We start from the raw sequence: 144,179 nt of genomic DNA, 5'->3' as shown, positions 1-144,179 counted from the left end.
AGCGGAAGGGAGGAAGAGCACCAGCCTGGCATCGCTCTGACAAATAGGAGGGCATCCAGTTTAGTGTTGTGCCACCCACTCCAACCGAGGCGAGTGTCTCTAGAAGGATATTATGATTTACCGTGTCGAAAGCAGCAGATAAGTCCAGTAAAATCAGGAACTCTAACTGACCGCTATCCACTAGCATCCGGAGCTCATGCATAGCCGTGAGTAAGGCCGACTCAGTTCCATGCCCTGGTCTAAAGCCAAACTGCTCCTTTTCTAGCAGGGTGTGATGTTCCAAGTAATGGGATAGTTTTTTTACTGACACAACGTTCCAGTAGTTTTACCGGAAAAGGCACAGTGAAATTGGCCTGTAGTTGTTAGGGATCGTTGGGTCCAAAGAAGGTTTCTTCAAAAAAGGGGAGGCAATGGCTTTTTCCAGGTCTGTGGTACTATGCCAAAGTCCAGAGATTGATTGCAGATCTGCCGTAGCAATGGAAATGACTCTTCTGCTAGGTCTTTCCAGACCCTATGAGGAAAAGGATCAAGTGGTGAGCCAGAGGTTGTCGATTTGGCTAAGTAGCGGAAACAATCATCTGAGATAGGTTCAAAGTTATCAAGCCTACACCTGGGGCTATCCAAGAGATTGACTGATTCTGGTAAACTGCAGGTGGAGTAGAGGGGAGACTTGGTGATTGAATTGCCACCAGAGAGTTTTTTATATCAGTCAGAATGTTGTCTATCTTTTCCTCACAGCACATGGCAAGGTTGTCACATAGTTCCTGGGACCGACGGATGTCCCTTTTCAGACAATCGGGATTACACACCTCAACCATGACGTATAAGCCCTTTTTAACCTTGTTGGGCGCTGCGAGAATGGAGGTGTCATAAAAGTAAGCTTTTGCTGTGTTATTCGCCTTCTTATAAATATTAATGAGATGTCCCACTAGACCTGTATTACTTCCTAAAGGGCTACAAGTAGCTCCCAAAAGCTGGCCAGGTGTAGATAACTATTAATACATTGAACCTTGTGTCAACTAATTTCTATATGTGAATATTTCCCCCAAAATGACACTCCATATCAACTTCTAGCAATCCTGTGGAGCATAGGGATGGCCTCTTCGTCTCTTTTTCTCTATTGGCAAAGGTTTTCTCTTGTGTATGAAAAACATTGGAGTTTTTTCAAAAACTAAATTGTTGTTTATTGAGGCAGGACTTCATGGAATATCTATGTTATTTCAGATACCCCCGTTGTTAATCCGCCATTCCTGAATTGTTACCCTTGGTGGTCCTGAAGAAGGTGTATTTTCAATATATTTTCCACCGAAACGTAAGTAGACCGGAGTACATAAGATCTCAAACTACAACACAGCAACAGCTGAAAAAATAGCCATTTTCCTGTTGTCTCTGGTTAGTGATTGTATTTCTATGTTGGGAGAGGTATGAATGTTTAAAGTGAGTGAATGAATGTGTATGTGTATGAGGAGAGAGTGGAGTCGAATGTATGGAGGTAAGAAATTGATATGAGCTTTATTTTTTGGGAAATATTGTTCACAAAGAGATTAGTGCCTTGTGTTCTTTAGTCGGAAATGTTCTTGTGATTACTTCCAAATATGAAATGAAAAGAATTAATTAAAGGACCGGTCCCACATATTGGACCAAACTGTATAGTAATGTACATATTGTATGCATTCACATAATTTCTTATGTAAAATCCAATTGAGAGATCAAATAACCGGTACTACAGATTAGAGCATATCGTACAGTACTGTATATATTGTACGTACTCACATATCGTTTTATGTATAATTTAATTGAGAAATGTAAAATGTATAAAGAAATTACAAGTCAAGAAATGAGTATTTAAATAAAAAAGAACAACAAATGAGTTTGACACAAGGTTCAATTTATTAACAGTAATCTACACATGGCCGGCTTTGGGAGCTACTTGTAGCCCTTTAGGAAGTAATACAGGTCTAGTGGGACATCTCATTAATATTTATTGCTTTGTTTCCCCCTTTGTACCACACCTCAAATAACTTGCTCTAGGGGTACCTTACTCTTGCTAAACAATTCGCCTTCTTATTTTCATACAGGGAGGATCTTAGCCGTATTTTATCCTCCTCTTTTGAGAGCTATGTAATTTCCTCTCGGCTTGCTTACAGGCTGCTTTGAGCTTCTTTACGGTTGGATCATACCAGGTAGCAGAGAGTCGACTACACTTTTGCATGGCTTGCATAATATCAAGTATTGTCTGCAAATTGTTATTATTGGCGGGTTACTGAGTGCATTGTACGGTTCTGAGTCTCTAACCCCACACCGCCCAAGTAGGCTTTGAAAGGCTCATCCACCTCTACCATTGAGGGTCAAGCGCTATATGGGTGAAGTCAGTGCTCAATTTCCAGGGCCATTGTAGGTATGGCCCCAGGATAGCAGCAGTAAACGCCTGTACACCCCCTGCTGTGGACTAGTAGGCCCAGGACCCACCGAAAGGGTCTGACAATTGGCAGCAAGTGCTGCCATCTTTAGAGTCCAGTTCCAATAACACTGAATAAATCTATTTTTTTTAAATGTAACCTGCCCAAGCCTGAAAGATGGCAGATACAAGATGAGAAGGAGAGTCGACCAACTTATCCCTAAATCAGTTAAGGGAGTTGTTGTCACAACTATTGCAGCATCGCAGTTACACCACAGTTCTGGACGTGTTTCGTTATATATGCTCATAATTTGTGAATTTGGTGTAAGCATATCCATCCGCTTTGGTCACGGAGACTGAGTCACTGGAAGAGGCTGGCTACTCTTGGTGGTATGGCAGAATACAGGAAAACAGAGTCAGTGGCACCAGTCTACATGTAGCCGGGTCTTATTCCTTACACAAAGTAAAAGGAAGTCCATCTTTCTAGATCTTTCTAAATCTTGGTGGCCATCTTGGATCGGAGTCTGATTATGTCACTTGAAATCTTACCTATTTCGTTGGCCATCTTGAATCTGATCATTGGATAAAGAAGCACCCTGCATTTTTCTCTTGCTTGTCTACAGGTCATATGAACAGCAGTGACTACAACCTCCCGAAGACGTAACTGAAATACTCCAGATTCCAGCATGTGATTTCATTCCCTGGCTGGAAACTTTTGAGAACTTGCTCTGTTTGGTCCTGGGAATTTGTAACAAAACGAAAGACTATTAGACAATATCTATCCCTCATTTGGAAAGAAAAACGTTGACTTAAAGTCATGCATACATGTACTTGTATACCAAACCAATGAACTCGACTATTGGTTTAAAATGTGCAGATATTAAAATTATGAATGATTTATTTCAAGGCAAAAGCTTCCTGTGATGGAAGGCTGGAGGCGGTGTTATAAATGCTGCGCTATCGCAGTTGCTGTGCCTCACATCCAGGTTATGCACCATCTGCCTACTATTGAGTGTGGTACTGGGCTAAGGATAGTACTATTCATCGCTTAACAAAAGTAGTAACAGTGTGAGTCACTGGTGCAGGGGATTAAGGGGTTTTCCACTGAGTGTTGCTAGCTTTTAAGTTCATTGGCACGTGTCTAGACCGCAGTCATTCACCACACACTAACCTCAAGAGGGACCTCATCTTCCTCTTTTCCCCGGACTTCCCCCGACAGTACACTGATGTTTATATTTGGGGTTTATGAACGTTTGTGGAATTGGTGCCAAGTAACGGTCTAGTTAATGCCAGGTCTGCAAAAACAAGGGCAGAGTCTGCATTCCTTGACGTAAGCTTGACAGGCCTAGCAAGGGCATAAGAGTCCTATAAAGGCTCATAAGAAGCAACTGAGGACAACAAAAACGTGATGGATAAATTGCTCAAATTAATCTCAGCCACTCCGGGCTACAATCCAATCCATCGTTTTTTGCCAACTATGCCACCTCAGACAGGGATCAGACATATGCACATCAATCTTGGTCCTGCTTCAAGAGGAACATTCCTGACCCAACTGCTAGTCTGGTCCCTTCAAAATGGAACACAAGCAACCCCAGATCAGTTCCAGCCTATATGGCCCTTGTCAGTAGGGTGCTGCTTGAATCTTATGGCACAGTGAACATGGGACCTATATCTGGCCATACCTGTCACAAATAAGGTGTTGCACTGACGAAAACAATAAAGTGATGGGTGGCTTGACAGAATTAATCTCAGTCACTGGAAATTACACCGGGTCGCAAAATAGTCCATCACTTTCTTGCCCACCATGCCACCTCAGACTAGCCATATGGAAATATCCATGAGATCCATCAGAACCAGCATCGGTATCTGGTGATGAGCATGGGATAAACCAATTAGGATGCAGAGGAGATTGAATCGGTATTCTCATACCCCCCGAGTCAGGGAGGGAGGAGGGCTGTCATTTCTGAGATGAGTGGAGATTGTCTTCTCAATCATGATGGGGGAAATAGTATATTCAGTTAAGGTGAGTGGAACATCTCCCTTCACAGTGAGTAGAAAGTGTTTCTTCATCAGGATGATTAGAGAGGTTCTTTTAAAAGTCACAGTGAGTAGAGGGGGTCTCGTCAGTCACAGTGAGTTACAATGCTCTCTTCAGTCTCAGTGAGCGGAGAGGCTTTCTTCTGTCATGGTGAGTGGAGAGATGCTCTTCAGTCTGAGTGAGGCTCTCTTCAGTCACTGTAAGTGAAGACGCTCTCTTCAGATGACTGCAAAGACTATTTCAGTCCCAGTGAGGGTCTCTTTAGTCACTTTAAGGTGAGAGGCTTGCGTCATATGAAAGTAGAGCACTTTGATTCCCAGCGAGCCTCTCTTCGGTCATGGTACGTGGAGAGTTTCTCTTCACTCATGGTGCGTTGAGAGGCTCTTTTCAGACATGGTGCGTACAGAGGCTCTGTTCACTCATGGTGCATGGAGAGGCTCTATTCAGGTATGGTGCATCGAGGGGCTCTCTTCAGCTTCTGTCCGTAGAGAGGCTTTTCTCAGTCATGGTGCCTGGAGAGGCTCTTTTCAGTCACGGTGCGTGGAGAGGCTGTTTTCAATCATGATGCATGGTCAGGCTCTATTCAGTCATCTTCAGTTCTAGTGAAGTTCTCTTCAGCCATGGTGAGTGGAGAAGCTCTCTTCGGTCATGATGAGAGCAGTGTCTCTTTAGTCAAATTGAATGGAGATTATTTCTTGAGTTGAGTGGAGAGGGACTCTCCAGTGGCAGTGAGTGTAGAGGGTCTCATCAGTCACAGTGATTAGAGACAGTGTCTTCAGTCACCAAGAATGGACAGTCTCTCTTCAACCACAGTGAGTGGAAAAGTTCTCTTCAGCTGAGTGGAGGACTTGTAAGTCATGGTGAGTAGAGAGGGTCTCTTCAGTCATAGTGAGTGGAGAGGACCTTTTCAGTCTCAGTGAGGCTCTCTTCAAAGTGAGTGGAAATGCTCTCTTCAATTGTATGAATAAGCTCTCTTCAGTTGAACAGAGAGGCACAGCCCCTTCGTCACAACCTGATAGGCAAACATTTATTGAAGTACTATTGAACTACTGCTGCAAAACCTAATATTTGTGAAGTCTCTTAAGAACAGGCAACAGCCTAAATGTTAACCCCAGGCCTATAGTTTCTGCAGAGCAGCAGGTACTCTTTGACCAGCTTCTTTACTTCCTCAAAGGAAGAGGTGTTACCCGATGTTCAATTCACTCTATCCAGGTAGTGACTGACAGAGATACCATCTTGATAAGAAAAACTCACCTGGATTCTTCTAGGATACTGAATCCAAAGGAGATACCTTGAAATGCTGAAAAGGGTTATCTTTGCAAAAGCCATCAACCATCCTCAAAATCCTTTCTTTCATTCCTATCAAGCGATACTATCCCTGTTTGACCCCATGGCCAATTGACCACGCTTTTTTGCGCTGGTACCCTCTCTAAGTGTGCTCGATATAGACCGAAGTATTGAGGCGGATCAGCAAAAGAAATGCTCTCTGTCCACATCACACATGCTGACTTACTGGTGATACATTTCAGGGAGAGTGTGGTGATGAAACATGGAACCATTTGAACTGCCGCTCCATATTTCACTGCAGGACGTCCCCACCCTCTGGGGATTTCATGGTCTTCTTCAAAGGCCAGTTACCAGAGTGAACATGCAGCAACACCTACAGCAGTCCTCTGCCTCCCTGGTCAGTGCGTTTCTCAGCACAACCATGGTCTGTCTTCGGAAAAAGGTTATGGAAGGCATGTACCTGGGTTAGCGACAAGTTGCAAGCGCACAGGCCAATGTACTGGTAAATGTATGAATGCAGTTTTGTCACTTCCTCCACTTGCTTCTACAAGTCATGAGGTAAGCAAGGCATCTACTAGATTGCTGAACTCAACCTCCAGTGCAAAATGTTCTCTGAATGGGTTGCTTCATAGTTGTTTCTTGGTATCAACTTGCATAACTCCATTTTGTGATGCGCATGTTTTACATTTTACTGTCAACAAACCAGCAACATTAAAAGTGCTCAAACCCTGTGGCATATGCTCCACTATGTCTTCCTCGATCTCATCAAATCTCAACTACGATTGTCTCTTCCCCCAGTTTAAAGAGAAGATTGAAATCTCGCTCTGCATCTTACACCAACTGATAAGCTGACAGAACCACTACCTGCCGCAGATTTGAACGCGTTAGCGTTAGCGCTATTTTAAAATACGAATCCTCTTGTATCTTATTTGATTTGGTATTCTTTTGTTATCCCCTGATTTTATTCACACTCTAACCCGCTTACTTGCACTATAAAAATTCTGCATCAACACCGCTCTTTGGCAGATCACGTCATTGGGGAAGCGTGGGTAATCTTTGACAGCCATCTTGGTTTGGGAACTGCCAGGTGTATGTTGGGCGCCATTTTGGGGGAGTAGGCGGGCAGTGCAGGCTCCGACGGTGCATTTAAACCGGGCAGTTGCACGCGTCAGCTGATAAGCTGACAGAACCACTACCTGCCGCAGATTTGAACGCGTTAGCGTTAGCGCTATTTTAAAATACGAATCCTCTTGTATCTTATTTGATTTGGTATTCTTTTGTTATCCCCTGATTTTATTCACACTCTAACCCGCTTACTTGCACTATAAAAATTCTGCATCAACACCGCTCTTTGGCGGATCACGTCATTGGGGAAGCGTGGGTAATCTTTGACAGCCATCTTGGTTTGGGAACTGCCAGGTGTATGTTGGGCGCCATTTTGGGGGAGTAGGCGGGCAGTGCAGGCTCCGACGGTGCATTTAAACCAGCCATCTGCACGCGCAGCGGTGACGCGCAGTGGTGTGCGCCTCCCTGCGCCGGAGTCGCGCCAGAGTCCTGCCCGTCTGCGCTCGTCCGCGTCTCGGGAGCGTCCGGGGCAGGACGGTGAGGTGTCTATAGCTGTATTCGCAGGTAGTACGTCTGTGTTGTTTCACAGATATGGTATGTTATATCTCGGCCGAGTTACTTGCCTTACACCCCCCTAGTGGCCAATGTCATCCTTTGTTTCCTGGCAGCCGGGCTTTTCGAAAAGGCTGTCTTACTTGTGGGTGGCGGCTTCCAACTACTATCGGAACTGCGCCGGACAATATTCCGCCCCCTTACCAATGTCTTCTTCTCAATACTAGATCCGTGATCGGTCACTCTCTTGATATTTGGAATTTATTACATAATTCCAATATATCATGCCTATTTCTTACTGAGACATGGCTGAGTGATTGCTCTGCACCTGACTTAGCCAACGCCATCCCTCCAGAATATAACATCTTCAGGAGGGACAGAATATCTGGCAGAGGGGGAGGTGTAGCTCTAGTGGTTAATAAAAACATTCCCTGCTCAACCTTTCCGGTAGAGAATATTCAGGGATGCGAAGCCTTGGGTTTCACCCTTCAGCTCTCCCCCCTCCAGGCTTGTACCGGGATTCTCTTGTATAGAGCCCCGGGGTCTGCAGGGTCGTTCTTTGATGAACTACAAGTCGCCCTCTCCGTCCCTTGTCTCAGATCAGAGCACTGTATTCTTCTTGGGGATCTCAATGTTCATATGGATATCGTAGCGGACCCTGACGCAATGAAACTAAGTGACATTACAGTTCCATTAGGACTGTCTCCGTTTCTACTGAAGCCGACGCACAATAAAGGCCATACTCTTGACCAGATCTTTTCAACAAAAGCTATTGCGATAAAGTCTATACAACCCGTATTATGGTCTGATCATTTTTTGGTCTCTTTCTCGGTACCTGCCACTGCTCTTACTCGGGTGAGAGAATCAATAGAGACCATGCGAACTTCGCGCCCTTTCCATCTACTTTCGGCGAAAATGTTATCTGAGGCCCTTACTACCTTTCCATGTCCTCTTTTGGGTAATTTGGAAGACAATCTTAGTCTCTTTCAGAATTGGCTGATAGCCAGACTCCAGACCTTAATTCCCGAAAAAAAGCTTAAATCAGGCGAACGTAGAGCGTCGGCCCCATGGTTCACCCCCCAGTTAAGGGAGCAGCGGCAGGGCTGTAAAAGGGCGGAGAGAGTTTGGCGACGGACCTATGACTTGACTAAGAAAGCGAAATTTCGAGTAATAACCAAAGCCTATCACCAGTCAATCTGGAATGAAAAAAAGCTTATTTTGAGCGTCGAATTGATGAGGCCGAAAATGGCTGTAAGGAAATTTTTAAAGTTGTTCTGGATTTTACCTCCCCAGCTATTTGCACTCCATCTCATACTCACTCTGAAGTATGGATAAAACAGCTTGCAACTTTCTTTACTAGCAAAATCACAACTATTCAAGCCTCTCTTCTCCACTCTAGTTCTCAGTTGGTCGCGGGTCCCTCATCCCCCCCTTCATTTAGGGAGAGTCTAGGCCCTTCTCTTTCACAATTTCCACATCTATGCCTTGACACCTCTCTGGAGCTTTTGTCAGGCTTGAAATCAGGCTCTCCACTTGATCCGTGCCCAGCTAAACATCTGGGGAAGGTGGCACCTGCTTTAAATGCCCTGCTGAACCCACTTCTGAATTCTTCATTGCTAACGGGAGTAGTCCCGCAAGCATGGAAACATGCTCTGATCCTGCCATTGATCAAGAAGCCTACCTTGGACCCCCTCATCCATGCCAACTATAGGCCTATCTCCCTTCTCCCTGCCCTGGCGAAAGTGGCCGAGAAATTTGCACATCGGACGATTTCCAATTTCATCGAAGAACACGACCTGCTGCATGACACGCAATCTGGGTTCCGTGCAAATTTCAGCACAGAGTCGGCTCTCTTAGAGGTCACGGATGCCATCAGGGAAGTACTTGTCTCTGGAGGAAGGGCCATGTTGGTAATGTTAGATCTATCGGCGGCCTTCGACACCGTCCCTCACGATCGCCTCCTTGTAAGACTCTGGGAGTGCGGCATCCGGGGGACGGTGTGGAGTTGGCTCAAATCTTTTCTGGCCGGCCGCCGACAAACGATCTGGGCGCCCCCTTTCTCCGCGGATATGTCTCCACTAGAGGTAGGGGTACCGCAGGGTTCCATCCTTAGCCCCATGTTATTTAATATCTTTATGGCCCCTATGGCGGCAGTCGCGGAGTCTTTCGGCGCCCAGATCATATCTTTCGCCGATGATACCCAGCTCCTGTTCACCTGTGACAGGGGCGGGACTTTCGATGGCGTACAGATCAAGGATTGTCTGGGGGCGGTTTTCGAGTGGTTTAGGTGTAATGGGTTAAAGTGCAATCCCGACAAGTCGGAGCTGCTCTTTTTTGGTTGCACCTCTGAGCCTGACTGGAAAGCCTGGTGGCCTCAAGATTTGTTTCCACCTGACAGCGTGTCTCTCAAGGCAAAAAATCTGGGAGTGATTGTGGACAGTGAATTGTCCTTTGGGCCACATGTTTCGTGCCTCTCAGGTAAATGCTTTGGCATTTTACGGATGCTGAGAAAGTTTCTTCCTCTAGTGTCTTTCCAGCATAGGAAGATTATTGTTCAGGCTCTGATCGGATCGCGACTGGACTAGGCAAACGCCCTTTTTTTGGGTCTACCAAAATATCTTTTGACCCGTTTGCAAGTGGTCCAGAACTCGGCAGCCCGTGCTATCTACGGGCTCCCGAGAGGAGCCGGTGCCACGGCCTTATTGAAAGCTTTACACTGGCTGCCGATCGCTAAAAGAATTCTTTTTAAGTGCCTGACTTTTGCCTTTAAGGCTCTACAAGGCTCTGGCCCCAAGTACATAAGGAAACGTCTCTCCCGATATGTACCGGGCAGGGCCTTGAGATCATCTTTTCTATCTAAAATGACAGTCCCGGTCATTAGACGCGCAAGGATGGGTGGTCGATCCTTCCGCTACCTAGCCCCGAAGGAGTGGAATGAATTACCATTTTCTCTTAGACAGGCTCCCAGTCTCCTTGCCTTTAGAAAGGAGCTTAAAACGTGGCTTTTTACTAAATAAACTTTTTTTTCTTCTAAATAAACCTGATTCTTTTCTTCTGTCTCCTCTTTGTGGTTGTTATGTCCTGTTTTGCCTGCCGATGTTCTTCATCAAAGCGCCGGGATGCTCCTTGGAGTAGCCGAGCGCTATAGAAGAAATAAATTAACATAACATAACATAACCAACTGCTAGGCACTTGTCTACCCAAGTTTTCTTAACTCCTTTCTTGTCCTTCTCACCCTATTCTTTCCTTAATATTCTTTATCCCTAACTGCAAGCTACAGCATAACTATGGAACCGTTGAACTTGAACTGGAAACAAAATACTGTTTCTATTACAAAAGAAGTAAAACCGACTGGACTATCTCATTTATTTTGCAATATTTAAATACTGATTGTAGCAGAGTTCCCAACCCCTCAACCAATCTTCAAGAGCAGGCCTTTATTGTGAAAACTAACTACCACTCAAAATCAAAGACTAAAAGGGATGTACTTAGGTATTCAGTGAGCTTGCAGTAGTATGAAATTCCTGTGATTTCACTGACAAAAGGGGATACCTCTGAGAACTGGCTTAATGCCCTCACCACCGTGCCCTGTTTTTTTCCCCTATGTTTCAGTCATCATGGTCTACAATAATGCCTGGATACTGTTTGAGAACTTTGCTTTATGCAAATTCGGGGCATATACATAGCTCTCTGATGAATCTTAATTTTCAGCAGAAGCTAGTCACCAAAATCAATACATTTCAATAACATGAAGCACGTTAGGCTCCACAAGAAAGACAGGGAGCATTTTAAGTTTCAAACTATATGGGTTTATTAAATGATTAGCAGAGGTATACATTCAAATCAGTTATCAATTAATAGTTAATACAAGAATGCATTGCTGATTGTATAATTCCAAGCAATTCAAAGTCCTAAAACAAAGGCAAACTATTATAAAGTTGTCTCGAAAAGGAAAGTTATGAAAAGTCAGTTCTCCCATTAAGAGAGCAACATACTCAAATCTAAGATGTCTTATGAGGAGACTGAAGCATTTTTTTTTTTTAAACCATTTTTATTGCAGAACAAAAAGATAAGCAGCTTACATACAGAATGACCCTGCACCGCAAATGCCAGTGCCTTTTCCTTTCTTGGCCATGAGGCTTCCGTACACAGCTTGTGAGCCCACATCCCAGAGGCCGGGCAGCGATAACATGTAGGTCATTATACTTAACCATATTTCAACCTGTACATTTGTTTATATCATTATAGGATGTCTGCGTTCCGCTTTTAAGTTTTCTCCCCCCTTCCCTCCCACCCAGTCACTCCCCCTCCCCAGTCCCTATCCCCCTCCCTCTCCACCCTCCAGGGTTGGGACGTTCCGGGGATCAGCATCAGTATCAGAGGGCTCCTCTTCCTCCTCAATCTCGCTGTTGCGCAGGGCCTGCACCAACATCTCCCACTCTGTGGCTCCCATGTCTTTCCTGGACCGGAATCTTTCTGGCTATCAGCCGTCATCAGCCAGGATAGCTTGACTCCAGTGGCAAAGTGAGCAAGGGACTCACGTCTGAGCAAACCCTGCCAACTTATGGCGAACTGGCTGATGACGGCTGATATCCAGAAACCGGTCCTAGGATGCTTGATTCCGGTCCAGGGAAGACATGGCTTGGCAGTTCGGGCTGGACTGTTCCCATGAGGCACAGGGTCAAGACTGATTTGCATATGGCCATGTCTGAACTGGGGTGGCGTAGTGGGCAAAAGAACGATGGATTTAACCCAGATCTCTTGACTGGGGGAGAATGTCTGCATTGTCAGCATTCCGTCCATCATTTGTTTGTTGTAACGCTTTTCGCCCTAAGTGGGATGGGTATTCCCAGACGTGGGACCCATGCTCACTCCGCCACTGGAGTCAAGCTATCCTGGCTGATGACGGCTGATATCCAGAAACCGGTCCTAGGATGCTTGATTCCGGTCCAGGGAAGACATGGCTTGGCAGTTCGGGCTGGACTGTTCCCATGAGGCACAGGGTCAAGACTGATTTGCATATGGCCATGTCTGAACTGGGGTGGCGTAGTGGGCAAAAGAACGATGGATTTAACCCAGATCTCTTGACTGGGGGAGAATGTCTGCATTGTCAGCATTCCGTCCATCATTTGTTTGTTGTAACGCTTTTCGCCCTAAGTGGGATGGGTATTCCCAGACGTGGGACCCGTGCTCACTACGCCACTGGAGTCAAGCTATCCTGGCTGATGACGGCTGATATCCAGAAACCGGTCCTAGGATGCTTGATTCCGGTCCAGGGAAGACATGGCTTGGCAGTTCGGGCTGGACTGTTCCCATGAGGCACAGGGTCAAGACTGATTTGCATATGGCCATGTCTGAACTGGGGTGGCGTAGTGGGCAAAAGAACGATGGATTTAACCCAGATCTCTTGACTGGGGGAGAATGTCTGCATTGTCAGCATTCCGTCCATCATTTGTTTGTTGTAAAGCTTTTCGCCCTAAGTGGGATGGGTATTCCCAGACGTGGGACCCGTGCTCACTACGCCACTGGAGTCAAGCTATCCTGGCTGATGACGGCTGATATCCAGAAACCGGTCCTAGGATGCTTGATTCCGGTCCAGGGAAGACATGGCTTGGCAGTTCGGGCTGGACTGTTCCCATGAGGCACAGGGTCAAGACTGATTTGCATATGGCCATGTCTGAACTGGGGTGGCGTAGTGGGCAAAAGAACGATGGATTTAACCCAGATCTCTTGACTGGGGGAGAATGTCTGCATTGTCAGCATTCCGTCCATCATTTGTTTGTTGTAACGCTTTTCGCCCTAAGTGGGATGGGTATTCCCAGACGTTGGACCCGTGCTCACTACGCCACTGGAGTCAAGCTATCCTGGCTGATGACGGCTGATATCCAGAAACCGGTCCTAGGATGCTTGATTCCGGTCCAGGGAAGACATGGCTTGGCAGTTCGGGCTGGACTGTTCCCATGAGGCACAGGGTCAAGACTGATTTGCATATGGCCATGTCTGAACTGGGGTGGCGTAGTGGGCAAAAGAACGATGGATTTAACCCAGATCTCTTGACTGGGGGAGAATGTCTGCATTGTCAGCATTCCGTCCATCATTTGTTTGTTGTAACGATAAAACAAGATGGAATACAGATATTAGCCATCTTAAAATGCAAGCCTACATCAGCTCTGGTAAGTCTAAATGTGAATAATGCACAATCAATACATCTGCATGTTACATGTTAATGTCAATAAAAATGCAAATTGCTTAATGTGAAAACTATCTTCACTAATACCTAAACATATTCACTTCCTATTTTGAAGGTAGCATTCCTTGCGCTGTTGCAGATCTCCTTTTCAATGCCTCCACTGGGAAGTACAGGATTTGTCTCAGTTTTGTAGTGGGCAGCCATCAGGCCAAATAATTCTACTGAGTAATATGAGGGTGCCTACCTGCCACTGTAATCCCCTTTCTTCAACATGCATACCAGTTGTTTCACAGTTGGGGGAACAATATCTGGACAATTGGCATAATTTTCTGGTTTCTGTCTGCATTTCCCATTGTCAGTTGGGTGAGCAGATTGTCAGAATAAAAAACTGGAACACAGCCAAAGAAATAGGGCTATGTTTTGGCCAGGGCCGGATTATGGTCACAGAAGGACTACTATATATATATATATATATATATTATTTTTATTCCCACTGAAAAAACTAAAAACAAAGGTTACAGGGACGTTATAGTTACGAAATAGAATTTAAAAAAACCTTAGAAATTCATTGAAAAGACACAGCTTTCAGGGACGTTATAGTTATACTCAGATTGTACACACACAAAATCATAGAAATTCAGCAGTTATAGTTACCTGAGCTAACTATAACATAAGACCCCTCAGTGAACTGCTTATGAGCTCACATATTACATCACCCAAAGTGCTGGTAGTGTTTTGGGTATCCAAAACTCTTTCACTTCACTAGCTATAGTTAATCCTTGCAGGTGGTCATGTCTAACAGCGACAACTTTGTTAGCTATATTTTTATTCTCCTGAGTTGTGTGCATGTCTGCAAGGACGTTAGGTATTTCTGCAGCTGATTGTTTTTTGTTTTTGTGGAATCTTTAGTCTGTTTCCGGGCTAGTTCCACTTCACTTTTTGGTTTGAGGGATCCATATCTAGTTTGGATTGTTCTTTTTTTGGTTTTCCTTTATCTTTCAGCAGACAGCCTGTCACTCACTTTGTGCATGGCAGTCTGGCACCTGCTCGTGCTTCTCTAGGACACTGCTTACTCCCTCTCCTCCCTCAGTGTCTTTGTCTCCACCATACACTTTTGCCCATGCCCGTGCTTTCCGTAGTTCCAGCTTTAATGTTATTTCTGATTTTGGGAGCCAAAGAGAGTGATCTCCCCTTGGCTACAGAAGGCTGGACCAGCTCCACTCCACTGTAACAGTTCAACACTTCCTTTGGTGTCTTCATGCCTCTGCCTTAATAGGATCTCTTCCACGCTCACCACTGCCGCCTTAACCCCAAAAGGCACCACAACTTCGGTTTTATCCCGTAACTTAGGGATAACATGTCTTCAGGAAGTGTGAATTGATTCCCCTCTCTGTTGTTTACATTAATTGGTTCTCTTGCATATGGTCCCTGTAGGATAATTGGCAGGAACGTGATCAGACACCGCTGGGGCATGAAGTGGTATAATTGAGGAGCAGGTTTCTAAAATGCCCGCCTTCCCCCAAACAAAAATATTTACTTCTGTGAAATAAGTGGGTGATGGACACTGATAGGGTATTTCAGTATTGTAGATTTGTTCTTTAATTGACTTCAAATGCATGTTTGGAGTGTTAAAATTTCGACGTTGCCAACCCTGATGTCTACATTATTTTGATTTTGTGTCCAGTTAACATGGTTCCCCTGTCCATGATCCCTTCCACATTGTCCATTAGGCCACTGCCACGGCCTACAGTGGCACTTGGGCTGGTATGTCCTGTGGTCCCTCCAGGACAATTCACCCTTCGCCCATAACTCAGAGATGATTATCCATCTTGCACGGGTTCCCATTTTCTGAAGAGCAACTGGCACGGACTCGACCTCAGCGCTCTGACCACTGTGTGGACCTAAAGTGGGAGTGGTCAGAAGTAGCTTTTTGAATTATCACCCAAAGTATTTGCATTTGTGATCTGCAAAAATAATCTGTGAGTGGTACAGACTACTCTACTGTGATGTTACGTACAGATAGGAAGCTGTGAAAATAACTAAAATATGTCACACAGTACTCAACTGGTCAGGGAAGAAAGTCTACAGAAAGAATACTTGTTCAAAGACTAGTGCTACCACAGTATAGACCCCTGATACCTGTAAGGGCAATTATTGTGTTACTCCAAAGAATAACAAACCACTAAATCATAACACTGTTTGAGGACAAATAACCAGAAACATAAGTCCATAAGTCTAAGGTCATGTGATATATTTTCATTGTGTTTACACACTTACAACTATGTACATGACCATCAGCCAACATGTTTTTTGTCCCCAATGGGACTTTTTCAAGGTTGTGTGTAGTAAACAAATATGAAAACAGTGTAAGTGACACCAACGTGACACATGAAATCTGTTCATTTCATGCACTGGTGCTGGGAGTTGACCTGAGGTTCAGTGACAGGCCGGACTTCACTGCCACAGAACACATGTGGATATTTTAAAGACTGAATATGTGCTTCAGACAATATTTTGTGGCACCAGGAGGCTGGGGCAGGTACACATGATGTGTTATAATGATTCTGCCCCATATAGCCAACAAAGTCTCCGGGCCTGACTTTAATCTACTATACCAATAAGCCCTTAGGGGAATTAGGCCAACTGTCAGCTGCCTTTTTAGTTCCAATGACCAAGGCTGTTTAAAATAGTCTGTAATATTGGTGGAGTCATCAAGTGCAAGTCCAAGATTACAGTGCTACTGATTGCTGAGTTCTTTCCTATCCTGAATACCAGATAACAGTTTCACTTGTTTACTCAAAAGTTTGCTTAACAGCTTACTTGGCTGGGCAAAGGTCTTCCGCTTCTAGAGCCAGTAATGAGTCCTCCAAATATGATTTCCAAGGGGAACAGCCGTTAGTCACGCAGGCCCATAAGGTGCTATTTAAAGTGCCGGAAAGCGCCCATTTGAGTTTCAAACAATAAGGAAGGATTCTGGCTCGGAACATCAGTTGACATTTAGTAAGAATAAACTCTAAATGAAGTTGGGCTTAGCATGTTGCATCAGGTAGGTGAAATATGTAGTGATATGCGCTACACTGGATGTTATCAAGCCACTTTGCAAGGTTCTATCTGAATGCCACCATTCCATACAGCATGGGTGGAGTTAATTTGCAGTCAATAACCTTGCACAATTTGCCAAGATCAACCCCGTTTAGCTGTTTTAGTAGTCTCATGAAGGATATATTCAATGACAAAGTAATATTTTTGGTTTCCAATTTCTGCAGTGCAGGGTGATCCCTTTCATCATACCATACACCAAGGTGTTTATAGGATACCACTCTTTCAATTGTTTTATTATCTATGTGCCACTGTCCTACCCTATGGTGCTTCTGACCAAACAGAATTATCTTAGTATTGTTGGTATTACTCTTGTTACTGACACAATAGCCAGCTAAATCATCCAGTGAGCATTGTAATCCTACTGCAGTCTGATCTAATATAATATTGTCATCTGCACATTGTATGTATCAAAGGATTTCCTAAAGAAAGGAGGTGGGGGGACTAGGAGCTGTGTGAGAGGTCCAGTGCCCGTGCTCCTTGGTTTACGACACAAACAAAAATTAGGGCCACTGTTCCTAAAGAGAAAGAGGAGATATCGACAGGGTGTGCAGGTCTAAGAGATGTCATGCTTCATCATAGGAGTAATAGCCCTATGATGAAGCATGACATCCCTTTGGGATGTGTGAGGGCAACATGAAACAGTCCTGCTGACTACCACCGTGCATATGCCCAAGTCCAGCACGACATGTCGATATCTCCCGTTTCCCTTTAAGAACAGAAGCCCTTATTTTTGTTGCTTTTCCCAGCCAGTTTCACAGGGCACACGTTTAGAGGATCTGAAAGCTGCAGGTATATCTGCCAGATATAGGTAAATGAGAGGGGTGGATAATATACATCCCTGTTTCAAGCCTTTTTTCGTCATGAATTTTTCAGATGCATTTCGTTTGGAAGTACAATTTTATCTTAACTCTAAACTTATTACTGCTTGTAACAGCTAAGGTGGGATTTCCCATTTCAGTTGTTTAGCCCACAATGAGCCTCAATTCACATTGTCGTATGTGGTTGTACAGTCATTAAACGCAGCATCTTCCTTTGCCTTTCATTGATTGGTCCGCCAGGATCGCTGGGGCGAGCAGGTTGTCATCCATGTTACATCCTTTCTGAAAATGCGAATTAGAAGGGCAGGAGCAGATGTTTTTCAGCCACCAATTTAGCCAGAGTTTTATGGGATGGGGAGCAAAAGTGAGCCCCACCAGCTCTCAGGAACGGAACTTGTGATTAAGCAGTGACTATACAAGGGGGCTTAAAGGGTAGTACATTGCAGGTCCTGCAGTTTAAAAATGGCCGCAGGAATGTCATTGGGCCCAGGGGCCCCATACCGTTTAGAGGATTTGATGCTAACCTCAACTTCAGCTGTAGTTATTAGATTATGATCGGAAGTCAGTACTACCAATTGTACATCCTTTGTGGATTCCCATGGTTGTACTGGCACAGAATTATCCACATACAAGCTGGTTATATAGCTGACCACTCCAACGATGCAATGTTAGTTATTGTTACTACTTTATATTGTGAAAAACACTGACTGATTATATTCCGAATGTTTCTGGAATCCTTTTGTTTTCTGGCCTCATGAAGCACTAGGAGTTGGCTGTCTTCATAATCCCTTTCAAGGGGCCACAGCCTTTTCCTATAATTTGCTTTAAATAATTTGCATGCCTTTCTTTATTGAAAATACAAATAAAGCCAAGAGTCTGGGGGTCATTATTGATGACCGTCTAAATCTAGGTAAACAAATAAATGCTGTGGTGTCTTTATCTTACAACACCTTAAGGATACTTAAGAAAATACTAATTTTTCTTCCCACCACTGCCAGGAAGACAGTCATATCTACTTTAATACTTGGCAAAATAGACTCTTGCAATGGCCTTTTTAACTGTCTGCAGGCCCAATATGTGAACAAACTTCAAGTGCTTCAGAACTCAGCAGCCAGACTTCTACTGGGACTGCCTAGGCATCCCTTACGTTGAAAGATCTCCACTGGCTGAAGGTAAAGAACAGAATTAACTTTAAGTCTCTCTGTCTTACATATAAAGCCCTCCGTGGCTCGGGACCTCTATTTTTTAAGAAAGCCCTCTCCTGGTATACCCCTACTACGATCTTAAGATCATCAGGCTAGTTCAAAATAAATACCATTAGATTCAAGAAATCTAAATGGGGAGGAAGCAGTCTCTTGGCTGGAGCCTCCAAATCATGGAATCACCTCCCATTACACATTAGGTCAGCTCCCTCTCTTCAATTCAGGAAGCTCCTGAAAACATGGCTATTCAATCAGTAGGCTTTCTGTCTTCTCTCACCTTTGCTTGCTGAACTAGCGCCAAGACACCTAATGGTATACGCTGTGCTTTAGAAGTTCTGTTAACATAACATAACATTAAAAAAAACACCCAGGTGGTGTTTCCTTTGCCTCATTAGTTTGGCAAGCTGACTTTTCAGGAGTTTAATATCCTGGTTTTGCATTAGGTTATATACATGTGTGCCGCGTGGACCTAGTCAGGAACTCAAACACTGACTGGTGGACACCTTTGGCGGCAGTTAGGTAAGACCATTGGCAAACATTTCCATTAGAAAGAAGGTAAGAAGGACTGACTTCCCAGACTTAAAATTTGACAATGTAATTCCTTACAATTTTTGTAATCGTCCAAATCGCCTGCAGCTCCCAATTAATTCTTTTTGATGATTCGATATTTGTCTGCAGACCTATTGGGACTAGTGCATCATACAAATTATTAACAATTTTTTTATAGGAATGGTCACTTTTCAAACACAGGGTAATGGATAAATCCCTAATTGCTTGAAAATCTATAATGGTAACCCAGGTATAATCCAAGCTAGCCCATGGGTAGGGTGAAATGTGTGGCCTCTGCAGGCTGATCTAGTGAGAGACGGCAATTTAAATGAAGTAATTCCAAATTTCACATGTTTTTGGCCAAAATTACCACTTCTTTATCCTTTCCCTGACTGATGTGATTGCACTTTGCAGTAGGCATTCTCCAGTTCAGAGGTCTTCAATCTGTGGGGCGCGACCCCCACGGGGGGGCATGGAGTCCTGGGAAGGGGGTCACGCATTCCAGACCTCACTTTTGCCTGGAATCCAAAACATGTGTGCTTCCTTTTGGAAATAGACAACCATCCATGACGCTTCATTGCAATCGTTAAAATGCTTCAGCTGAAGTTAATTGAGTCTCCTGCGCTGTGAAATTAAGAGGCTGGGCAGACAGGTAAAACAATCCTTCGTTCCAGGGAACCTGCTTGCCTGAATGAAATGCAAATGTGCGCTATGAGTTAATCTGCAAATGTAAAGGGTGCTTGGGAGCGGTTCTTGCTTTAATTGCTTGAATCATGATGGCAAAGAATTTTTTTTTTTTGGAGTGGTAGTACGAAGAGTTAACAACTGGGCTGTGAAGTGTGTGCTTTTAATCGTAATTGTATTTACACAGCGATTAGTAACCTTGAGGAGGTGTTGAAAGGACAGTTACGCAACAAAAAAAACTGCATTAACTATGGTCTGGTATTACTAAAATCTACATTTTGGAAGCTCCATTTTATCCTAAAACTATTTGCACAGTTTGTAGCACTCTATTCACAGTGCTTTCTGTCACAGACTGTGACCCCGTAGCACTAAAAATGCACAAGTCACTATTCTCCACTGCACCAATTAAAATTCAATTCTGTAGCTCTCTGGTTACACACAGACCTCTGTAATGCATTAACTAATAGAGGTTTTATAATGTACTACAGTGCATTTCCCACTGAGTAACAACTTTTTAAATGTATTTTTAATTTAAGCTACCCATTATTCTATATGTATCTACTTGAGGGTGAAAGACCTAAAAAGAAACAAAATATTTTGGAGCTGATTTATGGGAGGTTTGCGCCGCCAGAGCATCACTTTATTTTAAGCTCCGGCAGCACAAGGGTCTCAATCATATCTATGAGGCGACGCAAAGTCACCCTCCGTGGTTTTGCATGGACTCATAGATATGGAGAAAGACAAAACAGCTCAAGTTGCTGCTCTGCCGTACTCTCCGTCAAGTAGGCATTCCATGGGCATTGTGGTAGGTGTTCCCACGCAACACCCATGGATTTTGACACTGCCACAGATTTACAAAACCATGTAAACCAGGGTCAGCACCAAAACCTTTCGCCTCCCCACAGCAGGCGGAACAAGGAGACATTTTTTCATTTCCCCTTGTTTTTTCTTCTTTCCATCGAACTCATAGAAAGAGGAAAGCCCCTCTTGGGATTGTTCTTGTGCAGGAAAGTGCTTCTTCCTGCACAAAAAACAATCCTGCCTACGTTGGCGCTAGGCAGCAATTTGTGCACCAACACAGGGGGAAAGGACAGGAATGCACATATTTCATAAATATGGTGCATTCCTGCCCTTTCACATTGGGGTAGGCCAGCGCAGCAAGAAGACTTGCGGCGCTGCCCTATGCCAATTCCTCAGAAATGAGGCCCTTTGTTTTTAGCCATACCTTTGACTACACCACCCACGCTCACTGACCTTTGGTTTGCTAAACACTGTTTAATATTATTTCCCCATTGTAAATTTTTTTGCTGTGGGAATTGGGGGCATTTATGGTTGTCGATAGCTGTCAGTGATGAGGAGTACTAAGTTCCAAAAATGTTTGTCAGGAGGGGGTTCTTACATCTAAAAATGTTTGACTGGGGGTCTCAGCATCAAAAGGTTTGAAGACCTCTGAGTCTAGTTGATGCAGGAATCTCTCTGTATCCGAAAGAAAAAGGTTTGCATTAAAATCGCCCGTGAGAAACCACATGACATCTGAATGGACTGCAACTGACGATTGGATTGACACTAATAAAGCTTCAGTTGTGTCCTCTTTCTTTTAGTGGATTTTGATTGACCTAAACATTGACTATTATCAGGGGTTTGACTTTATTTATAGCCATCTGACTTACTTGGACTTAACAGGACCATCATGATGTCAGCACTCTCTATTGTAAGTTTTGTTGTACACTCTGTGTAATCTGCTATTGGGGATGAGACTGTTGACCATGTTTCTTGAAGACATATGATATTAAAATCCTTTAACAAATTAAGCATATCTAGGTCATTTATTATGTTATTTATGTTACTAATGTTACAAGAGCAGAGATACGTACAGCTCCTTAGTTTCGTATCATTCTGGTTAGGTGTGATTTTGAAGTGTCGACGGAAGCCAGGTCCAATTTTGTGGGGCAGTAGTTGAGGTACATGCTCTTATATTATCTTTGGCCCAAGTAGTTACTTTTAACCTAGGGTATGCTCTAATATTCCCTTCCATCCCCATGGCATCATATAGTATTGAGGTAATTACGGGACTGCTGATGTCAGATGGGGCTTTATGAAGTGTGAGTCGTAGAGCCCTCTGCTGTGATTGGGCAGAAATTGTAGGGTATTTTGAGGGGCAGGGCTATTTTGATTCCCCATTCTGCTAGCTGTTAATGTTTTTTTCCAATTTAGAGACGATTGTCCCACATTATTAATAAATGTAACTTTCCTGCCTTCGTCGTTCTCACCTACTGCTGAAAGAATAAAAGCAACAGCCACAATATCTTTTGGGTAGAGCGAACGCAGGCCCGGGAAAGCATTGCAAAGTTTAATTAAGTTCCCTCTGTTAAGAATATCCTTCCATTCTTGAGAGCAGTACTCTGGCCACAAGAACACACTGGTTTACTCAGGGCATTCACTGGGATTCAAGTCCAGGACGCCCTTCTTGTCACTATGATTTGAGGGCCAGTGTATCCTAGTTGTTGGAGCTTCTGCCACTACCCTTGCTCCGCCCGATGTAGCTGGGTCTGATTTCTCTTCAATTTGGGTCATTGTGGTGGGGACTGGCCTACGCATAATTGGTGTGTTTCCTTATGATGCCTGTTTACTGGCATTTACTGTTGTTTCTTCAGTCATTTTATGGTCCTTCACAGGATTATTGGTGCTCATTCCTCTTTTAACTTCCTAATCTTCTCTTGTATTTACAGAGTGATTACTCTTATGGGTGGAAAGTGCTGTTCTATTAGCTGCATTAGCTATTAGCCAAGATGTAGTGCTGTCATTTGTTTTTGTGTTTGTGTTGTTTTGTAAACTGGTGTGAACTATTTGATAACCAATGACAAACTTGCGACTAGTTAAAGGGGATACAGACATTGCCATTACTATCATCCTGAGGGGTGGAGGAGTTGAGAGCTTTTACTTTGACCTCTTTCTGCTGCCTTGTTTCGGTTATTCTGAGCCAATTGTTTATTTTGTTATTACCCCCCCTTGTTGTTCTACAAGATTTTCTATTAAACATTGTTCCCCAGTAGGTTTACTTGTTTGATTGAAAATATGGACGAACTTCTTGCCCAGGAGCAATTGGCCTGATTGGCTTAGTGCGCCCTGCTTTTCTTTATAGCTTTTTTATCCGCTTCCTGTTTTTCTTTGATACGTTTAGGCCCTCTTGTGTAGCTTCACCACCATTCCCATTTAGCAACATCATCGTTACTGAGGTCTCAGTGGGAGGTCTGTTCAGCAGTTTTGGTCAACGCTGTGCTATTCAATCCAATTTGCCAAGGGTTAACCTCTAATACATCTGCAACCTCCTAGAACTGCACTATGTCCCCACTTTATGTTTACTTGATGCGACTCCCCCTTTAAATCTTGGGTTATTGTTTCCATGATGTCAGGTAGTGTATATCGTTAATCAATCACTCGTTGGCAGTGGCGATAGTCCGCAAGCCCCTTAGCTTCAGTCTGCTCTTTGTAAACCAAATTATTCAGATTGATCAGTTTTTGCTCTGTAGACATGGTGAGCAAAGTTAAGGAGTGAAGAACAGCAATCTGTGTTTCTAATGTATCTGCATGCAGCAGAGCTGAGCGCCTTATTGAGGACAAGACCGAGTCTAATGCTGGCCACCACTGGGCCTGATGATCTTGATCTTTTCCGATGTTACTCTGTTAATGTAGTCCTTCTCGCTCTACATTGCCTCTTATCCTATTTAGGATGTTTGGGTATATTTATTTCTGCATTTTCCAGTTGGGGATTATCTAGATGGGGGTTATTCAGGCCGTCCTCCCTGGAACGACACAATGCCTCAACTTGAATCTTTTGCGAGGTTCAGTTTATGGATGAGTCTTTATCCATACATAGTGTCTCTATTTCTGCTTGACGTTCCGGTGTGAAGGAAAATGCTGCCCACTGGTCATCGAGTGGGTCATTTTCCCCACCTGATGGGTATTCCCCCCTGGGCTAGGTGGTGGCACTTTGTTTCTAGGACCCTCTGGGTATTTCCTGGTTTTTCCATTGACCCTTCTTTATTCAATGTGTTACGAGTACAGCTAACCTCAGGTGCATGTGTTAGAGGGCCACTATATTGCACTGTTAGGTTGGAGGTCAAAGACTTTTTCTAGCTCTTTAGTTAAGATGGCAATTGAGAGATTGGTTTCTTCTAATGATAATCGTTGGTGTGAGAGGAATCACCTGACTTTGTGTCTGTTGTTTCTGTGCCAAGGCTCTCTGTAAGATTGATGATCTGGCTCTCATCCCTGCTGAACCCTTCAGTGGGTGGGGACCCCTTATGGCAGGGTCCATTAGTTAGGTCATCTAAGTGGCTGTCTAAGTTGTCAACTAAATGAATTGATGGAGCCACCCCTGGGTGCTGCCCAGGGATTGTCCTAAGGACCTTCTTATTGGGGCCAGACTGATTGGGCTTATTTTTATTGGGTTCACGACTCCCCGGACTCCCTTTACTACAGGATCGCTTTGGTGAAACTGGGGAATTGAAATAATCTGCTATATCCTTTACCATTGACTTTAGTTCCTCTGTGAGTACTCCGTCTAGAGTTCCCATTTCGGGATCCTTAGAATTTATGCATTCAGCTGCTGACTGGGTAGGCCAGGAGATCCAAGATGTATTTAAATGCTCCTATGACTGCTGGAGTAGTTCTCATTCTGAACAAATCTCTTGTCCAACAATTCTTCACTATTTCACGACTATGATGAGATTTCCATGTTGACTTAGGTAGTTCAGACCAAAGCGTTGTAACTTGTGGTTATATTGAATTTTCTACTTTATGCTTGACACCCTCGTTGCCTTAATGATGACCTGTGAGACTTAACAATCTTCCCAGTCACTTCACACGAGGATTGCGCCCACCAGGAACTTCTTTTAAGGGAGAATCCTATTCTCAGCCGTACTGGGCAGCCAGCCACCAGCTCCATATCCTCCCACTATGGCCAGAATCACCCAGGACGGATACCACCGCCTCCACCTCATGGCGCAGACTGCCACCTTCGCCAGCCACCCCACTAGTCACCACATACACCAGGTGCAGACGCCTTGCTGCTGGGGCACCGCAGCCCTCCCTCTCTCCCTTTCCTCCCCCAGACTTTTCAATGGTCAGTGGTCTGCAGTGTCCACTTGAGAGGCTGTGGTGATCACTTCAGCAGTGGCAGAGGCCAGACAGGGGTAATAAAAGAGTGACAAATGGTGGTGGTGGCGGAATAGACAACTAGTCGGTGAAGCTGGCAATTAACTCATAGGACAGCTAATTGTCAGTGGCAGTGCTGTGGCCAAGCTGGGCCAGGCTGACCTGGGACTCTGCAACTGCTGCTGCTGGCAGGGCGGATGCGGCATGAAAGGCAAGTCTACCTTGGGGGTCCGGACTCCTTGCGCTGGTTGCCTGTGCTGCTCCCCACTCCTTTTTAATTTTCGACCTCCTGGCCACCTCTGGAACATACTGGTCTGAGCCCATAAGTCTCTAATATAGGGGGCAGTGGTACAGAGCCACCAGCTCCTAAGCGGGAGGCTTCAAGGCTGGGACTCCATGCAGCCAACCAAGGGAAAGACTGAGGCCGGGAATCCAGGTGGCTCATCAAGGGAAAGACTGTGGTCGTGAAGCAGACCTGGACAGAACTGAGCCGCCCTCTGCCTGATATTCCAGAACCTGATCCCAGCATCCGGAGCACTCTTCCTGGATCAGAGTCTCTGGGTCTCTGCTCTCAGGCCTACCATTGCAATTCCTCCCCCTGGTGTAGCGAGAGGGTGGTGGCTATGGCTCTGCCAGCACTCTCACAGCCGCCAAGGTGTCCATACTCGCCCTACATTCTAACTCTTTGCTCCTCCACTTGAACTCACTCTTACTTCTCAGCGATTTGAATAAGCTATCCACACATGAATGCCCTTATGCCAAACTTCACAGTAGAACTAAAAAGTAAATTTGTTGATGGGTACCTAATATAGGCTTATCATAAGTAGCATTCTAAAACTCAGGTGCCACACTCCCTCCTTCCCAATTACCGTTCTCCCTCCTGCTATGGTTGCAATTACACTTTTACTGTCCCCAAAAGATTGTAGGATAAGGCACCGGCTAAGCTCATGTGCATATGGCTCAAATGTTATCACTGATTCAGGAGATACTCAGTTTAAAGTATTTTTAATTCCTTATGGCAAACAGTCTGAAGTATGTGCAGGAGACTCCAATGCGTGCCTCAGTCGCTTGTTCCAAGGTGCAGGCTAAGCCCTGTGGTTTACCTGTTGGTCGTTTGTGGCAGTCCAGGGTTTGGGGCCAATGCAGGTTGCACTCCCACCCTCATTACTCTCCTTTCATGTGGACTACAGAGGCAGCCTCATTGAGGTCAAGGTGTCAGGGACGGACTTGGTGATGCAGAACTTGCATTGGTAGACGTCTTTGGCAGCAGCAGATACAGACAGGCTCCCAGTAGCGGTAGTTGCGGCCTCTAGGCCGGATCCCTCACAGTGGAAAGTTTGGGCAGTGGCAGCCTTCAGGCAAATCATGGCTTTCTGCTTTGGTAGTGATGCAGCTTTTCTTTCCTCGTCGGCAGCACCAGTCAATCTAGTCCATTAGAGGCTGCCAGATGACATCCAAATCCACGTTTTGGTACAAAATTACTACATCTTACTCATAAACTGCGCAGAGATCTGGGGGAACTCCGCAAAAGCATGGGTCACCCCTAGCTTGGCTCTTGGTTTGTCAACTTTCTCTATGTGCTTTTTACGCTGGAAACACACTAGCATTCTCCTCCTGGACAATCTATCCTTCAGGGCCAGGCACACTGCGTCCCTTTCTTACCAGGCAGGAAGCCATCTAGGCTCTTTTTAGTAGACCCTCAGCTTCTCCAACAGAAAGTTTTCAGTTCATGTAATGTCCCTTTCCTCTTGGAGACTGGCTGGTCGGGCAGACACAAGCACTGGCTGCAAAGCAGCTCTTTGAGTATTTTATGGCGTACCCCCTTCCTTGCTCAAGAAGAACCTGGGTCTAAACCAAAGTGGGATGGTTTGGATCATACTGTTTTATACATTTTCCAGACAGGGTATGTGGATCAACTGCCCAAGACTTCAGAACCAGTTTGAGTTGGTTCTCTTCCAAGTGCCATTTCCAGGCTGCACTCCAGAGATAGCCTTTGTGCAAAGCAGTGTCTTTCAAGCAGGTAGCAATGCGGCTGGCTCCAACTGGGAGAACCCAAAACATTGCGTCAATGAAGTGTGAGTTATTTGCTGTCGTTAGCTTTCGTTAAGCAGTAATCAGAGACACACAGAGAGTAGGCCCTGCTAGAAACGTACTCACCTTGAGCAAAGGTTGCAGTTTCACCCTCACCCCTACCATATGGCAGTGCTCAGTAAGAACTAATCAGCAGTCCTTACCTTACGATAATTTCATAGACATTAGCATAGATAGCCCTGTGTCTATTCTCCTCATCTGAGTGAGTGGGATACCAAACTGCAACCACAACAATGGAGCCAATGCACTGGCTGGTGGAAGCTGTCCTCATCCTTCCATCTTGGACCTTGCAAAAACAGGGGCATCCAAAATGGATCCACTTGGCCCCAGCATTCAAACTCACACAACATGCAGAGTTTTACTACGGTTCATGTGAAACACACTCACTCTGCATATGTGAATTTGACATCCACAAAGAAGGTCAGCCCAAGATCTAGGGTTTCATATCACAGATGAACTTTAAACAAGAGGGGTCAGTAGACTGCACTCTCACTGGCTCAGGAAAAAGGTTTGGATATAGATTCAAAAACATAGTAAGCTGCCACCACTGCTTTATGTGAATCACCCAGGGTTTGGACAGCAGCCCAAAGCTTACTGCATGTAGCCCAGTTCACGGAGCAGTCCTAGACCTCACACTCTAAGGGACAGGCCTAGCCCTGAGTGCACATGTTAAATCGTTATGACATGAGGGCAAAAATAAAAGTTAGAATACCAATTTCACTTGCAGTCGAGCAAGAAAACATGCTCGTTTTACAATGCAGTGGACACTCCTGCTTCAACAAAAAGTTTCCAGGAAGTCCAGGTTAGGGGCAGAATGGTCAAAGGTGTCTTCAGGTGCTGTTTTCCCTTTTTGAGTATGGCACGGCCACGGGCAAGATTCACTCATTTTCACTCTCTCTCTCATCCTGCCTTGAACCAGAACCCTCTCCTCCCATCTACTGTTCTGTAACCTAAATGTATCCCTTTCACAGAACTGCTGATTTAGGCGTTATCTTTAGCTACCTGCACCAAAGGGTTGTGCTGTCACTACTGCTGGGTGGACCCTATAGGCTATATATAGAGTCTCTATTGATTGCTGGACTTCTCCTATGCTAGTTCTTGGTGAATGACCAGTACCGTGGATTCTTTTTCTGACATTCCTGTGTAGCCTATCCAGAGCAGTTACTCTAACTGGTTGCAACTACTAGGATAGACTCCACACAGTATATTCTACAGCTGCTACTTCCTATAAGTTATTCCTCTGCTGCACCTGGATGGAATACTCGGCATAAACTATAGCTGGTGGTAGAGGGGTAGCTCCTCTTTTGGCAATGTTGGACACAGAGTATACTGTGGCTGGTTGTACAGTGTCCATTTTTATGGGTTGCGCCATGCTTCACTTGGTTGGACTCCTCAGGCATATACCTTGGCTAGTCATATAATGGTTGTGCTTTGTTCACTCCATGATGGACCATCAGATCATATTATTGTGGCTGGTTGTGTAATGGCAATTCTGAGGGTTGTTCCTGGAAGAGCCCCCAGAACACATACCATGGACCATTGTATGATGGCCATTCTTCTGGATTACTCTACTGGCGTCCCTACTTGGAGCCCCAGGTATTATACTATAGCAGGTTGCATAAGGCCTACTCATTGGGTTGCTCCCTGCCGCTTCTAGATGGCCTCGAAAACACAAATAAGGTTGCTTCTTGCCGTCACCTTGGGGCCCTTGATATGCCCATACTGAACAGGGGTATAAACTCGATGTTAAGATCACTCCATCGACGTAGGTATCGGCATACACGTCTGTGTCTTTTCTCTCACTTCTCTCTTACGCCAATGCATAGGCACAGCGGCATGTTTGCTGGAACAGTTTAAAGTCTCTGCCATACTCTAACGACACCAAAACACTTGCCACATAGACCACACTATAATCGCACACTTTCTATCCACCCATAAATTAGCAACTACTATTTAGGAGTTTTGTCTCTCACTGTTTTTCGCTTCAAGTTCACTTACAGGAACAGCCAGAGACCAAAGAATACAACTCTGCTCCTCGCGCATGGCATCAAACATAAGCCATGTGACAAGCAGTCTTCCAACCTTAGTGTTTGCAGAGTAGCATCCCCTGTCCGAAAACATCCTTTAGCACTTTGTGGAGCATAAAGTGCTCTTTAAATGCAGCTAAAAAATAATACGGTGTACAGATATGTAAGGATTGATGCTTCTTTTTGTTCGGAGCTCTGTTTACCATAGCCTCCTATTTTTGCACTTGGCTCAGACACTTTTGAATTACTTTTGAAATGATTTTAGGTCTTGCCTGAACCAGCGCATGCGCTGGTCTGGCGAGACTTATTGAGAGGGCTCCAAAAAGTGCTACCAGGCCAGCCTAGAGCTACAGTGCATGTGCGCGGCCACCGCTCTTGACCGCGATTACTTTCACTTTCGTGGCCGCACGGCCGCTTTGATGTTTGATCGCGATCACTTTCACTTTCACGGCCGCTTGGCATAGCCAATAGGTCTCGCTTTTGGGACCTTATAAGTATTTAGTTATGCAACTGTTGCATGGCTAAACACTTATAAGGTCCCAAAGGCGAGACCTATTGGCTATGCCAATGCTTGTTCAATTTTATTACGAGAATTTCATAATGGTCTGTTAGGAAGAAAATTAGTTTACCTCAAAACTGTAAATTCAGAACAACCGACGGAAGAGTGTAGGAAGAACGCTCATGCATTCGCGTTTTCACGCTGAACAAGAAAGGAGCTACTTTCACTCCAAAACTAGTGTCTTTGGGCACATTGTAATGCTGAACGGAGCAGAGGTAGACCCGTAAAAGGACCCTCCAAAGCCAATGCTGTCAGTCTGCTGACATTATTCATAAAAGGCTCACCAACATATGGAGGTTTTACTTACTCACATAAACTTACAGGGCCATGTCTCAAACAATGACTTGCCCCAAGGACACTGTCCTTTAGTCAATTCCAATGTTCTTAGTTTAGACTCGTGGCCAAGAATGGCCCGGCAGATAGATGCAATGACAGAGTGCTTCATCCAGCTGACATGCGACCGTCTTGTGATTAGTTTCAAATACCTGTGACACCAATGCAAATAATTCCGATAAATGAGAACCTTGCGTACAAAGAGGAGAGGAGAGGAGTCATCCTGTGATTCTGGGCAAATCACTTAATCTCCCCGTGCCTAACAAAAAAAAAATGAACGTGTCCTCATGTAATGCAACCGGTGCTATGTAAAGCGCTCTGATACCCGATTTGGGTCAAGTTTGCGCTATATAAAACTCTGTAAATACAAAAAAACAGGTAAGATACCAGCAATGATAGTCTTCCAGAAGAGAACATCGAAATATACACCAATGTTATTGAATTGTACGCTGGTTTCAGGATAACCTCATGCCTGATGTGGGAGCTTGTGGTATGGGACATCTGGAGGTTCACGATTTATCTAGACATTAAATCCTACTTGGGGAGGGTACACTTCTGAAAGAGACATACTTCTGCAGAGTGATGTTGATGCGGGAAAAAGCAAAACAACTTCCAATGACGGAATCCCACCCCTCTATCAGGAGGCATTGTTGTTGAAAAATATTTGTAGGGCCACTGGAACACTTGTGGGTTTTCTTTCTAGAGTGGCCGAACAATGGGTCCAAGAACTCACTAGATGGGGGTGCGGGTCCTTACCTAAGAACACTAGCTACGGCATGCTATCAAGAATGCAATGCCTGAGGGGCTAGAGAGATTGAGGCAAACTCTGGGCATCAGCAGTAGCACAGATCACACTGTGATATTACAACCTTCAGATAGTCCTTAATCCTTTTCACAATACAGCTAGCACTCAGCTACTTTCATATCTGTGCAGCGCATGGTCTAATGTACTTTTCTCAAAACCCTCACTGCTGGTGTCAACACACATACTCCATGTGAATGAAGTCAAGGGACAAATACTTAGAATGTCAACATCAATAAATTCAGGGGTTGGACTAAATGGAATGTATACCGGGGAGGTGTATGTGAACCTCCTATCATACCCTCCCTTGACGAACACTTGATGAACTGAAATCAATTGCATGTACTGCTGTTGTAACTCTTTTAGCGAAATGAAACTCACTAACGCCTGGGCAGATTCTGTTCCCTGTAAATGTGCAATCCGAATATCTGTATCGCATGACCTTTGTTTATTTTTATCTTTTTTATGTGTAATAAACAGAATTGATAAAAAAAAATTAAAAAAATCAGGGGTCAGTACACTAAATTCGTAATGTGATTTAATCAAAGCGTTTAGTGTCCTAAATACCCAGAGTGACGATTAACAGACATACAGGACATTATAGTCCTCTATCGTAATCTGCCCTGGGACATGTTCTCTACTCTTCCGCATTTCTTGTGGTTTCAGTCACACAAACTGGATGGTGAAAGGTTTCAGCGCTTCCTGAGGAAATGTTAGACGCTCAAGAGCCCCGTCTGTCAGGGCTGAGTCAAGGCTGAATATGTATGAGTTTCTTGCCTGTTCAGGTTGTCAGCAGGAATCTATGTGTCAGCATCTAGTGTAGATGTTGGGTACAAATGGCCTCTTTCAAACCTTCAGCTTTGTCACTGACTTTTATTGAGGGGTCTTCCATTTTATATTTGAGTTTTCTTGAAGTGCTGGGCAAGATTAGACTTCTGTATCAACCCCAAACTCCATAGCGACGCCTAAGTAAAGCTGGAAGAGGAGATAAAATACTTAGACAGCACAGAAATGAGACTGTCAAGTCGCCTAGATCTTCCTCTCTCACTCTTGATCCCAAACTGTTGGATTGTTCAGTCTGACCGAGGTCCAGGATGGAAACATTGAATGCAAAGGGCTCTTTATTGCCCTCGCTGCGGATGCACGTGATGTTATTGCAACTGGTGAGGCATATTGTGTCCACTAGATCACGTACCCGGCCTGTGTGACTGTGGCCCTTGCATTGTTTTCATGACGAGAGAGCGAAGATTACCCAAGAAAATGCAGCCATTTTGCAGAATCCGCTATGGAAGCGGCTATCGCAAAATACTTAACTTGTCACAAGAAACGTGCACGTGGGAGGTACTATGGGCGTAAAAACGTCTTGGGTATAGGGTACTTTATAGCACCTTTCTGAGAGAACATTTGCCTTGTGATCTTCTTCTGGATGTCGCTGGAATTCCTCAAACTTTGATTCATCCTTAAAGTGTAGTTCCAGGAAAATTCTTCAGCTATGTTTCTCCGTTTCTTGACTTTGGACTGAACTTTTCTTTGAATGTAGATCCACTTTCGATTCGCTGCTAATCTTCCTGCTTCTTTGTGGTATACGCCTTTATTAATTCCTTTAAGGGCTCTTCAGTCCAGATAAAAATATGTAATGTGTATTATTTTTTCCTGCAAAAAGAACTATTGATGGACAGAATGCAGAACAATGTCATACATTCACCCAGTACAGAGATCTGGGCCTAAATCCATCTTTTTTTGCCCACCATGCCATTCCAGTTTGGACCCACCCATATGCAAATCAGTCTTGACCCTGTTCCCTAGGCCCAGATCTCTGTACTGGGGTGCATGTATGACATTGTTCTGCATTCTGTCCATCAATAGTTCTTTTTGTATTATTTTTTCCTATTCATTAGAGAAATAATGCAACACACTATGCAAACAACCTGCAGGCCCCACAAGCTGACGCCTTCTCACGCCCCAGACACCTGGTATCAATTTCTGTTCCAGCTGTGCCTATTCTGAGTGGACTCTGGACCCCAAAGGTATACATGGGGAGGGTGGGTCCAGCTTCCTCCTGTGTCTGTGGGATCCAGGAATCCATACTTGAGGGAAGAGCTGATGCCTCTTTAATCTTTCCCTCTTCATCTTCAGGGAGACAGCAGTGGAGGGTGAATGTCCTCCTAAAAGCAAACGCTTGCCAACATATACCATCTGCACAATAGGGCCCTACTGCAGTTCAGCTTTCAGATCCTGCGAGGTGAGTACGTAGAAGCCGTGTTAGGGCGCTCATTCGGTGACCTGGGATGTCTTGAAATACTTGTTCCTGTTCTACGTGGAACCTGTCCATTTTACTTGGCACAATTACTGGAATTATCACTATCTTTTATGATATTATTGAGTTTCTTGCTTCTACGTGTGGTGTGGCAAGAGATTACTGTGTGATTATAATTAAGGCTCCCAGTTTTCCATTTTTTAGAGATTTTTTACAGATAAACACAGACAGAAAACAATGTGTTTCCTGTGTGTATTTATTTTTAAAAGCGGAAAAATATGGAAACTGTGCTTCTTTTTGACGACTCTCCATGCTGTTCTTTGTAAGTTCCAGGACAACAGCTGAGCAGATAGACAGCATGGGAAGTTAAAAACAGGTTGAGATTTCCCTAAATGCAGGTGTATGTTAACATATTTGTATTATAATGCGGATATTTACCCGTAGGTGTAGTGGTGTGCTACATTTGGCTGCTTAATTTGCTAAAACACTACAGGCAGCAAAGTATGAGTGCATGTTTATCAGTTAAATACATGTGGAAATATACCATTTTAAGACTCCATATATTCACAAAACACAAAATAAATATGTATAAATACCAATAAGATGGCCCAAAAATTATTTTTGGATAAATACAGACGGAAATGTTAAAAAAACATAAAACAGGGGGCCCTAATTGTGATTACCATATGTATCTGAGATAAATAAAGGTTACACCACTAACTGCCTTCATCAACACCCAGAGTCCTTCTGAAATACAGGACCATTGGAATCTGTAGGTTTTCACTTATACCTTTGAGATACTGTACTTAAAAGCTCAAAACTCCTCTAATCAACATATTGCCAGGACCTCCCCTTAGAAAAGTGGTGTTGTTATATAGCTGTAACCCAGGGATATAAAGATATCACTAGTTTAAGTGTGATTTGGTAGTAACTGAGGTCTAGCCTGGTTTACCAGAGCTATAGGGATGATACATTTGTTTTTACTGCTACTATTAGACCATAAGTCTCAGTCCAGCAGGTGACAGCGACCCCTAATCCCAACTGTGAGCTTGAAGATGAACCTAGATAATCCAAATTTTGTAGCCAAATTCGACATATTTCACTAAATTAATAGTAAAGAAGTCTAAAACACTACAGACCTTATTTACAGTTTGACAGATGGCCTCTTATCTCACAAATATGGCAGATATAGTTTCCAAGGTATTCCAAGTGATGTAGGCTATAATGTACTTGTACTTCAAAGGACAGGATTTCTGCATTTGTGATGGAGTGTCTAGTTCGCCAAACTCTAAATAAGGCCCAAGGTAACCATATCAAAGACACATTGATTGTGCCATCAGATTCTGCCTCCTATTAGTACAAGTGAACCACAGAATGAATCGTGTGTGCCTAAAATCCACAGAACAAGGCCATAACCCAACTTCTGTTTTCTTGACCATCTCTCTACTGGTTTCGGCTAGAAACATTTGAATGTTCCCTTAATTTTACTGCAGTCTCATCCTGCAGTTTCCCTTACCTTTTCAGTGCTGGTGTGCACGAGCAACAACCCATGTTCCGGGCTTTTTATTAACAATTTGCCATATGGTTGTAAATATATGAACACCATATCTGGGAATGTTAAAGTGTAGGTTAATAAAGTATATCATTCTGCGTTTCACTCAACGTCTACACCATGTCTCATATACTAGGCATTCACTGACACACCAGGCTATCCAGGAGCATCAAGGAGGCATTGGAGGCCCAACATACAGTCTCAGACAAGGATTGCAGCATCCTGTTCTGCAGGGAACATATGCACTCTCATCTCCATTACTGTTTGGTAATTCCTACAACTTCAGGCTCTGGAAAATAGTCTGATGCAGAGCTATTATCTTCTTAAGTATAAAAAAGAAAGGCTTGCAGGAAAATGAGAGGGAGCAATAGTCTGTTAAGAGATAGATTGGTTATTTTTATTCCTCCACTTCAAAGATCAGATACACCCAAATAGGACAACAGCACTATGCTCTAAGTGACTGGCACCACTGCCGTTCTGATAAGGTAGTAAATTGTGTTGCTTCAACTCCATAAAACATCAGAAAAGGCATGATACTTATTTGGAACTTGTAGAGAATGTGGTGGGGAGTGTCACCTTCCCACTGGAACAAGTGCGCTCTATAAACAATGAAACACTGCGGTTTCTTCTCACAGTTCGGAAAATTTATTTGAGCAAGAAGATTTAATCACTGAATTTTGTTTCAAATACTCGTTGAACACTTCAACATCGTGACCATAATCCACTTCATGTAGAACAAGCGTAATATTCAAAATAATATATCCACCCAATGCATTTCGGGTCACATGACTGACCCTTCTTCAGGGGTCTAGAATGAAATGAAAGAGGGACCATTAAGTTCACAGCACTTAATAAGCTTGAATTGCCAATAAACATACAAGTGTGGTACAGGATCGGAAATCATCAAAGAAAGAATGCTACACAGGTACATAAATCACATGATATGTGAAAATACAGTTCATGCACATTTGAATTGGAGTGAATGGGAAACAATACCAGAAATGCAATAACGGAATCAAAAAGGAATGACAATGTAAGGCAGTACATGATAGCGTGTAGGGGAAACGATCTTGGATAACAAAAAGCAAGCAGCGCAAAATGAGCGCAGGGTAATGCATAGTGTGAATCGTAAAAAATAAATTGATATCGTGCGCTAATAACCCTAACGTTACACTTACTGTGGACCGACGGGTCTCGATTACCGTAGAGGTTCTGCGGTCAAAGTTGAATTTCGCGCTAACGATTCTTACAGAGAATCTGATAGGTCTAATAGTCTCGTGAAATCATGATCACCTGATGTAGGAGGAGAAACGTAATCGTGACGTGTGAATGAGGGGCCAATGAAAGTGTATACTATGTGAACGTGAGTGTCACATGATCGCGAAGAGATGAACTGCGGGAAATGTCGCCGTGTTGGATGCAATAAAGAGTTGAAAAAAGTGTAGAAAGAGTGAAGGGTAGGAAAAAAGTGAAAAAGTTCAATTGTGCATGCTGAAATGCGAAATCAAGGCAAAATACAAATCATAATACTGACAACAGGTTAAATTAGAATGTTCAGGCCAGAACCTTCCTCATTACCAATGCCATATTATAAAAAACATGATAGTTCTATGCGATCATTCATCCCATACGGATGGGAACTGTTCAGTTTTTTGATCCAAAAATATTCAGCTTGCAGTCTTTGTTTATGGGGATCCAGGTCTCGACGTTGTGTGATCGTTTCAATGATGGTGAAGCGGAGTTGGGAAATTTGATGTTTGGCCTCAATCCAATGGTTAGCTACAGAAGACTTCAAGTTCATTAGTCTGATGTTACTCTTATGTTCTGTAATGCGGATTTTAATTTTTCTTTCTGTTTGACCCACATATACTTTGCCACATGGGCATTTGATAACGTAAATACAATTGGCCGTGTCACAAGTGCTGGTATGATTGAGAGTTATAGGGTAACCTTTAGTTGGATGATTGAATTTATTACCAACGATGACATTACTGCAGTGTGTACAGTTATGGCACTGTAACATCCCATGCCATTGCTTCATGATTTTTTGTGGAGAATTCAATATTTCTTTCAGGTTTTTGGATCTTTGGAATGCGAAGGTGACATTCTCTTGATATAGATCTTTCAGATCGGGTTCCAATTGTATCATCCGCCAATGCTTGTTAATTACTTTTTTGATCTTGGATGACTCCGTTGAGTATTTCAGAACACATACAGTTTTGTTCTTAGGATTGGTCGTTTTTTCTTTCAGTAAATCATCCCGTGCAAGTTTTGACACTTTGTCTAGAGAAGTCTTTAATACATTCTCAGGGTAGCCTCTTAGGCGATACTTCTCAGTTTGTTCGTCAAGAGTTCGCTGTAAGTCTTCTTGCTTAGATGAGATGCGTTTCATTCTGATGTATTGAGACGTTGGTAGGTGTTTCTTCAGCGCCTCAGGATGAAAACTTTGGAATAACAGGCAAGAATTTTTATCGGTTTGTTTAGTGTGGACTTGAGTGATGATTTGATTCTGATCGAAGTTCACTTTCACATCTAGAAAAGCAATGGATTTCTCTTCAATAGTATGAGTGAATTTTATGCGGTCATTATAAGTGTTTAAAGTGCAAATATTATTTTCCAGTTCTTGACGAGATCCTTTCCATATTACAAATAGATCATCGATGTATCTTTTGTACATCACAATTCCCTTTGTCCATATAGGATTCTCCAGGATATGGTCCATCTCAAATTTGTTCATAAAAATATTAGCGTACGAAGGAGCTCCTCCGAATCCCATGGATGTACCACTGGCTTGGTTGGAACTTAACACAACAACTGAATAATAATATGAGGTGTATGTGCCTATTCAAAGTATCGGTTTCCAAAAACTATTGGAGAGTAACAAAAGGTTTTCATGAACAAAAATTGAGATCATTACAATATATTGATTCAGCCAATGTGTATACAGGTTAGGATGCACAAGTCACTCCAATCTCTGAACAGAGCTTCTCCAACCATACCCCTCTCATTTAGGATTGACCCTGTAAGCTCCCATTTGATTTCCATCGGCAGTCAAAAATGTAATATATATACACTAACGTCAAGCTGGTTTGTTTCGGGTTTTGTAAAATTAAGCAGCTGTTCCCTCCAACAATTGGCAGAAATAGTATTGGCATGCATACACTCTTCCCTGCTTCTTTTAATTATTAGGTGCTCCAATGTTTGAAAGCTCGTCATATGTGCAGAGGCCTACCCTATTTAGCGTTAATTTCCTTTTCCGTAGGGGCAAAGGAAGAGTTAGAGTGGTGGCTCTCCCAGATGAAAGTCTGGAATAAAAAAATCTATTTTTGGCTGGGCCCCAGATATTACTTTAGAGCAGAGGTCTTCAAACATTTTTATTCTGAGCCCCCCCTAAGCAAAATGTTTTGAGATCGGGCCCCCCTCCAAAACTTTATGACAAGCATTGGGGGAGCGGGAGGAACATGCCTGCGTGCAGAGAGCGGGGCTTATGAGATGATTTCAGGAATATATTTTCTATAGCTTATGAATTGTACCAAATATGAGACTTATAAAACAGCAAAAGCATAAAACAAAACCAGATATCCCAAACAAACTGCTCCACATAATTGGGGTGTTGTGAGCCCCTCACACTCTTTGACCCCAATGCAACTATACCTGCTGCATAAATGATAACTGCAGTCCTGAGTAGCAGGCTATCTCCTTTGCCTTTTTTACCTCTTCCCCTCCATGATGGATCATCACCTCTGTCCTAATGCTTGAAAGGACAATAAGCTCTGATGCCCCTTTTTTTTTTTAAAGGTAGACAGTCATAATTGTGATGCAGTGGGCCCCTCAAATCCCTGGGCCCCAGTCCAGCTGCATCTGCTCCTTTATGATAACCAGCAGTAGCCACTTACACACTTGGCAGCAGTACCAGCTTCACTAATGAATATCCCTTTAAAAAAAAACAAAAAAACACTTATATTGCACCCTTCTTTGGGGTATCTCTCTGAAGAAGCGGTCTCTGGCCATTTGTAAATATAAAAATGAGTCCGCATACAGTGCTCCCTATTCTGGGCCTTCTCTTTGACAATATCTATGAATCTCGCTCCTTTCCTCTGTCTCCTAGACCATTACTGTGAGGCCCCAAGGATCGAGAGGATTAGGGCTTTGCATCTGAATGCACCCTGCTGGCCTTCTACCTGCCACCCCATGGACTCAGCTTTCACAAAAAAACTGCCCCTGAATGGTTAATACTGACTTTGAGATGCCTCTGCCTGTAATCGAAGTGTGGGTGGTAGTGCAGAAAGTTAAAAAAGAAACCATGGAATTATGAGTTTCTGCAGCAGCAGCAGCGTTTTCCACATAATTATCAGTGTACTGCATTTGCTACATAATCTGCAGATTTCAACAAAAAAATCTTGAGTCTAGCTCAAACGGAACAAAAGTTACTTAAAGCGTGACAAAGTGTTCTGGAGCAGTGGAAGGCCCTTTGCAAAGATTGACTGGTAACCTTGTAGTTGCTTACTGCTGTATTTGGGTGCCACACCGGTACTAATGAGGAGAAATATTTCCCCCGACAGCGTTACCCTGAGTTAAAATGACAAAATAATGAAGTAATGCTAACCACAAAATGTGGCGCATTGTGCCGCATAATTTACCTTTTCTTGCTGCATAATTTAGTCAAACCTGCCGCATAATGTTATCCTCTTCTGCTGAATAATTCCAGTGGATCTGCTTAAAGCTTTATGGTGGCAAAGATCTATTCTTTTTAAGATGTAATGTAAAGGAGTTATCAGCTGGGATCTGGAATAGTGGAGACACTTACAAAAATGTCTGCATTAGATACTGTTTGATTACTTATTACTAAAAAGTATGTTTTGTAAGAACTTGTTTCATCTCAATCACTGCATCATTTTGCAGCGGTCTAGCTTAGAGTATGTAAATACTGTTTTAAAATAATGACTTACATATTCACAGTGCTTTCTGCCACAGGCTGGGACCTCATAGCACTAGAAACAGGGCCATTAGAATTATGCGGCAGGAGAAGGCCAAATTATGCAGCATGGTTGACTAACTATTGCAGCAAGCAAAGGCGAATTATGCTGCATATTTTGTGATAGCAGTACTGCACTATTTTGCTATTTTTACACTTGTTAACATTGTCCTGGCCTTTATTGCCCCTCATAAGTACTACATTAACACCCACATATAGCAATAAGCAACAGAAAGGTGACCAGTCAACCTTTAGAAAGGGCCTTCCACTGTGAGGTAACATGTGTTGCTGCATTTTTTAATCTGCAAATTATGCAGCAGACGATAGATTATGTGGCAAATGCGGGAAAACCATAACTATGCGCTGTGAGTGCAGGGTGAGCGTGAAGGGTGAGAATGAGGAGTGAGTTGTCTGAATGCAGGGTGAATTCCCAGACACTTGAAGTTAATCAGCATGTTATTGACGGGGCGTAGGGTTTCAGATATAAATTAAACTATTGCTATTATGGAATTAACCAGGGAATCGAGGGTGAAGGAAATAATGTGCTGATCCTGCAGCAAACTTCCAGTCTTATGATTAGGGTTGCCAACTCATTATTTTGATGCTGCAGACTGTACAAAAATAAACAGTCACCTAAAGCCCTATTTTCAGCACTTATCTGTGCGTACTCAGAGAAGTAAATATAGCACTTTTAAATGTGTTCTAGAGCTGCCTACATGTTTCATGACTGAAAATAAAAGGGACAGAAAGTCAAATTACAAATGAATACATACTTTTTTTTATTTAAGACCCTATTTAGTATCAAAGCAATGTCTTTGCAGGCTCTTTAAACATACATGGCTGGCATTTTTTCTATTGGCAACCCTTTTTCATATTCCTTTTCATGAAATGCATTTTCACACTACAGCAGTAAATTTACAATACAAATGTAAGAAAGAGGCAGAGTCGGGGCCCAGGGGGTACTGGAAAAAGAAAAAAAAACTAAGCCTCAGTAACCAGTTTCCAAAGGTATGCAAATGGTCTTTAAAGACCTGTGAAAAACTCAGGCGTGCTGGAGTCTTAATAAGACTCCAGACTCTGCCCAGCCGATCCCTCAGCAGCACACCCACTGACCTCTGGCCCCACGGCACTCTAAGGGCTTCGGAGAAAATGAAGACAGCCTGGAAATGCAGCAAATAAACATGCTGCACTTCCAGGCGTCTTCATTTACATGTGCTTACAGAGGCCTTTGCGCCCCCCTGGGAACCCATCCACGCCCCCCAGGGGGGCGCGCCCCACCGTTTGAAGACCTGTGCTTTAGAGTCAGACAACAGCAGAACAGAAGGGGGCGATGCAGTCATGTTATAACAGGAGGCAAATGGTCTCCAGAAGAAACTCAATATCATATAAATTGCTTAGATGGGGGCGTGGTCAAGATGGCGGCGGAGTAGCACCGTTTCCTCTGGGGCTCCGGTCACCGAGGCCGACTTTTGGCATTTCTTGGCGGTACCGGGACCCGAGAGGTGCCGGAACGGCTGTGCGTGGGGCTGCTGCACGGGGGAGTCAACAGAGGTGTGGACGCTGAGGCGGCAGGCCACTGGCCGCGGCACTTGAAACACGGCGGCCGGCCGCGAGTTCTGTGACGGCGCGGGAGTGCCCCGGGGCAGCGGACTCCTGCGGCGACGGGCCCTGGACGGTCGGCGGCCCCCGCCAGATCACATGCTGTGGCCGCTCTGCAGGTGGTGGTGTTAGCGGCGGAGTAGCGGTGCCGCTGGATATTCTCTGGTTCCTCCCTGGCGGTGGAGAATCCAACTCTAGGCCTACAGCCGGACTCCACGTGGCGGACATTTTTAGGTACGCAGCGGTGGCGGCTGGGGAAAGCGGAGCAGAACTTTGAGCCTTTGTCCCCCTCCCGGAGCTGTGGTAGTTGGTGCTGCGGCCCGTGGGAGCCTGAGGCGATGGTGGCGGAGGCTTTTGACCTGGGCGCAGGAGCGGGGCAGCACGGCCTGTCCAGGGTGAGTGCATGGCCTGAGACGCACTTGGCGGCCTGGGCCCGACGGCAGAGTGGAACAGGGGGGTGCGAAATCGGCACCTCCCACCGGAGCATGAGTCATCGGAGGTCTTGCTGGCGTGATCCCCGAGGGAGCTGTAGGCCCTGGCTGTTGGGTCCGCTGGCTGTGAGATGGCGCGCCTTCGGCGGTGACTTGGAGGCGTCCCGCCTGGTGGGGGCAATACCTGTGGATTCGAGGAGTCAGTTACGGTGCTGTGGAGGTGGGGGACAGCCGGGCTCTGGCCCCGCTCGGCACCCGCAGCACAGGCTCTTTGAGGAATGGCCGATTGGCAGGATACTCACCTCTTCCCCTGGACTTGTTACACTTGGGGCCTGCCCTGCAGTGGCTATGACCACCTCCAGACACAGGAGGGACACTATGAGTAAGGATCCCTCCATTAAAGATCTGCTTCAAAAATCGAGCAGCAAAAAGTCCAGTGACCCTGGTGGGGATCTGGGGGCTGACTCTGCAGCGGAGCCCATCACAAAAGAATTCCTGACACAGCTTTTTGGCTCTCTTCGGGGGGACTTTGCCGGCCTTCGTCAGGAACTGGCCTCTGAGGTCAAGCAACTGCGCACGGAGCTTGGCGACCTTGGGGACACTCTAGAACGCAATGGCGACAGGCGCGAGGAGGAGCTCACGCTTCAGACTCAGGAGTTCATCGATCTTTGAGAAAGGAACGACGAGTTGTACATCAAGCTGGAAGACCTCGAGAATCGCTCCCGGCACTCTAATATCCGTATTAAGGGCTTTCCACTCTTGGCGGATGGAGACAAATTGGAGGACTGGGTTCTGCGTCTTTTTCGACACATGGCCCCGGAACTGAGCGATACGGAGGTCATCCTGGATCGTACATCGGGCTGGATGGCCCGCTTCGGCCCCGGCCAACCACAGGACATTCTCACGTGCCTGCATTCTTTCAGACAGAAGGAAATCATCATGGCCGCTACACGTGACCGTTCCACGGTGGACTTTGAGGGCCTACAAGTGGGGGTATTCCAGGATTTCTCGCCTCTCACCCTGCAGAGGCACAGGGAGCTGCGCCTAGTCACCTCCGTCCTCCGTGACCAGGGGATTAAGTACAGATGGGGGCACCCCTTACGCCTGACTTTTGTATGGAAGAATGAAACACGAGGAGTGAGGTCTGTGCAGGAGGCGACGACTATCATAGGGGACGCACTGCAGGTGCCAACAGGTTCGGAGGAGGCGGCGGCGGGAGCGCCGGCGACTGGGAGGCGGCAAAGAGTGCACAGGAGACGGGGCCCGAGAAACGGCACTCAGGCGAAACCCTCGGAGGAGGAGCTTCAGCGGGAAAGGAGCACCCTCCTCAGCCAGCTGCAGAGCCGGGAGTGTCCAGGCGACTGAAGCCACCGCGCTTTCTTGGCGGCTGAGGCCCCTTGATATTGCTGTAGCCACGAAGGGCCCGTTGCCACGGATTTGCTGTATCGGTCTTGGTGGGGGGGGCCCCTCCTTCAGGATGGTGGAGACCGACAGCTGGATACACGGACCCCTGCACGAGGTTGTGTTTTGTCCAGAACGGACGAAGTTCCAGATACATCTTTGTTACTTTTCTTTCTTTTATCTGCGGCTTACCTTGCTCCACTCTTTCCCGCTTTTCTTCTCCACCCATTTGTTAGTTATTTCTCTCTTCTTCTCCCTTTTTCCACCTCAGCGGCACATATCAGCGGACGGCGGGCAGGTAGGGATATTCCACGTATTGTATGGTGGGGCTGAGCGAGGGGGGGTAGCACAGGAGGCGCCACTGTGGAAAGGTGGGCAGGCGCATTATGTTTGAGGGGGGGGAGCATTGTGAAGAATTTGAGGGTGGGTCCTGCCAGGGGCTGGCGGGGTGCCAGGCTGGAGGTGGGGGTCCACTCCTGCACAGGTTTACGGGGGCGATGGGCCTGTCATCCATGGAACCGATTGACCATTCTCCGGGAGGGGGGAGTCAGGTGAGTGGGGTATCGCGGGTGGGTTGGGGGGAAAGGTGGGAGTTGTCCCCTATTTGCTGGGTGCCAGGTGGGATTTGGATTGGTTTTGGTTGGCACTACTTTTGTTGTATTATGCCCAGACATAAGGTGAAGATAATGAGCTTCAATGTACGGGAACTCCACTCTCCTATTAAACGGTGCGTGCTTCTTGCCCTGTTGAGAGAGGCTGGCTGTGATATTTGCTTACTACAAGAGACGCACCTGTTGCGGGTAGACTGGAAACGACTCCGATCCCACTGGTTCGACAGGCAATACTTCTCCTCGGGGTCCGGGAAGAAAGCTGGAGTGGCCATTCTTCTGGCCACCCATTTCCAGGGGAAGGTTATAGGTACGCATGCGGAGGTGGCGGGCCATCTCCTGGCCTTGCGGGTGCTGATGGGGGAGTGAACACACACGGTAGCCTCCGTTTATAGCCCTAATGACAGGCAGGAGACCTTCTTGCATGATGCGCTTACCTCCTTATTGGCTTCTCCAGATAAGGACCTTATCATTGGGGGGATATTAATCTCGTCCCGGTGGCGGCCCTTGACAGGTCAACGCCTCGGGTGGGGACCACCGGCTTGATCTCCTAGGCCACGCTCCGGAGGTTAGGGGAGGCTGGGTTGGTGGATGCGTGGCGTCACCGTTTTCCAACGGCGCGGGAATACACCTTTTTTTCGGCGGCCCATCAAACGTATTCTCGTATCGATCTATTTTGGACCTCCCCTAGGATTACGGCCTCTACTGTGGAGGTGGCGATAGGGGCGGCGGCGGCCTTCTCGGACCACTCACCGGTGACCCTGAAGTTGCTCCTTCCTGGGGGTCCCACCGGGCGGGGCTGATGGCGGTTGAATCACGGATTGCTCCACAGCGAGGCCCATGTTACCGCGCTCAGAGAGGCTATTCAAGCCTACCTGGATCTCAATGACAATGGGTCGGTGGAGATTGGCATCCTTTGGGATGCACTGAAAGCAGTCCTCCACAGCAGATGCATAACAATAGTGGCGGGTCTGAATGCGGATCACAAAGCGAAGCAGGCCGACCTGGAGGACCAAATTAAGGAGTTGGAAGGGGTACACCTACATTCGGAGGCGGTCCAAACGCGGAGGCTCCTTACACAGACTAGGAAGCAGCTGCGTGCACTGGACCTCGACAGGGCCGAATATGCCCTACTCCGCACCAAGCAGCGCTATTATGAGGGGGGGAATAATGCGGGGAGGCTTCTGGCCCATGCCCTTCGGGCAGAGACGGCTGCGTGCTGGGTGGCGGAGTTGCGCACCGCAGGGGGGAGACCCTGCGACAGGACGAGGACATAGCACGGGAGTTTGAGTTCTTTTACCGAGGTTTATATTCCGCTGAGACTCTGGATCCTGTGGGGGTGGGAGATTATGTGCGGGCGGCGCCGGTGACTCCCCTGGAGGTTCCCCAAGCGGCGGCACTGGGGGCTGATATTAGCCTAGACGAAGTCCAGAGAGCCATTCAACGACTTGCAGTGGGTAAAGCCCCGGGAGATGATAGCTTCCCGGTCGAGTTTTATAAGGCCTTTTCAACGGAACTGGCCCCCCTTCTGGCGCGGCTTTTTAACTCTTTCAGCGCCACGGGGAAGCTGACTCCCTCGATGGACATGGCGGAAGTGGTGGTCATCCCTAAACCGGGGAAGGATCCCAAAGAGTGCGCCTCGTACCGCCCCATATCACTACTTAACATCGATCTGAACATTTTCACAGGTATCTTGGCATCCAGACTCGCCCCCCCATATGCCGGGCATGGTGGACCCGGATCAATCGGGTTTCATCCCAGAACGCAACTGCGGAGACGGAACATGGTGATTGTGCCACTTGTTGGACAAGAGACAGAGGACACAGATACCGACACTACTCCTCTCGGTGGACCCCGAAAAGGCGTTTGACTGGGTTCACTGGCCCAACCTGTGCCAGGTTCTTGGTAATTTTGGTTTGTGGGAGAGATTCCAACAGTGGATAGACTGTGTCTACTATTCCCCAAAGGCACGAGTCCGCGTCAATGGAGTGGCCTCACGGCCGTTTAAGGTGGGGTGCGGTACGAGGCAGGGGTGCCCTCTTTCACCCCTTCTCTTCGCGCTCTATATGGTGCCATTTGCGGAGAGGGTGCGCCAGCTGCCTGCGGTTACTGGGATCCGTATGGGGGGTAGGGTGCATAAGATCTCCCTCTATGCGGACAACGTACTCCTCTTTTTGGCCCACCCGGAGAAATCCCTTCCACCTCTGCTGGCGGAGGTGGAAGCCTTTAGCTGGGCATCAGGGTTTAAGATCAACCTCCATAAGACCGAGGCCTTGAGTCTTACCATACCAGCGGCGGCTCGCCAACAACTCTCACTCCAGTTTCCGTTCACCTGGGCGGACTCCGATATCACCTACTTGGGGATTAGGGTTTTCTCCACCACTGCGAAGACCGCACAGGTAAACTATGCGAAGGCGCTTGACGGGGTCCGCAGGGAGTTGACCACCTGGAAGAGGCATGCTTTTTCTTGGCTGGGGAAAATGACGCTTTTGCCCCGCCTGCTCTATATTATGCAGACGCTCCCGCTTTGCCCGCCCCCTGGGGTGTTGACTCAAATGCAGCAGCTGGTTAATGGGTTTATCTGGGGAGGGGGGGGGGGGGGAAACGCCCGCGGATGGCCCGACACCTCACCTACCTGGCACAGGACAACAGGGGACTTGAAGTGCCCCATCTTGGGCGGTATTACGAAGCGGCGCAACTGCACTGGATGATAGAATGGTAACAGCTTGAAACCGAAAAGCACTGGTGTTTTATAGATAGGGGGGTGGCAGGGATGCACATTTGGAAAGTTCCCTGGCTCCCTCGCCGCCATCGGCCACTGGGGGCATATCTTTCCCCGGTCCTTCGTGCTACCATGAGGGTGTGGGACAAAGTACAGGAGCGGTACCGGTTGTCCTCTGTGGTCTCTCCCTTGACCCCTTTCATTGGGAATCCGGATTTCCCCCCTGCAGCGAGGGGTGACTCCTACTTGCCTTGGCAGGAAGCCCAGTGCAAACGCATTGGAGACCTCTTTGATGAGAGGTTTTAGACTTCCCCCGGCTGGTGGAAAATTATGGCATTCCTAAGATGGCCTATTGACAGTATCTGACGTTGCCCCATTGGGTCACGCAGCCGCAGATTCGCCCGCACGCAGGTTGCTTCCTCACCAAATTTGAGGTCTGGTATATTACCCGCACCTCCACTAAGCGCCTTCTGTCGGATATCTATGGTTTCCTTAACAGGGCAAGCAGCCAGACAAAGCCTCCAGCGCAGCGTAGGTGGGAGGCGGAATTGGGAAGGGAGTTCTCGCCTAAGGAGTGGTCAGACATAGTACATAGGGCCCGGGCATCCTCGTGCAGCACATCGGGGAAGGAGATGCTCCTAAAAATTGCACACTATTGGTATTACACGCCGGCGAGGGTCGCGAAATGGAAACCCCGGAGTAGCGGCCTCTGTTGGCGTGACTGCGGACAGGAGGGTACCCTTTCCCTCATTTTTTGGCAGTGCCCCAAGGTCCTGGCGTTCTGGGAGGCTGTCCTCCCTATCATTGATCAACTCTACAGCACAGACCTTCCTAGGTTCCCCAGCTATATTTTGCTGGGTTTGCCCAATCCACTCACATACCCTCTTCGGTCCTGTAGGGGGAGGGCGATTACGTTAGCATTGGGGCCGGCCACGCAGGTTCTCCTGGCCAGATGGGGTACACCGGAGGTTCCCACCCAGCTTGACTGGCTACATAGGATGTGGGACATAGTGGGCATGGAGAGACTCACAGTGGGGCTCCACCACACATTGCCCAAATTTGATAAGACCTGGGGTTCCACAGTGGCGTATCTCTCTTCAGAGTTCGTGGAGCTTACCTGCCCCCGATACTTTAGGATTCTACGCTTCCCTTTGCCATCAGTGACGGATACAGAGGCTCTCGTGCCGGCCCCCCAAGTCTAGATCCCTACCAACCCTGTCACAATCCCTGGGTGGAATGTCCTTTCCTATCTTCTGTAGTTTTCTCTTCTTGTTTGCTCTCCACGGAGGACTCTTGTCTTTCTCTCTTCTATTAATAAAAGTTTGATTTTGCCTGCGGATTCCCCACCGGCCGGTGGTTGTAGTTGGGTGTATTGTTATGTTTTATGGCAATTTCAATAAAAATTGCTTAAACCATAAATTGCTTAGAAATGCTTGCAGGTACCTCTGCCGTAACATGTTTGGCCACCTCCAAGATAAAGTGCTGTATTGGTCCGCAAATTGACATTGTTTCCGCAGTCTGTTACATAATGAAGATGGGAGGGGTCAGATCCAAAGGTTTGGCGTATTTGGCTAAAGACTTCTGGAACTATTGCCTAGACAGAAGGATTATCCTTCAGGTGGAATATCGCTTAGTTCTTTCCAACTCTGTAGGGGACCGGGGCTCCAGGTTTCTCTACGATGATAGCGATTGGTCACTTCATCCCAAAGTTTTCTGGAAGATTCTCCATCTATGGGGCCCACTCAGATTGATGTATTCGCCATATGTCTCAACCACAAGGTTCCACGCTCCTTCGGCTGGAAACCAGATCTGGAAGCGGAAACAGTGGACGCTTTTCTGCAACAATGAAGTTCTCTCCAAGCATGCACTTTCCCTCCTTTTACAATGATTCTCCGAACCCTCCAATGTGTCAGAAGCAATCTTGGCCTCATTAATGATAACACTCCTTTGTCAGTCACAAGTGTGGTTCCCTCAAATTCTGAAACTCTGTAGCCATTCCAATACTACTTCTTCTATTCCCTCAACTGTTCACAAACCCTTGGGGTCTACCTCACAACCTAGTTCTCCAGGAACATCTTAGTCTTATGACATGGAGGATTTCAGATCAGCTGGCATGTCTCAGGTCTTTCCTCAGAAGCATTGGCATCAACAATTTCTGGTCTCCTTCCACTCAATTCAGTTATTAATACACCTGGGCTTCCTGGGTTAGCTGGTATTTGAAAAGGGGGATGAATCCCATATCTGCATCTGCGGTAGACGTAGTCAATTTTCTAGTATTTCTTTATGTGTCTGGTAAGGCTTAAAGAAAAATCAATTCCTACCAATCAGCTATTTCTGCGGTCTATATTTTAGAGAAAGGAAAACTTGTTGGTAAACACTTCCTAGTCTGCAGATTCTTAAAGCTATCTGACTTAATATTCCTCCAAAACCGAAGTATTCAGCCCTCTGGTATTTAAAAGTGGAATTAGATTCTTCTTTTATCTTGGCCTCAAAACGAATAGACGAATATCCAATGGTAAAGCTTTAGATAGTGATAACAAATCTTTTTGTCCACAAAAGGTGACACTTTTTAGTAGAAGACATACAAAATCGAAAACCTCCTCAATTTTTGTACACCATTTTTCACTATTGTGAAAAGTTACGTGTGATTTCTTGCCTTTGTTGTTACAAAGCCCTAACTGCCGCTTTTCGTCCTTCAGGGGCATTCCAATTACTGATCTCATTCCAAAAACCTTTCGCTCCAGTTTCTCCATCCACTCTTGCTAGATGGGTTACATGGATCATGGAGGAGGAGGCAAGGATATTTCTTTATTTGGAGCCCATTCGTTTGGAGGAGTATTGCTTCTAAAGCCTTTACTTTAGATGGAGGGTTAGAAGACATCCTTAAAACAGCAGATTGGTCTGGAGACTCAACTCTTAAAACTTTTTATTTCAAACAAAACTATAACATCTCTTGTAATGTCATTGCAGTTTTAAACTGGTCATAATCGAGACTTCGGTCTTGTAAAAGAATCCAAACCTTCCGTCAAGTTAGTGGGGGAGATTTTCATTATCATATCTATCATAAGATAACACAAGCTTGATTTTTCAACAGTACATGTTTGCCTCTGCTGTCTGAAAACGATCTGAAACTTAACAGTGAAAAATATGAGATTATTTTTTCTGGAAAGCAGTCTCTGGCCTGGTTCCCCTGTTGATGCTCACTCCATCAAAGGTATCCTATACATTCAATCATTGACCCGGTAGCTGTACTGGTATTACTCACAAACACAATTGAAGCTTGACCCTAACCATCTAACAAGACCTTATTGTTGTTTGATAGACCCTCACATACCCTATTGGTGTCATGCTTCATCATCGGGTCTCATCCTGGTCCCTAAAAACCAGGATGGGCTTGACATTATTCGAGGGAGCACGTGGGATATTAATACCTTGGAACACTAAGGTATCCCTTTATTCATGGTGTTCCTGGTATGAATAAAATTATATTACAAGGGGGCGCCTACAGAGATAATGATCCTACACCTGTGTATAAGTCAACATGTTTCAGCCATAAAACCTGATGGCCATGGGGCCCAGGGCTTTAGTCAGGACTAGGTTACTTTGCCCCGGAACACTTTGTGGGTGACCAGACCAGAATCTTCTTTGGATTCTCTTTAAAATCTTTCTGTTCCTCTGTATTCACGCTCAAAAAACGGTTGTTGAAACCATTACCTACTAGTAAACTTCATTATCCTGAATCAGAATCCTCCTCGTCCCAGTCATTACTGCGTAAGGCGGCCCTGTCCTCCAGACAGACAGATCACCAGGCTAGTCTTTTCACTATGTTTATGCTCTTTGTGGACAACACAAAAGGGCCCCTTCCTCCCACCTATTCCTGTAAATAAGAAAAATATATCATTGACGGTGCACATTTAGGGGAGGTATGATGACTGGAGCAAGGAGGACTCTGATTCGGGGTAATGAAGTTAACTGGTAAATAAAGGTTTCGTTACCCCCTCATTTGTGCTTTTTGTCCCAGCCATTACTGTGTGAGAAAGTCCCAAGCACAGCATTAATTATACACTTTGGATCGACTATCTGACATTATCATGATTTATTGAGAACAAAAATTAATTCTCTGCTGACTTTACAACAGCTGACCCAAAGCTGTCTGTTAAAGCCTCAGTGAGATCTAGCCTGTAATGCGCAAGAACAGCATAAAGAGAAGACCAGGTGGCAGCCCTACAGAACTCCTGTAGGGAAATCCCACTAGCTTCCGCTCAGAATGCTGAAGCTGCTGTTATGGAGGTCCCTGAATATTATTTAAAGGAATCTCCCTCACTGCTTTATAAGCTTGAGAAATTGTTTGGCGCATCCATCTGCTCAGAGTAGACGAGGAGACCATTGTTCGTTTTCACGGAACGATACTAGACAAACAACAAATGAAACTCTCCCCTAACTGAAAGACTGAATGTACTATGCCCTGCATCACACGGAACTTTAAATTAATTTTCGGGACAGTTTTCCATTCTGGCTTTAACTCTGTGGGAAACAATTTAAGTAATGGTACGAGGTCCCCAGTGCCTCTAATGCTCCCTATGTCTTGCAGACACAATGGCAACAGGAAAGTTCACCTTTGCAGATCAGATAGCCACACCAATTTTGGATTTTTTAATGGTTCAAAAGGATCCCTTTGTAATCATTTTAGGCCAGTTGATAAATTGGTACAGGAAGGACTACTTTTCTTAACCTAAAACGTTTTAACAACCTCAAAGGCGCTACTTCAGCTAGATCTCCAGACAGATGTCTAATAGCCCTTACCGCAGCCCACTTGGTGGCAAGACGAGACAGGACTAATCCTTCAAGGAAACCACCCCTTCAGAATTCTAGCATCGGGATTGGGTCCTCCAAAATAGGATCCATGTTTCTGATTAGACACTGATTTTTCAATGACCCACTGCTTTTTGAAAGAGTAGATGGCTTCCGTGATGATTGTATTACCAGGTCCACCTGTTTTGAACAGCCCAGCTTATTCAAATTCTTCCTCTCAAGTTCCCGACAGTTAGCCCCAGGTGCTGCAATTAAACCAGAGGAAGAGTTAGAAACTGAAGTGGAGATGGACTGAGTGGAAAATGGAAAACATCTCCCTTGGACAGGTCAAATAACATAGGAAACCATGCACGTTGAGGCCAATGAGGTATTACCCAAATCACTGTCGGACTCTCCCCCCAAATCTTCTGTTGCACCTTCAGGAGGGGATGGTCTTGAGGCCAAGGAACCGACAAGGTATAAACTGACAGTGCCTCTGAAGATTTCAGTTCGGTTCAAAATATGGGTAGCATGGCAGTGTCCGGAGAGGCGAACAGGTCTATCCGTAACAGGTGCATACTTGGTTGAATTGAAGGCAAGCAAGATGAAACATGATTGAAGGAGGAAAATTGGGACTTATATCTACCATTTGGAAGTTTAACCTCCCCCGCATAAAAATCGTTCAGTGCCACCAAACGAGTCCCTGTCCAGGTGAAGATGTGAGACTCCAGAAGATGTACATCTTTGTTCATCTTCCACCCCCTTGATTCATAAAAGACCATATTACCTGACTGTCTTGCCAACCATATGTTTCCTATCCAACTGAAGGTGAAAAAACTGAATTGCCTTTCCAACAGCTGTGGATTCCCTCCAATTTGATGAGTGGAACTAGTCCTCTTCAACCCAGGGACCCTTCCCCTCCTAATCTTCTATGACTGCAACACACCCCTAGATACTGGCATCCTTTGTGAGATGGTCTGGGCAGGGGTACTGAAAGGTAATCCCACTTCACTAGATTGTCTTCGTTCAACCACCAATTTAACCCCTGAGCAACCTAGCGGTTAACATAGATTTCCTAATTAGTGGAAGTTAAAGATCAGTGGTCCAAGAAATGGTCCACCAATGTCTTGTGGTGAAATTAGAACCAGGGAACAACATCTGCCATGGATGACATCAATCCCTGGACTTACAACTAATACATGGCGGATGTCTGGGGCTGCAATGGAAGTGTTTGACGATTAGACTGGAGAGACACGATTCTCTTCTGTGGCAGGAGGCATGCCTTGTCTATGTGTTGAATAACATTCCAATCAATAGTCTCTCTTGGGCTGGAATTAGTTGACACTTCTGCATATTCAGGATGAAAACCAACTGCTGTTGTTTTCACCCTTCGTGTGCTTTAGAAAAGGAGGATCAAACTTCAGTGGGGTAACCCTGTATTCAAAAACCAAAGGAAATGATGGACGGAGTGTTGAACATTGCAAGCACTCACCCCCAGTCAACTGATCTGGGTTTAATCCATCACCGTTCTTTAGCCCACTCTGCCACCCCAGTTCAGACATGGCCATAAGCAAATCAGTCTGACCCTGTGCCTCATGGGAACAGTCCAGCTCGAACTGCCAAGCCATGTCTTCCCTGGACTGGAAACAAGCTTCCTAGGACCGGTTTCTGCCATTTCAGCCGCCTTCAGCCAGGCTTGCTTGAATCCAGTGGCAAAGTGAGCAAGGGACTCACGTCTGAGCATACCCTGCCAACTTATGGCGAACAAAGCAAGAACCAAAGGAAATGATGGATGGAGTGTTGAACATTGCAAGCACTCACCCCCAGTCAACTGATCTGGGTTTAATCCATCACCGTTCTTGCTTTGCTTTGTTCGCCATAAGTTGGCAGGGTATGCTCAGACGTGAGTCCCTTGCTCACTTTGCCACTGGATTCAAGCAAGCCTGGCTGAAGGCGGCTGAAATGCCAGAAACCGGTCCTAGGAAGCTTGTTTCCGGTCCAGGGAAGACATGGCTTGGCAGTTCGAGCTGGACTGTTCCCATGAGGCACAGGGTCAGACTGATTTGCTTATGGCCATGTCTGAACTGGGGTGGCAGAGTGGGCTAAAGAACGGTGATGGATTAAACCCAGATCAGTTGACTGGGGGTGAGTGCTTGCAATGTTCAACACTCCGTCCATCATTTCCTTTGGTTTTTGCTTTGTAACCCTGTATTCCTCAGCACCTGGATATTGTTTGGTATATATAACAAATGGTTCTGCTGGAGCAAATGTAAACCTAAAGTTGAGAGTAACTGTATCCATAAGGCATCAATCTGTTTAGAAAACAAAAGTCCATAAACGAAAGAACAACAACAAACATGGTTCTATAAACAATTTGTAATATTTCAAATAATTTTTGCAATACTTCCCATATTTTACTGACGGAGTTGTTTCATTACTGCAGGGGCCTTATTTTTTTTATACATTTGTTGTTTCCCTGTGTATTAAAAAAGTGATTATATGTATATATATATAACACTCTTGTGATTAAGTTCCTGCTGGAGAGAGAGATTGGTCTAGTGGCAGTTTTGACATGCGATAAAGTATCACAGAGGATTAATGTGCATGCTGCACAGAACAGATCTGTATTTTTTTTTGGTCAAAATTCTTTTTATTGAGCATTAAAAACCAAGAATCATAAGGACATCATGGGTACAGTAGGGCGCGCAGGCCCCTGGGTTGCAAAACAGTTCGCTATGTGGGTCTCAGTTTCATACAGCCCTAGGATCATATCACTCCCCCTAGTCTAAGTCAAAGATGCTAGTTTTGAAATAACAAACTCCCCCAGGAGGGTCTTCAGCCAAGCGCCTAACCAAAACGTAACCCCCCCCCGAACCACCACCCCCATCGGTGATGGTGGTGGACAGTGAAATACCGTTAATCAAGAGTGCTGACGCAGGGCAGAGTAGACAAACCAATATGCCCTCCATTCAAATATCTGGGGTGTACTCTGTCACATGTCATCCTTGCGTGGTTTAGACTTGAAAGAGGTGCATAGCCCTTACTGAAGGCGGACATACTGCAGAGGGCAAACCTTGGGATAAGTATGTAACTAGGGGGCCCCACTTATATTCGAAGGCCTTGTAATTGTCTCTAAAGATGTCTGCCAGACATTCCATGGAGAAGATCCTCCATAAGCGGGAATACCACATTGATGTTGCCGGAGTATCTTTCTTTTTCCATGCAGCCGCTATGGTGAGTTTCGCCGCCCCCAGACAGGTCCACATGATCGCCTTTTGTTTGGTGCTCAAGGGCCGGATCTCTAACACCCAGCAGAACCCCCTCTATGCTAGTTGGAATAGGGTAGCCCAGCATATCTTTGACATGGGAGAGGATTTCTTCCTAAAAAGGTCGAATAACCGGACAGTCCCACCAAATGTGGCGAAAATCCCCCTGGAGGCCACATACCCGCCAGCAGAGATCTGAGGTATCAGGGAAGATTCGTCGCAGTTTAGTAGGATATAGATACCAGTCAAGGAGCGTCTTGTAGTGGGCTTCCCTTAATGCCATCGATTTGTTGTGTTTAATGATGTCGCCCCAAACGTGTTTCCATTCCTCCTCAGTGATGTCCCTACCCAAGACCTGCTCCCAGAAGGACATGTAGCGCACTCGGGTATTGTGCAAGGTAGTTAACAACATATCATAAAGTGAGGAGAGGACGCCTCTCGAAGTGCCTGCCTTATGTATGACCAGTCGCTCCGCGGCGGTGAGCTCTCTAGTAGAGCTCTCTAGTAGCCGCCTCTCTAACGTGGGGGAGCATAACCCCCAGTGTTTAAGCTGGAGGTAATGCAAGTGTTCACTGTGGGGAATCAGTAATTCTCTCTTGCAGGTTTCAAATGTTAGAATATCATAAGACATCCTAATTAGATCGTCCCATTACCGAGCGATCGATATGTAGCCAATGTTTATCGGACTCAGGCACAGTCCACTCTGTCACCACCCTCAGCTGCGCGGCCTGGTAATATAATGCGAAGTCCGGTAGGGCCAATCCCCCTTTGCTTCGAGGCCGACGCAGCACATGAAAAGGAAGGCGAGCTCTCCCCCCTGCCACATGAAGTTGGTAAGTAAGGAGCACAAGTGCGGCATTAATCCCCGATCAAGAGCAATAGGTAGGGCCTGAAATAAATATAAAAATGTTGGCAGGACCGACATTTTAACAGCGTTGATTCGTCCTAGCCAGGAAATGTAAAGGGGAGACCATCTCTTAAGATCTTGTTGTGTTTGCACCACCAGAGCTGGGTAATTAGCCTTATAGAGATCCAAGATATTGGCCGTAAGATGGACTCCCAAATAGAGTAGCAAGTGTTTGGCCCATTGAAGAGATGTCTGACTCCTCAATCTAATCGCCTCAGCATTGGGAAGTGTAAGGTTAAGTATAGATGATTTGGACAAGTTCACCTTAAAGCCGGCCACCTGTTCAAAATGTTTCAACTCTCCCTGAACCGCCCGGAGCAAGGTGACAGGATCCGTGAGTGTGAGCAGGATGTCGTCAGCAAAGAGAGATGCCTTGTGCTCTATACCGCTGAAACGGATGCCCCGAATCTTGTCATTAGTCTGGAATTTTGCCACAAGGGGTTCAATACTGAGAGCAAATAAGAGGGGGGAGAGAGGACATCCCTGCCGGGTGCCCCTGCTCAGAGCAAAGGGGAGAGAAGGATAGCCATTGACTGTAACCCCAGAGTTTGGGAAGTGGTAATTGGCCTTGACCATGTTAAGGAAGGCGTCTCTAAAGCAGAACTTCCGCATAGTTAAAAAGAGGAATGACCAGTCCACCCTGTCGAAGGCCTTTTCCGCGTCGAGGCCCACCAGGATGGCCGGAATCTTGAATTTAGACACCTTCTCGATCAAATGAAGGGTGCGCCTGATATTATCGTGTGTTTGTCTTCCTATTATAAAGCCAGACTGGTCTGGGTGAATCAGGTCCGGCATCAGATTTTCTAATCTAGCTGCTAAAATCGCGGAGTAGAGCTTTACATCAAGATTGAGAAGGGCTATGAGCATATACAAACCACAAAGTTGAGGGTCCTTCCCGGGTTTGGGGATTACTGGTATCACAGCCTCAGCCATAGTAGCAGATACCCGAGCATCTTTCGCTATCTCCTGAAATAGGGTGGTGAGGTGTGGAATGAGCTCGGAGGCATAACATTAAAAAAACTGAGCCATGAGGCCATCGGGTCCAGGGGCTTTGTGCAGCTTAAGCCCAGAAATTGCTTTTCTCACCTCTTCCAAAGTGATAGGAAGGTCTAAGGCTTCGACGGTTGCAGGGGGGACCTGGGGGAGCGTCACGGAGTCAAGATAATGTTGTTGTAGGTTCGTATCAGAGGAGGTACCGTGGTAAAGGTTCCCATAAAATTCCCCAAAAACATTAGCTTTAGTGGAATTGTCGTGGGTGAGTTGGCCGTGTTGGTCTAGTATGCCCCCAATGAATTCACGTTCCCTTTGCACCCTGAGCTGTCTTGCCAAGTGATGACCCACCTTATCGCCTTGGGCAAAGGATGTCTGTCGCAGCCTCAAGAGGGTGAACTCCGCTCAATTAGTGTAAATAGAGCGTAATTTTCCCCTGACTGCAGTAAGTTGTCGCTGCAGCGCACGTGTGGGTGTAGCTTTGTGTGCTCGCTCAACTGTCTCTAGCTCCTGTTCAAGAGAAGTGCGTTCTTTCGCTTTTTGCTTATTTAACGTTGCGTTAAGTTGGATGCATTTCCCCCACAGCACAGCCTTGAAGGCATCCCAATTATTCTGCGGGGAGGTGTCTTGCGGTTTGTTAAGTGTAAAGAAGTCAGTGATGGCAGCCCTAAGCTCCTCCCGCAGTACCTTGTCCCGTGTGAGCGACGTCAGGAAATACCACCTAGACGTACCTGACTTAGGACCGCTCCAGGCCAGGCCAATGGTAATTAGGCTGTGGTCAGAGATTGAGATTGGTAAAATCTGCGCCGCCTGAAGCGGCCCTAGCAGGGCTTGGCTTATGAATATGTAGTCTATCCTGGAGTACGTCTGGTGAACATGAGAATAGTATGTGTAGTCTTTGGTGGTAGCGTGAAGGGATCGCCAGGCATCGCATAAGCCAAGTGTCTGCATTTTGTGTTTAAGACATTTAGAAAATGTGCCGGTAGACGTCCGGTTTGAGTGGGAGATGTCCAATGATTCATGCCAAGTCAGATTAAAGTCCCCCTAGAATTATTATGGGGCCTTCTGCAAATCCACCCAATAAGTCAAGAGCCTTAGAGAGGAATGTGGACTGACCCGAGTTGGGGGCGTATAGAGAAACGAACGTGCAGAGTGTGCCCTTCAGCCTCCCCTTGACTATTAGTAATCTCCCTTCCCGATCTGATTTGGTGGCCTCAGATTGAAATTTAGTGGTGCTATGAAAGAGTAGCGCCACTCCATTATGTTTGGTGCTAGCTGAGGATTTATATATTAAGGGGTACGCTTTGTGTCGCAGCCTGGTGTCCTCAGATTTTTCAAGGTGTGTCTCTTGGAGGGCTACCACGTCAAATTTGTGGTCTGTGAGGTACTTCCAAATTTTCTGACGTTTCTGGGGGCAGTTCAACCCCTTAACATTCCAAGATGCGACTGAAACCATTATTGTAGTAGACCCTACTCACTCCCCATGTGGACCACCTCTCTCCCAGATATGTAGACATGGTTGTCTCCAACAAAGTGGGACCCACCCTGCCAGCAAACGTAAGGATCACATCTCCTCTCCACCCCACCAGTAAACTTCAAGAAAATCAATTAAACAAACCTTAGTTCCCCTAGGACACCACCGGGACCCCCCGCCCCACCCAACAAAAACCATTCCCAACATCCCCCCAAACTGGGAGCCAAACGACCAACGGGTCTATGGCTCAAGATTCGTCCAAAAACAAGAAAAATAGTGGGTAGCATGGGCTAGGCCCGAACCCCCCGGTTGCCTGTCACTAATGTTTAGAGAGCCAGTCCGTAGCGAGAAAAATAAAAACCTCAGTGTCCATAGTAATCAAACTTAGTGTCAAGAGTACCAGCCGTGCAGAACTTGTGTGTCGGGTTCTCTTCTTTGCTGCGCAACACCCCCTCTTGGGATGAGGACTAGGTCGGAAGCCTCGTAGATCAGGGGGGTCACAAAGGTCCGTTGTCTGTGGAAGTACCGTTTGGGGATTTTCAGGGTTTTGTGATTGTATGCCAGGATTTGATGCCCCTTCTAGGCCGGCCCGACTCCGCAGAAGAGCTTGACGTTGTTGCCTCATCCAGGAGGGGGAGGCCCAGGATGCGAAGACCATCGAAGAGATCAGTGACAAGATGCGCCTTGTTGTGATACTCCAACGAGAGGCCGAAAGGAAATGTCCAGCGATAGCGGATGTCCTCGTCCCGCAGTTTGAGGGTGATTGGTCGCAACGCTTGACATCTTGCCAAGGTGGAGGGGGCCAGGTCCTGATAGAGGGAACAACGGAAACCTTGGAAAGTCACGTCCTTCTTTTTCCTTGCCGCGGTCAGTATGGCCTCCTTTGTTGTAAAAGAGTGGAGTTTGACAAGGATGTCATGTGGTCTTCTACGGTCTCTGGATTGCAGAGTCCCCAAGCGGTGGACCCGGTCCAGTTTCAGTTTCAGTTGTTGAGGGGCCAGAAGCTCTGCAAAGAGGCCCATCACGAATGCCTCCAAATCAGGCTTCTCTGCTCCCTCCTCCAAGTCCCGGATCCGTATGTTCTCCTGCCGGGTCCTGTTTTCCAGGTCTTCTGCTTTCAGGGTGATCTGTTGAAGCTGGGCCTGGAAAGTTTTTTATGCGAGGCCTGCATCTTGTCGACGCACGTCGTAAAGTCTTGGGCTTGCTCCTCTACTTCTAGGACCCTGGTACCAATGGCGTCCATATCGTGGCGTAGAGCCGACATTTGTTCCGTGAGGTCAGCTTTTAGTTGGTCCATGGAGGACCGCAAGTCCTGTTTGATTTCTTGACACAATTCTGCCTTGAAGTCCCGTAGAGTAGCCACCAGATCCTCTTTTGTAAGGGACATGTTTAGCAAGCGGACAGACTCTGGTGGAGAAATAGCCTTGTCCGATGCTGTTAAATAGCGAGAAACTTTGTTTGCGGTTTTCTTAGGAGGCATAAGGACAATGCCCAGCACGGTGAGCGGTCCGACAATGCAGGCTCAGGACAGTTCAAATTTTTAGATGTCCAGGAGGGAATGTCAGGCGCGCAAACTCCCCACTGGTTAATGGCAACCCTCTGTCGAATGGTGGGGTCAGGGCGCCGACCTGACCAAAGCGATCCGCGTAGGCCGCTTTCCCTCCGACAGCGAATGCAGCTGCAGGGGGTACGTTGCTCCGCAACCGCTCCGGTGCATGGAGCAGACGCTGATCAGGTCCCAGCCACATCCACCAGTCTAGCAGGATCGCAGGACGCGGTAAGTGGCACCAGTGACCCTCCACAGGTCCGCAGGGTGAGGGGGATCTTAAGGCAATCCGCGGCGAAGTGGGAGTCCCTGACTTCGGTTGGGCAGGAAGGTCTACAGGGCATTTGGGCCATTCCGCTACGCCATTTTGAGTGCGGCCGCGGAGCTCCGTCGCCTCGGGATCGGGGCCAAATATTCAGCACTGCCCACTCACCCCCGCATTTGCTAAGGTCCTGGCGATTCCCTGGACAGAGCAGGTTAGGAGCAAAGAAGAGAGAGCTCTATGTGTGCCATAGAAGGATATGTGGCAGTCGTCAGGGTCCGGAGCGGAAGCGGTTCACGTCCGCTCAGCCATCTTACTTGGCCACGCCCCAAGATCTGTATTTTAATGTGAATAGCTGAGTGGATTAGTAAAGCCAGTTGTTACTAGCACTTTAAACCAAATGGAATGTGTTGGAAATGGCCCTTTTTGCAGGGTTATCCCCAAACTTTTTTTGCTTCTTCCTCCTTTGTTTTTCCTGACCTGTGGTCGTTGGTTATAGGACTCTGCGCACATTACCACTTTACCACTGCTAATCAGTGCTAAAGTGCATATGCTCTCTCTGTAAATTGTTATTGTGATTGGGTATCCATGATTGGCATATTTGTTTTACCAGTAGGTCCCTAGTAAAGTGCACTATATGTGCCAGGGCTGGTAATTCAAATGCTACTAGTGGGCTTGCAGCACCGATTGTGCCACCCACATAAGTAGCCCTGAAAAGAGGTCTCAAGCCTGCCACTGCAGTGCTTGAGCGCAGTTTGTTAACTGCCACGTTGACCTGGCCAGTGTACCCACTTGCCAGGCCTGACCCTTCCCTTCTTTTACACATTGGACACCTCATGGTAGGCCCATGGTACCCCCCTGGGCAGGGTGCAGTGTATGTGGAAGGTAGGACATGTACTAGTGTGGGTAACATGTCCTGATAGTGAAATACTGCCAGTTTCGACTATTGAAAGGCCATCTTGCCCATAGGACAGAATGGGGAATGCTGTGTAACATGTTTATCTGCATATCTTCCCATAGGAGCAAGATAGAAAATTGGAGTCTTGTGTCCCTGAACTCAGAATTTAATAACACATCTTTTAGGAAGGATGGTTTTTAAATTCTGTGTTTGAAAATAGCACTTTTAGAAAGTGGCTATTTTCTTGTTCAACCTTTCTGTGTGCCTCTGCCTGTTTGTAGATTGACTGTCTGGTTTGAAAGTGACAGGGGCTGGGGTGGCTCCAGGAGGCTGGGTAGGTCAGCACTATGCTGAATAGACCTATCTGCATTTGGAGTGGTGGGAGGAGTAGCACCTGGGCCTGAATAGGGCTGTGCCTGCCTTCCACAATGCTGGCTCCACCTCCTGCGGTGTGTCTGATGACTGTGGCCCACACTAACAAAGGAAGAAGTTGTGCACTGGCAGAGTGCACCCAGAACTGGTTTGGACTGGGTCCAGGACCCCTCACACATAGAGAACAAAGACTTTTGGGGTTTAAATATGAGAGCTGACACCCCTGAAAGTTAGACTACTTTAGAATCAAGGAGGAACCTTTTCTGAGGAGAAAAGCTGAAGAGCTGAAGGAGAAGTACTGCCCTTGCTGTGTGTCTGGAGTTGGCCTGCAGGTGCCATTTCTGCCAAAGAAAGGAGAAGAACTTTGCTGTGTCCCCTGCTTGAAAAAAGGACTTTGCTGTGTGCTGTGTCCTGAAAAGAAAGTCTCCAAGGGTCTTGCGGAAACACAGGGATATAAAAGTTTCGAAGACTACTTCGTGATCAAGAGGAATCCCTACCAAAGAAGATCAACTGAAGAGACTGAGGAGAAGTACTGCCCTTGCTGTGTGTCTGGGGTTGGCCTGCAGTTTGCTGTTTCTACTTAGGAGAGGACCAAGGGATGTTGTTGTGTGCTGTGTCCCCTGCTTGAAGAAGGACTTTGTTGTGTGCTGTGTCCATCTGCAGAAAAGTCTCCAAGTGCCTGAGAAGAGCTGGCCTCCTGTTTCTGAAGTCCCAGGCAGAAAAGGACTTCACTCCCAACTTCCCTGAACTTCCTTGCTGGGAGTTCCAGTCTGCCAGGAGGACCTGTAACTGTGTGTGAAGCCTTTTTGCTGTCGGGAGCTGGAAGCGCGACGCAACGAGAGAGAAGCGTGACGCTGCCGCAGCAGTCGCCGTCGCATCTCCGGAGAAGCGTGCCGCCGCAACAGAGGGTGCGGTTGCATCACCGGAGAAGTGTATTGCAGGGCTGTCGCATCGCTGAGGAACTGCTCTGCCGCATCACCAGGGAAGCGTGTCGCAGGGCCTGTCGTGGTTCAGAAAACCACCAAGTGCGCCGCACGGCCGTCGGGTATGCATGCATCGTCTCCACTTTGTCGCATCGCAGCAAAGATGCCATTTTGTCGCATCGCACCGGATCGTCGCTACGCATCGAGGCGCCATCTTGTCGCATCGGAACCGGAGCGCAGGAAGAATCGACGCATCGCCTTCTCTGCGCCCCTTTTGTTTGTTTTGCGTTACGCATCCCAGGTACTTTGAGACTAAAGTGTTGCATTTATCATCTACAAGTTTATTTTTGCAACAACCTCTCTTAAAGACAGTCTACTGAGTATCTGTATTTTGGATTTTTGTAGTTTTGCTCTTGTTTAGTTTAGATAAAGATATTTTATTTTTCTAAACTGGTGTGGTGTCCATTTGTGGTGTTTTCACTGTGTTACTGTGAGCGTTGGTACAAATACTTGTTGGGGTGGGGGGCTTTTTTGCTCTCCTTTGGGAACAGGTAGCTACAGACTCCCCACATCCCCAGCTCCTCCTATTATCTTCCAGTCTTTCATTAATAGGGTCTTTCACGTTCTTCTCTGTGACAGGTGAGTGTGCACTGTATGTGTGGTGCAAGGTGAGTGGGCAGCTGTGTAATACAAACACATATAAATATATAAATCATGTCAGATCAAACAGCTCACTAAACGGAGGACGTTCATTTGGCGCTACAAAGAGATATGTGGTGCTGGTCTGCATCACTTTGAAATTAGAGGGTTAGAGCTGTGTGTTCACAATGTCACAGTTTGGCCTAGAGCTGTCTGGGGTGTGCTGTGTGCCTTGTTTCTGGTTGTGTATATTGTCCAGAAGCCTTGTACCAGCAGAGCTGGGCATTAATTACATAAGAGCAGTGGCATACAGGTGGGTAACACATGACCTGGTGACCCTGGAGGCATGAGTGGTGGGACATTGAGACACACCCACACATGCTAACAGTGACGCCACCTGCATCATGTCACAGGGGCCTTTCAGGATGTGCTGTATATAGAAATGCACTTCCTGGTAACAAGATGATGGGTCGGAAACATGACTGCCAGGGATAAGTTGTTCCTGGAGTCGGGGGTGAGGCAGCTGGGCATGTGTGCATGTGTACGTGTGTGCTTGAGCCTATGTGCCTGACAGTGTGTCTGTGTGTTGTGCCCTTGTGCGTGCCTGTCCGTTTTCACGTGCATTTCTTCTGGGAAGGTCTGTGTGTCTCAGTCAGTCTTTGTTAGAAAATGGTTGTATTGACATCTGTTTGTTGAAGTGTTTGTGTGAATCTGTGGGTGCATGTGTGTTTGTTACTGTTTCCGTGTCAATGGATGCCTGTGGGTGTTTATCATCTTCTGTGGGAATGTCTTTGCAAAACGACATGTATGTTCGTGTGTGTGTGCTCGCATGTGCCTGCGTTTATGTGAGTGCGTGCTATTGTGTGCGCGTGTCTATATGCGTGCGAGTGTCTTTCTCTGTATGTGTCTGTGCGCGCGTTTGCACCGTTGTGTGCGTGTCCGTGCGTTTGTGTGGGTTTACCTAAAAAACGGTTTCCTATCTCAATGTGCGGTTTATTTAAAAATGGTCCAGAATCAATTGGCTGCAGTGAACCCCGAGGCTTTCACATTTAGAGGAGAAAGGCTGACTCACTGGGCGTATATTTTACACAGTATTTGAAGGCCAGTTCAGTTTGCATAAACGCAGCGTGTTATGTAATTTTACAACCCTATATTTAAAAATCCCAGATACTTGCCAGAGCAAACACACAAACCGGACCTCACATCATGTATGCATCTTGTGTGTAATTGTACACATGACAATTCACAGTGATAAATGTAGAAAGATTTGGAAAAACACCACATTTGTGTTCTTGAAAAAGGTAACTAAAAAAAAGTTTCTAATTCAGCACAAAGCTTCAACCGCCGTGGAGCCGAGAAATTCATGGCGTGTGCGCAGAAAATATTACAGCTGGAAACTTTAAAAAAAGGCCGGGCCGAGATGAAAAGCGCATTGTCCTGAGTTGTGATGTTGCAGCGTTGCTTTGTTTTTGACTATAAATCGCAGGTAGTGGCTTGCTGTGCACACGGTACACACTAGAACAAGTGTTCCCCTGGAGTGTGTCTACGAGTTTGAACCGTTTTAGACATTCGCGTACTTTCGATTTTATCCTAATAACAGGGCGCTCATTTCAACGACCCCTCGGGTAAAAGACGGAGACGTTCCTCTTATGGTTCTTGCCCGTGCCCTACATTTCCGCAGGTAGTGTCTCAACCCACAGGGTCCTTCCACCCAGCTTATTCCCCAGACATTCATGGCTACCCCTCGCTTATATTCTCTGCCCCTGGGCACTCCCGTGTCCTTGGTGGCCTGTTTTAGAGGGCAGGGAAAGTTGGATTGGGATATGCGAGTACACGCAGCGTGGGCAGGTTGTGCGGAGTCCATACTGTACAAGCCACCATCACCATCACTACAGATCCCACCCGCATCCCGCCCTGTCTGGGACATAAATGCAGAGTAGGTGCGTTCACAACAAGCTCTCAGCTTTGGCAAAGGCAGCCGCTTGTTTATAATTGCCTCGCGCTTTCACTTTAAGTGAAAGCGCTATGCAATTATAATGCAAAAATAAACACGCGGCTGCCTTTGGCAAAGCCGAGTGATAACAAAAAAAGTGCGTAGCGGCTATTTAGGAGCCACTGTGTCCCGCCGCTAGTAAAAGATGCAATCCTGGTGGGCGGGGCCAAAAGGAGACAGGGTGGTAACCAGGAGGGACTAAAAACCCTCCTGGACAATCAGAACACCCGGTTTTGCATAATTGGTAACGCAAAACGACGCGCACCAATGCAAAACACGGGCGGAGCTGGGACACGGCTTCTGGAATCGTATCGATTCCAAGAAGCCCTCGTAGGACGAGCAGCGCATGCACTGCTTACGTCACAAGACCTAAAAAGGGAATAAATCGGATGCTAAACATTATCGCCCCGTATCTCTTTTAGACTCATCGGTTATAGTAATGAGTACAATTTTATTAGCTAGACTGGAAGAGTGCGTTGTTGAGAATGAGATTTTATCACTGGCACAATATGGGTTTAGACACGGGCTAGGAACGATAGAGCAATGTGTCAACTTGGAACTTTTAATAGGTAAATACACGTGTGCAAAGAAGGGGAGCTTGTTTTTATGTTTCGCTGATCTCAGTAGTGCGTTTGATCTCGCTGATCACGCAATACTTTGGCCAGTTTGTTAAATCTCAGGGCCCCAGAACCTATTATTTATTTCCTCGCAAGGCTGTATGAAAGATTATCTTCTAGAGTCCGGTATGGCCAGTATGGTGAGTGCACCTCTAGCTTTAAGGTGAAACGAGGTATCCGGCAAGGCTGCGTTTTATCCCCATTACTTTTTACCTTATTTATAAATGAGGTTGATACAGTGCTTAAGTCAGTGCAGGCAGATGCACCCCAAGCCGCAGGCCATGCTATACCAGTTCTGCTTTATGCAGACAATGCCCTGCTCTTGTCTAGAACCCCAGTTGGTTTACAGCAGCTAATTGACAAGTTTGGAACTTTTATTGCCAGCAGGAAACTATTAAATAATAAGGCAAAAACTTTTACTTTGATGTGCGGGCCAAAGCCTAAAAACATTTTTTGGGAAGATACTACAAAAGTGGAAGCAGTCGACAATTTCTGCTATTTAGGAATAATATTTTCAGGCAAAGGCAATTGGTCCCAGGAAATAACCAATGTCCGCTCTAAAATGCTATAGAACACACACAGGGTTTTTCGTTTTGCATCTAAATTAGGAGATCGCCGTATCAAGGACATGATAGACATCTACAAAGCTAGATGCGTGTCTGTTGCCTTTTACGGTGCTGGTGTGTTATGTTATGTTATTTTTATTTGTACCGCGCACAGCTGCCCCAGCAAAGGGGCGTCCTGGCGCTTTGAGAAGGTGAACACAACACAGCACTAAAAGCGGACAAAAGGAGACGAGACACAACAGATAAGCTAAACAAATAAAAAGGTCTTGATAGCCCGTCTAAACTGAAGGAGCTCATCGATGGCCCGGATTTGTGGAGGAAGAGAATTCCACCAACTCGCTGCCAGGACTCGAAAGGAGCGGCCACCAATTCTGCTCAACCTAAAACGCGGGACCAATGCTAAGTTCTGGCCTAGCGATCTAAGAGTGCGAGAGGGGACATAGGGGATCAGCAATTTCTCCAAGATTTGTGGGGGAGTACCCTTTAGGATTTTAAATGCAAAGCAGAGAACCTTAAATCTAATCCTCTGCTGCACAGGGAGCCAGTGGAGAGAGCGCAGAGTATTGGACACCGAGCATCGCCTAGGCAGACCTGTCACCAGTCGGGCCGCAGCGTTTTGAACCCGCTGGAGCCGCAGAGATTCTGACTGGTTTATCCCCGCCAGTAGGGAGCTGGCATAGTCCAGCCTGGACAGCACTGATGCTTGGACCACCAGCTGTGTGGGGGCATAACAATAGCCAGCAGTTGCAAATTGAGGAAAATTATTTTTGAAACGCCTCCTATGTCTGCCACAGTGCGCGTCATTAGAGATAGCACACCAAGAAGTAGGCCTAAGATATCTATCGGACTTGATAGCCCTGCGACCCCATATGCTTTTATTTGGGCAAAGCTTGAGACTAAATTTACCCAAACAATAGTTATGGATTGCCTGCTTTTAGACAACAGCCTATCTGAAGTAAATATATTTCAGATGTCACCCATGCCTTGTTCAAGGTTAAGATCATGGATAAACCAGCACTCCTGATAGACATGCCTAAGCAAGAGCTAAAGGATACATTTTTGGCCTATAGAGATGAGATCCGAATGTGAACAACGTATATGTTTTATGAAACCATTACAAATAGGGGCGGCTTTCAACGCTACCTATCTTTAATTACGAAACCTACCCATCGCTTTGTTTTAACAAGGCTGCATTTTGGAATCGTGCATCACTTAGTGGCCTTTCCTGAAATGAAAAAACGCCCTCTAACCCCATGCCAATGTGAAGCCCATTCTAAACAAAGCACTTTGCACTTTCTCCTTATCTGTGATTTTTATCTATGTTTTAGATGTATTTATTTAAAACCACTGTTTAAGAAATATAATGTGAGAACTACCAAAGCTGCTATGATTTTTTTATCTTCGTTAAATGATCCCGGGATATGTTTCTATCTTGCTACATTGATTTTAAAATCAATTCATGCTAGGAAAAGTATTATAATTCCTAACTAACTTTATTGAATCAATATGAATGTTATGCAGTGAATCGTTACGTGAATGTATTTTATGCTGTTCGTGAATTTCGTGTGTAATTTTGCTTTTAGGGTTGTTCTCAAACCGAATAAAGCTTACCGAAACGAAACAAAATGACTAAAACACAGTGTATGCATGACGAGGTAAAGCCAAAAAGTAGCCCAGCCAGATCCAACTTCTTGGCGGCACGCCTAGCCTCTAACCCCTAGCCAAGGAGTTTGGTGTATGTGCACTTTTGATTCCATCCGGCCTTTAGGGAGTCTGCTGGTTCTTTATTAGTTAATCATTCTGGGGCATATGGTCGGCAAATGCAGACAAGGAGCGTTAGTGTCCGAATTGCTGGGCTCATAGTGGTCTCGGTAGGATTTGTACTGGCTACATGGTAGTTTTGGTGGGATTTGGGCTACCCTCACGATGCCGGTGTCCTCAGCACCTGCTCCAGCAGCAGCCTATCCCGGTTCAGATAGGGGCCAGCCAAGGGTAGGTGCTACACCCAGCAGGATTCCGCACAATCCTCAGTGGGCTCAAGAATGTAAGTATAAAACAGAGGCAGGAGGGAGCGATTACGGTCGGTTGTTTGGGCACCTGCAGGTAGGTTTTGGTAAATTTTGGGTTACCTCAGAAGGAGTCGGTGTCCTCAGCTCTTGCTCAAGTAGCGGCCCATTTTGGCACATAAATAAGCAAGCAGGTGACTCAATAAAAAGAGTTTTGGAAAAAAAAAGCACGCAGGGGACTCAATAAAAAGGGTTTTGGAAAAAAAATAAGCAAGCAGGTGGTAGGACCAGCTACCAGCCTACCCGGAAGGATTCCACAATGTCCCCAAGGGCTCAGGGTGGCAGTATAGGTCAGTGGCAGGAGGGGACGTTGTAATCTATTACACTGGGCACCTTTCGGTAGGATTCAGTGGGTTTTGGGCTACCTCAGAGGGAGCAGAGCTTCAACACCCCTTCCCGGAGCTGAACCGCTCCGGAGTATAGGCAGACCCCCCAGATTATTGCAGCATAGATTTGCAAATTTAGCGGCACAAAAATGGAAATTTAGCGGACAAAAATGGAAAGTTAGCGACATTATTGCGGCACTTTATTTTACTCGCAATCATTCTTTTTCACTCTTAAATCAATAGAAACTGTTTTAGCACAGCATTCCACTTTGAAATAGGTATGTTTAAAATGCCTGCAACTCTACGGAAGCACAGCTCTAATACTAACCTGGTGTGAGGGGGCCCTATTTCTCCCTGGAATGTTTTAGCGCCCATGTACGCACCCATGCCGGGGCAACTCTGCCTCCTGAACCCACGAGGCATGAAACCTCTTCATCAGGCACCATAGGGCGCAGGATGGTAGTTGGGGAAGGTGTACTGCCATGGATTGGTTGAGATCAACTATGCCAGGAAGATGCAGCTGTCATTGGGGCTGTTTACTAACAACTTTTCCTACGTTCTCATTACAGATTTTTCAAATCATGCCTATTACTTTTCAGAAAAACCCAATTAATCAAAACTGAATAAAGTACTGAGTATATAAAACAATACGAAAATGCCCACTTTGTCTTGCTTACATGTTATACCAAGTCTCTAGTGCCACCATCATGAAGTACAATTTAGAAAAAATCTGGATTGAGGTACTATTTCACGTTACAATTTTTTACCTTATGCGACTTGAGTTTTCAGCTTCAGGTATGTTTAGCTGAAAATAGGTATCATGTCTTATAAACATAGTATGTAGTTCATAGTATGTAGTTCAAAGATCAAATGTCTGAAACGTTCAGAGTTTTAAAAAACAGGTTTATTCGTTTTATCGAGACTGGAACTCGGTTGTAACTGGTTTCGCGCACATGCCACCATCCCTCTGCGTTGCATTCTAAAGTGAAAATCCGGCACATGCACCGGTGTTTGCTGCCACGCGCCAGAATGCATCATTCCCTGCTCACATCCATTGTAGATGGCAGGTCCAGTATTTACAACTACACAACATAATATTTGAAGGGGCAGAAACCTGTGGCCTATGTAGGAAGTAAATGGGCCTGTCAAGACACCGTTCAAGTTCAATAGGTAGTCAAGCAGATGGAAAAGATGCAGCAAAAATGTTAAGAGGCTCATTTCTGTATGTCACACCATCATACAGTCCTGCTGTATATCTAGTCAATTGCTCTTTGCATTCTGGGACATGTAGTTTCATATTCCCATTAGACGTGTGCACCTCCAATTAATCGCGTGCAAATTGCTGTTGGCTAAAAACTAGACTAGTCAATGGGGTCACAAATGTCGTGGGGTCTCATAACAGTTTGTGTTGTCCTTTAGGCACCAGTCCTTCCAAACAGCAGGGTTCACCTCCTCTCTTGCAGCCCCTAGTCCCACGCTTCCCCAAATAAAGAGCAGAGTCCAAGAGGGGCCACCTGACTCTACAAGCAGCTCACAATTCATCCTTGCACAGTGAAAACGAAATCGCACATCCAAAAATTGTGCTAACATTCCTTTCATTGTACCTTAGATGGTCTTAATTGGCCCAGGACCAAACACATGCAGGCGAAAAAGGTGTTCTTTGTGCTTAATGTGAGCTTGTGGTAGCAGGTGGGGCCAACTGGCACTCATTTGTGGGGACCGAAACTTCCAATATCAGACAACACTGAACAAGAGATGGAAAGGCATTAAAAAGTGGAAAGAAGAGTGAAGAGAAAGTTGGAAAAACATTAAAAAATAAAAAAGGGAGAAAGCAGTATGAAAAAGAAATTGCAAGAGAGAGATAAGGGGCATGGAGTGTATCATTGTGGATGAAAGAGGCATGAGGTGGAATCTAGACTACACAGACGGGGTGCTCGTAACTCTGACATTTGACATTGGGCTTATAAGAAAAACGTTGGGCCCTGCACTTAATCCATAACAAATTAAGTAAGCACTGCTGGTTCTGGAAGTGATCATTACTCATTTTATCAACCGCTGCAGGATTAGTGGATATGGTCAGGGCTGTCTTTAGGGTGATGCAACTGGTGCAGGCTCACTTGGGCAGAGGGGGCTGTGTTTAAAAATAATTTATGGGTTTAAAGCACTTGCTGAGGGTGCCTTGCACGTCCAGTAGTCAGCACGTGCTTCAGACCTCCTTGCCAGTCCAGCAGCACTGTTGGAGGGTAGCTCTGCACCTTCACCTAATTGTCAACATCTGCATTGATGACAGTCTGCCACATATTGCTGATATGGTATAGCACAGTGTCACATCCTATGCAAAGAGTAAATGTCACATAACTTCTAGTGGATCGTAAATGACAGGCACACGCAGCTGCAAACTAAGCTGAACTAGCATGAAGTATATATTAGAAATGAAAATTAAGTTTATAAAGAGGAAACAGGGGAATGAGCAGGGCAGGCATCTAATAACCGAAAGGCTCATAGGTTAAAGAGATGAGTTCTAAGGGCTTTGCAAAAGGAAAGAAAGCCTGACTTTTATTTTTTTTAATTAGCTCAAGCTCAAATGGCATCCTCAGTCATGCTAAACAAAATGAAACACTGTAAAGATGATCGACTTTAAATTTCAGACGACCGCAACTGTTCCTTTAATATACTATCTTCTACGCTACGCTTACTCCAGATATATTTTTAACTTCCCCTTCGGTCACATTGCCCATGCTGCTTAAGGCCGAGATTATAAAAGTCACGGCTGTACACCCCCTTTCCGGGAGCCCTAGCTCGGCGTTCAAAAAGAAAAAACAGTCAATAAAAACGAGTCCAACTATGCTCAGCAGGCGCGCACAAGCCTGTGAAACTGTACCCCTCCAACCACACTCACACTAACCTTACCATTTCCTTGAAGGCAGAGAACACATGTAAAAGTTAGCAATGGACTTGAGCCCATTAGGAAGCAGCTATTTTACTGCTGCACAGCGGCACGCAGTGACGTGTGCACGCGTGCAACCAATAAGATGCAAATCATGTTTTCCTTTCTTCTGTGAGACCCTTTTTTGCGGCCACAATGGCAAATATCGCGGCCATTGCGCTAATCAGCCGATTTCGCAATTTTTTCGTGAGTCGCGAAATCGTGAAATGCTGGAGGGTCTGTATAGGGGGCTCTTTGGGGGAAGGCGCTCCTTCTAGCCTCCCCAGGAGGGCTCACAGAACACCCCAGCCTCAGGCCCCGCACTCCTCACATCATGGGAGTGCGCCCGCATCAGCGCTCGTCCCAAGACCTAGGGAAACACTGGGTGGTAGGGAATTTGTACCAGCTTGGTGATCCCACACAGAAATGTGAGGAAAATTTGACTATTTAGCTACATTTAAGGTTTGTAGGGGATTCTGGGTAAAAAAACGTTAGGGGATCCACGCAAGCCCTAGCTCCGTGGATTCCTCTGGGTGTCTACTTTTCAGAAATATCTAGGTTTGGTAGGTATCCCTAGATGGCCGCTGAACCCAGGACCAAAGATTTCAGGTCCCCTGTTGCAAAAACAGGTTATTTTGTGATACATAATTTTGATGTCTTCAATACATTTTGGGCCCTTCCCTGTCACGGCACCTGACCCACCCACACAAGTGAGGTAGCAATTTTATCGTGAGACCTGGGGGAACGCTGGGTGGTAGGAAATTTGTGCTGGCCCGGTCAATAAATCAATCCGTATTTGTAGCGCCCGCTAATCACATGTGAGGGTATTCACGTGCTAGTTCCAGGCAGCTTGGGGGCTTCAGTTGAAGAGCTTAGTCTTGAGTCCCCTTCTGAATTTCTAGAGGGAGGGAGAGGTCCTCAGGTGGATGGGGAAGGAAGGAGAAGGAATCGGCAGATGTGGGGGGTGTGGGCGAGGGAGAGGAAGGCGGAGCGCAGGAGTCTCGAGGGTCTGTGGAAGCTCAGGGGGTGGTTGAGGTATGCTGGCCCTTGGTTGCGAAGGGCTTTGGAGGCGTGCGCTAGAATGTTGAATTGGCTTATCTTGTGTGCCGAGAGCCAGTGGAGTTTTTTTGGGTGGGGGTCAGAGGAGTCCTTCTGGGGAGGTCGAGGATGAGTCTGGCTGCTGAGTTCTGGATGGTCTGAAGTCTCTTCATGAGGTGTGATGTAATTACGGAGTAAAAGGCATTTCCATAGTCCAAGTGGCTGGTGGCAAGGGCTTGCGTGACGGTACATCTGGAGTAATTTGAAGATCTTACCGACCATACGGAGGGTGAGGAAACAAGCAGAGGAGACTGCATTGATCTGGCTCTTTATGGCGAGTTGGCTGTCCAGGATGAAACCAAGGTACTAGGCTTATTCTGTGCGGGTGGGGGAGGTTTTCTACTCTTGTCTATTTCGCTATATAAATTGGTTTATACTCTTTACTCAGTGAAAAACCATTGTACGGTGCAGCTCAGTTGTTGGCTTTGGGTACCTTGGGTTCTTGGACAGCCTACAAACCCTATATATCCCCGCAAGCAGAAGGGTCTAGCTGACCTAATGGTATATTGCTTTGAAAAAAATCAGCCATTGTGACAAAAAGTTGTCACAAATGCCCATTTTTTCCTACTCATTTTCAATATTTCTTTAGTTCAATAGTTATTTTCCTTGGGAAAACCTTCAGGGGATCTACACATATGATCCCCCTTGCTGAATTAGGAATTTTGTCTACTTTTCAGAAATCTATAGCTGTCCTGGATCACTTATGGGATTTACACTGGTTTCCATGTCAAACTGGAAGTAGGTTGAGAGCACTAGAAATAGGGAAAATAGGCTACCTCTTAGGAATATGCAAAAACTGTGGTACAAAATTAGGTTTTCTGATTAGGTTCTGCATGTTCCTGAAAGCTAAGTAGATGGCGACTTTAGTACAGTAAACCGTTTGTGGATTCCATTTTTAGGGGGAAAAACAGACACTTTTATCTGGAGCACTTTTTCCTTACTTTAAAAAAACCCTCAAATGTTTGCTATATTTTGCCTATTTTCTCGGTACCCTTCAGGGTAATCCACAAACTCTGGGTACCTTTAGAATCCCCAGGATGTTGGGAAATAAGGACGCAAATTTGCCATGGACACCTTATGTGGAAACAAAGTTATGAAGCCCTAAGTCCGAACTACCCCAAATAGTAAAAAAAAAAAAGGGCTCAGCACTGGAGGGGTGGGAGGCAAAAGGCCCAGCAGTTAAGGGGTAAATAGTCAAAATGTTTATGAAGATCCTGGCACATCGTTTAGCAGGGTTATGGCCCATGCTTATTTCATCTTATCAAAGTTGCTTTATTCGACATTGAGAGACCGGAAACAACATCTGGCAGACGGTCAATGCTATTGAGCCGGTCCCAGGATGCTTGGTTGCAGTCCAGACAGGATCTGGCCTAGCAGTTTGGGCTGGACCGTTCCCAATGGCAGCAGGGGCAAGACTAATTTGCATATGGCTGTGTCAAAACTGGAATGGTATGGTGTGCAAAAAAACAATAGATTTAGGACCAGATCTCTGTACCGGGGGTGAATGTTTGGCATTATTTCAGCATTCTATCCATCAAGCATTCTTTGTGCATTTGTCTCCTAAGCGGGAAGGGTATGCCTAGACGTGGGTTCCGTGCTCACCATGCCACTGACGTCAAGCTAGCCTGGCTGATGAGGGGCGATACCCTGAAACCGGTCCTAGAATGCTTGTTTCCATTCCAGGGAGGACCTGGCCTGGCATTTCGGGTTGGACTGTTCCCAGTGGGAGCAGGGTCAAGACTGATTTGCATATGGCTGTGTCAGAACCGGAATGGCATAGGGAGCAAACAAACTATGGATCTAGGCCCAGATCTCTGTACTTGGGGTGAATGTTTGACATTGTTTCAGCATTCTATCCATCAAGCGTTCTTCGTGCATTTGTCACCCTAAGCGGTAAGGGTTTGCCCAGACGTGGGTCCCGTGCTCACCATGCCACTGGAGTCAAGCTAGCCTGGCTGATAAGGGGTGATACCCTGAAACGGGTCCCAGGATGCTTATTTCCAGTCCTGGGAGGACCTGGCCTGGCAGTTCAGGCTGGACTATTCCAAGGGGGATCAAGGTCAAGACTGATTTGCATATGGCTGTGTCAAACCTGGAATGGCATGGGGAGCAAAAACAACGATGGATCTAGGCCCAGATCTCTGTACTGGGGGTGAATGTTTCACATTGTTTCAGCATTCTGTCCATCAATCGTTCTTTTTGCGTAAGTAAATCAGCAACATTTATTTGTGTAGAGAAAATGAACAGGCAAGACTGTTTGAAGAATCTTGTATAACGTGGCTCGGTTGATGGACAGATTCCCGGGTGTGTAGTGCAGAAGCAAATTAGTAACTGGAACTTCCCCTCACACACAAAAAACAGGCAAGGCCCGACCAAGGCAATTCTGCCAGGAGCCCTCTCCTGTTTGCAACCAGCCCATCCCTCTTTGTGCACACAGTGTTGTGTTATGGCAACTTACGGGATGATGCAGAAAGGCTTCAGGAGTCGGGACATGTGGGTCCGCTATGTGCTGACAAGCAGGGAGGTGCGGGCTGCACAAAGTTGGTCACCCATTCATTTTCAGTGATTCTGCCAGCAGTCCGCGTTCGCTTGAGGCTTAATCCTTGTGGTTAATGTAAAGTCAGGAACCGGAATTAAAGCAGCATTACAAACAAGCTCGAGTCAATACAAAACGTGAGGCTTCCTAATTCGGAATAAGAAAAAAGAAAACTCCCTGTGGGCCCTTATCTCGTCAAATTGACTTAGCATGGAGAAGGTTGTTTCTCGTCTGTCCAGTGAGCCTTGGCGGCACCGCGCCGAGCACACAGCAGTCTATTGTGCTTCAAAATTGTTTAAATCTGTGCTAACACTAGGGACGCAACACCAATTATTTAAAAATAGGACAAAGTGACCTAATATATTGGACAAGGGGGCTCTTGTGAAAGAAAGCAGACAATGAACCCTAGACAAGCTAAAGACGACAATGCATGTGGAGGAAGGGTTGGCAAAACTCTGTGGAATTTCACTGACTTTTGTTCGTGCAACACCACGAAATTCCAGAGTGAAACTCTGGGAGTTCTGCCCGCCCCTAGTTGCTTCTGCAGCCTCTTCCTCTCCATTGTAAACAGTGAGCGTTCCGTTACAGCAGGGACATTACTGTTTTGATATGGTTGCTTGGTAATCGAATTATTTTTTGTAAACAGATTTTTATTGGATTTTCAAGGTGGCATCAGCGTAGGAAAATCCGCCCTGTGGGCACATCAAATGATCAAACAGTGCAAGTAAAGTTCAGTGGAGTTGTCCCCCGCGTATTATCATAGGGTCCCCCTTCCCCTCCCAATATCAGTCCTCTCATCGGGTTTGGTAATCTAATTATGCCCACACAAGACTTCAATACCTGAAATCAGAGTGCAACCTTCCTGACAGGATGCACATGTTGAGCGCACTCTGTCGGGCTCATGGAACAAAAACAGACCGCTGAAAAGTCCGCTGGCTTAAATTGCTTCCTGTCCCACCCTCGCACGGGCAGGGAGCACGCCTGCAAGCAGAGCAGATCTTTCACCATTAAAACAGTAACAACACAATCAAACAAGCATTGCCAAAGCCAATAGGAGTTGCCTTTGTGACCCAGTGGCTTTAGCAATTCTTTTTGGCCATGTTGAATAGCATGCTTTTGAAAGCGTAGTGAAAAAGAAAGCAGAAAAAACAGCATACACCTTCTGACAGCTGGTACCTACCAAGTCATATACTGCGAGGCAGTCGGGTGGTTAAGTGGAAAAGGAGTTGAATGGACTGTTAGAGGCATTAAAGTCATTGACTCACATACTCAACAACCACTTCAACTGAAGGAAGTGCTAAAATATATATATATATATATATTGTATTCAAACATATTTGCATATATTTACACACAGGTCTGTCTTATTTGTTGTGTTTTCCAAGGCAAACGCTGTGAATCTAGACATTACAATTGACAGTGTACATGCGCGCACCGTCCCCACGTAAATACATTTAATGATTTTAACATAAGTCTTTAACTAGTCCAAAAGTTAACACTGAAAATGGGGACAATGTTGGCTTAAAATAGGGCAATATAGCACAGCACTACTACAGGCAAACTCCAGACAGGCTTGGCTTTCATGACGGACACAGCAGGAAAAAAGAACAGGTTACTTAGACAGTTCTAAAATTTAGCACCAAGCAATGATTTCCACCCCATCCCCTTTTAGCGCTATAGACTATTTCATAACACTATGAAAGTGAACTTTTTAGGTCACTAGAGCCTCTGGGAAGGCATGATATTCTGCAGACACTTTGGCTTCAATACTAAAAGTCTTATGACTAGCTAAGAAGCGTGTGAGGATCCCGTAAAGCGACGATGACAGTGGAGCATGGCGCCACAAATCCGCTGCATACTGAGGGTGATGCTAGTGCTGCGGTTGGAGGTCTGAAGACTGAGGCGGCTCGGAGACCTTACAGAGCAACAGCAGCTTGGAAGTCCACTCGGACTTTATCCAAGCCCCATGCAGAGCCTGGGAAACATATTAATGATAGCACCAAGAGGCATTTCAGACCTTTTTGGGGGGGGTCGGGGGGAACTTCTGCAACAGACAAGAAAAAGTAATCAGTGAAAGTGCCACCTTCAAAGGGTAGCATGCACATGTGGAAGAAAAGCCTACGCAAAAAAAAGAAATTTGCAAAACTACATTTTAAACAAGCTGATCCTCAAGCAGAGATAGCTTATCGGCAACAGCTTTTCACAGCTTCCTCCGAGCGTCACATCGCGCGTTAACTACAACGAACAAAAACAAGTATAGTAACCTGAGCCACGAGGAATGCAGCTGCCATCCTGCGCACCGCTGCTTGCTCCCGCAGGCAAAACATCGTGGGAGTGAACATTAGAAAAGAGGTGGGACATGCACCTGCCTTTAGCCATCTGCGTGCTTTCATTATTGAAAGACACACACAAAAGCCAACCCAATGCGTGGGGGGAGTCAGACCCACACAGAGCAGTTACAAGCAGCCTTGCAGAGCAGCGCATGCGCGCTGCGCTAGGATCGACCTAAAAAGCAGACTAACATTATGTGTGGGTCTTACCTGATTGTGGTAAGACATGAAACTAAATAGGAGGAAGGAACCCTTTTGTGTGTTCCGCAAAGTGCATAAAAATAGTGAGAAAACTTGAGTGGTGACAGAAACGAAAAACAAATTTCAGGGGCTAATAAAGCTCATTTCATCCAGAATCGTCTACTGAACACATTTATATTGGAGAGCCTCCCCAGTATCTTACCCAGTGGTTGCAGTTAGTCTAAAATTCTCAATTTACGTAGCCATGCATCAGTCACATCTCATCTGAGTGACTAGCACTGACTGCTTGTGCATTTTGTTTAAGACCATGTTTCACTTACAGGTCCTTTTACAAAACTGGTCCAGTTTAATTGCGTAATAAACTCACTCATTACCAACCAGCCTGGCTGCTTTGCTCTGCTGCTCCTTCTTTACTGGTCCCCGCTTAATGTCAGATGCTCCAGAATTGGAAAAAGGTCCTTTTTTCGATCTGATAAACTCTGCAATTGTCTTCCTTTACAAAAGCATGAAGTTCAAAATCATCTTCTCTTCTGGAAAAGCCTTTAATCTTGGCTTTTCTCAGAGCAGTTCATCTCTGAAGTCCGTTTCCGGCACCTGCTATCTCATTCTAGTTTTGTGTTTTCTTTTTTTTACAGTACGAGGAACCCATCGGGCGGCTGCAGCGCTTTAGAAATCTATATTCATTCAGTTCCTCATGCGCCAACCCACTGGTTCATAGGTTTCGATGGTAGGCTTTTTCTCTTTTGTCTAGACACTCAGCGCCTGATTTACAAAGGTAACTTACTTTTTTGAGTAAGCTTACTACTTTGTGCAAAATATTACTAAAATAACACACAGTAAGTCCAGCACCACACAGAGACTGAAGAGTGCCAGGTCAGGAGGATGATACCTGGTCACGCATGTGGTGAGGCCTACCTAGTTCCCTATATGAAGAGACACACACACAGTACTAGTGGGTATGGGCAAAGACCACGTGCGGTCATCCGCCTCTTTATTTCTCTTATCTGGGCGAGCCCGCTTGGAGGATTGATACAATGTGCAACATTGTCCTGTGAGGGCCGGGTGGCTCACTCACTACTTCCCTCCTTTTCTTCAGTTGCAGCCATCACTCCTGAGGCATGAAACATACAAAGTCTCGGAGTAGTTGGCTGGGGGCAGGATTAGTCCGGAGATCATACGTCTGGCTCCGGGAGTTGGAACTAGGTCCTGCTCCAGGAGGGCTGTTTGAGAGGGATGCACTTCCGCTGGTTGCGCGTGGCGAAACTTCAGTCGACACCTCTCAGTCTGTTCTCGTTGGCGTGAGATGTCCTCTGCCGGCCACGGGAGAAGGCGTAGGGTCTACGGCAGTGTCCTCCTCCCTCTCTGGATCGGTGTCCTGCTCCTGGCCAGATGGGGGTCCGATCACCTTTTTGAACCAGGACACTTTCCTGGTCACCAATTGCGCATCCAGTCTGGCAGAGGCCATGGTCCCATGTGTGGTGATGATCTCCCACACTTCGGGTTCTTAAGGCGTCCGGAACTTCCACCCCGGGTGCCTGTTCTTGATGACAGCATAGTCGCCCACGACCGAGGGGGGCTGGGATCTTCAAGCTAGACTTGCTTTTCTGTTGGTGGCTTCTTTCTCGGCTTGGCCTCACCATCCACTTTTGCTGGGCGCCAGGTTGGATCTGTAGATATATTGTCCCGCAGGGCACATCGAAACATCAGGTGGGACGGGGCACAGCGGGTGGTACTGTGTGAGGGCAGGCGGTATGCGTTCAGGAACTGGTGGAGGCATGCCTTAGCGTCTTCTCCCTTCTCCTCCCCAAATCCTAAACACCCGGTCGAGGGTCCGCATGAAGCGTTCCACCTCAACATTTGCCTGCGGCCCTTGTGGAGTAATCTGAAATATCAAATACAGGAATGCTGTGATACTTTAATAATGAAGCAAACCTATTGTCACCAAAATACAGACTAGTAAGTGCATATAGGGAAGTATAGATTCACAATTATTCATTACACATTCACATACCTTAAAGATATACATATTGTCAAAGTACATATATGTGGAGTTAGGTACTGCAAACCTATACATACCTACCTGTTGAAATTTGTATCCTTAATACTTTGGCATATTAAGGTATAACAATATTCCCTACTCGATATTCAGGACACATACTTTTAATTGAACGTTGAGGCAAGTGTAACAAGCAACAGATGCAATAAGGTAGTAAATAGAGACTTCAGCATACGGAGTCCTATGTTTCAAACCTGATTTCGCCATTTGACAAAACTGCGTGATCTTGTGCACATTTTTTGTGTTCATGTATCTCATGTTGCGGTTCTTATGTGGGGCGGCTGGAAGTTAGCTACTCTCTTTATAATGTGTGCCGGAGTCAGCAAGTTGTTCACAAGACTAAAGCATATTAAAGAAGTATGCTATTATAACATATAATGGTTAACATTTGTCTAGATATGTTGATGAACCTGACCGGTCTACTGCGTTTCTGACCACATACTTTTCAATGGATTCCCCTCAGTCTGTGCTTGCGTTAGGCAGGGGATGTATGTGGGGTACAAAATACCGTTCATGACAGCTTTTTGGGGTTGGGGAATTTTGATAACATGAAGGCAGAAACACGAGGTGAAGCTGGAGGTTGTGATGAATGGAAGAATAAGGAAAGAGTAAAATGGAGGAGGACCAGAGTGAGAAGGACTGCATTTGGATTTGGGACCTCTCGAAACTAAGCAAACCTGATGCCATAAGGAATGCAGAGATTATAAAAGTCTACTTTAAAACCTTTCATTTTTCACCTCCTTTGAGGCACTACTTTAACAGAATCACATTAAATCGTTTCTCAAGGGTGTTTATCTCATTATGTCCCTGGCTACATTGAAGTGCTGCAAGACTTTCTGGAAGCTAATGGGTTTAATTGATGCTACAGGCGGACTACATAGTCTGCACTTTAGTCTTACATTAGATAGAAGTCAGACTCCTCAACAAGCAAAGAAAGGTTGTATATGCTCTTACATACTCAGCAAAATTATCCTTTTTTGACTCATGCTTCTTATTGGCTCAGGTATACGCTGAGAGCCCTCAATCACTTTTCACTGATCTAGTTCAGGCTACAGATAGCAGAGCTATTTCTTGCACTATAAGCACAAAGGCAGCAGGTCTGCCTTTCTGGTGACACTGATTGTATGTGCCCAGGCTTTAGTGATGTGCTATTCTACAGGGTACACAGGTCCTGCAGAAGCTATTCCATCAGATGGGGCCTACAAGTTCCATTCCGAAACAGCATAGTAATGCACAAACTGTGTAGGCCCCTTCTGCATTCCCTAGCGGACATAGAAGACTCTAGAAATCTGCAACTATTTCTGCAATGTGACTCATCACCCTACACATTGACCAAATGAAACAAGACTTGCCAACAACCTCTGCCAGGTAGCTGTGAAACTCACTCGCTAGATTAAACAAGATATAGGGCTAACCTAGCAGATCCAGGAATACAACCAGTCTTTGGAGGTGACATAGACCAAAGATAAGAGTCATTTTTAAGTGACTTACTATAGTATTGGGAGGTCCTGCTTCCCATTCCATTTTGTACCCGCTTCTGACTTTTCAGTTTTGCCGTTCGGCCAGTGATCTGTTGCTGCCGCTGGTTTTGAAGGTAGGATTCTGAGGGACAGGAAAGCATCATAAAAGGATTTTGACAGAGTTGAATAGGTCAAATGTGCACTGTAACGTGTGACTGCTGTAGTTGTGCAGAGAGGACAGTGCCATTGATTCTGGTACATCAAATCCAAAACATGAAATATAAACCATCCTGCTCAACACCAGCAGTTAAAATCATGGTCGCCACAGAAAAACACCCTTCTCCTCGACCCACCTGATGACAATTCTTGGTGTCCTATATTTTGACCACAACTTCACATGCTTGCCTAGTTTAGACCTGTAAACTAATTACCTTCCTTAAGATTATAAGGCATTTTTTTAAATCAAAGAAATGCAGTGAAGGAAAATGTCCTAGAAGGAATGTGTAGCTTAGTCTCATAATGCGAATTCATATATTTGCAACTGTTTCATGTCTTACATCATCTCTGAGACCCATGCAGGTGAAATCTTTAACTGTCTTGCGCCATATCATATATTTAAGCTCACTACAATTCCAAACTACAGATGAATACTAAGCAGATGTTCCTTACAGTACATTCATAAACTGTTCCTTGTGCAGGCCGGTCATTTGTTTCTGTGGTTTATGTCTGCTATATAAGGACATGTGATTTTTAATATGAAAATGCAGCTTTTAGAAAGTAAATTTTATATAAGCTGCCAGATCACTTGAAAGACTAAATCTTAGCCTTTTAAAGGAGTGTCCCAGAATGAAGACATCTCATAATGAAACCACTTGCATAAATTCCAGCTGAAGATTTAACTTCATAACTCCATCTACTGTTACCGAAGGAGAAGAGGCACGATGTTGTATAACCAAACAACGTCTGTAGTGGTGTATACCTTTGGCCTCCTCAAAGGTAGATCCAGTAGCCTAAAAAATGTGTGGCAAGTAGGGGGTGGGGCGCACTTCAGTAATTTGTTGTAAGATCACTGCATTTATGCTATGTTGTACAACATAGCTACCAAGAAAGGGCTTCCAATTGAACGAGTAGATGATTCTGACGATGAAGCTATTCACCACGACCCTGCCATCATGCAAACCTCGCCCTGAATGCAACTAGAGCTGCAGAGCACACAGAAAGGACATCACCAACAATCTGAGGTAACTATATAAAACACTTCAGATATATATTAGCGAATATAAAAATGTACACATTTAAACGTTGTTAATAAAAATATTGTGTTTATTCAAACATGAAAAGTAAAAATTGAACAGCTTGGATTTAAATAATATAAACAATCATGATTACAATGGAGAAGAAAAATTAAACAAATGTTTCCATATTGTATTTTTTTATTTGAAAACATTACTTCTATTATCTCTTTCCCCCTCAGCCTACAACATCGCCCTCCTCATTAGAAATACTTCTCCTTAGGCAGAGTGCCACCTCGCTTTCAAGAACACTCATTTGCTACCTACTAGAAATGTGGGGCCTGATTCATGAAGGGCCTCTACACTCATAGCGGAGGCCCCGCAGTTATATTGGGACTCTCCACCCTCGGGCCGAATCTCTGCAATGAGAATTCTCACTGCGGCGATTCCGCCCAGATGGCAGAAATTCTCCTACAACTGCAGAGGCCCTTTGTGAATTAGGTCCCATGGACTGTTTCTGCAAGTCTACGGTGTGGCAAGACAGAACTCTATTCCACTGTCCAGCCAGACTACTGATCCTCCAAAACCGTGAAAGCTGCCTGTAAGATGTTGCTTTTGATGTTGTGTCAGTGATCCTTCATGACTTGCTCCACAAACAGCCTTCACTCACTCTCGAATTGGCTACATTTGGGACGCCACTGCTTGATGACATTCGCTAATGCTTTTGAAACCTTACTGATTAATTTTACCCAGGCTCCTTACCTTTTTTAGGCTACACCAGCATAACTTTTAATTGCTGTTGTTGGACCTTCCTTCTTCTTCATCTTGTTGTGGTGATACCTCTGTTGAAATATGAACTACTTTGTCTTTTCATTTAAAAGGGCCTAGCATTACCACATTCCAGATCGCAAATACCAAATACAATGATTGAACGTACCAATTTAATATTTACTGTGTAGGGTACATATATGATATAACAAAAATATACACATATCACCACGATATCCATGTCGGCACTACTTGTATTAAGAAATATATGGCTTGGTGGCACTGGATTGACCTGTAGCGTTGGCATGTTCTGCAGACACGTCAATTGAACGGACTCCAGACTCTGCCTCTGGCATGAGGACTGATTACGTCATTTCAACCAAGAGATTTATTGGTAGTTATGTGGAATGGCCACCTCTTCTCTTTGGTGCAAGTGCTAACACTATTGCAATGCTTGAATATTTCGGCAATTGTACATTGTTTGAGGGCAGCATACATTTGCTACTGGATTTCTTGCCAGACATTTCTTTCAGCGTAATCTGGCACTGCTAAGGCGGTTTCCTTTTTCTTACAACTTCCTCTCTCTGGCTTGTTTAATTTTTTTGAGCATTTTACTCCTGTGCTCCTCTTCTGTGAGCTCTCCTGGCCGTAATTGTGCTGCAGTCTGTATTTCCTAGTTGCAAAGTCATCAGTTGCTGACGCTGCAACAGTCTCTATTTGAGACATCCGGTCCGAAATTTGAGATAAATTACACATTGCAAATCGTTAGATTAAAAATGTGAATAAAAAATAATTTGGTACTGATAGTGTTTACTCGATATGGATTTGTGATTTCGAAATTGAGCTTCGCTATTTTTTTTTTAAATCAACAAATTACAAAAAAACATAATATTTGCACATGACTCAGGCCCTATGTCCTTAACTACCTAAAATAGTTGGGGCCTAATATATTGTTCACGGCCTTTGGGGTCCCTGGGGTTTGGAATCTCATTTAGCACGCAATGATTCTCATTGCCCCGGTTGTGTAGAAGGTTGCTGATTGTGGATAAGTTGGTGCTCTTTTCCTATTCGGGGTAACCACCTTCTGGTTTTCTCTGGTGCCTTGCTGAACTCATCACTGGCAAAAGTAGTTTTTGACTTTTTGAAGCGACAGTTTGTGGGTAATGCTTTCAAGGCCAATTTTCACCATGACCACAGACCCTTTTAAATTGGCCTCTCTCAAATGGTGTTCAGAACTTCTAACCAACTCTCAAACAAACAAACAAACAAACAAAAAACATTTTTATAATGTTGCCCGTTTTCTGTAAGGAAAACAGACTACACTTTAAAAAAGTTGACTTTATTTAAAACTCAGTCACAAACATGACCACAGCAGGCCACCATCCCTGTGATGGCATCTACTCATAGTGAGCTGCAATTTATAACCTATGCCATTAATATTGATGAGGTAGGTCTGATTGCGACCCACCACGATTCAGAATTTTGTGAACCTACATATAAGTACATTGGTTTTTGCGAATGGAAATTTCAGTCCCCAAATTTCTTGAATGTCACACCCTTCTTCCATAGTGACTATAACTCGACACTCACCTCTGGTGATTAAGCACAGCAGGCATTTGTTTGCCTGTTTTTTCTATGGACTGTTCATGCTTCAGAAACGCTTTTCCCCCGCAAATAGGCCTTTATTTTGGCTAGCCCACTGTGGCCTTGATGAGCAATCTGAACCACCTCCTGTGGAGAGTTTTAGGAATTTCTATTTTGCAGCTTCTTAATGCTAGTCCTTCATTTGTGACACTCTCCAGAGCATGTAGTTTCTGAAGTACACTTAAATATTTAGGTGGGTTGTTTAAGTCCCAGATATTATTTGTGGTGGCCATCAGCTTTATTTTTTTTTGAAAACTTTCTTTATTGGCATTTATAGATAGTATAACACACGGGCACAGGCGATATCGGCATTATCACATAGGTTTACATTTCAAGTGCACCCGTGCACAGTCCATACAATCGTGTAGCCTTCTGGCCCTTCAAGCCATTCGTCGCTGTCCTGAGTGGGGCTGCAGATGTGTGCCCGGGCCAGCCTCTGGGTGCACCCTACTGGAGCACGCCATAATCGCCTTGCCGCAGGGGTGCCATGCAGTGGGACTACCCTCCCTGTGAGGGGCGTCGCAGGGGCTATGGAAGTGCAGCCATTAAGTAACCATGAACTAACTGGGGGCGGAGAAACCGGGGAAAGGGGAGGGTGCACTGTGTCGCCTTTCGGGAGTACTGGGAGCTGCGCGCTCATACGCTGGACCATCGTGTGGGAAAGGACCGGGGTAGTCGCGCACGCGGAGGTGAGGAGGGGGGCAGGGGGGGGGCGGGAGCATCCAAAATGGCCTATGAGGGCTCTGGTCGTGGGGCCCGGGGGGACAACCTCTGCGAGACCCCAGGAGCCCGGCCTACCTGCGCACTACCCGGGATGGACTCCGGCGTTGCGGGTGCCCCCAGAGAGTCTATCAGTCTCGGGTGCGCCGCGGCCTCCGTCTCCTGCGTGAATGTGTGCATTAACATGGCCCAGGGCATTGAGATCGGGTGTTTGCGCATCCCACGGACTTCCTCCGTTCTGAGTGTGGTTTCCTCCGCTCTGCCCCACTTCCTGACAGCCCCCACCCATGCCGCTAGAGGGGGCCCTCCCGGCGCCTTCCAATGCATAGCAATGCATCGTTTAGCGAGGATCAAGATGAGGAAGGCAAACCTTCTCTCCACTTTCTGCTGCTTATGCCGGTCATGAATTCCCAGCGCGCAATGGTGGCCATCAGCTTTAGCACCTCAGATGCCATTCAGCATGGAGCATAGGCATCTATTGACAGGTCTTTCACTTATTTCTACAGGCAGCAGTCAATTGTTCTGAGGTGAGTCTTCCACTCATCCCCCTTTCTTTTTCGCTCCCAAAACCTTGAGCTATCTAGCAATGCTGTACTACCTACATAAACAAGAACCTCCTCAGCCTACACCAGAGTATTTAAGCCCTGTAATTCGGCCACCAGCACTACAGAATCCTTCCCGGTATACTGGACCAACGTAAAATGAACCTGTTAAAGCTTAAGCGGCCGACTACAATGCCGTCCAATTCGGATTTGGCGATTCTGATTTCGGAAGCTATGTTTCCGACCGAATGGTATCAAAAAAAGGGTTTGTGGGGCTGAAATCACCAGTTTCCTTTTAGGGAATGACAGACTTTTGCCAGAAAACCAACATTTTTTACACAGTTTTGGCATTTTGGCACAAAAATGTGTGAAAATAGTGATTTGTTCAGCTAAAATTGAGGTTTGCAGGGGATTCTGGGTAAGAAAACATTGGGGGATCCATGCAAGCCACACCTCCCTGGAATCCCCAGGGTGTCTAGTTTTCAGAAATGTGTGGGTTTGGTAAGTTTCCCAAGCTGGCCGCAGAGCACGGGGCCAAAAACTCAGGTGACACCCTTGTAAAACCAGGTTGTTTTGTGATAGGCAATTTTGATGTTGCCTCAATACGTTTTGGGCCCTTGCCTGTTGCGGGTACTTGGGCCTCCCACACGAGTGAGGCACTGTTTTTATCGTGAGACCCGGGGGAACTCTGGGTGGTAGGAAATTTGTGTCAGCCCGGTGATGCCACAACTTCCCCACACTAAAATGTGTGAAAATAGTGATTTTGTCAGCTAAAAATTGAGGTTTGCAGGGGATTCTGGGTAAGAAAACGTTGGGGGATGCACGCAAGCCACACCTCCCTGGACTCCCCCTGGTGTCTAGTTTTCAAAAATGTGTGGGTTTGGTAGGTTTCCCTAGGTGGCCGCCAAGCACCGGGCCAAAAACCCAGGTGACTCCCCTTGCAAAACCAGGTTGTTTAGTGATAGGTAATTTTTATGTCTCCTAAATAGGTTTTGGGCCCTTGCCTGTCGCGGGCACTAGGCCTATACACGTAAGTGAGGTACCATTTTTCTCGGAAGACTTTGGAGAACGCGGGGTTAGTGAAATTTTGTGGATCCACGCAGATTCCAGAACTTTCCACCACAGCAATGTGAGCGAAATGAGTTTTTTTTTACAAAGTTTTAGGCTTGCAAGGGTTTGTGGGTATCAGAACCTTGCGAGAGCCAGTCAAGTCACCCCATCCTGGATTCCCCTGGGTATCTAGTTTTCAAAAATGTACAGGTTTGCTAGGTTTCCCTACGTGCCAACTGCGCTAGGGCCCAAAATTCACAGGTAGGCACATTGCTAAAAAAAAAATGTCAGAGCCTAGTGGGCTTTCTGCCTCCCTGGGGGGGGGGGGGGGAAATCGGGGAAGGGGGGTTTGTCCCGATATGCCCCCAAAGGGAGCAGAAAGACTGTTGCTATTTTTTGTGGGGGTTGGGGCATTGGTATGACCATTTGGGGCAGCCCCCACGCATAAAAAAAGCCTGCGTACTCGCTGGCCCCTAGTGGGCTTTCTGTCCCCCAGGGGGAAGATCAGGGGCCACTGCCACCATCTTCCCTCCTGGGGGCAGAAAGACTGGAATTTCTCTGGGGGTGGGGGTATTGTCATGCCCATTTTGGGCAGCCCCTACCCCTACACTAATAAAACAAAAAAATCCATGGTTTCTAGTGGGCTTTCTGCGCCCCCGGGGGGGCCAGATTGGGGGCTACAGCACCCTTCTGCCTCCCGGGGGGGGGGGGGGGGGGGAAGACAGACAGAAAGACTGTCATTTTTGTGGGGGGTGGGGGCATTGCCGTGCCCGTTTCGGGCAGCCCACACCCTAAAAACAATTGCGCAAAAAAAAAAAACCCTGGTGGATAGTGGGCTTTCTGCCGCTCGGGGGGGGCGGGGGAGAGGGGCAGATTGGGGGCTACTGCCCCCATCTACCAACCGGGGGGGGGGGGGGTGCAGAAAGGCTGTAATGGTGGCGGGGGTGGGGGGTTTGGGCAGCCCCAACCCTAAAACAGATGGTGCAAAAAAAAATCCCTGGCGTCAAGTGGGCTTTCTGCTCCCCGGGGGGGGGGGGGGGGCAGAAAAGAATAGGGGCCAATGCCCGTTTTGGGCAGCCCCCACCCTTATTTTTACTTTCTAAAAAAATCCCTGGTGTCTAGTGGGCCGATTGGGGTCTGACCCCCGGGGGGGGGGGGGCAAAAAGACTAAATGGTGCCAAATTAAATTGGTGGGAGCAAAGACCCTTGCCCAATGGGCCGCTCCCCCCTCCCTGGTGTCTAGTGGGTGGATCCCTGCTTGGGGATCGCCCTCGTGTGGCGATCCACAAGCAGGGATCCACTGTGGAGGGGTACCATTGGAAAGGCGAGATTCTCCCCTTTCCAACGATACCTCTCCCGTCTTTCTACGTGCTCAGGGGGCTGAGATAGCCCCTTGAGCACGTAGAAAGGGAAACTGAAATGAGCCTCTTGGCTCATTTCAGTTTCAGTTTCACTGAAATGACGTCAGTGCGATGTGCGCGCCGATTGTCATTTCAGGGAAACTGGAGGGTGTGTGTGGGGGGGGGGTTGGGGGGGGGGGCCTCGGGAGCTGGGGAAGCTCTTCCCCAGCTCCCGAGGCTCTTTTGGCATAAAGGGAATCCCTCCAGAGGGATTTCCAGGGCGATGTGTCATGACGAGCTGGCCTCGTCATGAGCACACAACCACTGTGTGCCATGACTAGTCCAGCTCGTCATCAGCATCGAAGGGGTTAATATATGCCGTGCTGGCTCCTGGAGACATACATTGGTGTCAGATGTAACTGGGTATTATTATATTCCTTATACCTAGCTGCGCTGGACTGTAAGATGGATTTGCTTGTTGACCGGTACTCTTTCTGGAGATTCAGAGGTGAGCTTTGACCCGGCAGTACAGTGATCTTAGTCTGACCCAGAGTGCCGACAAGCAGGGACGGGTTTTGTCTCCATGTGTGCAAACTGGTTATCTTAGCTGACTCTCCCCGTCTTATTATTCTAGTGGGTGGATTTCTTTTGCATTGGTTTTGGATTTAGGGCTCTTTCTTTGCTGCAACTGGAACACTGGGATCGTTTCCTTGTATATTTCCGTCTCAGTTTAGCCAGTCAGTGTATGTCCTGTATAAAACAGTTTTTGTGCCTTGTCTTGTCCCTCTATTGAAGGGCTTGTTCCGGATTTGCTTTGGGATTTGGGCCCTACTAGGGCCAGACAAATGAGACCATTTTCGTTGACCTTGTAAACCTCATTTAGCACGGCGCCCTGTGTACCAGATGTGGTAATGTCTTGCTGCTTATCTTGCAAATCTGAATGAGGCTTGGGCCTTTCAGAAGCTTGACAGTTAACTTTGGATACAGGACTTGTGCAGTTTCCTCCTTTGCAATTCACCATGTTTTTGTCTTAGTGCAGTGGGTCTAGCAGCACTAATGCATCTAGCTCCTCTATAGAGCATGTCTCCTCAGTCTCTCGTCTCTCGTGTGGAGATCCTGGACGGTTTGGTCTTTTTCAAGGAGGGGAAGGCGCACTGCCGATTAGCCTACTGGAAAATTACTCTAACTGGATATGGTCCCTGGTGTACTTTACGCATTTAGATAGTAAGACATTTGTGAAGGGTTGACTGCTTTTCGTTTTGTGAGCGTTATGGGGTAAAGGTGCTGAAAAAGCTGTATCTGCGCCCATAAAAGGACCTAGGACCCCCTCCCCCCCCAGCTAGCATTGGATACTATGCTTATCAGTGAAGAAATGTACTGGTACAAACACACCGAAGAGGTGTTTGCTAGCCTAAATCATCGGGACCACAGAATTTGTTCCATCCAGCTTAATCAGTTCCTCCTCAACTGTAGAAAAATCTTTTGGCATAGTCACCGCATATTTTTTGCCGTTTGCTGGACCCTATATTTTTGAGGGTCTTACACCTCTGCGCCTTAAAGAAAATTACGGTTTTCCTTCCTGAAGTCCCTCGAGGTTAATTTGCGTTTGCTCTTAAACTTCTCCCAGCCACTGCTTAGCATTTGAATAGCTGTGAAAAAGGTGTGAAATGCCTCCCAGGAGCAAACAATAGGCTGACCTGAACGGACAAAGATAACTCCTCTAAACCTCCCATAATATTCAGTGTGAGGGGTTGTGGGCATCCTTTTTGACATTGCAGTGTCAAATTCTACTTGAGTGTCAAAGCCTGCTTGACGGGTCTGCTGGGTTTACAAAGAACACTTTTAGGGCACACTTGAAAGGCAGAGAACAGGATGCCACTATCTGGTTGCAGAGGGACCCTGCTATGTCCCACCAGATTTCTGTCTCTAGGTTTTACATATAACACTGGAGGATAGGAACAGGATGGCAAAACAATTCTTCTATATCCACTGTCTGACTGCTGATAAACACTGCTCTGTTCTACTAGACTTCAGTCTCTGGCTTTTGGAGGTACAGTGGCAGCCCAAAACAGGATTTTAGTGTTAGATGTGGTAGATCACTAGGAAACCATAGTACAGTTCCCCCCCCTCATCCCCCTCCCCAATACCCACGTTTAGTGTGGCCGAAGACTTTTACTATGTTGAAAAAGCCTACAGTAGGTAAGGTTAGCCCCATTAACTTTTCCCCCGTAGATTAGGACATTGTCAGGAGATATTCCCACCCACTAGCTCGTGCCAGGCAGCCACACCAGAACACTCCTGGACCTGAGAAAAACAAACATAATGGGACTGGGCCTGCCGTCTGTGACCTGAGGAGGCCTGAAGACTGGACATGCTCCTTCTTGTACCCAGCACAAAGAAGTAGACTCCTATTCAAGCTACAAGAGGCCCTCCAGCAACTACCCAGTTGACTAGTGGAAACTGGACCTAGACTCTGCCATTGGCCACCTTGCGAGTCTCTTTGTGGCTCCCTTGGGAGGCTATAGAAGTGTACTCCTGTGGTGGATAAAGGACTAAGTCAGAAGGTAAAATCTTGGACCAGAACCTGGTTCGTGTATCTGACCCGCGCTCTACCGCGGCCAGCATCAAATTGCGCCTAGGTTCTACTCTACTGCGGCCATTTACTACCATTGGCACTTTATGGTGCTATTCCATCTTAAAAAATTCATATCTCTAGTTCCATTTTGGTGACATTTTGTTTACAAAATTTTAATTCATTTTTCTAATTCAGTTTGGAATTTCTATTGTTTTGCATTTTGACTTTATTACTATATTGGTACTGTATAAATATATACACTTTGCCTTAAGTTAAGCCGGTCTGCTCTCTGCAATGGCTATTAGGGGGTGAGTTTAGGTTAATTTAGTGACTTTAAGGGTTCACCCTGACTAGGGTTGTGATTATTCCTTGAGGTGGGTAATCATCCACCCCAAATAATATTCAAATTTCTCACACCAACCTTTCAAGGATGAGCTGAAAGAGGTTGGATACATATTGGTGTTTATCACTATGGTCCGTTTTACTTTGGACTCCTCAGATGCACATGTTGTGGCTGGAGAGGTATTGCAGATCCTTGCATTTTCCCTACAGGGCAATGTGTTGTTCTGACAAGAGCAACTTGTACCTTTGAAGGTGCTCAAATTCGACCTGCTCATCAAGGTAATCTTTGGGATTGTTTACTCCATCTCCTAAATTGTTAACGTCCTTATTAATTTCCTACAGATCCCACTGCAGGTCTGTCTTGACTGCATTTAGCACATCCTGGATTTCCTGGAACGCCAGCAGCAATAATGTTAGGGTAACTGTTTGGTTGGTCTCCTCCAAAACATGTATGTCCACTTTGGGTTCCATCTTGTGTGCCCCTCCTGTCGTTTGCAGTCTTGCGGACTGCCCACTGCTGGAGTTACTATTTGATGTTCTTACTCTTTGCTGAAGGTGTTATCTCTGTAAGGTGATCCAGTATTGCTAGGGCAACCTGGTAGGGCCTGTTGTCCTCTGCATGTCTGGGAGGCCTGGTAACTCGCCCCACAAACAGCATTCTCCGATGGGGAGCGTGCAGCAGGACTCCCCATGTGACTGTCAGTGGTCCGGTATGCCTCCATACCCTGCGGCGATATCACTAAGAGTTTGCTGTCATTTATTTACTGCTGGGGGCAATCAGAGTCAGTGCAGACACTACCAGTCTTTGTGACAGCAGCTCAACTTGGCCCAGCATTGGGCCCCAACCTCCTTCAGTGCAACCACTGCTTTGCTGGGGTTGTGATTATGGAGTGAGAAAATCACTGAAATTACTGTATTCACTGTAGTAGCGTGCAGATGTTCCTGCAACCTACGTTGGGGCTCATATTACCGCACAACCTATAATAGAGGCGCAGGTGCGCTGGCTCTAAGTATTCCCTCTAATTGTAGGTGATCTACACTATGTGTTGATGAGGGTAATTAGTGAGCTATATATTAATGGTGAAACTGAATGATGTTTGGTGATTCAGAGGTCTTCTCTCCCTAACCTACCAGGTGCATTTCAGGCCCTGATGTTATGATATGTGTCGTACTTACCATGCATTGTCAGGATAACAAGTATTATTTCAGGATGTACATTGCATGTGCAATAATGGTATTTTCATGACGTGTGCAACATATAAGTCTTTATCTGATTGCATTATGAGGTTTTGACAATTGCCTAGTTGGCAAAGTAATTATAGGTCTATGTGGTTGTGGTCAATGTTTATATGCAATACAGCAAAAAAAAATTATATAATATTGTGGGGAGTCTATTTTGTGGCGTACTTATTGTGTCTCTGGTGTGTGTTTGCGCAAAAGCTTTACACATTGCCTCTGGGATAAGCCTGACTGCTTGTGCCAAGCTACCAAGAGGGTGAGCAGGGGTTATCTTAGCTGTGTATCTTTCCTACTTGGACAGGGTGCATCTCGACTACCAACTACAGCCCCCGTTTCTAACAGCTGAGTTCAGCCAGGTCACCTATACTAAGCCTGCACCAACGCCAGAGTAGGAGCATGGCACCACCAGACCATGCTCAGTTTTTAAGTATCAGGTTGAGTGTACTTTCTAGGCAGGCAGGCAGACCAAGGCAAGATCTAGAGACACAGGCAGGACACAGCAGACAGGTATGCCCAGGCACACAAATCGGAGTCCCTTGTCAACACTGTAGAGATTTAAAGTAGACCTGAAACTGGGTAATCAATCAGATGTTTTGTAAAGCATAACTACTCACCCGTAAGGGTCTCAAGGTGCTGGGATGGGAGGGGGGTAGAGGTTGGTCCGAGGGGGCACTGTGGTTCAGTGGAAGAGCCAGGTCTTGAGGTCCATCCTGAAGTGAGGCAGTGATAGTGATTGACTGAGATGGAGAGGTATGGTGTTCCAGGTCTTTGCTGCAAGGTAGGAGAAGGATTTTCCTAAGGCTGTGGACTTGCGGATAAGTGGGACGGTAGCCAGGGCCAGTTGGGCGGAGTGGAGGTCTCTGGTGGGTGCGTGGAATGTAAGGCAGTGGTTGAGGTACACAGGTCCCGCGTCGTGTTGAGCTTTCTAGGTGTGTGTGTGTGTGAGGAGATTGAAGGTGATTCTTTAGTTGACTGGGAGTCAGTGGACGTCTCTCAGGTGGCCGGTGATGTGGCTGCGGTGGGGGATGTTGAGGAGTTTGGCGGAGGCGTTCTGAAAGTTCTGCAGTATCTTGAGGAGTTTCTGAGTTGATTCTGCAACTGATAAGTGCATGGGTGACCGTCTTTCTGGACTCTGTGGGGATCCACTTGAAAATCTTTCGGAGCAGAGCAAGTGAGTGGAAGCAGGATAATGAGTTGGCGTTGATTTGGCATGTTATGGTGAGCGAGGAGTCCAGGATGATGCTGAGGTTCTGTGCATGGTCTGTGGATGGGGAGGTCGGGATCTTCAACCCAGTTGTGAAAGTTTTTCTTGGTGACTGAGTATTCATTGGTGAGGGATAGAATCAGCTGGGTGTCAGTGGCATAGGAGACAATGTTGAGCCCGTAGTCCGGGCGATGGCTAGGAGCGGGCCGTGTAGATGTTGAAAAGGGAGACGATGTAGCCTCACGGCTAGAGCGGTCGACCTTGAAGCTGGGGAACCGAGTTCGAATCTCGGCAACGACGCTCAACATCCTGTGATTCTGGGTAAATCACTTAACCTCCCCGCGCCTAACAAAAAAATTCATGTGTCCTCATGTAACGAACCTGGTGCTCATGTAAAAGCGCTCAGATACCCGATGTCTCAGGTCTAGTTCGTGCTATATAAAACTCTTTAAAAAAAAATAAAAAATGTAAAAAATTTTTTTTAAAAAGAGTGGGGCTTAGGGAGGAGCCCTGACACACTCCTCAGCTGATCTCTGTGGGTTCCGGGAGGAATGGAGGTAGTCTGACTCTCTGTTCTGCTAGCGAGGAAGGAGCGGATCCATTCCAGGGCTTTGTCCCCAATGCCGGCGTTGTGGATTCTTGTGCATAGGGTGCTAGAGAGACGGGGCTGAGAGGTCCAGGAGGATGAGGGCTGCAGTCTCGCCTCGGTCCAGGTGGGCGCAGACGTCATCTGTGGCGGCGAGGAGGGCGGTCTCTATGCTGTAATTGTTTCGGAAACTAGATTGGAAGAGGTCCAGGATGTGGTTCACTTCGATGAACTTGGAAAGTTGGGCATTGATGGCCTTCTCAATGACCTTGGCTGGGAAGGGGAAAAGAGAGATGGGTCCGAAGTTTTTGAGGTCCGCTGGGTTGGCAGAGGGTTTCTTCAGCAAGGGGTTGATCTCTGCGAGTTTCCAGTCTTCCACGAAGGTGGGGGACTAGATGGAGCAGTTGATGGTGCAGCAGAGTTCGGTGCGATGGTGGTGGCTGCTCTGTTGAAGATGGCATGCAGGCAGGAGTCCGAGGGTGCTCCGGAGGGGATGCTCTTCATGATCTTGAGGATGTTGTCTGCAGTGAGGGGGGATTCCAGTTGAGCAAGATCTGTTGGAGTATGGCGTCTTGGGTGCAGTGGTTGCGGGTGGGAGGGTCTTGGGTAATGATGCTGTCGTATATCTCCTTGATCTTGCGGTAGAAGTAGGTACCAAGGTTGTTGCAGAGGTGGGGGGGGATGTCTGCGATCTCTGTGCTGTCTAGCGAATTCTTTGACCACGATTAAAAGTTCTTTACTATTGAGTGCATTGGCGATGATCCTTTTTTGCAGAGCCGCTTTCTTCGTTGTTCTGATGAGGTGGTGGTGTGTGGTGACAGCGATCTTGAAGGCTGAGTGGTCCTCCAGTGTCTTGCTGCTCCTCCTCCATCTCTCCTCGAGCCATCATCAGGTGTGTCTGGACTCATGAAGGGCGGGAGAGAACCAGCTGGCTTTCTTGGAGTGTTGCTTGCCTGGGACTTTACTGAGGGGAGCCAAAGAGTCAGCGTAGTTGGGGATCCATCGATGGAGGTTGCGTGCTGAGGTGATGGCGCCTGTAAATGTCGGTGGAGGGGTTTTGCTGAAGGAGGTGGTGAGCTGTTCTTCGGTGCCCTTGTTCCACAGCACAGATCCACATGCAGGGAACTAATCTATATGCTGTAGCAATATAATAATCACATACTGCATACAATGTTCCCATCTCGAGCCGACAACAAGCGGTCATGCACCCTTTATCCATTCGCCAGCGCCCCCAGCCTCTGGGGTGGTTCTGGAGACATCACATCATTCTGCGAGTGGCAGGTGGGTAACTATACTGACCAGGAACACAAACATGCCTTCCTCTATTACTCTTTTTTTGCATGCTCTGTCAAATCAGATACAAGAAGTCATTCTTATCACATCACCCATCATATCACCCGTTGCTTAATTCAACATGAAAGACTGAGGAAAATTATGGATTCACAGGAATGGACACAAAAAATATCTGCTTGACTAATTGACTTATTTACTATACACACTCACACACAAATGGGTGTTGTATACTGGATGAAAAATGCTGAGCACCATGATTGCGGGAGACTGCAGATTCCAGCTTGCATTGTAGCTAAGAAGGAGGGACAGGACCCATGCCGGTTCATTTTTTTTTTTTTAAATCTTTTTATTTAACAAGCTCAATCGACATTTCAGTTAAAAATATCTGTATGCATACAACTTAAGACACATTGATAGCATAAATACATTACAAAAGGTTTATATAAATCGCATTCTCCTTAGAAGAGATCATAAGCTGTTGCACTTTTAAGCACTCCACCACCTCCAGGCGCGGGACACTGAGCATCAGAATTGCAGGAGACTGCAGGTTCCAGCCTGTATTGTAGCTAAGGAGGAGGGGCTGACACAAGGCCCGGGACCCGCCCCCCATGCTTTTAAACGTCCCACCACCTCCTACCAGGCAAAGCCCAGGCCAAGGGAGGGCCTGTCCGTGCCAGTTATAGCCCGAAAGAGGCCAGGCCTCCCCTTTTGTTTTTATTTCGGACCTGCGATGATAATAAGATACTCACAACTTTTCATTACCTCTCTAGCAAGCTCTCTCGTGTCCATTTGCACTCTTGCTGGGGAGGTTACATTTTAATTTTTCTCCCTTTCCTTTTTATTTCCTCTCTACCCCTTTGCTCTTCTTCCTCTCTTTATTTCCCTTTGACAATCCAGACCCTTTTGCATCTTCCCTTCCCTGTATACACCCTCGCCTCTTACTCATCGAAGTCCTCCCTTCTCTCATTACCTTTCTCTTCACCTTTTCTTTATCATGCTTTTCCTTTAAACTTTTATCTTCTACCTCACCCGGTTTGCTCCTCCAATTATATATATTGTGGCCCCTTTCTTCCTCGTCCCTCCTTTTTAATCTGCCTCCATCATCAGCAGCTTACGAGCTTGTGATAATGCACCTGCACCCATTAAGTGGTACAGAGACCTGAGAATTTCCAGCACCACCAAAAAGACGTGTTGCTCTCTACTGATGAATGAATTAATTAATTCAGAAACACATGTCTATAGAGTTACACAGCACAGGATGCAAAAACCAGTGTGAAAAATTAAAAGACAAGTACTGAAGTGTTACTATGCACTGCATTTGCCATGATGCACTGGGGCAAACAGGGTGCTGGGATGTGAGGCAGTGTGTAGGAGGCTGATGTAGTATATGGTGCACACTTACTTAAGTGAAGCATCCTAAACTAATCAAGGCTACCCGTATGGTGATTTTAGTGGCCTTAGACAACCATAGAAACCTCTCTAAGGGCCATATGTAGGTAGCCTAATACCGGTCGATAACGGCCGATTTTCGGTAAATATACCGTTACCGACCGGTATTTAGGCTTTTGCTATGTAGGGGGAACATTTCAGGATTCTGTAATTTACCGAATCGGTAAAATTACCGATTCTGTAATTTTACCGATTCGGTAAATACCGAATCCTGAAATGAGATGTAGGTGACACTCAAATGAGTGATGTGTAGGGAAAATAATTCGGTATTTAACACCAAATATATGTTGGTGCTAAATACCGAATTCATTGCAAAAAGCAATATTTTGCTGGACTAACAGTGCCATGTGGCAGACATACATGCCCTTAGGGCATGTATGTGCGCCACATGTGCACACATGCAGGAATCAGGGGTGACACCCTGCCACCCTTGAATGTGCTCCCCCCATTACCGAATCGGTATTTACCGATTCGGTAATGAGGCATACCTTCCCATTGATTCAATCAATGGGAAGGTATGCCTAATTACCGAATCGGTAAATACCGATTTGGTAATTACCGAATTTCTCCGATTCGGTAATATTTACCGAATGATTACCTACATACGAGTTACCACTTCTTAAATACCGAATCGGTAAAGTTCGGTATTTAAGAAGTGGTAACTTGTATGCTACCTACATATGGCCCTAAGTGGTAGCTGTGGAGAGCAGCCTTAAAGCTTAGTCCAGGAGTATTAAGCAACTTGTTTTGCCAGAACTAATCATAGGGTAGGTTTTAGCGAAAAAGAACTACACAGCGTAGTTATAAAAATTAGTATATTTATTATACACACTCACTAACAGATTTGTATATCTCCAATTGGGAGCAATACACACAATACTAAAAATGTAAACAGGTAAGTAAGCACAAATACACAGTGGTCTCCAGGGGGAGACCAAACCATATACTAAAGAAGTGGGATGTGAACTGCGAACGAAGTCCGGACTTTGACCAGAAGACTCAGAAGAGCAAGGCACCACCCAAGGTAAGTACCCAGGAACCCAACGGAGGCTGTGTGCAGAGTGGAAACACAGCCGCGTACTCGATGGTAAAGTCGCGGTTGCAGTTTTTAAGAAGGACCATTGCAGGTGGACCCTAAAAAAACCCTGTGGAAGACCGATGGTTGGAGAGTCACCCCACCTGTGGATAACCCAGGAACCAGGATACCTACACCAGGGTAGCCATGTTCATAGGTGCGAAGGGACGTCGGAAACCACCGTAGACCACAATGGGGGACTTCAGAAAAGATGCAGCTGGTGAAGAAGGTGAAAGAGTCCTGTGGAATCCAAGGATGGATTCTTGAAGAGGAGTACCTGCAAGCAGAGGGGACAGAGTCTATGCCACTCGGGAGAGACCAGGAAGCATGGAAGACCAATGACCACAGATGACAGAAGATGCAGGAGTGATGACTGTGACCTTGCCGCTGCAGCTGTGAGGACCAGGTGACACAGTGGAAGACCAGGAGACGTTCACGAGCTGTCCCACGTTGGAAGTCAAGACCCAGGGGGTTGGTGTCCGGCGGGAGCACCAACAATCCCCATGGCAGCAACAGACGTAGTAAACGAAAAAGGTGCAACGATGGGACCATCAAGGTCCAAGGTAATCACCAATTGTAGGAAAGTCAGAGAGGGCCCCAAGCAAGCAGGGGAGCCCACTGAAGTCAAAGAAGACACTCAAGAGGACCCACAGGCCAAAGGCACAGGAGTGTCAAGAGGATCTCAAGCTGCTCACCAAAGATGCAGGCCCACAGTGCAGAGGATGCGGTATGGATAAAGACCTTGGTAGGAGGAGATGCTGGAGGCTGGAGCTTCTTGTAACCCGAAGATCTCTGGAGGACGGTCAACAAGCCTTGGCAACGGCAAGTCGAAGTGATGCACAGGAGTTCTGTTCCAGCGGTTTCGGCAAGGGATACTGGCCTCAAACTTGCTGAGAAGACAGTGCAGGCCTCGAGGGGGATGCAGAACAACCATCTGTGTTGCTGAGCATTTCAGAGTCCGTAGGACGTCAGGAGCAGCAGACCGGTCAGCTTGGTTGCGGTGCCTGCAGATGCAGGGGAGTGACTTCTTCACTTCAAGGGAGATTCCATTAGGTGTCTTTGATGCCCACTGGCCTGGAGAAGAACCTGGATGAAGCACAGGCACAGACGACGCAGAAGACTGGCAGGACGATGAGACCAGAAGCAGCAGGAGTCTCCCTTGATGCAGTCTTGGTTCCTAGGCGAAGTCCAGAGTTCCCAGACATTAGAAGTTGAAGTGGTTTTGGGTTTGAATCTTGTCCCACGACGAATCTGAAAAGCCACTCACAGTTAAGCCCTTAAGTACCCTAGGGAAAGGGTTGGGACGATTCAAGGTTCCCTTCCAGAGGAGGGGCTGAACAGAGGAGAGGATACCCCCATGTTCTTTTTCCAGTTTCACGCCAGAGCGGGAGCCAAGGACTCCCTGAACTGGATCCAACTGGGGTATGCTAGGAGGGAACCAAATGTGCCCTTCAAAGCAGTCTGGTGGCGCTAGCACGCATCCCCACCCGAGTCCAATACACTAAGTCCTGTCTGGGGAGGTGGTTACACCTCCCTGATACAGGAAACCTATTGTTCTACCTTTCCTTGCTCGAGCTTGGCTCGGCAGCAGGAAGGGGGGGGGGGGGGTAGGGCAGAATCGTGTCTGTGGTCAGCAGCAGCACTAGCTTGCTGTTAGACCCTGAAAGGCTGGTACTGGGAATACAGCGTGGCACCCTAGGGGAGCCCCGCAGTACATGGGTTCCTATATCCAACACAGGAATCGGGGTTGGGGTAGGATTCCAACATGTTTTATATCAAACATGACCGGTTTCGATGCAGCCAATATATAGTTAGTTAGACATCTCGTAATTGAGCTGATGTCCACTATATGTATTAAATGGCTAACCACACTTACAAAGCCTGGAGAATTGACTCCAGGGTTTGTAGTTGGTGTCCGGCTCGTGCAGGGCACCCTCACACTTATAACCTAGCACCCTGCCTTCAGGATTAAAAGGCTTACCTCAGGGGTGACTTATAGGTTTTAAGTGTAGTGACCTCAGATATAAGGAAAAATATCTGTTATAAGTTGTGCTAACACCAGCTTACACAGGTTGCAATGGCAGGCGTGTAGCCACAGTTTCAGTGGTCTCCGATTGGTGGTACAATACATAAGCAGCCCATGGGAGACCTCTGGTGTACCTATGCCCTGAGTACCTTAGTACCATATACTAGTGACTTAGAAGGATACACCAGTAGGCAATTGGGAAGGTACCAAAGTACTTAATATTGTCAAATGTAGAGAGAGAGCACAGTGACTGGGGTCCTGATTAGCTGGATCCCAGTCAGACTAGTCAGAAAACAGCACAACACCAGCAAAAAGTGGGGTAACCGTGAAAGCAGATCTATTTTCCAAAACAGTGTGCTCCCACCCACCTTTAATTTCATTCTCCACCCTCCTTCGTGATCTAGCTTCCTTTATTTGCCTATCCCTTCTTGTTCCCCATTCTGTTATCCCGTCCTGTCTCCCATTCTCGCTCATCGTTTCTATTCACTGTTTCCTCCTTTAGTTCTGGCCCCCCTCACATTGTTCTCTCTTTCTTCATTCCCTTTCCCCTGTGCTCTCTTTCCCTACCTCTACTTACGATGATACTCTGGGCCGGATTTAGATCTTGGTAGATGGGTCACTACGTCAGAACGGTGACGGATATCTTCCACCAAGATCTAAATCAGGCCCTCTGTCTTCTTTTGCATCCCAACACCAAGCTACGCTTTTCCTATCCGCAGTCAAGTGGGTAATAACAGAATTCAGAACGTTCTGAGGTAAAAGAGCGCGATTGCTTAATGTTTCATGGTGATGCTATTTTTGTATGAAAGTGCAGCACTGTGACGCCTGACTTGACCTGGTTCGTCTATAGAAAATAGAAAGAACAAAATCCATACATTATCCCTGCTGTGTGCTGATCTTTAAGCCTTTCTCCCTCCCTTGAAGGTGACGTTATAGGAATGGATACTGTGGAAATCATTCAATAAAGCCAAGATGCATCCCTACATCTGATGCCTCTAGATGCAGTCTGTACCCTCTGCATTCACCCTGTAAGATGGCTGCGGGGGAGGGAGCTCCGAAACCAGGCTCCTGGCTCGGGATCACGACATCAGTGAATGCCCTCTGATTCCCCTCCCGACCCACTACCCCCCGCAACTCATCAAAGCTGGACTCACCACAGCGGTAGAATCCAGAAGACGACAGCGACGAAGAGCGCCGAACTTGATGAAAAGAGCGATGAACTTGATGAAAACGTCCCTCGCCGATCCCTCAGAACTGCTGGCAGCCCTGACAGGACTCCTCGAAGGAAACCCTCAAGCACTCCCCGGATCCGCGTCGGTCTCCAAAAGTATCCCACTCACCAGACGAGTGCCCGTTCCTGGACAAAGACTGCTGATCACGAAGCAGATTACTCCACTCCATCACGGAGCACCGTCAACAAGGTAGGACGACTGGCCCCAAAATGGCCAGCACGCGCGACCTCAACTTAAAGAAATAGGACTCGCTGAGGCCCTCAACTTTAAAAAACAGAGGCCCTCTCCCTTTCTACCTGCACAGAAGTGACCCGGGTCGGCGCAGCAGCGCGAGCAAGTCCCGCAAGTAGTGCAGTTTCTGCATTCGACTCCGCCTGACTCCAAGATGGCGGATCCCTAACCCCTGTCGACCTGCTTTGTCCCCAAAAGATCGATTTCCAAACACTTTCTGCGACATGCGACTCCACATTAGAAGATCCCTTCTGCCCCATCCAAGAACGAAACTTCACAGGACCACTCAAGTCCCTCAGGAAGCCCCACGCACTCAGCTGAGTCTTCCTGGCCTCTTGATGGCCGATCCCTGGAGCCCAGTGATACACACCCAATCAACTGATTAGTTTCACTAAGCCTAACAACAGATGCAAGGGCTCTATACAAGGAGATAACAGGGGCTCTATCCCTAACAAAAGAAGACTTGGAAAAGAGTGCATAAGTCCACCACGGAGCCACTCTCCCTCTAAGGACCTTGCCAGGCCTTAAGATGGCCGGCCCCGACCATCGAGTTCGAGTCTAATCACCTATAAGCTTATAATTATCACGCCGCTACGCTGACCTCTTTCCCCAGCTTGCAATTACCTCACCTGTGTCAAGTTGCTCACCTTCACCACCACAGTGTTCACCCCCCCATAGAAAATATTAAAATGACTTCAACCCCGTCACCCTCCATATCCTCCTGCTCGAGTCAACTGATCTGGAGGACTCGAAAAAGGGTGACCTCCTGTAGTCAGCACCACAGAATCACCCTCGACTGTGTCACTTACAATCGCCTCCTCCTGACACATCCTTTCGGCGACAACCTTTAGCTCACTCAATTCTGATCTGTCTTATCCCACCAATGCTCCTAAACTCCCTCTCAGAGGTTTCTATCCCCCAGCTTGTAGTAATCACATTATGGCTCTGGACACGCTAATTCACCCCTACCAACCCTTACCGACCCACCTGAAACCTCATAGCACGAACGCATACACTATTAACTTCCCCCCCAACCTGTCTGCTAAAGCGCGACGAAATTTCAAGCAGAAACTGATTAGACAGCATAGGGAAACCCTATTTACAGACATATACCACTGCTCCTCTAAAGGACTGATTAAGATGGATTAATCTTCCACACTGAGAGACCAGAAGACTGGAACACCACTCTCAGAGCACAACTCTACATCTCAAAAACCACAACCACCCCACACAGCTGCAAACTAACATCATTGCTCCCTAATCGTTCATCAAGTAGAGGGACCACGTCCGTGACCATCTACACTAAAGGCACTGTCCTCATTCAGGCAAATAACGAGAACCTGGAGGCTTTCGACTCCCTCTTTCCCACACTTGTTCCGCTCTCCCACACCTGCCTCGACCAGCGTTATCCCAGCTCCCAAGGGATACACAATCTATCGCCACCCCGCCCTGCGCACCCGCTGCCCAGCTCCCCCAAGGCACCCCCCACTACGGCGCCTCCACAAAGCATGCTCTCCAACTCTCTAACCCTCTTCCTAACTGGACCCACCCACCACAACACTGTGAACAAGCTCTGCCGACAGTGACCTTTAACCACACTAGTGCCCACACAGATCTCAGTAATCTGAACTCACATCATGACCCAACTCACCCCCCTCGCATGATCCCAAAAAACGACACCATGTCCTACACAATGAAGGATAGACAACATTCCACAAACACGAACTACACCGCACAGGGCGATTCCCCCCCAAGATACCCTCACCCCCTCACACAACTCCATGGGACAGCGTCTCACGTCACTGAAAGCCAGATAGACTCGATCTCCCGGGGCCTGTCCGAAATCCTCACCAACCTAGACAAGGAACGCAGGTCCACCCAATCCCCCCCCTGGGTACCCTCCACATCCAACACCAACCACCACAAGTGCCCTACCTGGCCCTCAGCAACCACCGCGACACGATTGCAGAGGCTACCAAGACCGGACGCAGATACCTGGTCACAAAAATCCCCGAGAAACTCAGCCCTCCCCACTAGGGCTCAGAGACGCTCAAATACCAATATCGAGCCTCTGACTTCAAGACCCACTAGGACACAAGCTTCAATGACGCACAAAGAAGCAGCTGATCTAGCCACCTCATATGACACACCTCACACTAACTCCCCAAAATCCAAGTGATCACGGGTTTCCGAAAAGACCTTCCTTGCAAAAAAATCCCTAGACTGCCCTGCCTCTCCACCCTACCTAGGGCCCCCAAAGTAAAGATCCCCAGCTACGAAGAGCCTTCCACCAACTGCCTGCTCATTAATTGCAGGTCGGCGTCCATGCATGCCACGGAACTAGCAGAAGCCATCCTCTCACAGGACATCGACATCGCATTCATCACGGAGACCTGGCTCAACGAGTTCTCCTCACCATGCCTAGTCATGCTTATGCCCCCAGGTTTTTCCATTATTAACAAAGACAGAAAAGACCAACGAGGGGGAGGGGTAGCTATAATTCATAAAGACAACATGGTCATCTCGGAAATAGAATCATGCAAATATAACACATTTGAATGTCTCTCAACCAACATAAAGACCAAAGATAACGGAACTTTGCTCTGCCACCTTCTTTACCATCCACCAGGCAACACCTCCGTATTCGGGGATCACTTATCTGTCCTGATAGCTCAATGTGCACTAGGAGATGCCAACAACCTAATCCTTGGTGACCTTAACCTGAGGTGGAATGAAACCAACAACCCGCTAATTCAAACGCTATCCAATCTCCTCCACGACAACAATTTAACCCAATACTGCAAGGAGGAGACACACTACAAAGGAGCCACACTGGATGCCATCATCGCTCAACGAAACGCAATTACAATCAACCACATACTCCCCGTGGACTGGTCGGACCACCACATGATCTTATTCCACATCAACCAACGAACTGTCTCCCAACCGCCTATGCAAGACCCTCCCAAATGGATTAGAAACTTCTCACAGATTCCCATGGTAGTCCTTGAAGAAAGGATAAGCTTGCTTCTTCCCCAAACCAACGACCTCCTCTCCGCAACTGAACTCACCGATCGTTACAACGCAAAGCTAGTGACCATGCTTGACCAGCTAGCTCCCCTAAAACTGAAAAAAAAGCAGAGCCATTCCATCCAGGTCATGGTTCAACTCTGACCTCAATTCTGAAAGGAGAAAACTAAGAGCCAATGAAAGAAGCTGGAGGAATAACCCTACCTCCATCCTCCGCGAACAACTCAAAACAGCCCGTAGGAAGTACAACAACCACATAAAAAACAAGAAATTCAGCTTTTTCCGCTCAGCGCTGGACAGCGCAAAAAATAGACCTAAAGAGCTCTATAGCATCATCAGGAAACAAACCTCCAAACCCGTGAACTCCTCTATACAGGCGTCCAAAGAACTCTGCGACAACTTCGCCAACTTTTTCAAGGATAAAATCACTAAGATCGAACTTGCACTCGACGTCATCAATATGCACCCTACAAGAAGCATCATGTCCGGTTCGCTCAACTTCTCTCCCTGTACCTCCTCCAATTCCTGGCTCAGCTTCCACCCTGTAACAAGGGGGCCTCGCCAGGCCATATTCCTACGGGCTCTAATGACTGGTGGTCGGCATATTCCCCTTTAGCCCCTCTGTTTTCTCCCCACCAGGACGCCTGGAGAGAAAGCCCGGACGAATGGGAGGCGGCGTCTACCCATGAAAGACACCGCGGTCCCTTTAACCCGAATCGGAATCAACCTGAGGCCTCGCCTACCGACAACGTCATGGCCGTTTCATTGGATAAAGACCCGGATGCCCTGAGGGAGGTGTGGCATACACCCCGAGTGCGGAGACCGGAGGAGCTGGAGTTGCAGAGACCGGAGGAGCTGGAGTTGCAGAGACCGGAGGAGCTGGAGTTGCAGAGACCGGAGGAGCTGGAGTTGCAGAGACCGGAGGAGCTGGAGTTGCAGAGACCGGAGGAGCTGGAGTTGCAGAGACCGGAGGAGCTGGAGTTGCAGAGAACGGAGGAGCAGGAGTTGCAGAGAACGGAGGAGCTGGAGTTGCAGAGACCGGAGGAGCTGGAGTTGCAGAGACCGGAGGAGCTGGAGTTGCAGAGACCGGAGGAGCTGGAGTTGCAGAGACCGGAGGAGCTGGAGTTGCAGAGACCGGAGGAGCTGGAGTTGCAGAGACCGGAGGAGCTGGAGTTGCAGAGAACGGAGGAGCAGGAGTTGCAGAGAACGGAGGAGCTGGAGTTGCAGAGACCGGAGGAGCTGGAGTTGCAGAGACCGGAGGAGCTGGAGTTGCAGAGACCGGAGGAGCTGGAGTTGCAGAGACCGGAGGAGCTGGAGTTGCAGAGACCGGAGGAGCTGGAGTTGCAGAGACCGGAGGAGCTGGAGTTGCAGAGGCCGGAGGAGCTGGAGTTGCGGAGGCCGGAGGAGCTGGAGTTGCGGAGGCCGGAGGAGCTGGAGTTGCGGAGACCGGAGGAGCTGGAGTTGCGGAGACCGGAGGAGCTGGAGTTGCGGAGACCGGAGGAGCTGGAGTTGCGGAGACCGGAGGAGCTGGAGTTGCGGAGGCCGGAGGAGCTGGAGTTGCGGAGGCCGGAGGAGCTGGAGTTGCAGAGACCGGAGGAGCTGGAGTTGCGGAGACCGGAGGAGCGGCCGGCTTTGGCGAGGGCGAGAACCACCGTGGAAGAGGGAGTGGCGGTAGGCGAGCCAGGAGGCCAACGACCAGGCGCATCCCCGAGCCACGTACCAAGGGGTGCGTGGCTTCTTCAGGTACGGGAGCGGATGGCAAGGGTGTTGGGAAGGCGGGAGAGTGCGGTAATAGAATAGCGGCGTTTCGAAACCACCCGAAACATACGAAACCAAGAGGGTCACCAACTCTTTGTTCCTTCACTCCTTCCCTTCCCTACCTTTGCAGAAAGCGCACCCTCCACCATTTTATCACGTGTAGAAAGTGCTATCACTCTGGGTGTACTCCCTCACTCCCGGTCCCTTGGGAAACATTGGATATAGCTTCCAACCGCCACTGACCCCTTTCCCGTTTGTCCTTTTCTCTGCCTCGTGAGGGAACGCCCGGAGGACGTGAATCGATCCAAGGACGGCAGAATTCTCCCTACTGAAACTACGGCGCCCTGTCCAAGACTAGGAAGAAACGTCCTTTGCCCTTACGAAGAAGAGGACTGTTGAACGGAGCGGGACGTCCAGGAAGACGGACCCCCCTAAAGAACTGAGCAAACAAAGACTCTTGTATGGCAAACGTAAATACAAGGGAATAAAACCTTATATCCGTAAACCAGGTCTACGCCTTTTCACTGCCCCAACCCGACACACCCCATACAAGAATCCGAGATTGTCACGCTGATCTCCACCTCCAAACCATCAGCTCATGTCCTAGACCCCATTCCTCCCCTGACCAAAAAACTGAAGCGCGCCCTAGCCCCGCTTTGGTGCACAATCATAAATAGTTCCTTAAAAAATGGAGTCGTTCCAGACTGCCTTAAAATGGGACAAGTCACACCTTTGCTGAAAAAACCCGGCCTTGACACTACGGAGCTGAATAACTTTAGACCTGTTTCGAATCTCCCCCTTCTGTCCAAAACCCTAGAAAGATGCGTTCTCCAACAACTAACCCAACACCTGAACAACATCAACCTACTGGACCCCCACCAATCTGGCTTCAGAAAAGGCTGTAGCACAGAAACCGCGATCCTCAACATCATTGATGATATCCACAGATCACTTGACTCTGACCAATGCTGCCTCCTCATACTCCTTGGCCTCTTGGCAGCATTTGACACGGTAGATTACAATCTGCTCCTTAGGGCTCTCCAAGAAAGAGCCGGCCTTCACTTCCGACCCCCACCAAGTCAACAAGGGTGTCCCGCAAGGCTCAGTGCTATCCCCGCAACTCTTTAACATCTACATGGAGCCTCTCTCCAAACTACTCAAAAAAGCCAACGTCCGCTTCCATCTCTACGCTGATGATACTCCGATCTATTTGGAAACTACCTCCCTCAAAGACATTCAAAGACTCAATGACGTACTGAGAGATGTTCAACACTGGATATCATGCAACCACCTTAAACTAAACCCTGACAAAACTGAGGCACTCCTCATCTCGAATAAGGAAGAAAATCCCCAAATTGCTGAATGGCTAAAGGCTGTCGATGCGCTCAAAGGAAATCTCACTCTAGCAGACTCTGTCAAATCACTAGGCATCACTCTAGACCCGAAACTGAACATGACCAGACATATCAAGAATTCGGCCAAGTCCTTAACCTCAGACTACTGAACAAAATAAAACCCTTCATTCCTCCCATTGATCTCAAACAGGCCACCCAAACGCTGGTACTGTCAAGACTGGACTATGGGAATGCAGTCCTATCTGGAATTCCAAAATTGCACCTGGCTCCCCTCAAAACTACGCTGCATGCGGCAGCCAGAATGATCACCGGTATCAAGAAATTCAACCACATTTCTCCTGCACTCAGGGAACTTAAGTGTCTTCCGGTCGAAATGCGGATTAGCTTCAGAACAGCCTGCCTCACACAAAGCACTACACACCGGCAAACCCGAATATCTGGAAAAAAACTCAAAAAAGCAGGTCAGGCTAGGAATCTCAGAAGCTCAAACTCCCTTCTACTCATCCCACCGAAAACAAAAAACTGCAGATCGGTCCTTCGCCGGTAGCGCTCCAAAAATCTGGAACTCTATTCCCCCCCACATCAGAACCATTCCCTCCTTTGTAAAATTCAAAAGCCAACTCAAAATCTTGTTCTTCAACCGTTCCGTAGGGAGTGGATAGGATCAATCAGAGCAGCTAGCTGACACCGCGCACTGCTCCAACGCCATGGCTCCGAAGAACTCCAAAGACTAAGTCTGTCCTGCACTGTTATTGTGTCACTCTACTGTTTTGTGTTGTTGAATCTATGCAATGTTTCCTGCTGTAAAGCGCTCCGATACCCTAGGGTCAGGCCAGCGCTATATAAAACGTCTTAAATAAAAAATTTAAAAAAATTGCCATACTCTTTCTCACCTACTACAGTTCTCCTCTGCTTTCCTCAGTGTACCTCCATATCCACTTGCTCCTCCGTATCTGAACTCTCATTATCTGCCCCCAGTGCTCCCTGTCGCTGCCACCGTTCATAACAGCCTGATTGGATTGGATTGGTCCTGGATTCCTGCTACCTTGAGTAATAAAGCTACCTAACCCCGTTCTGAGTTCTACCGAGACTTCACGGAACCCGTTGCCCCGCCAGAAAGTAATAAAGAAGCCCAAAGTCTTAATCTGTTCGTGGAATGTCCATGGCTTTCGAGAAATGGCCTATGACCATGAAACCCAAGCCTTTTTTCAACGACAGGACATAATTTTGATTCAGGAGTCCTGGAAATTAGCATCAACACCAATACCAGGCTTCCAAGAATATCAAATATACGCAGAAAGAGTCTCCACGTATGGCCACCCTCGTGGTGGTCTTTCGACATACGTAACCCTTAAGTTCAACTGGGCATCTGAGGAGATAGATGTGGGCCTGAAGTGGGTCCAAGTGATCAGAATTACTGAAAACCAGTCACCGGGCATGGAACCTTGGAAATTGATAATTCTTAATGTCTATATCCACCCCGACAGACAGTCACAAAAAGAAAAACACGTGACCTTGTTATCACTTATCAAGTTCCTGCAAAGGACTTACTAATATCCATTGGTCATCTCCAGTGACTTCAACACCGTCCTTATTGACCAAAACAAGGCGAGGGTGTAGATAAAAGTAAACAGTGGAGGAAAACAGTTAGCATCAAGCCTTAAAGACCACGGTTTGTCAATTCGAAACGGGAATTTTAAGGAGGACACGCCGGCTGCCGCCACATATTTATGTGGCAGGGCTCAATCAATAATTGATTACACCATAACAAGTGATGAGTTAATCCCTAGTATTAAAGCGTTTGGTATAGAACACCGAGCGGAAAGTGACCATCTCCCTCAAATTATAAGTTTGAATTCTGCACAAAGTATGGCCCTAACAATGACCTCTTTATCGCAACACGCATCAAAGTTTAACCTGAATAAACTAAAACGGTGTGGGGAGGGTCTGGGTAAAATCATGGCCTCAGTTAAAGCACAGATGGCTGACTTTGGATCCCAAAAGGAGGAGGACAGAGTATCCAACTGGGAACAAACGATTCAGGTTTTGCAACATAAGTTCCCAGCAAGTTCAGGGAACCACAGAAATGTTTACAACAAAAAGGAGCCGTGGTTTAATATGGATCTCAGAACAAAAAAAAGAAAAGTGGCTAAGGAGGTCCGGGCCCTGGCATATAAAAAAAAAAAAAAAAAAAAAAAAAAAATCAGGATTTACGATAAATACATCTAAATTGAGGAAAGTAAGGAGTACATACAGGAAGGCACTGATAGCTGCAAAGTATTCATACAAAGAATCCATCTGGCATAAGTTGCTAACTTCGGGAAAAAATCCGAACAACCGGGATTTTTGGGGCATCATAAATGATCTTAATCAAGGGTTTAAACTTCAGCGGGAAGCCGGGGTTGGAGCAGACATCTGGATCAGACATGTGCAAACTCTATATAGCAAAACGGAGGCGGGTCACAACAATAGCTCCGGGGTAGAGAAGGTCCACATGGAGAAATTAAAAGGAGAGAATAAAAACAAAAAAGGGGAATTCGCGCAGGAATACATGGAGAACGGGTTAACAGAATCAGATGATTTAACCAGCAAAAACGAACTAAGGATGATAATCTCAAGACTAAAGACAGAGGGGGCAGCAGGCCCCAACGGGCTGCCAAACGCAATTTTTAAGCACGACCAGGACCTGTGGTCGGAGACACTAACACCACTGTTTAACCAAATATACAAACACGCAGAGTTACCCGCCTCCTGGAAAGGGAGCATCATCCACCCCATCTTTAAGAGCGGTGACCATCGAAACCCCTCGAACTATAGACTGATATCTCTAATAGATGTAGAGGCTAAACTATATGCCTCTTGCATCTTAGCAGAACTACAAGCTTGGATCTTAGAAAAAAAGATCATGCCAAAATTCCAAACAGGATTTAGGCAAGGAATGGGAACAATAACCAACCTAACCTGTCTGGCAATTCTAATAGATCAAGCCGTAGGAAAAGGTACTCGACTGTACGCTTGTTTTATTGATATCAAGTCTGCCTTCGACCGAGTAAATAGAGAGCGCTTATGGAGTAAGTTGGAGAGTTGGGGGCTGCCACACCAGCTTTTAATAGCCATCCAAGCCTTATACCAAAACACTTGGACAAAGGTGAAATTGGGAAATGGAGGCAGCACAACAGGGAATATCCCAACGCACCAAGGTCTAAAACAAGGCTGTGTTTTAGCCCCCACCCTTTTCAATCTCTTTCTTGCTGACCTTACAATGGCGATCGATTCAGCAGATAGTCATCCCCCCCACTTGGTTAACAACCCAATCTACTACTTACAATATGCTGATGAAATAGTTTTGTTGAGTAAAACCCCAATCGGTTTACAAAGAGCCATTAACAAATTAACATCATACTTGGAAAAGGAAAGCTTGGAATTAAACAAAGAAAAAACAAAAGTGGTCCGGTTGGTTGACCCGAAGAAATTAAAATACAAATGGACGGCACAAGGGATAACAGTAAAAGAACAAGAGAATTATAAATATTTGGGTCTAATAATAACAAAAGGAGGTATTCACAATGACCATAAAACAGCATTAAAAACAAAGGCACAATCCCTTATTTTTGCCCACCGTTCCATAAAAGGTAAAATGGATTGTCCCAATTATAGCCACCAATTAAAAGTGATGGCAGCTCAGATAATGCCGACCCTATCCTACGGCTTGGTAACATGGTGTGGGAAGGAGGCTGATCTTTTAAACATCTTACAGACCAAAATTTATAAAGCGGTCTTCAATCTGCCCAAATCTGCATCAGCCGCACAAGTCAGGCTCGAATTTGGTCTGCAAAACCAGAAATATCGGAGTATGAGCAGTTTCGTGAAACTTTGCCATAAACTTCGATCTGCTCACTCAGAAACACTGGATTGGCTAAGCTGGGAGGAAATAAAACTACGTGGGGAATCTGAAAAGCCGAATATTTGGGGACAATACCTGAAACTATGTGTGGAAATGCTGGAGTTGGAATCAGTCTGGAAATCAGGGTCAGACAAGGCTATGTTAAGTAAACTAGCCAATGCGGCGGCAAAAAGGAAATCGTTTATGGAGGATAAAGAGACATAGGTAAAACGTAGGCATGGTTGGACCATCATGAACTCTTTTACATCTTCAAAACCATCGCCCTACCTAGCATCCCACTTTAATGCACACCTCAAAAATGTATTTACAGCTTATCGGATGGGGATGCATGTCTCAAAAGATCTACTACCATCTTGGAAACCGCCGCATCAGACGAAACAATGCCGCCTTTGTGGGTACCATACAGAAACCCTGGTTCATCTTTTCTGTACATGCCCGGCCCTGATAAACCAGAGACGACTTTTATTGAAACCTATCTTAAACATGCTAAATATTCGATCTTGCAGACAGGCAGTCACATGTTGGCTCAGTGGCTCCTTCATAATCTTAGCTTGCCGTGTAGTCAAATTCCTCGAAGAAGCAATAAAACTCCTTTCTTAACCTCTGGACAGTATAAGTACATCTTCTGAAAGTAAAGAGTATTCATTCCCAGTATTAATTATTTAAAAAAAAAAAAAAAAAAAAAAAAAGAAGGTTTTATTTATTGTAATTGTATTTACCATGTGAACTTTGTAATAGTTTTAATTAATTATGCAAATAAAGTTTCACTTCACTTCATAACAGCCTGTCCTCTGGTATCCACTCTGCCACCAACTCAAATGTACTGCTTTGCACATGCCCCCGTTTCCGGCCGCGCGCATAATAGACCTCGAAAGGCTGCTCTAAGAATAGTTCTCGTCACAGTGGCGTCATGTCTCATCGGAACCATTCCTCCTTTCCTTTTCCCCCCTACCACTCTTATACCCTTCGCGTACCCCACTGCACCTATTTTCTCGCACCGCGTCACACTCCTGTCATAACTAACTCTCACATCTCTGACCTTCACCTCAGCTAACCCACCCACCTTCAACTTCTCCCCTAACTAATCTCTACCCTCTTCATAATGTATCTCCGTAATCCCGTCCTCACCCCTCCTGCCCTCTCCCTTTTTATCCCGCACATCCACCTTTATTTGGTTCGTCCTTTAACACAGCGCGAACTATATCCAAGCCGGTTTTACTGCACATTTAAATAAGAGTACAAAACAACATAAGCAGAGCGTCATCAGGTACACGATTCACCTTTCCTCATTCATATGTCCTACCCTCCATTTCGCCTCTCTCCTTTCCTTCCACTTACATCCCCTCCATCCACGCAGTCGATTCCACCCAACCCTTCTCACGCCACCCGTATCCATTATTGTACGCCGTCCCCCACTTTTCCCTCTACAGCTTTAGCCCTGCGCCTTTTCTATCGTTTCGATGGAACGGGAGTATGAGGAGAGAAAGCCAAGATGGGGTTTGCCGATTCACGTTTGACTCCCCATAGCCGTTGTAACAAGTTGTTACTAACAGTCCCTTTCCTCGAACCCAGTCAGTCCACAGGATGAAACGGGGATAACTGGGTTAGAGGGGTGTCATGGAAGCTAAAAATAGAGCTGTGGAATAGGCGGTCGGCTGCCACTTTCTACCTGTACCATAATCCAGTACTCATCCCGCCTCGTTTGACGGTACGTCGTCTGCGACGTCTCTCTGGAGCCGTGCCACTCCGACGCACGCCAGCGTCACAGCGCGCTATAATTATCTGCGTGCAGCAGGGGCGCGCGGCGCTGCAGGGGGGTTGCTATTTCGGTCTCCGCAGCCGAGCCCGCCGCTCGCTGGAGAGCTCGCGTCACAGCCTGGTTCGGGATTGGCTGACACCTGCGTGCGTGTGAGAAGGGGGTGCTGTTACGTGCCCGGTGCCCCACTAGAGCCTGCGCCTTAGAGGAGTCACACAGCGTGCTTCCTATTCTCGATGTGGTGGTGTATTTATATCCAGCTTTTATCTTAAATACAAATAGTACTCTTTAGGTGTTTTATTAGCAACAACATACCGCCTTTTTGGCCACTTCCGAGAGTTTTCAGGCATGGCTTACAGGTATGTGGCAAGCTTGATATGGGAAATAAGTAGGTTATTAGTCTTTTCTCTCAAGTGCGCACGGCATCTATGCACGCATTTGTGTAGATGATACAAGATGTGCAAGTATACAAAGCAAGTTACGTAAGTCATTCTTCAATAATGCCAACAGCACGCATTTAGATAGTAGACATTCAAATGTTAAACAAAACATATTATTTCAGACCCCCCTGTAGGAGAGTAGGGTCTGCTTTCTATGTTCACCCCCACTTTTTGCCTTTGCTTTACTGGTTTTCGACTTAGATGTGGCTGTGGGCCTGCTAATCAGACCCACAGCCCTGCTGTTCTCTCTCTAAATTGATACTATGTACTTTAGGTGCATAACCCATTTGGATAGGATCACCTTATTGGCCCCTGTACAGTGTACCTTAGGTACCCAGGGCATAGGTGTACGCTAGGCCTACCAGGGGCTGCAGCATGTATTATGCCACCCCTGGCCTGGCCTTCCATTATGACACAACTGGCTGATCACTCAGCTGGGGCAAGGTCGTGTAATCACTCCTTGCTTAGGTGTAGTATTCCTATACCTAACTTACATATAGACACATGTGACCTATCCTGAACCTGCAACCTGAACAGAAACTCTGGACCTTCGACATTCGACGAAAGAAGAAGACTGAAGAATCTCCCTTGTGGCCAAGGAGTGGCTACCCTGTGCAAACAGGCACCATCAAGAGACTACCCTTTGCTTTGCTGAAGTTCTACGAGGGACCGACTGCAGAGCCCGACCAGAGCCTTGACTTCCAGACTTCTCCGACCCTGATCCACATCCACAGCCGAGCTGAGATCCGTGGAGGCGACGAGAGACGTGGGACCGGCTACCTGGGAAAAGTGGCGAGTATCTTCCAGCGCAGCTTCTGAGGCACCCTCGAAGTTGTGCACCGGGGATTGAGAAGCCCCAACCCCAAGCACCATCTGCACCGAAGATCAGCCCCCCACACTCCACGAGTCCTGCGTGGGGCCCTTCCGCGTCTGTCCGGTTGCTTGCCCGTTGGCTAGTGGCCTTTGTGACGACGCACCCTGAAATCTTCACTGCTGGTTTGGCTCCTCCAGACTGGCTCCCGCTTCCTTGCAAAAGAGAAGCACCCCAGACCTTCCTGGTCTGCACCAGAAGCAAGTCCTCCGTTCTTCGTGGGTTCCGCTTGCCAAGGCTTGGTGAGTCCTAGTTCGACTTCGACGCCGCCGACAGCAAGAGCCTGCGTGGGACAGCTCGCCTCCTGGTCCTGGTCGTCCTCGACGTCTCCTGGTACCCGTGGCTGCAGCGACAAGCTTCATCTTTCACCTGCAATCTTCACGACATCACCTGGTTCCTTCCTGGTTCCACGTGGTCACTGGCTAGTGACCATGACTCTGTCCCTTCTGCTTGCAGGTATCCTCTCTTCTTGATCCCAGCCTTGGGATCCACCGGACACTCTTCACTGACTGCCTGTCAGCAACTTTCCTTCAGGCATCCCTAGAACTCCACGACGAAACCCGACGCAAGTTCACACCTATGCATCCGCAGCCCGTGGGCTAGGTAACTTGGGTACTTTGGTGCTCACAAGGGTAGTGACTATCCTAGGGTCTAGTTTCCGAGTCTCGACTCTCTAGCTGCTTCAGAAGTGTCCTTAAACTGTTAATTTCTAACTGCTAGTAATTCTATCGACTTTTACGCATTACGCGTGAGTGTTTCCACTCTGCACCTGAATCCCGTGGGCCTCCCACTTCCTAACTGTTGCTAGTGTAGTGTAGCCCCAGCGATTCCCTAGGCCTATCCTATTTCCGTGACAGTGGTCCTTATACCACTTCTTTAGTATTTGGTTTGCGTGGCCCCTAGGGCCTAACTGTATTACTTACCTGTGTGACTTAATGTATGCTTAAATAAGACTGTGTTGTACTTACCTCTAATCTCATAAAGAGTGCTGAGGGTTTGACTAGAATAAATACACTTTATTTTATATATATATCTGTTGTGGTGTCCTTTCATTTGGTATTCAAGGGATTATATATGGTATCACAGCTGGCTTCACATGCCATTCAGAGTTTAGCCTAAGACTGCTCTTGTCCATGCTACCACTAGGATAGCTGGTCTATAAGGTTGACTTTACAACCAATCACCATAAGGGTTGTTTGGACTGATATAAGGTGTACACTAGAACTAGTGACATCATGCATCAGCCCAACTTCTCACATTGGTGAGCAGCGGTTGGGATCTGAGCTTGCTGTTGTAATACCATTGTAATCTTGAGATACTAAATTGAAAGATCACACAGATATTGTTTAGGTACATATAACATAGATTATAATACTTAAGTCCTACTGGACTTAGTGGTTGTAGGTTGAAGGGAGTAACACACCCTGACTACAACTACCAGAGAGGTTTAGTAGAAACAACTAGTGTAGGTAGGTGCACACACCACACCCTCACTAGATCATGTCTCTGGGAGGAGATCAAGTAGATGCTCTCTCAGGAGGGGCAAGTCTGAAGAAGACCCCCTCTAGATATGATACCCTAACTTTTCAGGAGATGAGACAATTGTGTACCTCCAGAAAGTTAAAACAGGGTGCAAACCCTACCCTCCTTCAGCTAGTACAACTCCTAGAGGAGTATGATACTTTTAGGGCCTCACAGGCCAGTACCCTAGGTACAAAGGAGGGTCTACCCACCACAGATGAGTCAGATGGGACTTCAGATGAAGAGGTAGACAGCCAGGGCCAAGTAGGAAGACTTAGCCAGGCTAACCTAAGCTTACATGGGAGTTTGCATGGGGTCCCCCCATACAGACCCCCAAGTGGGCTTACCCAGAGAAGCAGGAGAGACAGATCCCCTTCAAGGGAATCCATCCACTCCCATGTCTCTAGCATGTCTAATGCTTCCTCTCACAGGGGAATGACTTCCCCTGAGAGAAAGGAGCATGAAGCCAGAATGAGGGAAGCTAATCTAAGGATTCAGAGGGAAGAACTTGCCCTTGCCAAGGAGAAGCTTGCTCTGGCTAGAGAGCAAAAGTTAAGTGGGTCAGAACCCACTGGTGGCAGCAATATCCCTAAGGATAGAGACAGGCACTATGATAATAGAAACCTGAGCAAGATTGTCCCTCCCTACAAGTGTGGGGATGACATCCACAAATGGATAACTGCTTTGGAGAGAGCTTGCAAAGTACAGCAGGTACCCCAAAGTCAGTGGGCAGCTATCTTGTGGCTCTCCTTCTCTGAGAAAGGTAGAGACAAGCTCCTCACAGTTAGTGATGAGGAAGCAGACAATTACACTGTCCTGAAGAGTGCTCTAATTGATGGGTTTGGCCTAACCACTGAACAATACAGGTTGTTGTTCAGGGATACCCAGAAGACACAGACTCAGGACTGGACTGACTTTGTAGATTGTGCCGCTAAGGCTCTGGAAGACTGGCTAGTGGGAAGTAAGGTTAAGGACTATACAGGATTGTATAATTTGATCATGAGAGAACAAATCCTTAACAACTGTCAAAACCAGCTACTGCATCAACACCTGATTGATTCTGATCTGACTTCTCCCCAAGAATTGGGAAAGAAGGCAGATAGATGGGTCAGGACTAGAGTTAAGCAGAAAAACCAGAACCAGGGCGGTTATCAGAAAAAGGCAGACCAGAAGGGTAATGATCAGAAACAAAAAGACCAGAAGTCTTCACCAGGCCCCCAAAAGGCTCAGGGGGAGGGTGGTCCCAAGAAGGATAAAAAGAAAGATGGCCAAAAGAAACCATGGTGCAACTATTGTAAGTCCAACTCACATTGGTTTAGTGAGTGCACCAAAAAGGATAAGCCCCCAGCCACCATTGCCCCTAAGGCAACTGTACCCCCTAGTCCAGCTGTAAGTGGTGGTTCCCAGCAAAAGGGTGTAGTAGGGTTATCCCTGGGAACTGAGGAGGATTCTGGCCTAGTCAGAATACCTACTCAGGCTGTTCTGATCTGTGATGGGGACTTAGCTTTGTCCTCTACTGTAGGCCCCAGTAACCTGGGCAAGTACAGACAGACTCCTTTTATCAACCAAAGAATGGCTCAGGCCTACAGGGACACTGGGGCTAGTGTCACAATGGTGACACCTGCCTTTGTGGACCCTGGACAGATCATACTAGGTGAGAATTACCTAGTGACCAACGCTAGCAATGCCACTACCTCCCATAGTGTGGCTATTGTTAACTTCTCCTGGGGAGGGGTAACTGGCCTCAAGAAAGTTGTTGTTAGTTCAGACCTTCCTGTAGAGTGTTTACTGGGCAATGATCTTGAAACTTCAGTTTGGTCTGAAGTGGAGTATAGGACCCATGCAGAAATGCTGGGGATAGATGCACATGTCCTTGCTGTGACCAGGTCACAGGCCAAAAAGTGCACCACTGAACAAGTGCTGGATCCTGAAACTATGGACCAGTCACAACCCAAGAGAAGGAGCAGTAGGGTTAAGTCTGTGCCTTCCCCCCTGCCTCAGGTGGTGGATCAGCCCTCCCAGGAGGATGATTCTGAGAGCCCTGAAGGAACTGTCCTAGAAGAACTTGAACCTGATCAGGTTGAGTTTCTTGGGACAGGGGGACCTTCAAGGGCAGATCTGAGGCAGGCTCAATTAGACTGCCCCTCTCTTGAACCCCTCAGACAGCAGGCTGCTGCTGAGGCTGCAGGGAATGCTCAAGGTACCCATAGAGTGTATTGGGATGAAGGGATACTGTATTCAGAGGCTAGAGACCCCAAGCCTGGTGCATCCAGGAGGTTGGTCATACCACTGAAGTTCAGAGGCTTCCTTCTTACCTTGGCACATGATATTCCCCTTGCAGGACACTTAGGCCAGAACAAGACTTGGGACAGGCTTGTCCCTCACTTTCACTGGCCTCATATGTCAGAAGATACCAAGGAGTTTTGTCGCTCCTGTGTCACCTGCCAAGCCAGTGGCAAATCAGGTGGCACCACAAAGGCCCCCCTCATACCACTACCTGTGGTGGGGGTTCCCTTTGAAAGAGTGGGCATAGATATTGTAGGACCAATGGACCCGCAAACAGCATCTGGGCACAGATTCATACTGGTGATAGTGGACCATGCCACCAGGTATCCAGAAGCTATTCCCCTGAGGACAACAACAGCTCCTGTTGTGGCAAGGGCCCTGCTTGGAGTATTCTCCAGAGTGGGCTTTCCAAAGGAGGTCATTTCTGACAGAGGTGAAAACTTCATGTCAGGATACTTGACTGCAATGTGGAAGGAGTGTGGTGTGAACTACAAGTTCACCACACCCTATCACCCACAGTGCAAGGGGCTTGTTGAGAGATTCAACAAGACCCTAAAGGGAATGATAAAAGGTTTACCAGACAAGCTTAGGCGAAGATGGGACATCCTTTTACCCTGCCTTCTGTTTGCTTACAGAGAGGTCCCACAAAAGGGGGTTGGCTACAGCCCTTTTGAGCTTTTGTTTGGGCATCCTGTAAGAGGACCCCTATGTTTGGTAAGGGAAGGATGGGAGAGACCTCTCAGACAACCCAAACTTGATATAGTGGATTATGTACTTGGTCTCCGCTCCAGGATGGCAGAGTATATGAAGAAGGCTTCTAAAAACCTTGAGGCAAGCCAAGAACTCCAAAAAGCTTGGCATGACCAAAAGGCTGTGCTGACTGTTTACCAGCCAGGGCAGAAAGTGTGGGTGTTGGAGCCAGTGGCCCCAGCAGCACTCCAAGACAAATGGTCTGGACCCCTCACTATTGTTGAGAAAAAGGGAGAAGTCACCTACTTGGTGGACCTTGGGACTCCCAGAAGCCCCCACAGGGTGCTTCATGTCAACAGATTGAAGGCATATGTTGACAGGGCAGACATGGGCTTACTCATGGCTACAGATGAGGGGCAGGAGGAAGAGAGTGACCCTCTCCCAGACCTGTTGACTCAGAACCCTGATGATGGCTCAGTTGATGGTGTGGTCTTTTCTGACAGCCTCACTGTCCATCAGCAACAGGACTGCAGGCAGGTTCTTCAATCCTACAGACATATGTTCTCTCTGACCCCAAGTCAGACAAACTGGTGCACCCATGAGGTGGACACTGGTGACAGTCTGCCTGTGAAGAGTAAAATCTACAGGCAACCTGACCATGTCAGGGACTGCATAAAAGTTGAGGTACAAAAGATGTTGGAGCTGGGAGTCATTGAACCTTCAGAGAGCCCTTGGGCTAGTCCTTGTGCCAAAACCTCACACCCAAGATGGTAAGAGAGAGATGAGGTTTTGCGTGGATTACAGAGGTCTCAATGCTGTCACTAGGACAGATGCCCACCCAATACCTAGGGCAGATGAGCTCATTGACAGACTGGCAGCTGCTAAGTTTTTGAGCACATTTGACCTGACAGCAGGCTACTGGCAAATCAGACTAGCTGAGAATGCAAAGGCCAAAACTGCTTTCTCGACCCCGGGAGGACATTATCAATTTGTGGTAATGCCCTTTGGTTTGAAGAATGCACCTGCCACTTTCCAAAGGTTGGTGAATCAAGTCCTTACTGGGTCGGATGATTATTGTGCAGCTTATCTTGATGATATTGCTGTCTTTAGCTCCACCTGGGAGGATCACCTGGTCCACCTGAGGAATGTTTTGGAGGCCCTGCAAAAGGCAGACCTCACTATCAAGGCCACTAAGTGCCAGATAGGGCAGAGCAAGGTTGTATACCTGGGCCACCTAGTTGGTGGGGGTCAGGTTCAACCACTGGAGAGCAAGATCCAGACCATAAAGGACTGGACTCCTCCAACTACCCAGACTCAGGTCAGAGCTTTCTTGGGCCTGACTGGGTACTACAGAAAGTTTGTTAAGAACTATGGGTCCATTGTGACACCACTTAATGACTTGACCTCCAAGAAAATGCCAAAGAAAGTTCAGTGGACAGTAAGCTGTCAAAAAGCATTTGATGACCTGAAGCAGGCCATGTGCAGTGCACCTATTCTGAAAAGTCCAGACTACTCCAAAGAGTTCATTGTCCAGACAGATGCTTCTGAGTTAGGTGTGGGAGCTGTTCTTTCACAACTTAATATAGATGGTCAAGACCAGCCCATTGCTTTTATAAGTAGAAGGCTGACCCCTAGAGAGAAACGTTGGTCAGCTATTGAGAGGAAGGCCTTTGCTGTGGTTTGGGCCCTGAAGAAGCTGAGGCCATACTTGTTTGGCACTCACTTCAAGATTCAGACAGACCATAAGCCCCTCTTGTGGCTAAATCAGATGAAGGGTGAAAATCCCAAACTTCTTAGGTGGTCCATTTCCCTACAGGGGATGGTCTTCACAGTGGAACATAGACCTGGGACTGACCATGCCAATGCAGATGGACTCTCCAGATATTTCCACTTAGAACATTAAGACTCAACTGGTCAAGGTTAGTTTAATGTCCCTAAGTTTGGGGGGGGGGGGGTTGTGTAGGAGAGTAGGGTCTGCTTTCTATGTTCACCCCCACTTTTTGCCTTTGCTTTACTGGTTTTCGACTTAGATGTGGCTGTGGGCCTGCTAATCAGACCCACAGCCCTGCTGTTCTCTCTCTAAATTGATACTATGTACTTTAGGTGCATAACCCATTTGGATAGGATCACCTTATTGGCCCCTGTACAGTGTACCTTAGGTACCCAGGGCATAGGTGTACCCTAGGCCTACCAGGGGCTGCAGCATGTATTATGCCACCCCTGGCCTGGCCTTCCATTATGACACAACTGGCTGATCACTCAGCTGGGGCAAGGTCGTGTAATCACTCCTTGCTTAGGTGTAGTATTCCTATACCTAACTTACATATAGACACATGTGTACCTATCAGCCACTCCTATGGCAGGCCTTAGCAATCCTGGAGGCTTGGTAACATGTGAGATGGTGCTCTAGCATGAGCTGAGCCTGTCTGCAGCTTTCGGAACCATGTCCTTATAGCTGTTCTATGATATAGCCTACCATATACTCTTAAAGTGCCTTATAATCTTAAACGGTTATGGTAACTATGGTTTGGCTTTATCAAAACATGTTGTGTAAGGTGTCTAACACTTTGGAATAATACCCCCATCCCATTTCTGGGGATGAGGAAATTATCCCTCCCTTCTAGAGGGAGAAGACATGTTGTAACCTACTTACCCGGTTAAAGTTAACCAGAGCCCCAGCATCACAAAATGGATGCTGCTGCCACAGACACGAGTCTGACCTCCTGCTGCTGGGAGTGATCCCGGCAAGGGAGGCTTGGACAATAGGTTTCCTGCCTTGGGAGGTGCGAGCACCACCCCAGACAGGCCTTAGTGTATTGGGGCAGGGAGGGATGAAAAGAATGAGACATGCCTGGGGCACACAAGGTGTCCCGTGCATAGTCCAGTTCAAACCGGTGCTGGGGCACTCCAGCCCCAGTCCTGGCGCGAAACTGGACAAAGGGAAGGGGGTGTAACCACCCCCCTCCCAGGTCCCACCCATAAGGCGTGACCTAGCAGGTAACCCAGCCCGCCAGATTAGTATAAGAGTGGTAGCTGGGCCCCAGGAGATTAGATTGTTCTGAACCTGCAACCTGAACAGAAACTCTGGACCTTCGACATTCGACGAAAGAAGACTGAAGAATCTCCCTTGTGGCCAAGGAGTGGCTACCCTGTGCAAACAGGCACCATCAAGAGACTACCCTTTGCTGAAGTTCTACGAGGGACCGACTGCAGAGCCCAACCAGAGCCTTGACTTCCAGACTTCTCCGACCCTGATCCACATCCACAGCCGAGCTGAGATCCGTGGAGGCGACGAGAGACGTGGGACCGGCTACCTGGGAAAAGTGGCGAGTATCTTCCAGCGCAGCTTCTGAGGCACCCTCGAAGTTGTGCACCGGGGATTAAGAAGCCCCAACCCCAAGCACCATCTGCGCCGAAGATCAGCCCCCCCACACTCCACGAGTCCTGCGTGGGGCCCTTCTGCATTTTCCTGCTTGCCGCGTCTGTCCGGTTGCTTGCCCGTTGGCTAGTGGCCTTTGTGACGACGCACCCTGAAATCTTCACTGCTGGTTTGGCTCCTCCAGACTGGCTCCCGCTTCCTTGCAAAAGAGAAGCACCCCAGACCTTCCTGGTCTGCACCAGAAGCAAGTCCTCCATTCTTCGTGGGTTCCGCTTGCCAAGGCTTGGTGAGTCCTAGTTCGACTTCGACGCCGCCGACAGCAAGAGCCTGCGTGGGACAGCTCGCCTCCCGGTCCTGGTCGTCGTCGACGTCTCCTGGTACCTGTTGCTGCAGCGACAAGCTTCACCTTTCACCTGCAATCTTCACGACATCGCCTGGTTCCTTCCTGGTTCCACGTGGTCACTGGCTAGTGACCTTGACTCTGTCCCTTCTGCTTGCAGGTATCCTCTCTTCTTGATCCCAGCCTTGGGATCCACCGGACACTCTTCACTGACTGCCTGTCAGCAACTTTCCTTCAGGCATCCATAGAAGTCCACGACGAAACCCGACGCAAGTTCACACCTATGCACCCGCAGCCCGTGGGTAACTTGGGTACTTCGGTGCTCACAAGGGTAGTGACTATCCTAGGGTCTAATTTCCGAGTCTCGACTCTCTAGCTGCTTCAGAAGTGTCCTTAAACTGTTAATTTATAACTGCTAGTAATTCTATCGACTTTTACGCATTACGCGTGAGTGTTTCCACTCTGCACCTGAATCCCGTGGGCCTCCCACTTCCTAACTGTCGCTAGTGTAGTGTAGCCCCAGCGATTCCCTAGGCCTAGGTCTATCCTATTTCCGTGACAGTGGTCCTTATACCACTTCTTTAGTATATGGTTTGCGTGGCCCCTAGGGCCTAACTGTATTACTTACCTGTGTGACTTAATGTATGCTTAAATAAGACTGTGTTGTACTTACCTCTAATCTCATAAAGAGTGCTGAGGTTTTGACTAGAATAAATACACTTTATTTTATACATATATCTGTTGTGGTGTCCTTTCATTTGGTATTCAAGGGATTATATATGGTATCACAGCTGGCTTCACATGCCATTCAGAGTTTAGCCTAAGACTGCTCTTGTCCATGCTACCACTAGGATAGCTGGTCTATAAGGTTGACTTTACAACCAATCACCATAAGGGTTGTTTGGACTGATATAAGGTGTACACTAGAACTAGTGACATCATACATCAGGCCAACTTCTCACCCCCCCCCCCCCCCACCACCGGTAAAGAATATTCTCACATTGAATATCCTTGAATATTTAAAATTCCATCACAAGACCCCTTGCCTAGCTGGACACATTCTGCTCTTCAGTGGGACAACAACATGCGGAAAATAAGGTGGCCCAATTTTTCCATCTGAGTCTCTGTCTTAAGGGAGTTGGTGTGTTTTTTCCCCCAGAAACCTGCAGATGCTGATTCCACCTGTGATCTTACCTCTTAAATTTTATTTTCTACATCTTGACCTAGAAAGGGGTTTAGGCGATAGGGTTTGCAACGTTTATAAATCTCACTGTATTCGGGCCAGGGTGCCACCCTATTTCTGTACAGGATGGAAATATCTGGATTGAGCCTAAATCTTTCCCCTAAAAAGTGCATGAAAGTGTTACTTTGTTCTTTGGTGTAACAAACAACACATTCATCATTTCCTAGATCTAATTTAATCCATGTCCAGTAAATATACAACGTTTGCTATCCTGGGTGTTTTCTAAAGTGGTTTGTGTGGTTTCCTGCTGTCGTAGTTCTATAACGCAGGGTGGCACGCAGTGAGGGTTCCCTTGGAATGTAGTGAAGGGTAGTTGGGGAAAGGCCGTCCTCTGCGTAGGACCTGCATCTGTGCTCTCCCTTTGTACCTACTACCTGAATAAACTACGCTTACCTGTACTTGGTGTGCGATTCTCACTACAATTTGGCGATGGTCTGGCTGAGCCTGCAGCATTGCACTTCCCAAGACGCTTCGTAGGACTGCTGCGTCTTCCAGTGCCTGTACGCAGATGTTTCCACAAGCTGTCTGCTGTTCGTGGTAAGGTGTATCGGGTGGGGGAGAGCACAGCATTGTTTCCTGCCGGCACCGTTGTGCCTTAAGGGAATTCAGCTTCGTTTCGATCTGTCACTGTTGTGCCTCAAGGAATTTAGGGCCCTGCTTGTCAACGGTTACTGGTGCCACCTTTGAATTGGTGCACGAGAACCGGCGCGTGAAGCTGGCCATTATCCTAGTACGTGAAACGGAGCAGTACTACGCTGTTTCCCGAGTCTTATGTCATTGGAGCCCACATCAGCACGTGATACAGTCCTTTGCCCTGGTGCAAGGGGCGGAGTAGAGGAACTTGTCTCTTATCTAGAGAGGCGTACACTGATTACTGTTCAGCAGCGCATCATCACGCTGCACGTACATCACTTCTATTTGAAATAGGCTTTCCTCGGTGATACGCTCACCTGGCGTGCATTGTAGAAACTTCTGTTTTAAAGCTCCTTGGGTTTCACAGGGAGTATTCTTCTGTCCTCACTACTCGGTGACACGCACACCTGTATGCACAAGGAGTTACTTTAGAGTAGTGTTTATCGATATAAGAAAGTTTTGCGCTCTAGTTGCCACAGTGACACGTACACTGGCGTGTTGTTTACTTGCGTGCTTACTGGTTCCTGAAGCGTTTAGGAGAATTATTACGGTGACACGCACACCTTGCTACCACAGTGACACGCACACTTGTGTGTACATTTTGGGTACTTTGATTTTGCTGTGTCTACTGTTGAGTAATCTTTCTTCAGGTCTACGCCCTCAGCTGCAGTTCATAATTGGTGTAGTCAAATTTATTGGTGAGTTATCAGGGTTAACCTGTTTCACTTCCTTGGGTGAAGTTTTTTTTCTTTCAAGGTGCATTTTACTATCTGTCCCTCTTCTAAATTCTTGCACAGTGCTTAGTTCTGCTTACCATGTGTACACAAACTTTTTCTCTCACTCCGCTCTTGCCATTTCTGCCAACTCGTGGTGAACTAGCAATGAAATGGCCAGAGTGGAAGGAGTACTTCCTCAATTAAATTAGTGCTATTGAAGAAGAGGGGTCAGATGAATTCTAATCCTTATGCATAGTTTGGGTCCCGAAGGTTTAAGAGTTTTCAATCAGATGGAAAAGAAGGTCACATCTGGTACAGGGCAAAATGTATTTTTGAACGCTTTGGAGGATCTGGTCAATTATTGCCAACCTACAGTCTGTGCGGCCATAGATAGATTGAACCAATTGATGACTATGTTTCTGCACTTAAGAAATTTGCCATTTCTTGCAAGTTTAGCATTCTGCGCGATGAGTTAGTTTGTGATCAAATTATTATGCACACTATTGACTCGAACCTGCAGGAAAGACTTTGGGTGAATGGTGATGCACCTCTTAAAAATATATTTGGAATAGCAAAAAAAGCTAAATGTCCAGGAGATGTGCTAAAGCAGTGGTGTCTTCCACACCTAACTCTGAAATGGGAAGTAGTAGTAGTGGGGCTCAAATAAGGGTAAAGGCAAAGAGACTAAGGCAATTAAAATGAAAAAGAAGGAGTTTCCTAAGGAGAAAATAATTGGAGCTGTTATAAGTGTGGTAGCAATGATAATCTGGCTAAAGACAAGGGTTGTCCTGCATTACAAGTGAAATGCCTTTATTGTGGGGTGTTAGGACACTTCGCTAAGGTATGTAGAAGGAAAAACAAAAACAGTATATGGTGAAACTAATATCCACCAAAACGGATTCTGAACAGTCTGATGAAGATAATTTAGAATCAGATGGTGTGTTGTGCATCGATGCTCCTGTTTTTAATTTGGAAGGAACTCGAAATCTAAACCTATGTGTGATATGTTGATTGGGAGTGTTGAAATAGCTGTTGTGGCTAACTCATGTTCGCTGAATAGGATCATAAATCAAAATGTATGGCAGAAAAAGTTTGTACCTGCTTTGGGAGGTTGGTTGATGGAATCAGATATTCATCCAGTCACCTTTACAGGACACAAAATACCTATGTTAGGTTATAGAGAATTAAACTTTGAGCTTAAGGGCAGATGTACTGTGAGCAAATTGTATGTTGCTGAAGTGGGACCTTTGGTCCTGGGTTGGGTGGACCAGAGAGCTCTCGATATTGTACTCAATCCCAATGGGGTTGACCAGGCCCTATTGCTGGATGTAATAAAACAACATTTTGTGGAAATGTTGAAGAACACTTATCCCAAAGTATTTTCAGGTGCGGTGGGCAAACTGAAGGACTTTGTACATCACATTGTACTTAAGAATGGTGTGGAACCGGTGTGTCACTAGGCACGTAATATACCTTTCAGTGTTAAGAATGAGGACGGTGAAGAATTGGAAAAGTTAAAAAATAAAGGGTTTATTGAACCTGTGGAGAGCTCAGAATGGTTAGCTCCCTTGGTTGTGGCCAGGTAAAGTAATGGAAACATCAGACTTTGCATTGATTTGAGAGATCTCAATAAAAGCATAGTAGTGGACAAGTTTCCATTGCCCAAGATAAATTAACTTCTCAGCCTAACCAAGGGGGTTAAATAGTTTTTGACCATAGATTTACCCTCCGCTTACCACCACATAGAATTGCACCCACATAGTAAAAATGTAACTGCCTTTATTACCCCCATGGGATGCTTCAGATTCATTTGCATGCCTTTTGGCATTGCATCTGCTGCGGCTGTTTTTCAAAGGTTAAGGCATCGACTTCTCAAAGATGTTCCCAACATAACCTACTTCCAGGATGATATCCTCATAATGGGGAAAAGTAACGAAAGACCTTGATGTTACTTTGCATTCTGTTCTTGTTAACCTGAGAAATATTGGGCTCACAGCTGGACGGGAGAAATGCAAGTTTTGCAGACACACTGTCTCCTATTTAGGGCATGAAGTTAACGATAGAGGTGTGTTCCCCAAACGAGAAACAATTAGAGCGATTGAAAATGCTCCAACTCCCACTACAAAAGATGCGGTGAGATCCTTTCTGAGCTTAGCAGAATTCTATTCCAAGTTTCTGAAGGATTTTGCTGAGAAAACATTTGACATTAGACAACTTTTGAAGATTTGTCAGGAGTTCATTTGGGACGATAATTTGCACAGTGAATTTAATGGTATAAAGAATGATATTTGTAATGCTGTTCCGTTGCAAGATTTCGATGCAAATTCCGCACTTTTATTAACCACAGATGTAAACGGTAAAGGGTTGAGTGCAGTGCTGTCGCAAGTATCTGAAGATGGCATTGAGAGTACTATATCTCTTGCTTCACAGTCTCCTAATGACATTTTCAGCGATCAAGAGAGAAATGTTGGCGTGTGTGTGGGTTACAAAAAAATGTAGACAGTACTTATGGGGGACTATGTTCACCATTCGTACTGATCATAAGACTTTAGTTAACGTCCTGACTACTGGTGGAACAGGAAGAGCTAATTCACACATAGCAAGAATGTCACTTAATTAAAAAAATATATTTTTATTAAGTTTTATTGAACAATCAAAGTAAAAACAGATACAGCGCGACCAGTCATGACAATACATAATACCACATACAATCTTTTATATGGCGGAGTGACCAAAAGAAGAACCCAAAGAGTTTGCATTTACCACTATGGGCATACAGAATACTATCATAGTGTCTGTAGACCGGCAATATTACTGTAAAGTGTAGATGACAACAGATCCATTTTGACTACATGCATTCCTGCAAAAACATAATAAATCTCAGTGTCAGAGGCTAACCTTTGACCCTTATGCCTTACAGCGACCTGTACCACTCTACTCCAGTACAGCATCAGCTCTATTACACTCATTGCTTCAGGTCCTGTACTTGCATCTTTAGCGAGGAGATATGTTTGATAGGGACCACAACAGCTCTTCGGACGACTGGTAGGAGGGAGCAATTGTTTATATGTGGCTGTTTGTGTGTTCCAATAAAGCATGTCTGTGTGCCATTCTATTAATGTTGGTAGGGACCCCCACCCCATCTCATTGCCACTCGGCGCTTGGCTAAGAGGAGACCAATGGCTATTAAGGGGCACGCCACTTTGTCCACATTTAGGACCTATCCCAACAATGCCATCTTAGGGTCAGGCTCCAGGTCTGCGCTTATAATGGTTCCGAACTCATGAAACACTGTGCACCAGAATTCCTGAATCCCGGGCCACTGCCGAATCAGATGCCAAAAGCCTGCTTCGTTCCTCCCGCATCTTTGGCATTTGGAGTTATCTGATAGCCCACATTTGTACTGCCTCTCCGGAGTGCAGTAGGCTCTATGCAAGAATTTATAATGGATGAGCCTATGTCTCCCATTAAGGGATACAGTCCTAGTAAGGGCACAACAATATTGCCACTCTTTGTCGCTCAGCGGATTACCCAATTGACGTTGCCACTCTAATCTAACTGTAAGTACTTCCGCCCGACAAGTTTCCTGCATAGTGGAACAAAACCTAGTGATCCACTTAGAGGGTGCGCTCGTTTTAATAAGGGTGGTGAGGGCACCCATCGCCTGTGGTACTATCATGTTGTCCCCTAATAGGGCCTGCCAAGTATGCCGTGCCCTGAAGAAGTGGAACAGTGCTGTACCCGCCGGCCGTGAATGTCACTTAATTTATTGGATTATGCTTAAAATGTTGTATTTTTACCTGGTAAAAAGAACAAGGTAGCGGATTACCTGAGCAGAACACCAGTTCAGGAAAGTGACAGCCTTTTAAGTGGTGATGAGTGGGACGACTACAACGTTGCATGGGTTTGTTGGTACTCAGTTTAGCCAGCGATTCTGTTGGAAGAATGGCAGTCAGGGTATGCCGAAGATGAGTGTTGATGCGAATCAAGGAGCATATTCTGGGAGGTTGGCCCAATCAGTGTGACATCACTGAGGAGAGTAAAAAATTCTGGGAGTTTAGAGAAGAATTGTCTGTTTCTGACTCAGACTTTATTATGAGAGGCAATAGAATTATTCCACCTACCAAGTTACGCATGAACATTTTGGAATTAACCTATGAGGGGCATCTTGGTATTGTTAAATCTAAGCAAAGGGTTAAATCAGTTTATTTGTGGCCTGATTGATTCTGAGATGGAAAGATTTGTGAGAAATTGTGTTCAGTGCGCTTCTGCTGACAAATCCCGTAAAATGCTTAGATCTCCTTTAGCGGTGATTGAGTTGCGTCAGAAACTTCATGTAATTTATCGATTGATGTTTTAGGTCCTATCTTGGATAAGGATGGAGTTGCCAAGAGTATTGTTGTGTTTTTTGATCTGTTCTCCAAATGGCCTGAACTGGAGGTGTTAAAAGTATTAGATTCCACAAGTGTGGTTACATTTTTTAGGAAGAATTTTCCTTAGAGACAGGATTCCTAAATCTCTCCTAAGTGACAAGGGTCTGCAATTTACAGCAAGGACTTTTAGTGATATTTTTTTTCTGTTGGACGCTTCAACAGAGTTATTATGGGCAGTGTCCTGTGTGCCATTAATGCGGGTAAGAATTGGGAGGTGGAATTGGAACAAATGATTTGGATTGGGGGCGTGGTCTCGCTGTGAATGGAGTGAGACGCACGCCGTGGGAGCTCCTGCCGCTCGCTGCTTTCTAAAGCGATTTAAGCGGAGCTGGGGCTTCGTCGGCGCCGGTACTCGAGGCACATATGTGGCAGAGAGTGAGGGGTACCCTCTGACAGGCGAAGGGCGGCTGAGACTCGATGGCTGCGGTGGTGCGGCCGCTTCACCTCGGCCACCCGGCTCGCGGCAGCCGCCATTTTGAGGCGCCCCGGCTCAGACCTTCCTCGTGGCCTGGGAGTGCTGCCCTGAGCCCCTTCGGACTCCCCCAGTGTTGCGCTGCTTTGACGGAGGCTCCGGTGTACATTGGGGGCGGCCTGCGCCCCTGTGGAACCGAGGATCAGGGGGAGATCCTCTGCTGCTGCTCCCGCTGTCCGCCATCTTGGGACCAGGAACGGCCCGACTGAGACTGGAACTGCCCGGGAGGGGCGAGCGGCGAAGCAGGCCCCTGGGCCCTCTGGCGGTGAGTGACGCTGCTATGCGATCGGCGGTGAGGGGAGGCAGCAAACGGAGAGCCTGACTGAGGAGGGACTGGTCCTGATTCTGCTGCACCACGCGCTGAGGGCCTGCTGGATGGGGTGCGGGGGCGTGACCACTGCCCCTGGGAAAGGATCTTCGCTGTGGCAGAACACTCTGACTGATTGCCCGTCCACCTCATTGTGGTGCTCCTGCGTGGGGCTCACCTGGGGCTTCCCCTGCCCACACTGGCCGCATTGGGCCCTGCCGCACTGGACCGCGTGGTCGGGGGCCTAGGAGAGGCCCGGCCCGGCCTCAGCACGCTTGCCCTGCGGGGAGACTCACTCTAGCGCCAGATTGTCTGGGCCCTTGCTGACCTGCTGGCTGGGATCTTCACGGCAGATACTCTGCACTGATGCGGCCCTAGCAGACTTTAACCTTCCCTTGGAGGCCTTTGGGACCCTTCGCCATTTCGCCTTGCAACATTTTGGACTGGCGGGCCGGTGGTGGCCCCCTTGAGTTTGCAGGTACACGCTCGGTGGGCACTGCTTCAATTACGATCCCTGCGAGTCTGAGTGGAGGAGTAGTCTCGAGACGAGCTGTGTCCGCCCCTGGGGCCATGGTGCACGCAGACAGACCCTCCTCACACCTTCCAAAGTGAAGCTACTGGTGCCGGCTGCGGCTTGGCTCTGAATCCTAGACCTGGCAGCCCCAGAGGGCCCTCGCCCCCTTGGACCTCAATTGTCCTGTCTGATCTGCGTTGGAAGCGTGGCCCGGAGTGGCCTGGGCCTACACAACTCAGCCATCGGGATTTAACCATTTCAGGGGCGAGGATCCAGATGCGTCCCAGGGTTTTGTGCCACTGCCTGCCCTCTCTCATGCCATAGTTACTGTGGGACCCCACTTGACACCCCCTGGCCTTCGCCACCCAAATTCGAACGGGTACAGCCGGTACCCTCATTGCCTTTTCAACGGCCCCTTGACCGCCCCTAGCTACCACGTCTGGCGTGGTTGGGCACTGGCCACAGCTGGGAGATGACACGCACCAAATCGGTGAAGGACACAGTGGCACCCCCAAAGGAAAACCCTGGCGCTGCGCTGTGGGGCAAATCGGGCACAGCAGCACCTCGGGAGATGGCCTCACAGACTGGGGGGGACTTGCCCCCTATCACACAGGCTTTCATGGCTAGCTTCATGGCAGAGCTCAAAACTGAAATAGGTTCCTTACGTACCGAGGTTCACTCTTGTGTCCGGTAGCTCAAGAAAGAATTCACTGACCTCGGGGAAAGACTAGATGGCTTCGAGAAGACTATGGATGCCCGAACAGAGGACCAGGAGCAACACTAGCAGCGTCTGGCCACCCATGAGGAACAACACGTCGACCTGCAGCTCAAACAGGAGGACTTGGAGAATCGGAGCCGCCAAAACAACCTCCGCATCCGGGGGGGTTCCTCTTGGGGCGGAGGGGACAGACATCATGACCTACGTGGCACAGGTCCTACATGAGGTCTGGGGGGACGATGACGCCTCCCTGCTGGCTTTGAATCGAGTCTCCGGGCCCGCGGGCAGGCCAGGCCTCCTCCCGGACATTCTGACTCGGGTCCATTTCTTCACAGAAAAAGAGGCTATTCTCAAAGTGGTGCATTCTAAACCGGATCTCACCTACAACGGTGCCAAAATTCAGATCTACCAGGACCTCACGCCCACCACGCTCTGGAGACGCTGAAATTTTAGGCCTGTGACGGACAATCTGCAAAGTTTGAATATTCAATACCAGTGGAGCCAATCCTTTGCACTCATCTTCCATTGAGAGTCCAAGCGCCGGTTGGTGATGGTGAGGTCCCTTCAAGAAGCGGCACAACTTCTCCCTCTTTTCCTAATGCCGCTGCCTAGCCCTACCCGTCTCCCGCCCCTCACTCGGGCCCCTGCCAAACCATCATGGTCTACCATACGCCGCCACCGGCGTTCCCCACCTCCTGAAGAGCAGTCATCTTCGCAAGCCAAGAATGACATTATACAACACATCCAATCCATGGAGGGGGACCGCTCTGCCAACAGTTCCCAGCCTTCTTCTCCTTGACTGACTGGTGCCTTATCCTCGCCGGCGGCAGAACACTTGAGTTGACCCTACCCCAGCTCCCTACCTGCAGTGCTGACGGTGCTGGACTGTCCACCCGGATGATGCCTCCTACGGCTGGTGACCCGCCCCCTCCCTGCTCCTGGGAGAGTGACTTCTCCGGGAACACTCGTGCCCCAGGACCTTGACTGACCCACGACTGGAACAGGACACTATGGCCCGGTTGACCAACGTTGGTTATATATACTTTGAATGTTTCTATCTCCTCTCTCTCCTCTTTCTTCTCCTACCTTCTCTGTATCCCTTTCCATGGCGGGCGGGGCTTCCCCTCAAGGCAACCTTCTCTCGCTACTTGTTTGCCTTCCTTCCCTAGAGCCCTACCCTGCTCCCTACAGTGGCATGACGGACTACCTCTGGCTTTGACAAAACCATGGCTGTCGCCCGCCCCCTGAAGATCCTGTCCCTCAATGTTAAGGGTCTTAACTCCCCCCAACACGCGACACCAAATATGGCGCTACCTCTTACAACAAAACCCAGACATCATCCTCCTCCAGGAGAACCATCTTCTAAAAGCTGATATCCCTCGTATGGCCCATCCTAGATATCCTCTTCAATTCTGGGCTGCGGCCCCCACTAAAACGGCTGGAGTGGCGACAATTAGTAGATCAGGCAGGGGGAATCTAGGGTAATCCGTAGCTAAGATGGCCGCTTTATCAGGGCTGGGGTCCAGTTTGGACACCGCCTCCTTACATTGTGTACGCGTCCAACCAGGCGCAAGATTCCTATCTCCGGGCAATCTTGTGGGAGCATGTCCCACAGGCCGACCCCTCGCTAATCATAGGGGGGGGATTTTAACATGGTGTGGGACCCTACAATGGACCGCAGTGATGCCTCCTTCCATGGGACAGGAGCTATGTCCTCGGCTCTTTGGAGCCAAATATCGGACCTTGGACTCCTGGCGTTACCACTCTCCTGACACATGCGAATATTCGTACTACTCACACGTGCACCGCACATACTCGTGCATTGATGATATTTTCATCTCTCACGCCTTGATCAGTGACTCACTCTCGGCGTCCATGTCCGACATCTCTGTCTCTGACCACGCTCATCTCAAACCTCTCCTGCAAGACCCGTCTGCTTGTGCCCCTCGGAGCCCATGCTGGCGCTTGCCACCGCACATACCACGGGACCCAGTTGACGTGGCAAGTCTGCGAACCGCCATTGACTCCTACTTCGCAACCAATGACATCCCTGACACCCCCTTTCCTGTGTTCAAGGCCACGATCCGCAGCCATATCACCTCTTGCAATTGCGTGGGCACGGGAGGCGCGCCTCCTGGAAAATAATCTCTCCGAAGACATCAAGGACCTGGAGAGACAGGACCAGGAGCGCCCCTCACTCGCATGCAAACATCGCCTCGTGAACCTTCGAGGGCAACTCCGCTCTCTTCGGACTAACAAGGCTGAGAGAGCCCTCTTAACGTTGAAACAACGCTATTTTGAAGGGGGGGACAAGGTGGGCACGGTATTGGCTAGACGCCTGCGAGTGCGCGCTGCTAAAGCACTCATAGCCAACGTCCAGATTGGCAATGGCATGAGGGCCACCGCAGAGAAGGCTAGATGTGACGCCTTTGACGCATATTACTCAGTGCTCTACGCCGCGGACGACCCGCCCCCCGGGCCAGGTAAACAATATCCTAGACAACTGCTCCTGGACCCCAATCAGTCCATATCACGCTAAGCAGCTGGAGGAACCCCTTACTCCAGCGGAGCTTGCGAGCGCTTTGAAGGACTTGCCCCTCGGGAAATCAACGGGCCCGGATGGCCTCCCCTTGGCCTTTTATCGCCTGTTCTTGCCACAGCTCCAACTCTACCTCTTACGACTGTTTAACTCCTTCTCCGATACGGAGGGGCCGTCACCCTCTGTGGGATTGGCGGAAATTGCCCTCATCCCCAAGCCTGGTAAAGATCCCACCCTATGTTTTTCATTTCGTCCTATAGCCCTCTTGAACACAGACCTTAAAATTTTCACGAAAATATTGGCCAAGCGCCTTGACCCACACCTGCCCGGACTTATAGAGCTGGACCAAGTTGGCTTTATCCGGCACCGCCAGGGTGCGGACAACGTGCGTAGAATAGGTCATCTCGTAGGGAAGGCTCAACACTGGAACATACCGGCGTGTCTATTATCGCTCGACACAGAAAAGGACCTTTCTACGAACGGTGCTGAACAAAATTGGGCTAGGTCAGACCATGATAGCCAGGATCATGGCCCCCTATCTCTCCCCACAGGCCCGGGTGCGAGTCAATGGTCAGCTCACAAACCCCATCTCCATAAGACATGACATGCGGCAGGGCTGCTCCCTATCCCCCCTGTTGTTTGCCCTGGTAGTGGAGCCATTGGCCGTGATGATTCGGCAGGCGACAGATGTACACAGCATCCCCCTTGCAGGTCAACAACAAAAAGTGGCTCTCTTTGCCAACGACCTTATCCTTATGCTATCACGTCCGCACACTTCCCTTCCGGCGCTTCTCTCTCTGCTGCAGTCCTTCGAACTGGCTTCTGGTCAAAATTATTCATTAGAAGTCCTGGGCCCTGAACCCTATGATCCATGAGGAGGCGATCCCGGCTCTGCAATTCCTTGTCCCCTACCAGTGGGCTACTAGCTCCATTCGCTATCTGGGACTCCAGCTGACTCCTACACTTGCCACATGGTCCCAAACAAACTGGCGGGAATGTTGAAGATCAGTTTTGGAAGACCTGAGGGGCTGGAAATCCCTTACCCTCTCCTGGCTGAGCCGCCTAAACGCCATCAAAATGTTGGTGCTCCAAAAAATTCTATACCTATTCCAATGTCTACCTACCCCCATCCCGCAGCACCAGATCCAAAGCCTTCAGCGAGACATCACTGGCTTCATCTGGGTCGGGCGTAGACCACGATTCTCCCCAAAAAATTCTTATGCTACCACGGGACAGGGGTGGGCTTGCATGCCCTAAGCTGCTAGAATACTATTGGCTTCCCATCTTCGCTTCGTCTCTTAGTGGATAGCGAGAGAGAGCGAAAAGGTCTGCTTCCATATGGACAGGGTGGTAACTGGGCGAGCCATTTGGGATCTTCCCAGGCTCCACCGGACTGCACGCTCCCGTAGCGCCTACATCGCCCACCAAGACGGTGCTGGATATCTGGGACAAGGTGGACGTTCTCAAGGGGCTTACAACTTTCCCCTCCCCCACACCCCCCATTGCAGGTAACTCGCTATTTCCACCGGCTCTTAACCCGCAGGCGTTTTCTAAGTGGCCGGAAGGCGGCTGTAGAACGATCCGAGATCTGTTTGTGGGGGACACACTCAAAACTTTTACGCAATGCAAGGAGGAGTTCCGACTCCCGGAGGGAGCCAGGTTCCAGTACGCCCAGCTTCGACACTGGCTGTCCACGCCTGATATGCTGCAGGCAGCCACCCGACCATTCACTCCCTTTAAACACTTGGTGCGCTCCTTCGACGACTCAAAGGGACTTATCTCTCGGACTTATCTGATCCTGCAGCACCCCCCGTGGGTAGCCACTCACCCATACCAGCGCCAGTGGCAGTCGGTGTCTCCTGTTGAAATGACACCCGCCCAGTGGAGCCGGTTGTGGCGGGACATACCGAAGGTATATCGCAGTATATCACAGCGGGAAATGGCATACAAGATTATGACGCAGTGGTACTACACGTCCTCTCGATTGCACAGGATGTTCCCCGCTTTCTCCCCGCTGTGCTGGAGATGCTCGAGCGCCTCAGGAGACTTTATTCATATTTGGTGGACCTGTCCGCTCCTGACCCTGTTCTGGAAGGAGGTACTTAATCATATTAAAGGAGTGCTGGGATTCCCCCTGCCTGAAACCACAGTCACAATTCTTCTAGGCCTCAAGCCCGATAACTTGCGAGCGCTCACCCGTAGTGACTGGCATATCGCCCTTCACATGCTAGGGGCCGCTATGCAGCTCATCGCTCTATACTGGAAAAAGGCAGAGACCCCTCACCCCCCATTGCTATCTGGTTCACGCGCCTGTGGCACGCTATGACTATGGAACTCTTCGTCGCACGCCTTCAGTCCCGTGACACCCAATTCACCAAAATATGGCAGCCGCTGGTCCACTAACTATGTAGGATGGAACACGCGCGTCTCTTGCCCCAGAAAACTCTGGGCTCTACGCCTCTTTGAAGATGCTGTGCTCCCTCCTGACCCCGACAGACTAACTGTTTACCCACACTGGCTCTGCTCCTTGTTCTACATGGTGTATGCCCTGGATGATGACCCGACTAGTGAACGCCACTGTCCCCATTTACTTCCCCCCCCCCCCCCCAGCCCGCCAGCTTCCTCCTTCTCGCAATTGCCTTGCTCCCCAATTTTTGGAACTACACGCAATGCGACTCTCTACCCGTGTACCGCTCTGTCTATCACTGCTCCCCTGTCATAGCTCTCTCTTTCCTACCTGGCTTTTCTGTCCTCACGTTACTCTCTTTCTGTCGATTTCCCTCTGTTCCCTCTTAGAGGCTCTTCGCCTTCTCTTCTCTTTGTTAGGATAATACGCATGTGAAGACTGGGTCTTAAAAATCCCCCACATTGCAGTCTAATGCTGTGCTTCTAGCAACACGAGGCCGGCCCTCAGAGGGTTGTAGGCGATTTGCTGTGTAATACCTACATAGATATTTGTCACCAAAGTCTCCCATGCCTCCACTAATTCTCGCGGCCGGCCCTTGGTTGGGTTGTGGGCCCTATGCTATGTATACCTAGACCCTTTCTATGATTTCCTTCTGAAAATAAAAACAGATTTGTAAAAAAAAAAAAAAAGATTTGGGCTTACAGAATTACCCCAACCGTTACAGGTATAGTCCTTTCAAATCTTTGAGGGGAAGAAAGCCTTACACCAAAGATAATGTTATGTGGATGTTCTAGAAGTATCAGACAAAATGGTCGCCTGTGGTGGTTAGGCGTAACTTGGAAAGGGTTCAGAAGGTTTATAAATCTTACTATGATCAGAGAAACAAAGTTAAAGATATTGTCCTTAAGGAAGGAGATTTAGTATGTGTGAAGTTTAGTGGGAAAGTACGCAAGGGTGACAGCTGGTTTTCCTCCCCTTACTAAGTTGTGGTGGTGTACAAGTGTTCTGCAAAGTTAAATGACGGAAGGGTTTGCCACCTTAGCAAACTTTCCAAGTGTAGCAGTATCTTGTCATGGACCAACAAGGGGGCTGTTTCATCCAAACACTGGTTGTGGGATGATTCCTTCAAAAATGATTTCAATACTGCTTCCTCTTCGTCTGCTGGGTTGCCTGGAACTTACTTCTAGAGGCCGATTCAGAGGAGGTGGATGCACCCATTGTAGCAAACAATGGTAAAACTACCACATTGGGAAGATTTGTTACCATGCCTGCGAAACTAAAAGATTTTGTAGTTATTAATCACTGTTGTGTGTGTATTTTATTTTCATTTTTTTTGCAATCCTTACATGGTTTGTTTTGGTTATGCTTTTGCATCATTCATGTTTTGCCTGTTTTTATCACTACTATATTCTCTTTGTTTTTTGTTAATGCATTAAAGGGGGAAGGTGGGTGGTATCCTGCTGTCATAGTTCTATGACACAGGATAGCACGCAGTGAGGGTTCCATTCGAATGTAGTGAAGGGCAGTTGGGGAAAGGCCGTCCTCTCCGTAGGACCTGCATCTGTGCTCTCCCTTTGTACCTACTACCTGAATAAACTACGCTTACCTATCCTTGGTGTGTGGTTCTCACTACAGTTTGATGCCCCTTCAAATTCTTTCACGGATAACATAACACAGGGTATGTCGGATCTAGGATTTAAGAGAACCATTCATGGGTTCAAACACATAAAAGGTCATACTCAGTATTATTTTTTTTAAAGCGCATTATCCGCAGACTCCTTTAATCCCAGCGTATGGTCAGACCACTATTTCCTACATTTTGCCTTCGTCTAACCTGCTTACCAACAGTGCTGGAATTGGGGAAAAAAGTTACTCTGATAAACCCGGAAATTGGGGGACAAGTTAAGTGGGACAGCAGAAAGGGAGTGGAGTCACAATGTCGGAGTCATGAAAAGCAGTTGATCAGTCCACTTATCAGGTTTATTTTGCAGCTTCAGCTGCAAAGAAATTGGCATCAAGGACAAATGTGACCGTAAATCTATTCTGGCTTATTAAATGGTCACAAATATGCTACATTTTAAATTATCTTTCAGGAGTAGAGCACCTACTGCAGAGATCTTTGTGTGTCCAGCAATTTTCAGTGAATAATAATAATGGTAAGATAACTCTTGTGGTTAATGCCCTTGCTGAAGAGATCTGTGGTTTGTCTAGTCACTTTTTTGACTGATTATGTGACATAGAGATGTCATGTGCATGCTGCAAACTAAATCTTGTAACATGTAGATCACAGATTTGTATGTTATGTAGATAGGTAAATGGGTTACTGCTTTTGACACAGATCCTCTGTTACTTGCAGTTCATATTTTGCAATCCTTTTAATATAGCACAGAACTGGCTTCAAACATGTAAACTGCAAGGCATGTTTTTTTCTCAATCTGTTATTACTTTAAGGTTGCTAAAAAGGATTACTTTGAGTAGTAATAAAGTCTTATTGTACAGACAACTCCAACCACTGCGTTCCGTTTTAAATCCTGACTTTGTAGTTCACCTGACTGTGCACTCTTAATATATAATGCATGCCAGTGAGGACGATATATGACTCTTGTAACCCTTATAGGCTTTAGTAACTTTTTCCATACATTGATTCGCATATGTATGATTTATTGCTTCCTTATGTGTATGTGTGATGAAAAGCTCTCTGACACCTTATATTGGGACGAGTAGTTAATCAGTAAATTAGTACGTGCTGTTTAAATCCTTATTTCTGTAATTACTCAGACAGAGGCATCAAACATTCTCACAGTGAATGCATAGCTCTTATATACAGAGGCTGAAAAAAGTCAAAAACCTGCCTCCAAATCATAGTCTTTCTTAAATACTTTTGAAGTATAACTTGCAGTGTGTTTCTTGTTTCCCTCTATTGCATTGGCACCTAGGTTTTAGGCTCCAGCTAGCTCCCAGCCCAGATGATACTCAAACAAAACAATGGATGATGGTCCTTTAAATCGGGCCTTTGTTTTAGGCCCAGCTGTAAGTTAAAATGCCCCTCGCCGTCTGTAAGTTGCTGCTTTTAGCAGAAAGCAGACAGTGTGCCAGCGCTGCTGAATTTAGTGTACAAAAAAGTAATGTGTGAATTAATTGAAAGAGTCCCAACCACTGGTAATTACTGCGTCCTAGTCCATCGTTATTTTGCACACCATGCCACTTCAGTTTGGACCCAGCCAGGCCCTCCTTTTTTTTGTTGTTATTTTTATTTATTGCATTTTTTTAAAAAAAGGCAGATAATGAACAATAAAAAACAAGGGTGGGTTAGGATCAAACAAACAACATCGATAGGAAAATAAGAATAACAATACAGGCATATCCGAAAGAATCACAGTGAAATGTTGGTCACAGCGTCTTGCGTAGTCTGGAGCAACACATCAGCATAATAAACGCCCATATAATAAATTAGAGCAAAGAAAAAAAAAGTCAGACAGTTCGAATTTAGAAAGAAATAAGCAACGGGATGACGTCATCACACCGTGCAATGTAATTCTTGCATGTCACACCATGTGAACCCCCATAGCTTTGGCCAACATGTACATATGGGTCAACCGATGGGATCAGGGGTGCCCAGATTCACTCAGTCTCCTGGGGTGGAGCACCAAATAGGAGCAGAGTGGCTGCCAAATATTTTTGGGCCTGGAGAAGGGATGCTGCAGTGTCACATGCATATCGCTAATAGTATCACAATACATTAAGTCCCTGTAGGAGAGTAGGCTCTGCACCTTATGTTGCCCCCACTTTTTTTCTGATGTTTACACTGGTTTCTGGCTATAGTCTGGCTGGGACCCTGCTAATCAGGGCCCCAGCTTCTCTGTTCTCTCTAAACGACATGGAGTGCATATTAGATGCACTAGTAATTGGATACAAGGGCATAGGTACTTCACAGGCCTACCAGGGGTTGAAGCATGTATTATGCTACCCCTGGGAAGCAGACTAAATCTGACACCACAGGCCTGCTACTGCAGCCTGGGTGAGGTCGTGCTAGCACTCCTCACTGAGATATAGGTTCACTATATCTCTCCCTGCACACACATTTAAACCTATCAGTCACCCCTAAGGCAGGCCCTATCAATCCTGAGGGCAGGGTGCTTGGTTTCCATGTGAGGGGGTGCCTCTGCCTGAGCAGGGCCCCTCTGCAGCTCTCAGAGTCTATTCTCTGGGGCTGTTTGTGAATGCGGTCAAACCATACACTCTTAAGTGCATTATAACCTCGCGGTTAATGCTAACTTTGGGATGGCTGCATCAAAACATGTCGTGTTTGGTGTCAAACACTTTGGAATCATACCCCCACACCAGTAACTGGTGTGGGAGTATGATCCCACCCTTCTAGAGGGATAGACATGTACCTACTGTGGAAACGCGGTAGACTCCTGAAGAGCCCTGGCATCACAAAATGGATGCCACCAGTCACAGACACTGGGCTTCCCTCTTGCTGATGACCAAAACTCGCAGTGGAGGAGGACCAACAATAGGTATCCTGCCACAGGGAGGTGTGACTACCTCCCAGACAGGGTTTAGTGTATTGGGGCTTGGTGGATGCACTCCTAGAGTGCTTTGAAGTCCTGCACTGGGGGAGAAGTAGGCTCCTCTGTGCATATTCCAGTTCAAACCGGCTCAGGGGGCTACCTGCCTCTGCTCTGGCGCGAAACTGGACAAAGGGAAGTGGGTGTAACCACCCACTCCCCTGACCTTCCCATAGGAGGGGTCATAGAGCTAGTCCCTCCCTTCCTTTCAGTATAAGTTAGGGAACGCTTGCCATTGCAAACTAGATATCCCTGGACGACGCTCTGAAGAAGAATCCTGGACCTTCGACGTTCCATTACCTCTGGAAGACGTAAGAGTCTCCCTTGGAGTCAAGGAGGGACTCCCCTGCTTGGCAGGCACCAAAACTTTGCATCGACGGTCGCAAACGTTCCCGCCGGAGTCTGAAGTCACTGCAGCCCAGGAAGAGGATTTCCTGACTTCTCTAAGGCCATCGTGAGTCCCCAGCGACGCTGAGGCAAGTGGACTCCACGAGTGATGAGGAATCGCAATCCCTGGGTACCGTGCACTATTTTTGAGTGCAACCCCTTCAAGATGTTCTACGAACTTGTGCATTGGACCACGTGTGGTCCAAGCCTCCAGCAGGATTTCCACCGAAGATCAGTGTCTACCTCGTCCCGAGTGACCGTGGGCCCCTGTTGAGTGAATCCTCCCGAGGCGTCTTCGCGATCCCTTGCCGGTTGGCTTGTGGGTCCCCAGAAGTCTTTTCTACAGTTCCAAAGAGCTCCCCTGGTTGCTCCAGGCCCGCCCTGACTTACCCTTGCGGGGTGAGTCCCTCAGACCTTGCTGGTCTGCACCTCTGACTTTTAAGTCCATTCCATGAGACTTGCTGTTACCAAGGCTTGTTGGCTCCAATCTGGTCACCAACACCGCAGTAAGCTGCAGACTTCGTGGGACACGCCGAATCCAGTTCCTGGTTGTCGTCGACGCCTCCTGGACCTCGTGGCTGAAGAGTCAAGACACCCGTGATCACCTGAAATCATCCGACGACTGTGGGCATCCAGCCTCCGTGCCCCGGGTCACTGCCAAGTGACTTTCAACACTGTCCCTTCTGCTTTCAGGTCTTCCTTCTTCTGAATCCAGCCTTGGATTCCATTGGACACTTCTCCTGTCTTCACAAGCAGCAAGTCTTCTTTGGCTCCCATTGAAAACGACGCCGCGACCCGACACCAAAAGACACCTATGCACCCGGCTTCCCTGGGTGAGGTAACTCCAGCACTACGGTGCTCCTGTGTGTGTTGACTCTAGAACTACTTAAGCTGTAAGTGACTTGCTTGTAGACTCTCCCGAAGTATCCTAAAACTCTAAAATTCCAACCGCGACTTGCTCCATTGAAGTCAATTGGGATCCGCGGCTGTGTTCTCAATCTGCATGCGTCTCCCATGGGTCCTTTACTTACCTGCCTTGGGTGGATTAGTGAGGCCCCGGCGCTTCTGAAGGCCCTAGGCCTTGTCCCTGTGCAAGTCGATATTCTTAAGTCTCTTTTTTAGTATATGGTCTGGCACGCCCCTAGGGCCCCAGCCATATTTGTGCTTAATTTATTGTGAAACGTTGATTTGTGCATATGTTCCTGACTTCTAATCTCATAAAGAGATTAGTAGAGTGTGTCTAGTAATAAATACATATATATTTGATATATATACCTGTGTGGTGTCCTTTCATTTAATAATTCAAGAGATTATAAGGTAAAACAAGCTGCTTTACATTCCTCTAAAGACTTAGCTGAAGGCTGCTCCCCACAGCTACCACTAGGATAGTGTTGTATCTTCCCCTTTACTCCCACCTTGGTACCTTCCGTCCACCCCCTCCTCACTTACCTTGGTATCTCCTGGAGCTCACTTTGGAATGTTGACATACCGCCTGCCCAGAGAGCGGATGGCCTGAATAAAGTGACAGTTCTACTTCACGCTCTGGTGTCACTTTTGATTATTACACTGGCGACGATACTGTGAGGGGGGCAGGACAGGTCATTTCCCCTTGTGCTTGCTCTCGAGAGGTGGGGAGATTTTCCAGCTGTGCGTTTCTGCTCGAGTACCAGTTCGTTCTGTTGGTGACGAGTACCAGCCTTGGCGTATGGTGGTTTAACAAAGTACGCTGTCAGTACCTCAGGACGCTCTTCAAATCCTGTGTTCAGCACTGCTGGTACGTTGTTGCTGATGTGAAAGAGCTCCTCACCATACGTGGGCTCCGATGAAACTTCGCCAGCAAGATCTTTCCTTTCCGATGCAATTCTTCCTCAACAGCCTTCGTTCAGCGAGACTTCCGCATTGCTGACGGCTTCCTGGGTCCGGATTGAAGACGCGGCTGTCGACGCCTCCTCACGCCCACCAGCGGGCGGAGTTTATCGTAGTCGTGCTCCGTTGGGTCCTGGTGCACCCTGCCTGGTTCTGTGTTTGAGGTATTTCCTGGCTTTCTCAGTAATGAGTTGTGGATGCCGGCTCTCGCCCACCAGCGGGCGGTAGTCACTGCAGCGACCTTTCGTGGAAGTCATCGCACCCAGACCAAGAATCCTGTTGTTTTGCTGAGGCACGTTCTTCAGTTGGCTGCCTTCGAGTATCCTTCTTATGCTGTGGCATGTTCCTCTCAGCTTGCTGTCGACAATGAGGTTGTATCTTCCCCTTTACTCCCACCTTGGTACCTTCCGTCCACCCCCTCCTCACTTACCTTGGTATCTCCTGGAGCTCACTTTGGAATGTTGACATACCGCCTGCCCAGAGAGCGGATGGCCTGAATAAAGTGACAGTTCTACTTCACGCTCTGGTGTCACTTTTGATTATTACACTGGCGACGATACTGTGAGGGGGGCAGGACAGGTCATTTCCCCTTGTGCTTGCTCTCGAGAGGTGGGGAGGTTTTCCAGCTGTGCGTTTCTGCTCGAGTACCAGTTCGTTCTGTTGGTGACGAGTACCAGCCTTGGCGTATGGTGGTTTAACAATAAATACATATATATTTGATATATATACCTGTGTGGTGTCCTTTCATTTAATAATTCAAGAGATTATAAGGTAAAACAAGCTGCTTTACATTCCTCTAAAGACTTAGCTGAAGGCTGCTCCCCACAGCTACGCGCTGGGGGTACGCACCGTA

General features: G+C 47.0%; 1 long non-coding RNA gene across 2 annotated transcripts; it reads right to left on the bottom strand.

Annotated features, from left to right (window-relative positions):
* Positions 1–51,432: 51,432 nt before the first annotated feature.
* On the bottom strand, positions 51,433–113,074 carry LOC146799249 (uncharacterized). Of its 2 annotated transcripts, none has more exons than XR_014969251.1 (3): positions 112,907–112,980; positions 80,674–80,784; positions 51,433–51,456 (listed from the first exon to the last, which is right to left on the bottom strand). It is a non-coding gene; the product is annotated as an uncharacterized LOC146799249 (long non-coding RNA). The 2 variants fall into 2 exon arrangements; XR_014969250.1 differs by lacking the exon at positions 51,433–51,456 and adding an exon at positions 77,986–79,008 and having other exon boundaries at positions 112,907–113,074.
* Between the last annotated feature and the right edge of the window lie 31,105 nt (positions 113,075–144,179).

This window comes from Triturus cristatus, chromosome 9 (assembly GCF_964204655.1).
Source record: "Triturus cristatus chromosome 9, aTriCri1.1, whole genome shotgun sequence".
Taxonomy (NCBI): domain Eukaryota; kingdom Metazoa; phylum Chordata; class Amphibia; order Caudata; family Salamandridae; genus Triturus; species Triturus cristatus.
This window is presented reverse-complemented; position numbering and strand designations above follow the sequence as displayed.